This window comes from Cheilinus undulatus, linkage group 1, assembly GCF_018320785.1.
Source record: "Cheilinus undulatus linkage group 1, ASM1832078v1, whole genome shotgun sequence".
In the NCBI taxonomy this organism is placed as follows: Eukaryota; Metazoa; Chordata; class Actinopteri; order Labriformes; family Labridae; genus Cheilinus; species Cheilinus undulatus.
Window position 1 is genome coordinate 53,370,460 of NC_054865.1, and position 144,179 is coordinate 53,514,638.

A 144,179-nucleotide genomic window follows, 5' to 3' on the forward strand; every position below is an offset into this window, starting at 1 on the left:
ACACCCATTTTTTTTCATCTACAAAGACAGTTTACTAGTACAAAGTCCTAAAACATGAAACAACATACGTGTGAGCAGCTGTCACTGTCACACGCTGCATCAGACATATAGCAACTGATAATTCATGGCGTTTGTCAAACAGTTGCTTCACCACTCAAAACGTCCTGGAATACTAAAATCTTCCATCGAAATCCTCCAGAGACATCTCATGAAATCCTTATTACAACATTTTTAATGCATGAACCAGCTGCCTCAGTACTCATGACTATTAAACATCAGATTTGAAGCAAAAATGGAGTGAAAATGATGAAAAAAGCAAAGGTACAAGACTGTGGGCATAGTTCTTTACAAGGAGGAAGGAACTACATATCCCACAATCCACTTCAACTCATTTTATCAATTGTTAATGAAAGCTTTTAAAGATTTAAACTGTAAATGTATCTTTACTGTAGTGATTATATTTGAATAACAATGTTGTAATTAAGACTGTCAAGATTATTTGCAATTAGCTACAATTAGTGCACTGATTAATTTTCATAATCGTCAAAATATCTATAAAGCAGCAGCAGAAGTCAGAAAAAGTTGGAAAATCAAAATGATGCTTTTTTCAATGCAAAACAGTGTATTTATTTAGCGACAGAAACCCTGAGATTAATCAAGATTAAAAGTAGTTAAAAATGAAAAGTTAATCTTTTGACAGCTCTAGTTGTTTGGACATTAATCGCATCTGTGGCGGTGTGTGATGTCATCATCAACAGTTGACAGCCTTCATACGCAGGCTCTGTAGACATTTCCATGGTAACCAAAGAACCCACCAATCATAGACGTTGCTGTGACAGTCAAGGATTGTGGGTATTGTAGTATTTTTTGGCTGAGTTCAGAAATAAACTGTGTTTATTCTTCAACAGCCCAGGTCATCATGTGCCGGTCTTTAGCAGCAGAAAAGTATAAGAGAGAAAATCTGCTGCACAACAAAAATTAAACTTAATTTAGACTTTATGATATTAAAACAATGTGTTTCACCTGTAGCTTCTTCAGGTTCACCCAGCCTGGATGCTAGGTAAACCTGAAGAAGAACATTTCTGGACTACCAATCAGATTTGCAGGGTTAAATTAGAGCTCCCTGCTATTAGAGTTTGCAGGTGGGCTTTATATCAGATTAACAATAATCCTCACATGAATAATAAACATTGAGTAGCAGCAGAGATGCACTCCAACTCCTCCAAAACTGACAACATATTTATATTTTGCACCCTGATTGCAGTAGAAAAGAGACAGCCTCATTAGTTGAAAGTTGTTCTTGTTTTTGAACTCACAGAAAGCCTCCGTGTAGTTATAATGAGAATTTTTACCAAGGCCGTCGTCTTGTTTCTGTTTTCTTCTTTCATCCATCCTCTCTTCATCTCTGGTCTTTGTGTGTCCTGGTGTTTTTGTGTTACAGAATCAGAGAAAGGTCAAATACAGTCACGAAGCCTCTTCTCCTCTCTCTGTCGCTCTCCTTCCATCCATCCATGACACCTTGTGAAACACAGAAACACTCTCTGACTACATGGCACCCATCCTCCTGTCTCAGTCCATCCATGCCTCCATCCATCCGGCAGACCGTGCTTCATTTCAGGCCCCATGTGGCACCAGTCCCATTCACAGCCTGGAAACACCTCAGAGCTGGGCGTGTGAGTCTGAGGGTGTGAAGAGGAATCAACCAAACAGGACGAGACAAAATCTGCTGATTTGAATTTGATTATTATGACAGGGACATAAAAAGGAGCACAACTGAGTAGCAGTTGGAGAAAACAGATTTTAAACGGCTTTATAGACAACAGAGAGGACAAACTGGAGTGAAAAAAAAACCCTTTTTAAAAAAATCATCTTAAAGGGGACGAATTTTACCCTTTAAAGACAAGTTAACATTGGTCTCAGAGGTCACCAAAACATGCCTGTGAAGTTTAGAAAACACTCCTGTGTTGAATTTTTGCATGTTTCAGCGCTACTCAGAACGAGCTGTTTCTGTGTCTGTGGCTTTAAATGTTAAAGAGCTGTCTGACTCCACCCCTCTCAGGAAATGGATCTGGCTCGTCATCTGAATGAGATAAGTGCTATGGCAGGAGACCGAGGCCTCAGTAAGCCTCAATCCTTCCGGAAGAACATTTTGTGGACAGATGAGACTAAGGAAGAGCTTTTTGGAAAAGCACGTCATTCTACTGTTTACAGAATGAGACCTACAAAGAAAAGAACACAGTACCTACAGTCAAACATGGTGGAGGTTCAAGGATGTTTTGGGGTTGTTTTGCTGCCTCTGGCACTGAGTGCCTTGACTGTGTGCAAGGAATCATGAAATCTGGAGACTATCTAAAGATTCTGGGCCACAATGTAGGGCCTAGTGTCAGAAAGCTGGGTCTGCGTCAGAGGTCATGGGTGTTCCAGCAGGACAACGACCTGAAACATACCAGCTGAGAGGTGTAAGAAGCTTGTTGATGGTTAGAGGAGGTGATTAGTTTCAGTTATTTTTTCCAAAGGGTGTGCAACCAATTATTAAGTTGATGGGTACGAACAACTTTGTCCAGCCTATTTTTTTCAACTTTGTGTAAATGATGTAATTTTGGCTTTTTTCTTTGGCTTTTTTTTTTGCATTCCACTGTGCACCGGCCCTCCTGGCCCTAAAACCATTCCAGCCAACTGGGAATTGGGGGAGGGGGTTCTGGCACTTGAGGGGATTGTGGACAGGCCAGGGGCTCATTTTTTTCTTAGAAAAGCCTGAAACAGGGATTTTTGCATAATATGTCCTTTTTATTATATTCATGTATTAAGAAGTTTGTCAAGACCTTAATGTCTTTAACCCTCATTTGGTGTTTAAATATATTTTACCCTGCCAATATTCATGGGTCTGGCGGATCAACCGCAATATCAGGAATATAAATCAATAAATCCATGACAGTTTATGAGGAAATATTTAACAGAGATTAACTTCAACCCAGTAACAAGCAAAGTCAGCATTTATAGATAATATTTGTCTTTAATTCCTTTTATTAATTTCCTTTTTATTAATTCTCCTCCTCCGGTAGGGGCAAACCTGCAGCGCTTCGGTGCATGAAGCAGTCGTCCTATGTGGAAATGGTGTGTAAAGCCTGCATCTCTGATGGTATGGGGTTGCATTAGTGCCTATGGAGGGGGCAGCTTACACATCTGCAAAGGAACTACCAATGAGGTAAAGTATAGAGGTTTGAGAGCAGCATATACGCCATATACAACATCCATCACAACAGTATGGAAGACTTCTGGCAGTGTTAATTTTGGCAGCTATTTTTAATTTTAGTCTAGTTTTAGTCTTTAAATGAAATGCATTTTAGTTTTAGTCACATTTTAGTCATCTCTATCCTTTTTAGTTTTAGTCTAGTTTTAGTCCAACATTTATTTTCTTGCCTAAATCTGATGCCAAATCATGGTAGTGTGTTCTCTGCACTCTGCCAAACCTGGGGTCCCTGCTTTCTACTGCTGAGAGGCAGAAGCTACATTGTTTTTTTGACAGATTTACCACCAGTAGGGAAATATCACAGATTTTGAATGTCCCACGAAAACTACATTACATTTTAGTCTAGTTTTATTCATCTTGACGAAAACTAGTCAGACGAACACTGAGTCTGAGTCCTGAAGTGGCCTTCCTGCAGTCCAGACCTTTCACCGATAGAAAAAGTCTGCTTCATCAGAAAAGGAAAAATCCAGCAAAGACCCAGGACTGTTGATCAGCTAGACAATGGGACAACATTCCTCCCAAAAGCGCCATCAGCCGGTCTCCTTACATCCCAGACATTAACAGACTGTTGAAAGAAGAGGGGATCTACACAATGGTAAACATAGCCCCATCCCTACTTTTTTGAGACATGTTGCTGTCATCAAATTTAAAATGAGCTAATATTTTTCCTAAAATGGTTTCGGTTATGCTCCATTGGGAATAAAATCTGGGTATGGTGAGATTTGACAATCCTCAACTTCTGTTTTTATTGACCTTTTACACAGTGACCCAACTTTTTTGGAGTTGGAGCTGTGCAATGCTGTATTCTTGTTTTACCTTTGCCTCACTTTGGTTGACCCTGGTTGTTTGAAATGTGTATCTGAATAAATAAAGTTGAAGGATGGCTGGGATGGTTTTTGCCTCGGCCTCACTCTACTCGACTCTCTCACCACCTTTTTCTCTGTACAGTTGATAGAGATCGTTCCAAGGCTGCTGGCCGGTTTTCATCTCATGCAAAAAAGAGAAGTTGCATAAATACATGAATAAAACTCACCTTAAAACTTGCATGTCTTAATTCAGCCGTGCTGCCTCTGTGTCCTCAGCAGAGCAACGGACCGTCAAAGAGAAGGATGCTGGCTGTCGGCTCATGGACGGCCGATGAAAGGAGACAAAATGATGTTTTTCATTCCTTTGTCATTACAGGCGTGAATGTGTGGCGGTGTGTGGCCCTGTGGAGTCTTTAAAGCCACTGACTCCAGGCACTTTTTCACTAATGACACCCAGTGGGAGAGGGATATTGCTCAGTGCCAAGGACTGTCTTCCTCTCTGAACATATCTGCTCCCTGTCCTCCTGTCCTCACCTTCCCGCCTCGCTCTGATGTATCTTTTACATCAGCTGGCACGCTGTCCTTCCCCCTTCATCTCTCACAGCATCCCTCCTTCACTTACAGACTCCCCCTCCCCTGTAAGCAGAAGGTTCTGGCATCAGATCTCTTTCCTGGAGTAGGGAAAGACTTTACACACAGACACCTTCTTTTAAGAGTTTTCAAAAGCAGTTTTTTTTTTTATATATAGGTAAGAGAAAGTGTGCATGAAGGGCCTTTTGTCATGCTGATGTTACTGTAAAGACTTAATAAATGTGTCTCCTTTAAATCAGCACATCAGTCTTTGCTCATGGATATGCACGCTGTGGCTATGTCTCAGAGTTTCTTCTCCCAAAATTTGTCCAAGAATTGATCTGATATCACAGAGAGGATGGTATTTCTGAAATTTTTCTGGAATTTTTCCAGAAAATACACCATTTCTCCCAGAAACTGTAGCAATAACAAATGTTTTTGGTATACACATGTTTATTTCATTTATGTGAGTTGCAACAACACAAAAAAGCAGAAGAAAAAGCCAAAATTGACATATTTTTACACAAAACTCCAAAATGGGTGGAATAATTATTGGCACCCTTTTAAAACTGTGGGTAAATCATTTTATTTCAAGCATGTGATGCTCATTTAAACTCACCTGTGGCAGTAACAGGTGCTGACAATCTAGAAATCACACCTGGAGCCAGTTAGAATGTCTAAACGTTGACTCAGCCTTTGTGATGTGTGCCTGTGTGTGTCACACCAAGCATGGAGGAGAGAAAGAAGAGCCCAGAATTGTCCGAGGACTTACGAAGCAAAATTGTGGAAAAATATGAACAATCTCAAGGTTACAAGACCATCTGCAGAGATCTTGAAATTCCTTTGTCCACTGTGCGTAATATAATCAAGAAGTTTATAACCCATGGAACTGTGGCTAATCTCCCTGGACGTGGATGGAAGAGGGAAAAAGGACAAAAGAATGCAATGCAGGATAGTTGGAATGGTGGATAAACATCCTCAGTCAACTTCCACACAAATTCAGGCTGTCCTGCAGACTCAGGGTGCAAAAGTGTCAGCTCAGACCATCTGAATAAGATGAAGCGCTATGGCAGAAGACCGAGGAGAACCCCACTGCTGAAAAAGAAACATAAAAAAGCCAGACTGGAGTTTGCAGAAATGTACCTGAGTCAGCTTTAATCCTTCTGGGAGAACATTTTGTGGACAGATGAGACTAAGGAAGAGCTTTTTGGAAAAGCATGTCATTCTTGTGTTACAGAAAACAGAATGAGGCCTACAAAGAAAAGAACACAGTACCTACAGTCAAACATGATGGAGGTTCAAGGATGTTTTGGGGTTGTTTTGCTGCCTCTGGCACTGAGTGCCTTGACTGTGTGCAAAGAATCATGAAATCTGGAGACTATCAAAAGATTCTGGGCCACAATGTAGGGCCTAGTGTCAGAAAGCTGGGTCTGCGTCAGAGGTCATGGGTGTTCCAGCAGGACAATGACCTGAAAAAAAACTCAAAAAGCACAAAGAAATGGTTGGAGACAAAGCTGGAGAGTTCTGAAGTGGCCAGCAATGAGTCCGGATCTAAATCCCATTGAACACCTATGGAGCGATCTCAAAACTGCTGTTGCAAGAAGGCACCATTTAAATCTGAGAGACCTGGAGCAGTTTGCAAAAGAAGAGTGGTCCAAAATTCCAGTTGAGAGGTGTAAGAAGCTTGTTGATGGTTAGAGGAGGTGATTGGTTTCAGTTTTTTCTTCCCAAGGGTTTGCAACCAAATATTAAGTTGATGGGTACCAACAACTTTGTCCAGCCTATTTTTTCAGCTTTGTGTAAAATTATGGCAATTTTTGGCTTTTTTCTTCAGCTTTTTTGTATGCCACTGTGCCAGTCCAGCCAACTGGGAATTTCCCACCTCTCCAGATTAGCCACCTCAGGCCTGCTACTACTCTTGATTGAAATTGAAATGTACTGAAATACTTCAGATTGCTGTAGCTTCTTAACAGAAGTGGCACTAGAGAGACTCTGTACAGAGGGCGGAACTTTCTTCCAAGTGGGGAGGGCCAACCAACCCTGGGGGCGGGGCTAACTCCCTTACATGACATCATGAGGAGAAAAATCTGAGAAAAAATAACTAACAGCTCTTTTTTCTCAGATTTAGAAAAAGCTATGGTTTGTGTTGAAAATAAACACCACAGACACCTGTGCAGATATGATTCAGTGATCAGAAACTGTGATACTAGTATTTCTCATGTATGCAGGGACATGAATAACCTGTGTACATGTAAACACAGTATCCTGAATATGATAAAAACCAGGATACTAAAGTCATTGTAAACACAGTCAATGTCTGTAGAAGCGCTCGAGGAAACACTTCCTGTCATTACTCCACTGTGACTTCTGGAGTCCTCCTCCTACACAGTCAGACAGTCTTCAGTCAAAGTTTCAGAAGGCAAAAGGATAAACATTGGCACCACTTGGGTGAGGGCGTCAGATCAGAAAATGTTTATAAATTGGGTTACTCTGGGACTTATTTTGTCACTTCATTTGCAGAACTTATTGACTTGTGTGCTGTCACACTGGATGTAACCCAGGCAGCATTTGGCAGATCAAATTAGCCGTCTATAAATATATTTAGCAGAGGCAGGGATGCTGTGGAAGTGAAGGAGAGAGAGCATAAGGAGCTCATGTTTGCTCACACCTTTAGATAAATGGTGCCTTGTTAACTGTACATATGGGGGAGAATGTGAGAGTAAACAACAATGGAAGCGGCACAGAGCGCCTCGTTAAACCTGCACATATCCTCCTCTGCGTGGATGTGGATGTGAGTGCATATAGGCCGGTATATAATGCGAGCATGTGTGGGTGTCAAAGCGAGGATGAGGGGAGGTGGCTGCTGCTGGCTGGATCTGGGGCTCGATCTGAAACACCGCCTGTCTGCTTACACAACACACACTCTGTAATTGGACTCAGAGGAGCGAGGAGATCCGCCTGCAGGCTCCACATTATGCTGATATATGGAATATGTTCCTATCCTAACACTCCTGTCTCAAATCTGGCTCTGTTGTAGGCCTGCTCTTAGCACAGAGTAGAATAAGGGCGGATAAGACAGCAGTCTGCAAGCTGATCTGGAACAGAGCATTAGTAGAGTCAGACAAACAAATCCGCTTCATGCCTGTTGTGTTTTAATCTCCGGAAACATGTTGATATCAAACATGAGATCACTCCTCAGAGGCGTAGCACTGACACACAATCACAGCAACTCCCAGATGAATGACTGCATTAACAACGGCTTGTTTATCACTGAGAATTAATTCTGATCTTCCTTCATCTTCATTTCAAATCTAAACTGTAATGAAGTGTTTACAAGCATTCCTGGAACAGCCACAAACACCTGTCTGAGTGCTGTATGGAGTCTCTCTAGTGCTGGGGTGCCAAACTCAATCACAGCAGGGACCGGATTCTGGATTCAGGACTAAGAATCCCTTAAAAAGATCCTGTCAGACAAAGTGAAGTCACATCCTGGTGCCATCTAAAGAAATTCAAGAACAAATGAGAAATAAAGTCTCTGACATTAACCAGTCTAGAAAGGACAAGGACATTTCTAAGGCTTTGGGACTCCAGCGAACCACAGTGAGAGCCATTATCCACAAATGGAGAAAACTGTGATTAGTGGCGAACCTTCCTAGGAGTGGCCGTTAAAATTAAACCTGCCTTGCCTTTCCTAGAGTAAGTTTAGAACAGGGGTAAGGTCATTCACCTTTGAGTTTTGCATTCAGGGTCCTCTGTTGTAATATCCATGATCTGAATTATTTTTCAGGTCTGATAATCAGCCATAAATATTTCATTCTGCAACCACAAACATCCGTACTGCATTTCTAAAGCTCAATAAAACAAAAGCTGCTCCTTTGAAATGAACACAGCTGCTTTATTGTGAACAAATGAGAGCCAGTGTCCTTGTCTGAGCCGTGTCCTTGTTTAATGACGTGATAATAATGAAGGAGAGGATTCAGAGACAAACTCAGCAGCTGTTTGATGCCGAGATGCTCGCTCTCCATCATGACTGGCTGTTCACTTTAAACTCTATAACTGTGTGTTTTTAAATCCTTTTATTTATTTGAGTGTGGATGGTGTTTAAGAGGCTCATGCTTTGTTACAGGATGCGGAGCGTCTTCATAGAGGAGAGCTGGTTTTATTGGAGCTCATTATGAGGCCGAGGTGTGCTGGCCGTGACGCCGTCATTAGCAGAGGCTCAGATGGAGGAAATGAGAGTAGAGTTTGTCTATGGAGTTCTTTAAAAAGCTGAGGACAGGGGAGAGGGACAGAAGAAGACTTATGCATGGAGAGAGAAACTCTTCCAAGGTTATATAGTCCTATAAAAACAACCGCCTGCTCCCTAGAGCTGAGAAGAGAATAAAATCTCCTCCTGGAACATCAGAACTGCTATATTTCCCGAGAATCAAAGCATTTCTCTCCATTTTAAGGCTGGCTGGGATATTTCCTACTTTTAGTCTATTTTGAGAGAATTTATTCTTTATTTTATCTCATAAAAAAAAGACATGAATTATGAAACTTAGGCATTTCCTCTGAGACCGGACACTAGTTCTGGAAATATTGTTCATGTTCTTTCACTCTATTTATTTTAAAGATTTATTTTTGGGGGCTTTTTTGTGCTTTTATTAGATAGGGGAGGACAGTGGATAGAGTCAGAAACAGGGTCAAGAGTAGGGGTGAGACATGCGGTGGAGGACCTCAGGCCAGATTCGAACCCTGGCCGCCTGCATACATGGGGAGTGCCTTTAACCCCTAGGCCACCTGCTTCCCCTTTCACTCTATTTATTAAAAGTTTCTTGTAATTTGATTTTTGCATTTGCACTCCTTAAAACGAAATCTGACTCAAGAAAAAACAGAATATCATAAAAAATGCTCTATACTTTACTTGGGAGATTTTGCAGTGAACATCAGCCAGTGGAATCTCACAGCTCCATCCAGTCTGGAGCATTACAGCTGTAGATGTCATCCCTGGGCCTGCATGGACTAATATCAGCGCAAAACTTTGACATTTAGATGGCATGTCTCACGCAGAAATCACTTCCTCCTCCTTATCTGGAGTTCTACTCTGTTATGTGACGTTCTCTAAAACCGGTTGAGTTTAAAGAAGACTCTGTAAAGTGATAATAACTCTGTATTAAAGTTTATTGTATGAAAGACAACTGTGTTATGATCCCCCAGGTCAAATTTCAGTCAGATAAAACATCTCCAAAGGCCAACTCAGATGACACGAATTCAGCCAGATTTTAGCCCAACTGCAACGCTGCAGCTCATCGTCAAACTTGGGCCCAATTTAGAGTGTCAGGAACGACAAACGGTCTTGTAGTATGACATAATTAACAACGCGTCCAAGACGCCCCATGACCGTGATTTACCAAGACTAGCATGTCAGAATTTTTCCCACATTGTCATCTAGTTTGACACCCTGACCTGACGTCAATGAAGTGAATCCTAATGTCTAATAACAGGAGAACATTTGGTCCTCATCTTTGCATCATTATTTACAAGATTAACTTCTTTTTATCCCCTAAGACTAATGTGTAAATCTTATTTCATTTTTTTTGTTATCACATGCATACCTTAAGTCCTGTCTGAAGGAGTCCATATTGTCCTTCTCTTGATACATCCATACTTATTATCCATAATCCAATCCATAATTGTTTCTTATTTCCCTTCTTTTTTTTAAAGCAAAAGACCGCTACAATCACACAGAGCACTTCTGTTGTAGAGTGATTGACAGTCTTTGACCTGCCCTCCCGTCAGCTAGTGAATTTGCACTCAATCGGGGAGACAGTGGTGACGTCAGCATATGGCAAGCAGACAGGATCAATCTTGTAGTGTGGCCAGGTTGTCGGCCAAAACGGGGCAAGATTTTTGTTGTACAGTCTGACATGGTTCTGTCATGAACTGCCAAAAAAAAAAATCTTGTAGTCTGAGCCGGCCTTAAGGGTGCTTTCACACTAGGCCCAGTTGTTTCGAACCGCATCACAAGGTGACAGTTGCATCTCATCTCACTGACTCCATCTTGTGTTTATCTGTAAGGCGAGTCTGTTTATTGGCTGGATTCTGATGATTTCTGCCTTTTATTGAGGAAAAATGTGAACAATCAGCTGTGCCATGGAAAGAAGTTAGGTTTTACAATGACGTCATAAAGCTGATACGACGCTCTGTTGCATTCCCATCTTATCCGTACCGAGCCAGAGTCCACTTGAATCACTCTCGAGACCACCTCCTCAAGTGGGTGCCCGGCGCAGGTTTTTTTTGGATTCACACAAACCAAAACGAACCAGACTTCGGGCTCAAGTGTGCTCAGACCTGGGACCTGACCTTAGTGTGAAAATCACCTTAGGCCGACCACACACTACTTGATTTTTAAATCTTAAACAATTTTAAAAGCGTGGGGGCCCACAGACATGAGGGGTCGGGCCGTTTACAGCAACCATATTCCAACATATCTAGAGTGTTAAGAAAAACTTTGTATTTCACTTCACAGGGTCTTTAAATACTTTCTCTGTCTCTGATGATTCGCATATTTCCACTGTAGCTGCAATGAGCATGTCACACTTTTTCCAGGAAGCTCACGAGTCTATAAACCATATAAAAGCCCCATTTTACACCAGTATGAAACCCTCATGGGAATCTGACACACGATTCTGTCTTCCATGGAGGTGGGAAAAGGACCAGAATGCATTGGAGCAGCAGCCTGGCTCTGATTGATTCTGTGTGAAAGACAATGACCTCTCCAGTGACATTTGAGCAATTTGAGCACAAAGCTTGTCGACCAGGACCTCAGCAGCTCCACTTATTATCAGCACAAACGTGCACGAGTCCCAATTGGAGTGTCGGCATATTTGAGGGAATCAGGGGGCAAATTAGATTAAATACATGAAAACTTCATGTTGAAATACATCTGAATAAGTGGAAGCCACAGGTTTTTGAGAAGACGCCATGTTGGATTTTCCTTGGATGAACACTTTGTCTGATTTCACAGCAGGTGTTTGGCATTCAACGGCTAATTGGAAACAGCTGCTTTGATATTCCTGAAGAGCAACAATGACTCTGCTGCCATGCTTGATGTAGAGTTAATTTTCTCCTTAATGAGGATTCCAATGAAAGAACTGTGCGTTTTGTGTTTGTGCGTTTATGCGTGAAGATCAATTTAGATGCCTGAGAGTGTTGATGACCGGCCGGTCGATAGTGGCCGGTCCAGGAGCCGAGGCTCAGCAGCTTTGGATGCTCCTGTCAGCTCTGATCAGTGTGATGGAGCAGAAAGAAGGCGAACAGGGCAGCAGTGTGCCACCGGGGTTACCGCAAGATCAGGAAAACCAATATCTGCCTCTGCCAAGAATATCTGACTCTGCCAGGAGCATCGAGGGCCACCGTCCTGGGGAGCCTTTCAACTCCAGATTGGCTTATTTCAGTCATTTTATTTGGAGATTTGCTCGGCTTTAAGAGGATTAAAACATGTGATCCTTCACACAGTCAAGTACTTAAAAGTATGATTTCTGACATTCTGAACAGAAATAGAACAAACCTGTACTCCTGATTCTCTATCCACTGCCCTGTCTCTAAAATAAATCATCTTAAAGACCCTGTAAAGTGAAAATAAATCTGTATTTAGGGTTTTTATATGATTGGTCACTGTGTAATGAACCCCCAGGTCAAACTGAAGTGAAAAAAATAAAAACATCTGTAAGTTTAGAAAATTAAGCTTCAAAATTATGACAAATAAGGCAGTAATGGGATGGTGGGGGCGTGTCTGTTGGATCAGCTGAAGCCACGCCTACTCATACGATCCTCTCAGATTAAAAAAATGCTACGATCCGAATTGAATAAAGCACTTTAGCCTGCCTCTTTATGTTTTGCTGACCTTAGAAGAAGATACGAAGTCTGTTTTCTGGCTCAAATGTCTATTATGATGCTTTAACTTTAAAACCTACCATTCTGCAAGTCTGCCAGGACATAGTCTTACAGTTTTACATACTGTGGTGCAATTTTTGGTAGTATTTTTATTTGCTTTACGTCAATATAACCCTTATATCCCAAATTTTGATAATATGTATTGACTTATGTCTAAACTACTACAATAAATTGCTTGAAAATGTAATAAAGCTGAAAAAAAAGGAAAATCATTTTTGTTTGTTCACATATATTTCATAATACAATAATTGCACAGCTGTATCCCTCAAATTTGTAAATGTGAAAAAATTGCCAATATCCTTTGGAACCACAGGAAATTTATTTGGAGTCTGTACATAACTTGCTTTTTGAAATATAGTCAGTTTGTAACCTGTAAAAAAAAACCACAAAAAAAAATGAGCCAGATGAGTAGTTGAACTCTTTATCTGGCGCTGTAATTAGTTTGAAAGTTTTGTGCCAGCTGTAAAACCTTTTGGAGTGAATCCATAACTACATATGTGTGGAAGTGTTAAAGATGTGTGTGATGGATGTCTGGTGTGTGTTGCATGTGTGTCTGAGTGTTTTTGTAAAAAAAGTAGGGGTGAAACGAGAGTGAGGGTGAGTATGTGTGCAGGCTAAGTTCTTTGTATTCGGGGCCTATCAAGAAGGTCATGTGACAGGTCATGCCCACAACGTGATGATGTTTATTTCTATGTAGGAAGTGCTGCAAATACCTGTGGTGTCATTCATAAAGATTTCTGTTATGTGCGCTTTATTGTGTAACTTCCCATATTTTATATGCAAAAAGAATGATTGATCTATCTTAACCGGTTTCAAATCTACCGCCAATCAAAAATGAATATGCTAATCGTAGCGCCGGCGCTATGCTGAGTTCTAAAGGGGTAAATGATCCATAGACCACTATAAAGCCATTTTGATATGCTGCCATATCAAAATGGCTTTACCCTGGCTAGGTTTTGCTGCTCCCTCTGCAAGCTGCTTTTAGCAACCCTCCTCCACCCCAGCTCCTCCTTTATGCTATACCTGACTCAATATCATTCGGTTGTTGCTGATGCCTGCTTGCTTTGGGTTTATGGCTGCCACTCTTCCTGCCTCAGGCTTTCTTTGTAGGCGTTAGAAATTCAGAAACGCGCACTGTTCCAACTTAATGCTTTCCATGTAGGCAAATGGTAGGGCAGTGGGGACCCAAACAGCAATAAGAGCAAATTTACAACTGCTAATAAACTCCAACGCTGGAGACAGCCTCCCTCAGAATGGAGTTGAAATGAATTTTATAGAGTTAAACCAACTCTGAAATGTTTAAAGGGGACATATTGTGCAAAAATCATATTTTCAGTCTTTTCTAACAAAAATCTAATCCCCTCAAGTACCAGAAAAGCCCCCCACTCCATCCATCCCTCAGAAAACGTGTGCTGAAACAAGCCATTCTCAGATTTTCTCCTCATGATGTCATGTGGGGAGTTAGCACCGCCCCCAGGTTCAGTTGGCCCTTCCCGCTTGGAAGAAAGTTCTGCCCTAGCCACACCCATTTTCTGTGAGGAGTGTGGTCAGGGGCGGAGTCAGACAGATCACTGACACTTAAAGCCACAGGCAGAAACGTCTCGCTCTGAGCAGGGTGGAATAGAGGGGTTTTTAGACATGCAAAAATACAACACTGGAGTTTTTTTTTCAGCAACAAACTTTATAGGCATGCTTTGGGGACCTCTGAGACCAATACAAACTTGTCTTAAAGGGTAAAATATGTCCCCTTTAACACTGACAATTCAACACTCTGTACTGTGCAAGCTGATGATAACTTGAGTCCACTTTGGAGCACAAGGCCCCACCTGTGCCTAATGGGAAAATGGCATATCAGAATCAGAATCAAATTTATTGCCAAGTAGTTTTTTTTTACACTGAAAAAGAATTTGTTCTGGTTTTCTTTGGTGCAAAATACATAAATGAGGATCATTTAAATCTGGGTTTACCCTTTTAAACAATCATGCTTTGGTTCTGTTTTCATTCCATATTTTGTTGCTGAGCTTCAGTGAATACCAGAGCTACGCTGGCTCTGACTGCAGAAACTAAACTTAAAGTCGAACTCCAAACATGAAAAAATACAAGTTTTCAAAAATGCTGAACAAAGTATTGACTTTACCTTCCGGGAGGAAAAGTTTACTCTGCAAAGCCCGTATTTACTGGAAAATCATCACAGTCAACAGTCGACATGGATTTCATGTTGTTGGTCCAAGTCTGCCTCATGAATAAAAAAATCATGTCAGAGTTGCTCCACGTCTGCCAACATTGCAGTCTCAGTGTTTAGCAGGAGTTTGTCTAATCTGTGGGGCTGTTTTTGTGCTTTTCTGGCAAAGTGAAGCGGTACTCAGATGTAGCATTGTGTGCTGTTAGAGGCAATCTGTCTTTGTACCGTTTATTCACATGGTAACATGTTGTTCAGCCAATCAGAGCGTCTCTGGAGAGCGCTGAGCTCTGTCTTTACTCAGTAACAGCAGAGACAAGCACAATCCTCTGACCTTGAAAAATACGTGTCTATTCCTCTGTTCTCTGTGTTTCCTCCAGAGCTCATGTGACGCACAAGAAAAATCCTGAAACTTTTGCAAACAGACGGAGAGCCCTGACACTCGCTCAAAGGAAGGGAATTATGGGAGTTAAAATAACAGGACAGTGAATGTAGAGATGTTACAATATTGACTCATACCTCTAAAATATTTAATGAAACATAAAATATGTCATCTAAATAAGAAAATACAGTCCTGTGCAGAACTTTTAGGCATGAAATTGAGGCTGAATAAGGCAGAGTTGTGGCAGAAAGCTGCCTGGGGGCACCATGGGAGGAGGACTGACACAACCCGGTCATGCTCTGGATGTCTTTGCATATTAGCAGGGTCATGAGAAAATAATCTGTTTAAAAAAAACCAAAGCATGAACCTTTATGGTGGAGTAAGGGGTGGATCCAGCGAGTAAGCACAGCCAAGTAACTGTCCTGGTGGGTAGTTCGGTTGCCATGTAGGAGGACAAACCTGCCAAAATTAAAAATAAATAAATAAATAAAAGTAAAAAAAAAAAAAAAAAATTAAACACACAAAAAAATATATAAATGGAAATAAATAATGCAAAAATATATACATAGATAAATAAATTTAAGTAAAAATAAATACAAAAATAAAAAATTAGACTTGAAAATTAAACATAAATGAATAAATAAAAGTGGAAATAAATCTCTGTCGAGTACAAATATTTCCGATTTAAGCAGATATTAGTCCATTTTCCTCCTGTTTTGGCTGCCCCTCACAGAGCACACTTCCGTTAATCGTGCCAAGTCGATCCCGGCACTCACATGTCAATCAACCAATAGGCACACAGTTCAACCCAAGACACACTTAGGACCGCCCCCTTATTCGAATGACATTTCATTCTGCATTTCATGCCGACAGTGTCAGCTGTATGAAATAAATAAATGTGAGAGCAGAGCACTTTTATTTATTTATTGATATTTAATTCTATTTTTATATTTATTTTTTTATTTATTTCCATTTTTTTATTTATATTTAATTTTTGAATCTTATTTTTTATTTTGTATTTATTTTTTTACTGTTATTTTTTATTTATGTATGTTTATATTTTACTATTTTGTATTTATTTCCATTTATATTTATTTTTTTGTATTACATTTTTTAAAGTTTATATTCTTAATTTGTTTTTATTTATTTATTTATTTATCTTAAATAAATTTTTAAAATTTTGGTCCTCCATAGCCACGAGCCCCTAGTCATGCAGTACACATGCCAAGGGCCCGAGACCATAGGTGGTCTCTGGGTGTTTTAAAGATGCCGTCGAGCTTGACCTTGGCTGACCTTGGCTGCCTGCTTACTTTGATCTGAAAGATTAATGATTCAAAATGTGTCTGTAACATTGTAACATCAGGAATGCCACATCTATTTCCATCCATTTCTGGTTCTGAGCAGGGCTGAAACAGAGCTTTTAGACATGCAAAAATCAAATACTGGAGTGTTTTTTTTTCAGCAGCTAACTTCACAGGCATGTTTCGGGGACCTCTGAGACCAATATAAACTTGTCTTGATGGGGTAAAATATGTGACCTTTAACTGAAGCACCACTCAGCTAAGACCACTTGTAGTTTAAATATTTGCCCTTATTTTGTTTTTCCACCAAACTATAGAAAGTATTGATCAGGACTCAGATCAGCACTTTAAATGTCCTGTAGAATTAAAAGAACAAAAATAAAACACATGATAATAACCTTTAAAAATATAAAAGCATGAAAATATACTAAAACTACTTTTAAAAAATGTTGTGATAAATCATGATTAACGTACGGGCTCCTCCAGTAGCACGTGTTATAAAGAATGCCTATGATGCTGCAGGGCACAAACAGCTTCAGGGTCAACTAGAGCACTGGTCAGATAATCATACCTTTACTGGACTCTAGGTCAGGTTTAACACATTGACTGCATCATGCTAACATTAAATCCACTGCAGCGAGTGTTTCTCCTCTGTGTTAGTTTCTTTAATAGAGAGATGGCAGACAGAGGACTGCTGGTGGTTCTGTGTGTCCACAGACAGTTTCTAGATTCTCATTATCACTCTCAGAAAATCCTTCAAACTGTCATCCTCACACTCCTCTGGGACGTCTGCCTGTCCACTACTTCTTATGTTTATGACACTTGCTCACTCTTTTTCATTTCCTTACAACATATTAGAACAATCAGTCTTTTAGCAAAGTCCTACTATTATTAAATCAAAATGTTTTACTTCAGCATATCACAGGAAAATCTGGGGAGTAATCTCTCAAGAGTTTCAAGTATTTTGTTCAAAAATAGTCAGATTTACTCTTTCTAACTTTATTTATCACCAGCCATTGCCAGAGTTGGAGTAAAACAACAGAAGAAATTCTGCTGGAGTAAAACTTAAACCACTTCAGTAATAATTCAGCTGTCATCCCTCATGGATGGTTACAGCTGCAGATCGTTTGGCGTCCCAGCTGAAGATAAGTCTTGGCAATCAGGATCTCCTCACCTGGTGAGGAACCTTCAGACACCAGTACAGCTTCTAGTCTGGTAACCTGGCTCCTCTGCAGCCTTTTGATCTAGTGATTTTTCAGTGAGTTTTTTGCCTCGTCCAACTCCTTTTTTGTCCTCCTTTTATTGCAATGTCTCCGTCTCTCTGCTTCTGCCAACCACCAGCTAGTACATCCTCTGTTTGCATTGTTGTTGTTGTCCTTTAACCTCACTACTTTGTCTTGTGCACTGCTCTGTGGTCCTTTTAGTAAAATTGCTTCTTTAATATAGGAGCATTAAGTTTTATACCTACATACAGGCATCTTTTGTTGTCTCTCCATTAAAAGGTGGAAAGGCAGCAGATTTATCTATTTAGAGTAAAATGTAGCTCATCAAGAGGTCATCAATCTGTTTAGTGTAAGATACAGTTTTACACAAGCATGACCCATTTCCAAAAGGACAAAGTAGAAAAAACCAGTTTAAACTTGCCAAAATTGGTTAATTGAGGCAGACATTTTAATGTGACAAAAATGGCTTAAAAGCAGAAGATATTGGCAGAAAAGGTGGTGAAATGGGATTAAAGAGTAGCAGAAGAGACAAAAATTGGTGGGGAAAGGTGAGGTATAAAATATGACATGTGAAAAGTGGCAAAAGTTTGTAAAAATTGGCACCAGTTGAACAAAAGCTATAAAAAGTGGCAAATAATAGTGGCAAAATTGTAATCATAGTTACATAATTTATAAGTAATCATATGCATATATTTCTATAAAATGGGTAAAATATAAAATTTGAAATGATTTAGAAAGTTTTCAGTTTTTTCTCAGGCATCTGGTGACCCCCTCTTAGTATCTCATGACCCCCAATGGAGCCTGGACCCCCACATTAGGAACCAGTGTTCTAGAGCAGTGGTTCTCAACTTGGGGGTTGGGACCACCTTTGGGGTTGTTTTGGTCATTTTTAAACAGTTTCCACGACTTTTTTTCTGCCTGTTTTTCCCACCTTTAAACCAATTCTTACCACTTTTTGCCTATTGCTGTCTCCGTTGACCCATTATTAAGGCTGTTGACCTATTTTCACCCATTTTTGCCAATTTTAACTACATTTGACTATTTGTTATGCCCATTTTTACAAGTTTAACCCACTTCTGCCAATCTCTCCCCCTTAGTTAACCCATTTTGCCAGTTTAAACCACTTATCCCCACTCTTAAATCCCATTTCACCAGATTTTCCAACCATTTCTGCCACTTAAATCCCCTTTTACCACTTCTTATGCCTGTTTTGCCATTTATTGCCGCTTCTCTTATCTATTTTTTGGCATCCTAACCTTTTTCTTCTACTTTCAAAATCCCACTTCTCCTCCTTTTCCACTATTTTTTGTTTTGTCATTTTTACCCATTTAGCTAATTTCAATCCATTTGAATTCTGTTTGTAAGAAAAACGATGCCATTGAATGCTTTGTTAAGAATCTTTTCCATTCAGGTTAAATACAAAATGTGGTTATTGCAACTTAACTGTAGAGTAGACCATGATTTTGCTGGCCCCCAGTTTTGCCGGGCCCCAGAAAGCTCTCCCCTCTATCCACCCTCATGTGCGGCCTTGACTGCACATGACTATCCTTGAAGGTGCATGGCTGTGTTCAACCACCTTCAGGTACAGCAGGGCCCCCGGTCTCTGGCACCTTGAACCAGTGCGCTGCAGTATTGTACATTGGACACACAGGCTGTCTTAAAGCGCTGATGTTAACATGCACACCAAAAGGAAAATCAAGCCGTCACGCAGCCGTCATGCATCCAGTCTGTAACTGATGCCAGTGTCCCTCCTACCTGACTGACTTCATCTCCATAAAGCTGAAAAAAACAACAATTTAGACCACGTTTAATTCTTTTTTACTCCAGTTAAACTGTGCTCATTCCTTCATCTTCTTTCTCTCTGGTGGTGGGAGCTTTGACATCTATCTCTGATTAAATTCAGTGCGGTCTGCCTTTAATGTGCCCCAAATCAAACCGTTTTACATGCATATCATCATCTTTTATGAAGCCTTCAGCGGGCCGGAGACGAGCTCCTTTAACCAGCAGTCTGAGAGTGGCTCCAGGACATGAAACTCTAATGACACCCTCATCTTCTTAAATCCATCATCTCTGACCTCTGCAGTCTGAGTGCATCTAGCGGCCTGTGGGGGATAAAGTCGGCCGTCTCTGCTCCACTGCAGTCTGAGCAGGTAGAAATAGCACAAGACGGACCGGTGAGAACCCCCAGGGAAATACCATGATCCGACCTGTAAGAGAAAAAAGATGAAACAGAGAGGAGGCGAAAGATGAGGCGTTAGAAATGAGAGACAGGAAGTAAAAGACACCAAGAGAAGAGCGAAAGAGAGGGAAGGTGACACATAGGAGGATGAAAAGATGGTTGAAGGAGGATGGGGATAAGAGGAGGGGGAGCGGAGCGGGGAAATCACATTTTGATGGAGGCAAATTGAATCAGCTCTGAAATGGACGCCTCGGGGCAGAGAGGCAGATTGAGACGCTGGTGTCAGCATCCAGAGATTACCGCCACCTATGAGTGTGCGCTGTGATGTGATGATCACTGCCGTCATAGTCTGAAAACCTCACCCTCCTGTGCTCTCACCATGACAGTCACAGCGGCCGTCTTTGAAGTGAATAAAGAGGAAAATACACACAGATCTTATTTTGTAGATTTCCAGCTCAAACAGCACCAACACGTACTAACAGGATTAAGGCTGAGCAGCCAAAGTCACATTGAAGAAAGTCAGGAATTCACTCCAAACTCAGTCGTGATGCTCAGTCTCATATTTCAGAGGCCTGCTTCCATGATAGCTGCTGTTTATGGTAGTGCTCATTTTCAAAATATAATCAATAGTTAACTTTTCAGCACTGAAAGAAAACCAGTATGTTCTCAAAGCAGTCTAAATTTTGTCAAAAAAAAGAATGAGCAGAAATGCCCATGACTGCCTTTTTCCATGAGGAAGATGAGACTGAAGGCCTTTGCACACTGAGTCCGATTCTTTTGTCTGAATTTTTCACACATCAAAAAGGAAAATCATGTTGTTCTAGTCATGTTAGCACACTGACACGGACATTTTCATCCTTCTTTTTTTTCTTTTTCTTTCTTCTTTCTAAATTCTAAATCCAAAATTCAGTCACATGTAGATCTTAGTGTTTACATGTTTACAGCAACCATATTCCAACATATCTAGTGTGTTAAGACACAAACTTTGTATTTCACTTTACAGAGTCTTAAAGATGTTTACACAGCGAGCTTAAAGACCCTCGCTCAGCATCTTTTCAGTTTCCTGATCCAGTCAGTCCTCTGTAGAGATCACCAGATCATCCTGCTTCTTTTTAAATTGCCAAGGTTGTTTTTAAAAATCAGTTCTAAATGAAGAACCTCAGTCTTTAGAACCCGGCGCTGCAGGCGTTTTCATTTTAAGAGTTCTTGACTTGTTACTGGACTTGATAGTTCTGAATGCGGTTTAGGTCCTGGTCTAGTGATGCTAGCTTCTCCTTTGAGTTTATATGTGAGTAATGTTCTGTTAATCCATAAACATGATGATGGTTTGACATCGGCGCCTGCTTATTTAGGGGTAAATAACACAGTGACCTAACCTGACACGCCAGATGGATTTGTTTCACACATCCATCTGGAAAAGCTTCAATAGGAAACATCTGAGAAAAGGCAAAGGCTTTGAAAAAAACTCAGAGTGTGACTGGATGAGCGTTCTGTCTGTCCCATCTTTACGGACCAATCAGAGCAGCAAAACTTGTGATGTAGCAGCTATCGAGCTGCGTGTGCACAGCCACCGAGGAATAATGCGAAACATGGCGACTATAGACATGTAAGTACTCGACTTTTGTCATTTTTTTAAAAGACTCACTGCTGTTCTTTGTTCTTCTTTTAACAAAGAAATGTCATAAAGTTCTGATAAAACTGACGCTTTAGCAGCATCCACGCTAATCTCTTCCGCCATAATTTCACCAGCTCTTGCTGCTGCTTGTTGCCCCTCGTCACTGATTGGTCCTGTCACTTTCTAACCAGGCCTAAACGGTTCAGACAGGAGCTTTGCAAGATGAAAAACAAGGAAACAGACGTATTCACATGCTTTGCAAGATTAACAGTGACCTGTCATACAACAAACCTAGATTTAGATTTATTTTCACTTTACAGGGTCTTCAAAAACTGCTCTCTTTGCATTAGAAATCTTTTTTCCTTTAGTAATGTCCTTTTTTGTATTTGCATCCAGATAGTTTCAGTCGTTTGGACATGCATTAGCATATCCTAACTTTCTAAGTTTGTGTCAGTAAACCGGGCTGTGATTGGCTTGTGAGAGTTGTAAGGATGGGGTTGGATGAGGCTGCAAGTGCTGATTGATTGACAGATCCTTCAGCTTATCATTCAAAATGGAGACTGTTCCAAGCAGGCAGAGCTACAATTGCTTACTCCATGTATTTTCTCAGGAGTAACACCCCTGCAGCTGCACCACTCTCAGCAAATGCCTAGCTAACCAGGTGCACCAGCGGAGTTTGCATCCCATAACACAGCCTAAAAAATGACAGGTAAGGGCGGGGCCTACGGGGGTATACTCTACGACATTGGTTCATCACATCGTCCTCTTTCTCCTCAAATGAATCCTGATGACAGACATAGAATCTGGACAATCCATCGGCTTTGCAAGGTGAAAGTTTAAAGGACTATGTGGACAAAAAAGCCCATTCACTTTAAGATGATGTGGTCTACATTTGAAACACTCCACAATTTCTTAAGCAACAAAATTAGTTTTGTTTTGTTGTTTTCATACAGGTTACGTTGATCATTTGAGCTAGAAATAAAAGTAGGTTTGCTTAAACTTGCGTCCCCCCTCTTATGGGCAGATGTTCATAGAGGTGGAGGATCATTCTGTGTAGGCTGTGTTCCCTCTTTGCAGCAGAGATCTGAAGCTTTCTCAGCAGTGTTGTTATTTTCAAAGGTCGGCTAATGTCCACGTCTGTCATCGGTCCATTAGCTCTAATGGGGAAATTGGATAGAGGCTTTAAAGCTTTCAACTATTGTTTTCTCTAGCAGAGCCAGATATAGAGGCTGATGTACCTGAGGATCATGCTTCATACTCAAATACAACTCTTTGTATCCTTCTTTCAAAACTGCGGGTCTATTACAGGCTATGGCGTAACAGCAGGTTGCTTCCTTAGACAATATGAACGCACATTTAAAATCTGACTGATACATTTAATTTTCACATACCAGAAATAGACTGCAGGTCAAATTTCTGGTTGAAATAAATGACATTAATTCACACCTTCCAAAGCTCTGAGTTCCTCAAAGCCTGAAATGTAAATGTGATCCCCTGGCATACCTGAATCCTGAGGTTGAAAAAAAGCCTGTTGAAGAGGAGTGACTCATGTTTGGCTCAAAGTCTGCACCAATTCAAACTTTTTATCAGGATCTGAGTAATATTTCTTCTGTTACTTCAGCATGAAAACATCTGCTGCGTTAGCATGAGGATGATTTTAAGCCTCTAAGTTAGTACAAGGAGGTCAGTTCTGAGTTTGACTTGAGACGTTGAAGTGGAAGCAGCAGAGGCATTAACCAGGGAAATTAGCTGCTGCTTAAGCTTGCTGCACTCTCAGGAGGGTGTGACAGCTCTGCAAACTCAGACTGCAAAGCTGAGAGTAAAGTTGACATGTTTAAGCATGATTACTATGATTATTGCTCAGTCCTGCAGTCGCAGAGTTTTAGGACCCATTGGCCCCAAGAAGCAATTGTGTTTTTCTCATGGACTGGGACAACAACTTTTGCTCTGTCATTCTTTGCTTTACCAACCAATGGGCTGCTGCCCCTGCTCTATGGGCCAGTGACTGGCAATAAAAGTATAAAAAATTCTAAGATAAAATCCTACTGGCACTGAAGTGCATTCCCTTAAAGGTCACATATTATGCAAAACACACTTTTTTAGGCTTTTCTAGCAAAAATATGCACCCTGGCTGTTCCATAATCTCCCCAAGAATAACAACTCCCCCCTTTCTTTTTTCAACTTTCAGAAAATGTGTGCTAAAACAAGCCGTTTTCAGATTTTCCCCTCATGATGTCACATGGGGAGTTCGCCCTGCTCCCAGGTTCAGTTGGCCCTCCCTTCTTGGTTCCTCCCTCCTCTCAGCTGACAGCTGAGAAGAGGATCAGAAGAGTCACATCCATTAAGCCACATCCATTTCCTGAGAGGGAAAAGTGACTAAAAATATTCAAGTGAAGTGAACCCCTAGTTCAGAGCTAACTCCGCCCACTTCAATAATTCAAAAAAATGCACAGGAAGTGAGCAGTTTGGTACTGAGAGGAGGGAGGGGAAAAGGTCGGGGTTTTCTAGATGAGGCAGGAGTGATAGCGACATTTCCTTATCATAGAGAGACAGACAGAGTCCTGCTGCCTCATAGCGATCTTTTGAGGTGGAGGATTTTTCCCTCCAGAGTCCCCTGAAGCAGGCTATTGTGTGGTGGTGGACCACCATGGTCCAGGTCCACCAGATCCGAGTGTTACGACGAGAGTCCCCTTTCACCTAAAATGCCTTCAAATGCCTTTCTCTGAGACGAAAAGCATGCCTGAGACTAAGCATGGATTGAATTTCTTTACATTTTAGGCCAATTTCGAACTTTGGTGAAGTTATAAAGATATTCACAGATTCGGCCTTCCTGCCATAATAACCCAGCAGAGGATCATCACATTTACAAAAACCCTCAATCACTGTACATATTACGGTATGATTTCAATCTACTTTTTTTCTCCCTTAAATTTTTTTTTCATGTCCCTTAAAAAAATGTTTTTTCTCCCTTAATTTTTTTTTTCCTCTATATCCCTTAAGGGGCTCCATAGGAAAGAATTTATTGAAGTTAATACTGTTTATATTTTTTGCTTTAAAGGAAATATGAGTATGACCTACCTCTACCTCTTATTATGTTACACAAAGCTCTGTAATTGCATATTTTTATAATGTTTTACATCTGTAAATGTGTTAAAAGATTCTACTAAAAGCTCTTGATGAGGAAACAGCACAGAATCACTGTCCTGATTATTTCTCCCCTTTTTCAGGGGTGTGACACTACCATTTGTTCCATCAGTGATGTTGACCAATGAGAGCACAGAAGGCGCTGCACATGCAAAAGTCACAAACATAGTCTAACATTATCTTGAACCTGGCAAAGGATGTTTGAGATCCAGAGGTCCAATGTTAAAGTTGGAACAACACAGCAGGAAGAGAGAAGGGTGTTCCTCTTTGGCAGACTGAAGGAGGAGTTGAACGTGTTCCAGCTCTTAAAGCGGACCTTCAGTGATAGACCCTGACTCTCTAGCACCTGTCGATGGGTTTGAAGCGGCACCAGCTGCTGTCAGTGAAGGGGCAGCTGTCTGTTAACGCTGCAGACAGCAGCACACAAGGTTCAAGAGCTGTCTGACCTGAGCTGCATCAGTCCAGCCTCTGAGCTCTTTAACCAATCCTGGAAAATATTACAAATCTGTACATGACATCTGAATATTAACACTTTAAAATCGCTGTTAAAGCTGGTCCTACATGGTGCAGTTGTATGAATGTTGTGGTGTCAACAAGTTGATCCCAAATGTCATTCTAAAGTGAAAACAAAACACAACACTTTTACTTGGAATAAACATAAAAGTCTCTCCTCTGTGACACCCCTCTGTTTTACTGTGATTTTGTTATTTCCAGACTAACAATGAGTGAGGAGTGTTTATGTGTATCTTCCCTCCTGTTTTGCCCTCTGTCTCTCGCCTCTCTGTTTTGGATCTGCAGTCAACACACCTGCCTGCCATGAACGATCACCCCCTTCTACCTGAACCTAAAGCTCTGACAGTCTGTCCCTGCAGGACTGTTGCTCCTTTGCAGTTTGCCTACGTGCCTCACATCCAGCTCCAGATCAGATTTTTACCTGCCTCTCTCCTGGATCTCTGTCTCACCAGCCTTCTTTGCCTCTTTGCCAAGCTCGCCTTCCAGCCTCTGCTCCTGCTCCTCCTGAGATCACTCCCCCCTCTCCCCAGCCCAAATCTCAGCCAGCTTTCACTTCTTACCCTAACAGCAGTTCTAGATAAATCTTTCATGTTTGACTGGCTGAGTCTGGGTTCAGACCAAACTTCAGACAGGGAATTGTTCTAACATCAACTTCCTGCCTCAGCTTTATTCGACAAGACTATCAGATGAAAAACCTTGATTTTTGCCTCAGTTTAAAAGATGATTGTTTGTGTTTTCAGAAGCAAAGTAGTCGACTCTGTCACCGTGACTGTTTTTAAGACGCCAGCCGCATCCTGCTTTGTATCAACACATCTATGTCCTAACCTTGCAAAGCAGATGGATTTGCCTGTTTCTGTGTTGCTCACTGGTGAATGCATCTTGCAAAACTTCTATCCTAAAAGTGTGGGCTAGAAAGTAACAGGACCAATCAGCGTTGAGGGGCAGTACTCTCAGGTGCGGCAGAGTCGTGACATAAACAAGCAGCAACAAGAGGCCGGTGCAGTTATGGAGGAAGACATTAGCGTGGATGCTGCTAAAGCGCCAGTTTAATCAGAACTTGACTTTTGTTAAAAGAAGAACAAAGAAGAACAAAGAACAGCAGTGAGTTGTTTTCTTTTCAAAAATGACAAAAGTCGAGTACTTACACGTCTATAGCTGCCATTTTTCGCGTTATTCCTCAGTAGCTGCACACGCGCAGCTCGATAGCAGCTACATCACGTGTTTTGTTGCTCTGATTGGCCCATAGAGATGTGACAGACAGAACGTTCATCCAATCACACTCCGAGTTTTTTTCAAAGCCTCTGCCTTTTCTCAAACGTTTCCTATTGAAGCTTTCCCAGATGGATGTGTGAAATAAATCCATCTGGTGTGTCAGGTTAGGGTTGACTGAGGCAGAAAAATATGCAGCAATGGGTTAAACTGCCAAAATAGGCATAATAAACAGTGAAATGTGGTTAAATGGGTTAAATGGGTAAAAACAGTGGTTAATGGAGGCAATAATGGGTCAACAGAGGAAATAATAGGCAGAAAGTGGCAAAATTTTGTTTAAAAATAGCAAAAACAGGCAGAAATAAAATGTTGGAAAGGGTTTACAATTGACAAATCATGGGTTTTAATCGGCAAAAATGTCTTAAAAATGGTGGGAAAACGTGATGAAAACAGGTGAATTTTTTTTAATTGGTGTAAAGTGGCAACTGTGTAATCTTAAATATATTCGAGTTTTTTTAGGGCATCTGGAGACCCCCTCTCAGTGTCTCCAGACCCCCAATGAGGTCCCGACCCCCACGTCGAGAATCACTGCTCTAGGGAACCTATGCGACCTGAACTTCCCAGGTTCTGTAAACAAAATCACACCATCTCTGCACGACTCTATCAATAAAGTTATGTAAATCTGAAATAAGCCGGGCTTGTCTCCTCATTGGATTGCACATTTAGTGGAGAACAACTTTCTTTCACTGGAAAGATAAAACCTGCTAAAATACGTAGGTGGCAACTGAGACTGTCAACTTTAACTACTTCTGCTTCTGAAGTGTCCATAAACATTCCTCACATCTACTGACCGTGATCTGATACCCTCACATTAGATGTGCTGGTCTTGTTTCCACTTTTAAAGTCTCCTATTTTCACCTTTTTTAGACTTGTGAAATGAAAGTGTAAAGGGTGACAGATTCTTGATTTAAAGACGACATTGTTTCTGATTCTGACTCATCCACATCACGGCGTCCTCTGCATTTATCACCATCAACAAACAGGCGCTGGTTTTGTTCTTTCTGCTGTGTGACTGAGCCCACTGCGCTGCTATATTTAGTTTTCCAGCCTGCTCCATAAAAACAGACCTAATGATGAAACTAGGGCAGCCCTCAGTGACAGAGCCCCTCGCAACCTGAAGCAACGCTCTCTCTGAAGCCCCTTGATGTTAATAATAATAACAGCCTAAGACTCTGCAGATTTAATTTCCAACAACATTTCTGCTGTGAATAAACAAAACCCACCTGAATCTGCTCCCTGTGCATGTTAGAGAAATCGGAAAGAATCAATCTCTTCTAATGGAGTTTCTAAGATAGGAGGATGATTTATGGCTGCAGGAAGGGAACTGGTTAGTATGCAAACAGCACCAAAGAGTCTGGGATTTAAGTATGATGCATGCCAAGACACCATCTGTGTTTGGGAAATTATGAAATAAAATATGAGATGTGGATCCTAGATAGGAAAAAAGCAATTAAAGATATTAAAAAATCTTCTAAATGGATGGAGATATACTGATAATCATAAAGATTAAATACCAAAAATCACAACATACTCAATCTCACTTTTACTTATTTAAATATTTGAAAAATTCAGGAACATGGAAGCACAAATTTCCTCCTTGGAGGCTGAGCTGGAGTCTGAGGAGAGCGAGCGTCCGTGGATCTCTGTGATGAATATTTAACCAGAGGGAAATCTGAATCTCTCTAATGAAACCAGCCAGTTACATCATCGCCTCGTAGGAATATTCAGTCATTTTACTCATCAGCTTAGACTCACATTCACACGCTCCTCATCATGAGCAGATTCACAAATGCACTCCCAGATGTCAGGCAGGCTGCTCCTGAAATCCTGAACTGGTTAGTCACATATGATAGCAGACTTTGTCTCAAAAAGGTAGGGGTCTCTGACAGTGGAAAAAAGCCTAGTAAAAACAAAACAAAAATGGAAAAATGGTGGAAAAAGGAAAATATTGTGATGCTATACTGACAGTTTTTGCCTTCAGGAAATAAAGAAAACCTGCATGTTAAGAATTTACCTGTAGGGTGAGGGAGAGTTCCCTACCTTTGACCACATGAAATCATGAAAACCAACCTGCTGTAGAGAGCACGCCATGTCAGCAGTAGTCTGCCCTTCACTGACATGTCAACCAATCAATTAAACTTTGTTTGTACAGCATTGATTCATAGCAGAAGTTATCTCTAGACGTACAGTCCACTAACCTGTAACACCAGATGGATGTGCGAAACGAATCCATCTGGAAAACCTTCAATACTAAGCGTTTGGGAAAGGGCAGAGGATTTGAAAAAAACTCGGATGTGATTGTTTTTTTTTTTTTCTTTATCCACTGGCATTGGCCAGAGAACTACTGTAATTTCATTGTACACCTGTTGTGCAATGACAATAAAGGTTTCTTGATTCTTGATTCTTGATGAACGTTCTGTCTGTCACATCTTTACGGGCCAATCAGAGCAACAAAACACATGATGTAGCCGCGACCAAGGTGCGCTTGCGCAGCTACCAAGGAAAATAGCAAATCATGGCAGCTATAGACATGTCAGTACACAACTTTCTCGTTTTTGAAAAGAAAACAACTCACTGCTGTTCTTTTTTCTTCTTATAACGAAGAAATGTCGTCAAGTTCAGATTACTCTCTTCTGCCATAACTGCACTGGCTTCTTGTTGCTGCTTGCTTACATCACTATTCAACTGCGCCCAAAAGTACTGCCCCTCGTCACTGATTGGTCCTGTCATTTTCTAACCAGGCCCAAACGGTTCAGACAGGAGCTTTGCAAGATGGATTCACCAGTGAGAAACATGAAAACGGGCGGATCCATTTGCTTTGCAAGGTTATTTTTTTAGCTGCATCGTATAAAATCCATGGAAATATTCCTCTCCAGAAACTTGAAAAATCCGACCCTTTTTCTGTGCAACTTCACCGCTGCCGCTGCGGTCGCCTACTGACAAATTGGAAGTAGTAGCTTCACCAGTGGAGAAGACAATGTTGCTGGTTAATATCAGCTTTTTAATTACAAATTTATCCATATTCTACGTCAAAGTTTTTTTTACTGAATGAGTTGCCTTCTAGCCATTTGGGCGGTTCGTCTTAGTTTACATTGCAATGCACATGTACACTGGGGGGAGGGGTTTCAAAGGCCTACATTAGCACGATTGGTACATGTTGGTGCTCTGCATTCTGACTCCCCAGACCCTGAAGCACTTACGGAATCGGCACCTATGGTCTTGTCACACCCCTAGTTTTATTTGATTTAGTAAAAATCATGAGTGCGAGAACATGTTTCTGCTGAGGGGTGCTGCAAGGTGAAAGTGCGTGCATTACTGTTTATGTGCAGGTGCTTGCTTACACACCTTCATTCAATTAAGGTGACAAGATACTGCCAAAACAAAACACAATCGTTAGCCACTTAAATATCCTTGAAATGCCGTTTACATTCCCATTACAAGTCCCTCACACACACCTCATACCATAGAACACATTTTTAACAACTAAAACCACCAAATACTCCAAGCAACAGTGCATCTGTTACTGTGCGCTTATTCTGTGTTTTAAAAAAAAGCCACAAGATATACACTTCACATGCATGTTTGAACAGTGTTATTTGGCTCTGAGCCACAAGTAAACTGTGCAAAAATCCAGTATAGCCAAAATTATAACAAACATATATCAACAACAAAATATAACTGTGAGCAAACTTACTTCAAATGATGACTCTGTAGGTGGCCGTGCGCTCCGCCGCGCCCTGCGCAAAGATTTGCGTCAAAGGCACAGTGTCCGACTCGTTCAAAACATCCTGATGGACATGCTGCAGAGCCATGTGTGTCAGTCTAGTTTTTGAGTCACGATGCTCCTTAACCATATTTTCAAACCACCTAAGCGTGGAGAATCACCTCTCAGAGTAGGCCACAGACACGCACGGGTAGAGGAAAAGTTCTACTAACTTTTCCACCTCTCTCATCAGCCCCTTAGTTTGTGGATGCAGGCCACCCAGAAAACCTGCAACACCAGTGGCTGTTTTTTAATCCCTTTTTCGTTTGTAAGATCCTGCAGAAGAGTTGCATGCAGGCAAGACTTGACGATGCACTTTGACCTGACGTGATGACAGTTGTTGTCAGGTTGGAGAAAATACTTTATTTAAATAAAATGATATAAAATTTAGAATACGGTTTATTCATGCCTGACGGGAAATGTATGACACGCTGTTGTAAAAAAGAGGCTAAACATTTTTAAGTTGTAACTGTTTATACATTGTGTGCTCATACTGCCTGCCAACAGGGGGTGCTGCAGCACCCTCAGCACCCACTTTCTCACGTCTATGGTAATAATAGCAGAAGTAAAGCTGTTTGGCCATAGCATTTTGTTTTTTGTTTTCTTTGCTTCCTGTTTCTGAGTCACACAAAATCATCTTGCTAGCCAACAAGTCTACATTTCACTGCATGTCTCTGCTTGAACCAGTTCGAACAGTGGTTACATTATCTCTCTCCATATTTCCTGTCTTTCTTCAGCCATCCTATCATAATAAAGGAAAAAAAAAATCTTAAAAAAGAAGTGGATCTACCCCATAAAGTTTTAACTGAACTCATAAGCAAAGTCATCTGAATTCACGACTAGTTTGACTTTAATAAACTGACTTTCCTTCCTGCTCTCACGGTTTACAAAAACAAAAATCAGTGCAGTGATTAAAACTCAGGCAGGCAAAGATCTCCTCTTCCCAGGCACGTAGTAAATAGCAGCTTCATGTGAGACATGAAAGAGTTGTTTTAAAATATGTCTGAAATCAAGTGTTAGCTTCCTTTCTAAATTCTTTCACAAGGTTTCTGTTCATCATGCTCTGCTCTGATCATTTTCCAATAAACCTCCCCTCATATCTATCTCTCATCCATCAATCCTCCCCTCCCTCCATCTGTCTCTCTGGGTGGCATGCAGCAGTAATAAAACAGAATGTCAGCGGGGATGAAGATGTCATGAAGCAGGCTTATCGTCATTTCTGTTTCCACAGATGAGACGCTGCTTTGTTATTAACAAGGTTGCCTGGAGCTGCCTACGCATGGCGTCACCTTCCATCCGGAGACAAGTCTGAGTTCTAACAGGGGAAAATAAAAAAAACATCTCTGCTGTGTGTGTTTATAAGGAAATATTCCCACATCTGCCGCCTGTTGTTTGTGCACATCCTCTTAAATTGGTATTCTAAGAGATGACATTTCAAAGGCTTTTGGACTAGCAGTTGCATTTGCAGCAGATGCTTTTCTCACTAATTAATGCCGGCAAAGACAACTCTGACATTCCTTCACCAAGAGCAACAGAAACACAGGCTCCATCGTTCCCACATTCGCAGAAAGAGAGACATTGGCACTGTTCATCTCTCCACTTGGCACATTTACACCAGCTATAGGTTAATTGGCTAATCCCAAGAGGACGGAGGGATTGATGACCGCGAAGAGGCGTAGAGAGCGAGGAGAAGACTGACAGCCAAGGTAGAGATGGAGACAAAATGGCAGGGGGAGAGAGAAAATGAAGGGGGACATTGGGACCAATTTGCAGTCTTTTCCCATCATTAAGTGATGGCCGGGGCGGGTCGTTAGCTGAGTCTCTCTTGCTCGCTGGTCTCATGGTGCAGGATCAGAACACCTGCTGGAGGTGGCAGATGGCAGAATACTTTAACCACGATTAATCATAAAAAAGTTAATCTTGATTAATTCCAGTTTAAATGAGGGTTTAAAATGTTTTCTCCTAAAAAACACAAACTTTTAAAGTTCATATGAATATGGCATAGTATCTGGTGCAGTAACGAGGCCATCTGTTGTAAGATTTCCTCATAAAAGCCTTCTCAAATATGCCATATTCATTGTGCAACTAACTAACTTTAAATTGAAGTAATGAAGAAACCCCCTGTAACCACAGACTCATTCCACCTTAGAATGATAGTTGGCAATCCCACAATACATCTGGCGCAGTAACAAGGCAATCTGATGTGGAATTTCAACAGCAATAACATGATAATGTTTTGGCATTTTTTTCTCAGTGCGTTAATCTTAGACTGAAAAAAGAATTGGACAAAGCCTGTGTGACATCAGCCATCTGCTTACAGTAGGTGGACTCATACGGCTTTTAATCAACCTAACAGCCCGCCCACAAACTTGAATTCCTGTCAGCTAACTCGCTAGCATTCTGGCTGACAGAAACATAGCGTTTGCCGGTGAAGCTATTTGTCAATCAAATGAGACGGGCCAATCGATGCGCAGTGAGGTTTCTCCTCGATATAATTGAATATAATTGTTTTCTTGAACCAGGCTGTAAACCAGTTTATTTCTAGTAAAAAAAAAAAAACAGCTTTTAGCGTGTTTTGTACAGGACTTCTGGTGTTCCTGCAGTCAGCCTCAAGTGGACACTCGCGGTATTGCATTGCTTTTGCATGGACTTCATCTTTGAGGACTGGAGGTTGCTGCTTGGTGTTAATCAGTAAATCAAATTAAAGAAGATGTTTTAGGACTTTCAGAGTGATTATTTAAATCAGTGCTGCACCACTACACTCCTGACCTAGAGCTAGTGGACAGCTTCAGAGTGCTGGGACTGTCAATTACACTGTTTAACATTAAGACTATTCAACAGTATAACAAATATGCAGGAGTGCATGTCCAATATGACCCACTAGCATCATGTTACTGGTACCAACACATCTAAAAACTGCTCTAGTATAACACAAATTCATTACTTCAGTGCAGAGAATGAATGTCTTCAATTCATTTTATTTTTCCGGAGTAATGTCTCTGCTCTTCACAGAGACCGAGGACAGTCACGCTGACTTTTTTATTTGTCTGTGATGCAGCTCCAGTACAGTATATAATTTTTTTTCTAAGCTTCCTCCTAAATAAATCAAAACTGTGTCTCTCTTATCCCATAATCTTCTGACTTTTTCAAAAATACTTCTCTGAATATTGTAGGAAATTGAGACAGTGTTTATTCACCCACCAACTTTAAACAAACAACAGTGCAGCATGTCATTCTTATTTATTCCATTAAAGAAAATCCTATGAGCTGAAGCCACACCCCCTCAGGAAAAATAGGATTTCTCAGATATATTAAATGCTACATTCTGAATGGAGGAAAGCACTCATGCTATTAGCCTGTCCCTTGACCTTACACTGACCTCTAATCAGAGCGCAACTGCCTGACTCTGTGCCAGAAAAGAGACAAAGTCTGTTTTGTGGCTCAAATCTCTGTTATGATGCTTTAAATGACAAAAGACCGTACTGAGATGAACTGCTCTGTGATTTTGTAGTCTTAGAGGGGCGTGGTCATTCCACTGTGAGTTGGTGACATCACCAGCCCACTTATTTGCCCCGCCCACATTAAACCCAGCCAGGAAAGAGGTGAAAAACTTTCTAATGGTCTAAATCCAAAATTCAGTCACATGTAGGTCTCAGTGTTTTCACATGTTTACATAAAGTTTTAAGAGGAGTAGCATGTGTAAGTCATTTAAAAAGTAAAGGGGTCATGTGGGGGGTACTGTGGGGATATGGGATCCCGGGGCTGTTTTGGCGAGCCATCAGGCCATCAAAGTTAGACAAGTTTATGAAACGAAGCCTGCGGGTTAGTTCTGCCAGTAATCTCGAGCACAATCATTCACACCTGACATGCATCTAAATCAAATCAGATAACTCGCATCCTTCTAAACTATCAGGCTATTAAGCTTCCTTTCTCTGCCTTGCTGCAGCACTGTGCCTGGATCAATGCTGTGCTCTTGCCTTCAACCCACCTCCACCCCAGCACCCACCTGTTGGCTCCGACTGGGGGTTAAAGCTGTTATATTATCACTCCTCATATTCTGTATGTAAAATCTGTGAGGAGTGATTAAGTCAGAGCCTGACGCCAAACATATTATGTTGCTTAATAAATGCTTAAACAAACTTCAATGTGAGATTTTTGGCTTAAGTTACATGTTGGCCTCCGCCAGGTCCATTCCTTATCTCTGATTCTATATGAGACATTCATGGGCAGGATCTCGAGACCTCAGAGTTCCATATCTACTGTTTGCAGATGATGTGGTTCTGCTGGCTTCCTCAGCTGGGGATCTCCAGGAGGCACTGGGAAAGTTTGCAGCTGCGTGTGAAGGAGTCAGGATGAGACTCAGCATCTCCAAGTCCAAAGCCATGGTTCTCTGCCAGAATGGTGGATTGCTCCTTCCAGGTGGGGAAGTGAGTCTCTGCCTCAGGTGAAGGAGTTCAAGTGTCCTGGGGTCTTGTTTATGAGGGAGGGTAAAAAGGAGCTTGAGCTTGACATTAGCAGCGTCAGCAGGACTGCGGGCGTTGTGTTTATCTGTTGTGGCGAAGAGGGAGCTGAAATACAAATCTTTCGATTTACCGGTCAATCTACCTCCCAACTTTCACACACGGTCACGAACTCTGCAAACACCTTAATGGCCCGGCATTAAAAACAAAAGCAATTTTAGAAGTTCAAACATTTGGAATAAAAACCATTGATATACTAGATTTAAAAATCAAGTAATTTTTGATTAAAACACCAAAAATCAATAATGCAGGGGCAAAGATGGCCTAGTAAGTGGTTAGATCATGCCCCATGTGTCTTCCAAGCACCCCCAAAAAAATCATAAAAATGACAAAACCCAGATAAAAAAGAAAAATCTCAGCGAGGCTTGTTGGTTTTGCTAAGCTTGAACATTTTTCTCTATTTTCCTCTGAACTTTATCTTTCTGCCGTTTGTGTCGAACAGTACACTTTGTAAGAACATCTGCTGAGAGTAAACTGAGTGAGTTTGTCCTGAGCTTTGGTTCTTCACCCTCCATTACCTTTAGCCCCCCCAGTCAGAACAGATGCACCACGCCAGCCCGCCATTAGGCCTGTTTAGCATCATTGCGTCGTTTTGCTTCCCACTCTTTTAATTCTATTTCTGCACACTGCCCAAACACTGAGAAAGCGCCAGTTTGCCGAAGAGCGTCCAGGATGCTCAGAGGCAGCAGAGCGCGGCAGGCTGCCAACGCCGCCAAGAAAAGCAAAGGCACAGGAGGGATTTAGTCAAGTGCTCATTTAAATATGAGCGAGCAACAGACTGTGGAATTTGAATGAGATTATAAAGGAAGACGGGGTGGGATGAATTTCAATTTGAGCGCATTACATGTATTCTCTCTTTTCCTGTGTAACTCCCCCGCTTCACCTCCCTCCCTCCCAGAGGTGAGATAATGACTCCAAACAACGAGCAGGAGTGAGGATGGTGGCAGCGCTGTGGCCACATAGCGAAACATCAGTGGCTATTATGGCACTGCTGCTCCTCCCTTCCTATTTATCTCCTAACACAAATGCGAGCTCCTACATATATTTACAACCAACAGGAGAACAGAAGGCAACACTGACCAACAGGGAACCTATTATTTCTGATCATTAAAAAAAGGAATAGAAACCAGACTTTAAAGGTTGCTCTCCCTTCCTTATTTCTTATCTTTTTGCACATTTGTCACAAAACAAAAGTCAGTTTTCAAACGATGATTTAATTTACTAAAGGGAAAAAACATCCTAACCTATCTGGCCCATTGTGAAAAGTCATTGCCCCCCTTGTTGAATCATGAATTAACTGTGATTGACCACACTTTTTTGGAAAGCTAAGTTTGGAATATCCACATCCAGGCCTGATTACCGCCAGATCTGTTGAATCTAGAAATCCCTAGAACCTGTCAAAGTGAAGTAGGCTAAGAGATCTCGATAAGCAACGCATCATCTCAAAAAAAATGAAGAATAAACGAGAAACAATCATTGGTATCTATCAGTTCAGAAAGGGTTACAAAGACATTTCTAAGGTTTTGGGACTCCGGCTAACCTCAGTGAGAACCATCACCCACAAATGGAGAAAACTGTGAACAGAGGTGAACCTTACCAAGAAAGCCTGCCCACCAAAATAACTTCAAGAGCATTTGGACGACTCATCCAGGACGTCCCAAAATAACCCAGAACAACACCTAAAGATCTTCAAAGTTATAGGCAGAATGTTTAAAAGCTCTGCAAACATTATCGAAGGCAGAGGATGGAATGTTGGTGATGCTGGGGATGTTTCCCCAAATAGTAGGCCTTAAGCCCGTTTCAGACCATGACACACCTGGATTTGTGGTTTGATTGCATGTTAACAAGTCAGAGCTTTCAGACCGCCTGCATGAGTGCTGCGGCTCATGCACCTGATATGCACGGCTCAGGCACGGAGAGTTTAGAGATTCGAGGTCGCGCCTATTTTTTCCACATGCCACATGCGGTTATGGACCATAATAAACAGGAAAATGATAGATGGAGAGCCATATTTACTTTGTTGTAGCACACATCCATGTGGGTAGAATATGTTTAGAAAGTGTGTCTTCATAACCCTGAGGAAGTCCACAAGCTTGAATGTGCTCGTTTGATAAAGCTGTTCTCTAAAGATCTACTATTAGTGAAGCTTTCTGTCTCCACATTGTCAGATTATGTCACAGGAAAGATAAACACAGTATGATTGCACTGCTGGTGTGTGCTTTTCAAAGTAAAATCCCGGTTTAGCATTTCTGTAGAGAAACTCCTTTTGTTTGTACAGAATGCTTTTATTTTGAATAGTTCCCAACACACTTTCACTATACACTGAATCAAGTCACTTGAAGGGGGGTTTATTGAGGTAAAACTTATGAAGAATGCTAGGGCTATGACAGCAGGGAGATGCGGCTGACACGCAGCAAACTCGCACCTTGTGTGAAAGCCACTCCGACAGGAGCAGGAGCAGGAGCAGACACGCGCGCCACTTGCTAGCAGGGAAACACACGGCCAGTCTGAAACGGGCTTTAATTGGCAACTTTTGAAAAGCACTTTGTTGCCAACAAAGGATAGTCAACATCAGGGAAGGGTTGTTGGTATAAAGAAGACTGGTGAACCTTCCCAGGAGTGGCCGGCCATTTCTAAGGCTTTGGGACTGCAGTCGACCATTGTGAGAGCAAATGGAGAAAACTTGAAACCTTGAAACTGTTACAAAAGAACCCAGAACATCATCTAAAGACCTGCAGGCCTCACATGACTCAGTTAAGGTCAGTGTTCATGATTCAAAAATAAGAAAGAAAAGGGCAAAAATGGCATCATGGGAGAGTTCTAAGGCCAAAACCACTACTTGTCTCACATCTGACTGAAAACATCCTGATGATCCCAAAGACTTTTGGGAAATATCCTGTGGACTGACCAGACAAAAGTCGAACTTTTTGGAAGGTGTTTGCCCCGTTACATCTGGAGTAAAACTAACACAGTATTTTATCTGAAGAACATCGACCAACAGTCAAACATGGTGGTGGTAGTCTGATGTCTGGACCAGGATGTGGGTAGAACCATGACTTCTGTAACCTGACATGCCAGATGGATTTGTTTCATGCATCCTTCTTGTAAACCTCCCATAGACAGTGTTTGGGAAAGGGCAGAGCTTTTAAAAAAATCGGAGGGTGATTGTTCTGTGTCACATCTTTACCGGCCAATCAGAGCAACAAAACACATGATGTAGCCCCTACGGAGGTGTGCTGCTACCGAAGAGAAAACTCCATAGAGAACAGCATAACGCGAACCATGGTGACTGTAGACTTTTGTCGTTTTTGAAAAGAAAACTATTCAATGCTGTTCTTTGTTCTTCTTTTAAAGAAGAAATATCATCAAGTTCTGATAAAACTGGCGCTTTAGCAGCATCCACGCTAAGCTCTTCCGGCATAATTGCACTTGTTGCTGCTTGCTTATGTCACAACTCCACCGCGCCTGAAAGAACTGCCCCTCGTCGCTGTTTGGTCCAGTCACTTTCTAACTGGGCCAAAACTGTTTAGATGGTAGCTCTGCAAGATGGATTTGCCAGTAAGAAACACGGAAACGGGCATATCCATCTGCTTTGCAAGGTTAGGTTTTTTCCTTCATTCAGAGAGGAAACATGATGAGGGTTGTGCTTAAGTGAACCCACCAAGATTACCTTTAACTTAACGCACTGTCAGTTATTCTGAAAATCTAACAGTGTCAGAATACGTGTGGTGTGCGGATTGGAGACACCTGTTGCAGGTGCTGGTGCAGTTTGGAGCAGGTGAAATCCAGCAGGATTAAAAAATGAGTTCCATGCAGGGCTCTAGTTAATTGAATTGATTCAAGCTTACACAGCTTGATTCTTACAGACTTTTACATTTTATGATCAGTGTTTTCTACACATATTTAACGTATATTTAACATATTTTCTCTGTTATGACCAGATACAAGCGCTATTTTCAGTTGTGGGTATGATCTGCTGAAAGGTGTGAATTAGATGGGAAAAAGCCAAACCAGAGCAGAGGATGATGGGATACATACAGAATATGCTAATGTATCTGCACGCCTTCTTCAGTAATGTGATATTACCAATCTTTTACTTAATGAACACAGACACTCGTAGTAGGATTTACTCTAGCAGAGCTTCATATTTAAGCAGCAGATCCACTGCAGTGGTGCGCAGTGCACCTCCAAAACCTTCTTATTAAACCCCAGCCCTCCTCAGCATACATATCTGTATCTATGTAGGTGGCGCTGAAGCTGATGGGGGGTTTCTCTAATGCAGCTTCAAAGACAGCAGCAGGTTGACGAGAGACAGTGAGAAGAGAGGCAGCAGATGGAGAAAAAACAGCAAGTGACGGGAAAAAAAGAGCAAGGAGGGTGAGAGAGGAGGGTGGGAGGGAGCAGATTGAAAAGAGAGAGAGGAGGGGGAGGAGGCGATAGAGCGAGAGTAAAGAGGGAGGGGAGGTTTATCTAAAGACAGAAGTTTGAGCTCAGCGCTCCACACACAGCCTGAAGAGACGATACCACACAAACACTAAAAGGTGAGGCAGCTCCTCTTCTTCTTCATGTCTGTATGAAATCTCATTCAGCCTTATTGCATGCTGTAATTTTGAGCCAACATTCAGGGAAACAGTGAACTTGGTGTGAGTGGAGTGTGCAGGCATGCAGCGTAAACACGGGAGCATCATTTGGAGGTTTTTGTTGCTTCCTGAGGGTCAATAAAAACAACAAAGAGCTGAATGTGCTGCAGGAGTATCATTTCACACTTAAACTCTCTACACAGTGAGGGTGCAAGTGTAGCTGTAATACTAATGGAAGCTTTCCTAAGTGTTGCATGCTGTGCGAGTGCTGGTGGAAAAGCGCTGTAGTGTCTGTGTGCGTTCAGCAGTCGTGCCGCGTCTGAGCAGCATGCATTATTTATCTGCACTGATCTCCAGAAACAGCGATACCTCTGTGGGAGGAATGCATGCACTGTAATGTATTCACTGTGTTAATATCATGTGATAGCCAAGCGCTTGTAATGCACTATGAGAAGGGGGATCTTCATATTTTATAGGTCCAGTTGAGCCACACTTGCCTCCTCTTGTTTGTAGCATCCTGTCACAGTGGGATGCAGCGTGAATGTAGGGGTGTCCTATGCTTTATTTATCGTCATTATCTGTTGAGAAGATAACAGGAAAGACCCTCAGGAGAAAGAGGAGGAGGAGAACGAGGCTGTGGTGATGGGATCAAGCTTATCTCCAGATGGTTTTTCCACACTGTGGAGGTTGATTCTCTTTGTCTGCAGATAGAGTATCTTCATCTAAATCGGTGTAACACACAGCTGCTGCAGGCTACAGATTCATCATCTGACTCAGTGTGAGAGCACATTACACATCGGTGAGGGGGCATATGCTTGTGTTATTTACAGCATCTGTGTGTGTTCGTGCACTCGCATCCAGCTGCTTCGCTCCTCTTTCATGGCCGAGTGAAGGCAGCTCCTGGAGAGGAGAAATCAAACAAAGAAGGGAGTCACTTTACTTAGATCTACATGGTGTACATCAATAACATTCACTCCTAAAGGACGAGTCCCTGTTGTTTAGGGTTTGGACTCAGTTTTTAGATAAAAATGATCATTAGTTTTAGTCACATTTGAGTCATTTTTACCCATTTAAGTTTTAGGATGCAAGTGCCAATAATCTGCTCCACATTATCCTTTCATATTATCAGGTATAATAGAAAGAGGAAAACATTCTGATCAATGTGACTAAGTTTGCCTGCTGTACTTATTTGACCATCAGTGGCCACCAATAAAGATTTGAGAGTTATAAATAACTTGATTTGCTACCTTTACTTCTCATTAGAACTATATCATGTTTGGGATTCCTGGTTGAATGCTGTAGCACTCAAGAATGGGATTGAGGTCTTGAGACTGGTCTCAAAACAACATTGTGATGTCTTGGTCTTGTCTCGGACTGGCTGGACTCAAGATTTTCCATCAAGACCGGTCGAGAACAGCACTGATCTGCTATTCTTCGACTTCATTAATGTGATAAAAAGGAGAAGCACTTGCTAAAACAACAAATAGCTACACCTGCAAAAACTTATTTCTTGTCAGAAATACCTCTGAACACTTGCTTTAGGCCTCAATCAACAGACAAATCTAGACTATCTCTTTTTCAGATATTTGGAATAATTCTAGACTTGTCAGTGGCTTTTAAATACATATAAGGATTTATTTTTTCATGAAGTCTGTCGAACAAATTCAAGATTTGAGATTTTTGCATGTTGTGCTTTGAAAGAGCTGCAGACTCCTTGTTTTTATCCGTCAGATTTATGAAAAAGAAAGCTAAAATTAAAGAGAGAATGCTCTTTAACTGTTCAACCTTGTCATAGTTTTAAAAATTTGATTTTTATGGTCTTGGTCTTGACCGCCATAAGTCTTGGTCTTGTCTTAGTCTCAGTGCACTCTGGTCTCGGGCAAGTCTTGGTCTCGGATAGTGTGGTCTTGAGTACAACACTATCCAGGTTTTATGTATTGATTTATCCTTTATTTAAGCAGGAAGAACCCACTGAAACTTAAGTCTCTTTTTCAGCGGCTTTGCCCTGCAGGAAAACAATAAAAAAGACCAAAAATACATCTAGAATAATGACAAATACCTTCATAAAGACATGCCCACACTAGCAAACCCGTAGCCCAGTTAATGCGTCACATTTGACCTTTCCTTTAAATAAATTTTCAGCTGCGCTTCTGAAGCATTTAGATCTTATCATGGATTAAAGATAATTGCCAAACATGCATCGGTGGAACGTCAGCATCAGCTGATGGCGGCCTTGTGAACCTTCATCGACCTGTTGATAAAAAACCCAATCATGCTGATTAGAGTTGTCGATGTTTGTCAAACGTGCAATTTTGAGAAATCTGAAGAACAAAATGTGACAAAAGCAACAATGTCTTTCCATCTTGGGCTCACAGAGCTTTAACTCCTGGTAACTCATGGTGTAAGCAGTCATTCTCTGTCTCCACATCAAATTATGCTCACATTTCATTTGTGGCTAAAAAATCAGTTCACAGACTGATCCTCTGCAGACACAGCCGCCCAACAGTCACTCTCTCTGGACAGAGCGGTTCCTCCGCCACTCAGACACAGTATTTTAAAGTATCTGAAGTTAACCATCCATCCATCTTCATTCACTTATCCAGAGCTGGGTTGCGGGGGTAACAGGCTAAGCACGTCCACCCAGACGTCCCTTTCCCCAGCGACACTTTCCAACTCCTGCTGGGGGATCCCGAGGCGTTCTCAGACCAGACAGGGTACGTAATCCCTCCAGCGAGTTCTGGGTCTTCTAGGTCTCCTCCCAGCCAGACATGCCCAGAACACCTCCACTGTGAGGCAACCAGGAGGCAACCTGATCAGATGCCAGAAGCACCTCAACTGGCTCCTTTCGATTCAACAGAGCGGCATCTCTACTCCTAGCTCCCCATCTCCAAGGCTGAGCCCAGCCACCCTCCAGAAGAAACTCATTTCGGCTGCTTGTATCAGCGATCTCATTCTTTTGGTCATAACCCAGAGTTCATGACCCAAGGTGAGGGTTGGGAGGTAGACTGGCCAGTAAATTGACAGCTTTGCCTCTTGGCTCAGCTCCCTCTTCACTACAATGGTCTGGAACAACACCTGCAGTAATGCTGACTCTGTGCTAATCTGCCTGTCAATCTCACGCCCCTTTTTACTTAAACTCCTTCACTTGGGGCAAGGACTCACTCCCTACCCACAGGGAGCAATCCACCGTTTTCCAGCAGAGAACCATGGCCTCAGATTTGTGGGTGCTGAATTTCATCCCGACCGCTTCACACTCAGCTGCAAACCGTCCCAATGCCTGCCGGAGGTCACCAGCCAAGGAAGACAGCAGAACCTCATCATCTGCAAAAAGCAGGGATGGAGTTCTGAGGACCCCAAACCAGAAACCCTCCATATCTGAAGTTGAATCAAGTTAAATCAAAGTTGCACCTGCACAGGTAGTCTACAGCTGTCAGAAGTTGGGATACAGCGTATACATGGCACAGTATCCCATTTTCTTTTGGAGTTCTCCAGGAAGCAAAACCACGTTTTTCAAAACCGGCATACTATCACATCCCGGTTTCTAAAGATGTATACATGCAAAACTGGAATACTTAAAAAACCCGACAGAAACCTGGATACTCAAGCTGATGTAAACACAGTCACCAGTAGTTCTAAATAATACTAGATGGAATAAAGTATAAGCTGGAGTCGTTTTAGTTTAATAAAGAATTAAATCTGGGACTTTTATTTTCTTTTATTTTAATCAATGAACTGAACCGTAACCCCAAAACTGAGATGCGAACTGAACCATGGCCTCTGTAAACAGTTACACCCCTACTTTCTGATCATCCATTTTCTGAACATGCCAAAGTTTGAGCTAACAGTAGTTGTCTTGAAGGAGATTGGATCTTCAGAGTTTGAACAGAAAGACAAAGACATTTTTAGAAACTTCTCACCCTTCTGTCACACTTTCCTCCACAGCTTTCCAACTGTAACATTATTGCAGTAGGACTGAACAGCCTGACTCTTCACCAGTGTAGAATTCATCTTAAATCCTCAGCAGAAAGCTCATTAAACACCTCAACATTAATAAAATCAAATAATAGAAGTCTAACACGTGACACTTATTTACCAACATGTGGTGGATTATTTAAGTCTTAAATAGCTAAAGGAGAAAAAAATTATGACTGAATTGGGACAGAAAATGCAAAAAAAAAAAAAAAAAAAAAAAGAAGCTGATTAACGGTATAACTGCTGGTCATTAAAGAGCCAACGAGTCAAACTGATGTCCACGTCTGCGTTTAATTTTCACAGAAAAATTTGCACATGTGGAGCACCGAGAAAACTGAAATAACACGAAAATTTAGTTTGAAAACAATAAATCATAGTAAGTCTGACATATGTCTTAAAATAACATTTACAGCTCATTAGTAATAAAATAAATAATATTTACTGTGTTCGCCTGATGACCAACAGAAAAGGGAACAAAAAAGGACAGGGGGTGTATACGTTTTTTGTGCTGAAACCTGTGATTTTTAACCTTTCAAAGCAGATGGATACGCCCATTTCCTTGTTTTTCACTGGCAAATCCATCTTGTAAAGCTCCCATCTGAACCGTCTGGGCCCAGTTAGATAGTGACAGGACCAATCAGCGATGAGGGGGAGTTCTTTCAGGCACAGCAGAGTCGAGACGTACACAAGCAGCAGCAAGAGGCTGGTGCAATTATGCCAGAGGAGCTTAGCGTGGATGCTGCTGAAGCACCAGCTTTATCTGAACTTGACAGCAATTCTTTGTTAAAAGACGAACAAAGAACAGCAGTGAGTTGTTTTCTTCTTCTTTATTGACAGAACAAACTTTAAGGACAAAATGATAAATAAAACAATAACGTGACCAATTATGTTACAAACATTACCAAAGCAGACTTTTTATGACCACATATAAAAATTAAACAACCTGGCAACCATGTCAGTTAGAGTTTGGGTATTTTAACCTTTAATGTTGTCATGGCAACTTAAATGAATTCTGACAGTGTCAGCTACAAACAGTCTTAGATGTTTTTATAGTGACAAAAATGAAGCTCTGTCATAATAAAAGGAAAATAAACTGGACAACATTGGTATACGTTGACTAGTTGACTCTTTGCATGCACTCTGTGGATCAGTTACTATTTATTTTGCCATTTGCACAGGTAAAAACACTAAAATCTGTGCTATTCTTCAGTGGATCGGCCTCTATGTGTGTTATACCACAGGGATGTTGCACTAAGAGATCTGCAGAGAGCATATGAACATAAGTATACACTGCTGACTGTAGATGCACCTGTGTCAGGTGTCACAGCTCCTGGAGGTAATTTTTCAGATTAACTTTGTTCAGAAGTGTAATTAAATCCTATGATTTTTTTGCCTTTGCAGACTGAAAAACACAGCTCAGAATTTCATTCTGCAATTATTTTTAACGAGTCCCGTCACGTTCCCCCCTCAGCCTCCCTCTTCCTCTCTGCCTCATGCAGAGCTCTGAATTACTGAAGCTGCAGTTTAACAGTTAATTCTATCAGCACATGCACAGCAGAGCTGAGGAAGTCTTGATGGAGCTGAGAGATGATCCATTGGGCTCTCTGAGAGACTCTGAGCATGACGCAGTGCAGAACAGGGTGGTTCACGTTCAGGACCAGGGTCTCATTTCAGCTGACCCGATGTATGAATGCAGGCACCCAGGATCCCAAGTCCACTTAAAGACCCCGTAAAGTGAAAACAAATCTGTGTTTAGGTTTGTTGTATGACAGGTCACTGTGTTATGAACCCCTTGTTCAAATTTCAGTCAAATGAAACACCTCCAAGTTTAAAAAAATAAGCTTCAGAATCATAAAAAATGAGGCAGTAAATCTGCTCCAGGCAGTGTTAATTTTGGCAGCCCATTTTAGATTTAGTCTCAAGAAAAAAATAGTTTTAGTCACATTTTAGTCCTGTTCACCCTTCGTAGTCTTAGTCCTAACATTTTAGTCTTTACTTTTTGTCGTGTATCAGGTTTTGATTTATTATGTTCCTGAGTTTTTTAGTGTTTTTTCTGTGTATTTCATGTTTTTAGTTTTATATTGTATTTTGTGAGTTAGTTTTTCTCCCCCTGTGTTGGCATTTGTTCCTTGTCCCCTGTTTCATGTTTAGTTTAACTCCCTGTGATTGTATTTGTTTTCTTGCTCCCCTCCTAGTGTTTCTTACATTTTGTACCTCTTCCTGGTGCAGTGTTCTTGTGTATTGTGAAGTTCCCTGTTTTATTTTGTAGTTACATTCCCTTGTGTGTTTCCAGTTTTCTTCCTGCCTGAGTTTCCCTCCACTGTGATTACCCTCACTAGTTTCACCTGTGTCCCGTTAGTCACACCCGTTAGTCACACCTGTCTCTCTGTCTGTGGTCTCTCGCGGTTTAAAATCGGGTATATTCCAAAACGAATATCCCCCTTCATTGGTTTTAAAAAATACTTTCGTCCACACCTGATCGTTTACAAAAAAAAAAAAAAAAAAACAACCTCGTCCTCATGTAACCGGCAAATCCACCGTTAAATGCTGCTCTAAGCATGCCAAACCCATAGGTGGCAGTGTTTTTCAGATGTGAAGCCCGTGCCAGCCAATCAGAATGAACTTCCGTCATTCTGTCTCTTCCACCAGAGGTTCAAACGTGGCACAAGCTGTGACGTTTGAGAACCAAAAACTCTGTTTCCTGGCATACACATGAAACCAAGAAACCGGAGTTTTCCAAAATCTCCATTTTGGCCGGAGTTTTCAGAAAAGATCATTTTTAGTGACGTAAAACTGCGATTTCATGTAGATGACAGGCCTAAACGTATAAAAATATATGCGGTTTCCCAGATACCCAGCTACGTGTATACAAGACCTAAAAAAATCGTCTAGTGTGTGGCCGGCCTAAAACAGACCCAGGGTCTGAGCTCCTGCAGAGATCTTAAAAAGTGAAACTAAACCTCTCCATATTTTACAGTGAAGTCTTTCTGGGGACTACTAATTACATGAACGACCTTCTTTAACTCGGTCAAGGATTGCTGCAGCTCTAAGATGCAGAAAGAACCACCAAACCACAGTCATGAAGAGCTTCTCCAAAAACAGGATCAATATTTCAACTGAATATTCATTTTTTTTTTTTAGCCACAAGATAAAAACCTCCCATTTCTCAGAGAGTCAGGAGATAGTGTTGCCTTATTTTGAAGAGGCTCAGCTAGAATTTGAACATTTTGGAGCTTTCCTTCGCTGTAAAAATTAAATGGGCCATTTAGCTGCTGTCTCTGAAATGACGAGTAGAAGCAGATGGAGGGTCTGTTTGTTCTGAGCATGCATGTCCCAGAACCACAACATGCAGCCCACACTGGACCCAGAAACCACAGGAGATTATTGACAAACTGCAGGTAAGCGTGTTGTGAGGAAGTACACAAGAAGAAGAGTCAGTCTGCTTTCTCTTCACACCTCCAGGTTTGGATTTCTGTGAGCGTCTGATATAAATAAGCTCTGAGCAGAGGAACATGACAACCCTGCAGCAGACGATGACTTTGACTGAGACGAGGAGGCATCTGATAATTCCTCTGTTTGCATCACTTATCTGTCTCCTGCAACACCCCAGAAATGCTGCAAACACGCAAACATGTTTCTCTGCTTAAACTAAACCCTAAGGCTGTCCCTCTGTGTGCCCAAATTTAACCTTCATTTAATCTCAAACTTCATCTCCTAAATATAAATCCCACGCCCTGGTTTCCCTGTGTACTAGTGGGTGTAGAGTGTTTGAAATTAGTCTGGTTATCTGAGGCTGGAAACATGGAGGTTGTCTTTAAGGCTGGCCACAAACTTCAGGAATTTTAAACTGTTTTAAAAACATCAGAGACAACAGACATAAGGACAGTTTTTCACTTCCTCCGAGTGCTCACACAAGACCCTTCGTTCTCAACTGGTGGGTCTGGACCCAAATGTGGGTCGCAGAGCCTGTTTTTTTTTTTGTTTTTTTTTTTTTAAATAGGTCATAAATGTTAACCTTGCAAAGCAGGTCGGTTTGCCAAACTCCATCTCTGCCATCTTGCAAATCTGTTCGGATTAATCGGCATAATTTTAGGAGATTGAGGTGGTAGCTATGGGCGGGGTTTAGTTGTTCTCTAATGTCTGCCTCCAGTGGGGTGATTAGTGCAGATGTAGCTTTAGCATAGCATCAGTTTTACTAGAACAGGATTAGGGTCGTTCCAATTCTGATACTGTATCGGAAATATGTCCAGTACTGCTTAAAATGCGGGTATAGGTATCAGCGAGTACACAAGTTAATGCACTGATCCGGTTTAGTTTAGCTTTATATTTTGCTTTGTTTAGCCAGCAGCAGAGAATGGTGGTTGTGTGACAGTTTTTCCTCTGAATGTGATCGTTAAGATACCTTCCAGACTGAAGTGACACAATAAATCTAACAAATTTCCATCCAACAGACATCTTTGACTCTGGACCCTGTCTCCTTATCCTGGTCCTGACCCTGCACCATGCTGCAGGCTGGGTGATTTCTGACTTCCAGTTTCAACATACCGTGACTGCACCACGAATTCATACTGTGGAGCACATCGCTCTCTATCCAGTCTATCAGAGCGTTTCCACAGCCGGCGAGTGCCTGGAGCGCCACTTCGCTCTGCTTCATTGAAGATACGCTGCAGGTCTATTTTCAGCACCGGCTGCTGCCAAACCGCATCAATACCAGTCGATCAGAAAGCTCCAAACAGGAAGTCACAAGCATAGAATATCCTGTTCTTTCAAAATACAACACAACACATGGACTCATAACTATATCAACTTCACGTCTCATCCTGCAGCAAGAGCAAACGGTCACCGAGAGGTCAGTGGGTCACAGAGCTGCAACGGCACCATTGATGAGGAAAAGTTACCTTCTGAGGACATTTAGCCAAAGAATTTTACATAAAACCACAAATCCTTCAAGGAAACATTAATCTTTTAACTTCCTTAGATATTCATCCAATGGTAGATATAATATAATAGTAATATCATGGACCCATACCGGAAAGGATGATAAATTAATCTCGCAGTTCCTCTCTTATCTCTGCCCGCTGATCAGGACTGCACACCGCAGCACAGCGCTCTACACATGCTTCCAGTAGGCGAGGTTGCTCTCCTTTGGTCGGAGCAAACCCGCGGGCCTTCGCTGCATGGCGCAGTTGTCCTATATGGAAATTGCGGGTGGTTCTTGCTGGGGATCTCTCTAATAGCTATGTTGAGCTAACCTAACACACCAGATGGATGAGTTTCACGCATCTCAGAGGGTGATTGGATGGACGTTCTGTGTGTCCCATCTTTACAGGTCAATCAGAGCAACAAAACACGTTACGTCGTAGCCCTAAACTGAGGTGTGCAACTACCGAGGACTAAACTCCATGGAGAACTGCATAACAGCGACTGTAGACATGTCAGGACTCGACTTTTGACATTTTTGAAAAGAAAACAACTCACTGCTGTTCTTTGTTCTTCTTTAAACAAATAAATGTCAAGTTCGGATAAAACTGGCGCTTTTGCAGCATCCAGGCTAATGTCTGCTGCCATAATTGCACTGGCCTCTTGTTGCTGCTTGCTTAAGTCATGACTCTGCTGCGCTTGAAATTCTTGCCCCTCGACGCTGATTGGTCCTGTCACTTTCTAACCGGGCCCAAACAGTTCAGGTGTTTGGGCAGTGAGAAACACATTAACAGGCGTATCCATCTGCTTTGCAAGGTCACTGTTGAGTATGTTGGCATTGTGATGTGATAATTTCGGAAAAACAGCTCCAATGCAAAATCAGTTGATGTATTTCAGTGTGATTCATTTCTTTCAGAACATCTTGTGCATAATTTGAAATTAGTCAGTGATCTCAACACCTCCAGTTAAAAACCAAAACATGGCTGATGAGTTATTTAGGAGCAGAGAGATGAAAGCAGATTGTTCTGAAGCGTGATAATGGATTAACTGTGAATAAGTGGATCAATCTCTGACTGTTCCTGCTCTCTGTGATGGTTGGATGTCTGTGTTAGAGATATTCTGTGTTCCAAGGAGCTGATGGTAAATCTAACATGTGTTGGTTTTATTTAAGATCATTTAAAGTTGTTTGGTGCAGAACAAGAAAAAATCTGGAATCAGAAATCATGAAGTTGTTTACGTTTTGCTCAGTAATTTTTGCCGCCACCCCTCGCTCACATTTTAATCCCTCACCAGCTGCTTCCATGACTGACGTTTGTTTATTTGGTTTTCATAATGAGCTCAGTGTGCTGCTTCTCTCGTGTCTCGTCTGTCACTCGTGGATCGAACCCTGCTGAGTTCCCTGCAAAGACATCAGATTTCTGCCAGAGCTGCTACTCTTCCCTCATCTCTCTCTCTTTCTCTCTGCAGTCGTTTCAGGTGAATTGACAGGACGGAGCGAGCAGTCTCTCTGCTCTTTGTACTCAGACTTGTGTCAGGAGAGAGACATTTACAGGACGGATTAGAGTTCAGAGAAATGGATCTCCTCTGTTGTGTGCTTCAGTTGACAAGCACGGTTTACACCTCAAAATCTTCCTCTCTTTTGTATTCCATCTTTCCATCCATCCAGTCCCCAGCCTGGTGCTCTGTGTCTACAGCTGAGCGGGCAGCTGACAGCACGGTGACAAGTGTTGGGGATGAGAGGGTGAGGAAGGGAGCCAAGGAGGGAGGGTGGCTAATGAGAGGGACAGCAGCAGCAGGGGTCTGTCACTGCACCTCCTGATAACAGCCCCCAGACTCGCTTTGAAATCCTCCCCAGTGACCAGGTCTCTGTCGCCTGCTTGTAGCAGAGAGGTGGGAGTTAAGGGGGCTTATTAGCTGCCCTTTTTTTTCTTTATGTCCATGTAAAGGGAGGAGGGATGGGGGCTGGTGTCAGACCGTGGATCAAAAAGACTAAAACAGAAACAAGCAGTGACCTGACAAAGACAGATGTCAGGATGAAACTGTTTATTTCTCAGGAGTGACCGATCTGATTCTCATCCAGCAGAATTCCTCCACTTAATGTGGAGCTGCAGGACAAACTCAGGATTCATACTGAAGGAAATATCAAATAGTTATTACAAGGCTTCTAAAACAGTTTCATTACAACCCCAGTTCCAAAAAAGCTGGGTTGCAGTGTAAATATAAATAATAGCAGAAAGCAATGATTATCAAACCTCATAAACCCATATTTATTCACAACAGAACATAAACAACATACCAGATTTGACCATTTCAGGAAATATATTAGCTCATTTTAATCTGATGGCAGCAACAAAGCTCAAAAAAATAAGGACAGGGCCATGGTTACCAGTGTTCACCATCTCCTCTTTTTTTAACGACAGTCTGTAAACATCTGGGAAGTGGGAAGATCAGTTGTTGGAGTTTTGGAAGAGGAATGTTGTCCCATGCTTGTCTGATGCAGGATTCTAGCTGCTCAACAGTCCTGGGTCTTCTTTTCCTTTTTTCTGAAGCTCCAGATGTTTCTATTGATGAAAGGTCTGGACTGCAGGAAGGCCAGTTCAGGACCCGGTCTCTTCTATTGTGAAGCCACGCTGTTGTGGTGGATGTGGTATGTGGTTAAGCGTTGTCTTGCTGAAACAGCCAGAGCTTTCCCTGAGATTGATGTTGCCTGACACACCTGTGATCATTAGTTTGCCAGGTGAGCCCAATTAAAGGAAAACTACTTAAGTAGGACGTTCCACATTATTAAGCAGGCCACAGGTTTTGGCAATATGGGAAAGAAAAAAGATCTCCCTGCTGCTGAAAAGCCTCAAATAGTGCAATGCCTTGGACAAGGTGTGGAAACATGAGATATTTCATGAAAACTTAAGCCGTTCACATCAAAACAGCAGCTCTGGGAGGATATTCTGACATCTTGCAGAAACTCTCCAAAAACTCACAAGTTCAATGGATGCAAGAATAGTGAAGGTAATATCAAAGAAGGGCTCCTATGTTAACATGGAACTTGGCCTGTTAAGATGTTTTTGATTGAAATAGCTTTGATTTTTATGACCTCCTAATGCTGCAGATTCAACGAATGACCATTTTCAGTTCTTTACAAACTTTAAAATGTTTTTCAACTCTGTTGTGCATAATAATGTGGAACAGTGCATTTAAGCTTTTAAATTTTTTGAAAAGACAAAAAAGTTATCATGAGGGGGTTTGTTCAATAAAATTTGAATTATGCTGTAACAGTTGTTGAATTGACAACTATTCTGACGGTCATTTGACTATTTCGGAAAATCTGAGAAAAACATATTTGCATTATAATTTGGAATGTGGTGTTAAATCGATGTGAAAAACTGAATCATAGCATTTTAACTCAAGCACTACTCAGCTAAGACCACTTGTAGTTAAAATATTTGTCCATCTTTTGTCTTTCCACCAAACTATAGAAAGTATTGATAGTGGTATCTAAAAGGACTCGTACCGATAAGGGTATCAATAATAAAATAGATTAATGATCCCCATACCTATACCTGTTCAAGACATCATCAAAATATACTTAGACTATTAAAAAAAGCTGTGATTAATCATGATTAATCACTGCAGAGTGATGTGATTAAGTTGATTTTTTTTAATCGAGCCCTGATAAGAACATTTCTCATCAAACTTCATTGTTAGGATTTTACTTTGCCATTTATCCCATCCTAAGCAAAAGGGGTTCTTAACTTCCTTTCTGGATTAAACCTGCTTTTATTCTGAAAAAAATAAGGAACTTCCAGTAGATCATAACTTGCAGCAGAACTTATGTCAGTGGTAACGCTGACAGCCTTAATTTAGATGCTTTCTATCTTGACCTTCCTCCCCGAGGCAGCAAAAACAAGAATACATCCTCCTCCTCCGCTATGGTTTTGTCACATTCCCGTTCCCAGTATGATTTCTCATTTTCATCTGTTGTTGCAGAAAACTAAACCCCTCTATTTTCTCCTTTCTTCCTCTGACAGCAGTGTTTTAGCCCTGCAGGTTGGGGAGGTTGTCTGAGCAAGACACTGAACAACAAATTGATCCTGATAGTAGCTCTGCTCACATCCATGAGAGAGTCGCTGATTGAGAGCAGAATGGTGAAGTATAGAAGCTCCATTATGAATGAATGTGATCCTAATCAGGAACTTCAACACTGTAAATAATATTTAACTCTTCCTCAAACCCAGCCCTCCTCGGTTGCTAGATTCATTAACATTAAAGTTAGTAACATTAACAGATCACATTCTGTCAGTATTAAGTAGATCTCCTGCCTGGCAGCTTTCTGCCTTCTGAAAGGCAGTGAGAGTACACTGGTGGGTCAAGAAGACTGCCGTGGTTTTTCTGTGGTAAAAATATTATCAGAAAGGGATGCACACCAGGTCTGATTTAACTGACTTAAAATGTTTGTTGCCTGATTTTAAGACGAGCTAAAAACAGATCTTTGGTGATAAAAACTGATGAAAAGTCAAGCTGGCCACACACTACAGGACGTTCAGCCCAGTTTGAAGCCAGAGCGGAGCCTCATCGCAAACAACCATGTGTCTGAATAATCCTCATGTGTGTGACTGTTTTCCTGCACAAAACCACATCATAGCTTCCCAGACCCAGAATGGTAGATATCAAGAGTTTGATATTTATGATTCTAGGAGGTAGCCTCTGAAATAATCCACACGACAACCAATGAAAGCAAGCAGACCGGGTAGCGTCATCAGTCGCTACCCAGTTTTGCTGCACCTGTAAAGGCCCATTTATGCTCAACGTTAAATACGAATCCGGATACGGATGGAGCCCTCTGTCTGTGCTCCGCGATCATTTCATCCATATTTCTGCATGTGGGGGCAGTGTTGCTGTCACTACCCGATACATAGCTCTAGTGAGACATGAAGAAGAAATGACAATGGCGGTACTTTTTGAGGAAAAGTTGTGTGAGTTGGTTAGAAACTTTAAACATCTCTATGATGTTACCGGATGTGAGGGGCAATGCGGCGAAGCAAGTTATCGATGCCCTGGCGGACATCCTAAAGTACTGGAAATGATGCTCGTTGTCAATTTCTCTCATTGGCAGTACTAGAGAAAAGAATTCTCCGTCCTCCAGTCATGATGTATTTAACGGCCTCACCGACCACCGCCTCCTAAAACGCTGCTTCCGTTTTTGTCCTTTATGCAAGAGGCACATTATCAATACCTCCTCCACAGTTGCCATGTTTGTTTTTGAGTTTGTTGTTGTCATAAACTTTTGACTCCGGACTCCCAGGTCAAATTTCAGCCAAATAAAACCTTTCTAAGTTTATAAAATTAGGCTTCAGAATCATGAATATGAGTCACTAAAGTCTGCTCCAGGATGGTGTGGGCATGTCTACGCTGAAGCCACGCCCACTCTGGAGAAATATGGTCCTCTCAAATAAAAAAAGATGCTACAGTGAGGAAACTCACGCCATTAGCCTGTCTCTAAACCTTTTGTTGACCTTAGAAGAAGAGACAAAGTCAGTTTTCCGGCTCAGATCTCTGATATGATGCTTTAAATGATCAATAGACCACTGTGGGTGATAGATTCGGCAAATTTACCTCACAATGAACAAAAAACAGCATTTCACTTTCAATAAAGGCAGTGCTAACATCAGACTGTACTGAGATGAACTGCTCTGTGATTTTATATTGTAGTGTCCACAAATTTTAGATTTCACTTTACAGGGTCTTTAAGGTCACAGCTTATGGATCAATGGACCAATCAGAGCCAACAAAGGGTTAATTACCAAAATGAAGGCCTCTGTTTGTCTTGTCTAGGGCTTTCTAAAGCTGCTCCAGTGTAATGTGAATAAAAATTAAACCACTGACTTCATACGAAACACCTCTTGACTTAAATCCCCTCAGAATCTATTTTCGAGCACGTTTTTTTTTTTGCACATGAAAGCGAGTAAAATCCTCTTCCTCTCAGTTGGTCCTCGATGAAACGCACTACTGCTGCATTTCTCACACATTCTCTCAAAGGCTGGCTTCAAAAACCACGCCGGTGTGAAGTCAAAGCATTACATTTTTATAAATAAAATCTTTTGAGGCCATAAAGGTATTTTAGGCAGGACTCCAGGGGCCCACTGTCAGCTCTCCAGCCTGAGATTTTCAGACTCCTCTGGGCTTTTGTCTGCACACCTGCCAGTGTATATGAAATGTTCAAAATCAGTGTGCTCTCGGGGCTACGGCACCAAAATATCCAATACTTTGACACTTTTTAATACCATGTGTTTTTAAAGGTGACACGTCCTACAGCTTCTCAGCTTTGACACAGTCCCCTGTGGTCGTAATAAAACATTTGTGCCTTGCTTTGATAACTGATCAAACAAAAAGAGGAGTTTTTTTTTTTTTTTTTTTTTTTTTTTTGCTCATCTCCACTCCAGCCGCGATTGTTTACAGACCTCGGTCGTAGCTACCACTGCTTTTCTCTCCTTAAATGTTGCTGACTGGTCTGATCATTCTCTGACTGAGAACAAGCGTATCAGTGTGAAGCTTTGCCAGATGGATCCACCTGATCCTCAACGGAATTGAATCTGGACAATCCTTAGGCTTTGCAGAACTTTCAAAATCATACATGCACCTGCAAAACATTGCAAACTTACCAGTATTGTTAGTGTTGTCAGTTGCAGTTTTCATATAGTATCTGATAAATAGAAACAAAGGTCCCAGTGTTGGGTGCTTTGGGCTTCTAATTATGTTGCTGTGGTATCAACATTGGAGTCAATGTAGCTTCATTTTTACTGCTGCAACCCCTATCCCAAAAAAGTTGGTCGCTGTGTGAAATATAAATTTAAACAGAAGTCAATGATTGTCTTATCTCATAAACCCATATTTTATTCACAGTAGAACATAAACAACATATCAGATGTTGAAACTGAGACTTTTTACCATTTCAGGAAGAATATTAGATCATTTTGAATTCTGATGGCAGCAACACAGCTCAAAAAAGTAGGGACGGGGCAATGTTAACCATTCTGTAGCATCTCCTCTACTTTAACAACAGTCTGTGGACGTCTGGGAAGTGAGGAGACCAGTTGCTGGAGTTTTGGGAGAGGAATGTTGCCCCATTCTTGTCTGATGCAGGATTTTAGCTGCTCAACAGTCCTGGGTCTTATTTTCCTTTTCTGAAGCCTCAGATGTTTCTATTGATGAAAAGTCTGGACTGCAGGAAGGCCAGATCAGGACCCGGTCTCTTCTATTGTGAAGCCATGCTGATGTGGTGGACGTGGTTAAGCATTGTCTTAGCATAGTCAAGGCCTTCCCTGAGAGAGATGATGTCTGGATTAGAGCATATAGCCGTGTTTCCATCAGGGGGTCCAGTTTGATGAAGTGTGGTTTGGTATGGTTTGGTATGGTTTGGTACGCTAAACTCCCAAATAGTTTGCATTTCCACAGACACCCGTGCTCTCACTTGGTGGGCTATAATGGCGATGAATGTGAAGTCACACACAGCGTGAGTCTGCTGTTCCAGCAGCAACGTTATAGAAAGGATGAGTGACAGAAATCAGTAAGGAATAAGCAGTAAGCAGCTTTATTTCAGCTGAAAGTGCTTTTTATAAAAATAACTACATTTTAATGATGTTAGCTGCTGTCAGTGCAGATCCTCAGCTGATGGAATACAGAGACGGTTTGACTCGTAACGCTACGTTAATATGTAAATATATCCATGCTAGAACAGTTTATATGACAAAATATGAAAGTTTAGAGCTGTACTGTTTGAATCCGCCACATTAAAAATAAAGTAAAAGTTCAGCTGGTGTTCAAATCAAGCTAGATTAAGTCAGAAATCCGGGGTGCGTTGATCTTGTTTTAAAATAGGCTGCAGCCCAATGTTTGAGCACATCCAACAACCACAGAGCGATGTTTTCACAGGTTATCTAACGTAAGAAATACATTAATAACTAGTTATATATAGAATAGAATAAGCTGTTCTAAGGCCTACTTTTCACAAAACTTAAGCATTAATGTAGTTTCTCATCCATCGCAGATGGATCGGGCTGATGTGAGCCTTTGGGCTCTGCTTTGTGTTCTTAAAATCTGGTCCAGGTAAATGTCAGGAAACTTGATTTGTGGCCAAACATCAATATCCACAGACTAGAAAACAGTTTGGATCTCCGTCCAGTCCAAATATTTCCCATTCAGGCAGATAGTCCGTTTTTTGTCCGTTTTCGCCCGCTTCTCATGGCGCACCTGCCAACCTGCCTATGACCTTGCGTGATCACGTGACTTCAGAAAGTAGGATGTCTGTCGATACCGTCTTGCTGTCTCTCCACAACAGGCGGTCCTGGCATGCATTACAGGTGCAGCAAAAATCATAAAACAGGGGAAAGACTCTGGATGAAATCCTGGCTGAAATTAAGGTACAGTTGTGTCGATGGTTCTGAGTGGTGAAAGTACATATGATCCGGCTGTGACACTACCCCATCTGCTTGCTCTCATAGGTTGTTGTGGGTATTCCACTAGCGGCACTATGACCTAGAGTCATAAATATCTATGATTTTGGAGGCTACGACACGATTTAAAGCAGTAAAACAATCGTGCTGACACCACACAAGAGGATTATTCAGACAAATAGTCATTTGCGACGAGGCTCCTCTCAGGATACGCCCCCACGATCGTTGGGGGAGGCAAATCTTGCCCCGAATTTCCCCGATTGGTGAGCTTCTGCACATCTTTACTTCTTAGAGACTCTGCCTCTCACTAAATGCTCCTTTTATACCCAATCATGTCACTGACCTGCTGACAGTTAACCAAATCAGTTGCAAAATGTTACTCCATCTGTTTTTCATAACCTCCACTCAATTTTTTTTGCCCCGTCCCTGCTTTTTTGAGATGTGTTTCTGCCATCAAATTCAAAATGAGCTAATATTTTTTCCTGAAAGGTAAAATGTCTCCATTTCAACATCTGATATGTTGTTATGGTCTGTTATGGATAAAATATGGGTTTATGAGGTTTGACAATCATTTCCTTCTGTTATCCCAACTTTTTTGGAATAACTGTTGTATTGTATCAAAGCTGGTGAATTCTGGTATATTGACAACCCCCTCTCAGCTGATATTCTTCCTCTATTCCAAGCATAATTGTTCATGATTGTCCTTTGATATTTTATTTCCACTGTTCTGACTCCTTATCCTGAAAAATGGCCATAATAGTAACAATAGACAGAGCACTTTGATGTCCTTCCCCCTTCAAAGTGCACATTTTAAAACTGACTTCCAGCCAGAAGTGTGAACTTTTATATCTACCTTCTCTCTGAAGCTGCTGCTTTGATATTCGCTCTCCCAGCAGGAAGGAGTCTGACTCAGAGGGCCGCAGAAAAACCGGACTCACTCCTCAGTCTTCATGAAAAAGCAAAGCAGAATAACTGATCATTACTAAAATAAGGCTTTTGTTGTGTTTTGTAACACAGAGGGAGAGACTGAATTGTTTATGTGTTCCTAATAAGGCCTGGAAGCATTCAGAGTCAGACCCAGTCAGCTGCAGACTGAAGGATCCAGGTAAAACACGTATTGATTTCTATTCTTTTTCAAACAGCAGTGCTCAATAAATGTGAAAGGCCACTCAAGGCTGCTTGGGGGGTTGTGAGCTTACTATATGTGTCCAACAGTGTACTAAACTACATCGACTTGTTTATCCGGTCTGTGTCAAGTAATGGTGATTAGAGTGAACTGTCGTGACAGCCTGGTAGCTGCTTGGTGGTTTCTTTAGTAGTCCATTAAAATACAGAGTCTGTACTCAGGACTCTGGGTTTTAAACATGGGAAGTGTTCTGGTTTTCATTTGTTGTATATTTGTAGTCTGAGCTGGACTAACCAATGATCCATCAGCAGGCTTACAGCAGACTGGGTGACGGCTGCGTCAGAACTGATGGGAATCATTTATTTTCATTTATCCACTTCATTCCTGGGGCCGCTGCTGTAAATCGGTACCTCTTAAAGCAGATGGATTCACTCGCTCTGCCCTTTCCCAAACACCGTCTATGGAAGGTTTTTCCATCTGGCGTGTCAGGTTAGTAAATCAGACTATGGGTGAAACTTCTGTTGCTAAAGCAGAAGTACATTAAATACGTGTATTGTAGTGCAGCAGCTAACGATAGAGGCTAACCACGAATGACAGTTGTTAGTATAGGAATTCACCTTGAATTTGTAATACTTTTGTAATCACATGTTCACACCATTTGTATTGTAAGCTGTAAATAAGGTGGATACCACCTTATTTCTGGGGTCCACTTTAGCTGTTAGTGTGGATGGAACTTCCCGTACAGTAACAATAATAGCAAAAACACGATTCTTCCAAGGGCTTTAAACCAAGTTATTTAGCAAGAAATACTGCTTGATTGCTGTTAAATCAGTAAAGTTACATCATCTGACAGTTTTAAATATTTTCTGTAATGCTCAGTACCTGTTGCTATGTTCCTGGTACTAATAACGTTACAAAGTTAATTCTATGTCTTTAACAGCAGTGTTTCAAACATGCTGTTCACTGTCTAAGTACACTGGGGATGTGATTCTTTCAATATCCATTTATCATTAGTTGTTAATACAAGACTAGACATTCACCAAGCTGAAGAGTTAACAACCTGAGTCATGGAGAGTTGTATCAACATAATTCCCACACGTAAACGAGGGATTAGATGGTGAAAGAAGAGTTTTAGCAACCCCACAAACTGAATAGCACTTAAATGTCTATTTAGAAATATTTAGTTCTTTGCTATTTATACTTTAAGCTCAAATATTTCCAACATTTTTCAAAGCCAGAGAAATTCTTCATTTTTGAAAGTTGTAGCTGGACATGTTTTATCACAGCAGCCGTATGAAGACATGCCTACTATAATGAAGCATGAGCTGACACTGGAAGCTGCTGTTCTATTGCTATATTTCATTCATGTGTGGTGCTGCTTCCTTGTGATAGACCACAATTATTCTCTACCCTCAGCTGCATCTCCTGTTGATCTGCTGTGTAGCTCCACATCATAGTTCACACTACAGACAACCATCGTTTCCTTTGTTTGTAGCTTGAGACCCACACCAGGACGGCAGTGTTTGAGGAGCTTTTCTCCTCATTATCTAAAATTCATCCACAAAAAAACACGAAATTTAGTCGTAATCATTCCAGCAGTTTGGTCGGAAGAAGTCAGATCAAAGTTGTCTGTTTTTTTATATCAGCATGTACAAATATAGGTACATAAATCTACATATTTATGGTGTTTACTGCTCATTTTTTCACCAGTGTTAAGTCATTATACAGGGGGAGAGAGGGACGCTGCAGACGAGGTAACAGAAGACTTTTTTAAACTCACTAACAGTGGCCTCTGAGTCTCGCTCTCTCATTACTGCTGCTATCACTACAGTTTCACTTTAACTGAATAATAAGGATCGAGGTCAGACGAGAAACTGCTGAAATGCAGTTTGGAAAAAGAACATTATCACAAAGCGATGTGGTGGTAGGTGGCTCAGGGATGAACACAGCCCAGTGAAAATGCAGAGCACAGTGTTTTTGTTCTGAAATTGAGGACAGAGGGTCCAAAATGAAACAACGCAGTGTAAGTAGTTCTACTGTGTTTTTCACATGAGGGAGTTTTACAAAATTATGATGACTCACATAGAAACAGTAGCCCTTTAAATGCCCACTTAAACATGCAATGACAGTTTTGTGAACATAACTGGTAAAGAGGGGTTGGAGCAGGACACTCATGACTAAGTTAAAAGCTTAAAAGCATGCAAAATAGATTCTTTTTAAGCATGGCTCAGATCTAAAAAAAAAAAAAAAAAAAGAAAGAAACAAAGCATGGTAGAAAGTTAACAAAGGCATAGTTTAGTGCTAGAAAAGCACATTAAAAAGCTAAAAAAAAAAAAATTCACTGAATGGCTGAAGGTTAATTTAAAAAAATGGTTGTGTCATACGAAAGAGTTAGTTAATAAACACATTTTTAGATTTAAATAAAAGTATGATCAATCACTTTACTATCTTTCCTCAAATTATTTTACAGCCATCCCTAAATCTGCAGTCTTCCCAGAATGCCCAGGGGCATTAGACACTTTTTGCACCATGAGTGAAGTTACTGAGTGAGTTCGGAAAGTCCCGCCTGTGAAGAGCAACCATGATACATAATGGATGATATACTGGACATGATGGAAGAGGACTTCCTGGTTCAGTGTCATCTTTGTGTTATTGTCACTGTTAGTTTAGTTCTTGAGTAAATGTTCAGGATTAAAGTCAAATGAGTTTGTTTGATTTAAATGAATTTGTTTATAACATGTTGTGAGTCATGTTCTCCAGTAAAATAGTACTTTAGGTACAATCAGTTTGTACCAATCAGTTTGGTATGTTTTTATGCATTTAAGTAGGGGTGTGACAGTGTTTGTCAGGTTGCATGACTTGATTTGTAGGTCTACAGTGGTGATAAAGAGTCAGCTTTACTAGTTATTGATGAAGTCATGAATGAATCTGAAGCAGAAGGGAAAAGTTTGCCACAACCAACAATTGCACACATCTGATATTGGCATATCATAACACATATACAGCCATATACAGTTTTGGAGCAAGTGCAAACAACAACAGGTCACTGTGGTATGAGTTCGTTGCAGTCACATGACTCTGATGGTGTACGAATACCCATTGGGGGGTCAGGAAGTGGGACAGCCACTGGGAAAGCTAGATCTTTACATGGATCTGTGTGCTGCAAATAACATAAGAAAATATTTACATACATTGATCACTGCTGTCTTTGTTCTTCTTTTAACGAAGAAATGTTGTCAAGTTCTGATAAAAATGGCGCTTTAGCAGCATCCAGGCTAATCTCTTCCACCGTAATTGCACCGGCCTCTTGTGGCTGCTTGCTTACGTCATGACTCCGCCATGCCTGAAAGTACTGCCCCATGTTGCTGATTGGTCACTTTCTAACTGGGCCCAAACTGTTCAGACGGGAGCTTTGCAAGATGGATTTGCCAGTGGGAAACACGGAAACGGGCGTATCCATCTGCTTTGCAAGGTTATATAATCCCTTCTTTACAAGAAAGTTTTTCCACCCACAGTTAGCTGATTGCCCTGGCAGTGAAGTGACTAATATCATAATTAACTCAGTCCCGCAGAAATGTCATCCACCAAGATGAAAGGAAACAGGAATCTAGAGGAGTCTAGTCCTGAGCTAAGAGGCTAGCCCATTTAAATATGACAAATTACTCATTTTGTCACAAACATGATTTTAATTGAAATCACATACTATCAACGGATAAACCTAGTGGGGTACGATGTGCCATTTACAAAAGAGGCAGTTCTATGAAAAAGCTCCTTCATGTTAGCTACCGTAGCTAGCTCCTGTTTGAGAACCAGTTTCTTTTCTCTTATTCTTTATTGTTATTCAGTCCACATTTAAAAAGCCAAACTGGTACCAATCAAAGAGGGCGCCAAACAAGCAGCTGTACTGAGCTGAGACAAATGATCTAAAAAAATGGATTTCCAAGAGAGACTGGATGACATCAGCTGAGGAAACATCAGCTCAGATCAGAGTTTAAGGAGCTAAACCATGACAGGACTAGTTTGTATACTGACAGCTCAAAACCTAGAAATACGCAGCCATGACTTCTTTTTGCTTTTGCATCTGTGGCACTGAACTGAGATGTTTTTCTTTTTGCTAAAGATTTAAAGCTTATTTAGCTTTTCATATGTCTTTTAAAGAAATATATCTTAAAACATGCCACTTCTGCGGCAGGCCATCATCTTTATGTATTTTACAAAGGCGTTAACTGTTTATTTACAGATCTACAAGCACAAACCGAGGCACACGTCTTATTTAAGGAAACCAGGTTATAAAAAAGGCTTCATATTTTGGACATTATGGCTTTAGAGTGAAGCATGTGCAGCTAACACCAGGATCACCTCATCATTCAAATACTTTCTACTTGTGCTTCATCACAAAATAACTTCCTTTTGATGCTGTTTGATAGTGAAGAGGATGAATCTTGCTTGAATCTGCGTTAAAATTCTCACTGATGACATTACACTGTCGGAAATATGAAAGCTATTGTCATGAATAAGCACAACAGTCAGTTTGCAGCACCTCCCGTTGTTGCTAATTCATACGGTTTGATGAGCACGGAGTGAAAGTGTCAGGCGATGATTATTTTCTCATCAGATCCAGGAGCAGAAGATTTGGACTTGTTCTCACAGATCTGGCGGCTGCATGCTGATATTCTGACAAAAGTCGTTTTCAGAGGCGATTTTTTTGCAGCATGAGAGGAGAGAGACCCCCCCCCCCCCCCCCCTTTGTTGTTAGGAGATGAGCGGGGGTTTGGCCTTGAGCTGGAGCTTCACAATGGATGTTTGTCTGAGCTCATAAAGCACAAGATATTTCATCGTCTGAGTGTGGGTAAACACGGCCATGAATGGAGACAAATGTCCTCAGAACATGAGCATGAGCAGGGACACGGGTACAGGATCGATGTATGATCCTTCATATGTGGTCATGGCACCACTGTAGGCTCGGTTTTAACCAAATACATTCTATCACAGTTCTAATCTCATATTATCTATTAATAATTAATGAGATAAAAGGAAACTGCTGCCTCACCTAACTTTAAGGAAAAATTCTAGTTTTCCATTTGTGCTGAACCAGCGTTACTTCATTTCTATCTCCTATGACTAATGCAGAGAGAGAAAGTGTCCTTGGAGCTACCCTATAACAGACCCCTCCTGCCGTTCAAAGGCCAAATCATTTTAAATGGGCTTTGAGCTTGTATAGCACTTTTCTAGTCGAAGCAGTTTTATTCTGCAGGTCACATCTACCCATTCACACCTGTTTAGTCCTCATTCACACACTGATGGTGAAGGTTACGATAAAGGATTGGCCACCTGTACTTGCTAATCCCGTTCATATGCATCCATACACATTTCCTTTCCTGTGCGTATAAGGAGAGCCTGAAGCAGAGAGAGAAGCAGCAACAAATTCAGAGAGGCCGAGCAGGCATCAATGACAAAAGAACAACACTTAATAAGAAGCAGCATAAAGGAGGAGCTAGGGTGGAGGAGGGTTGCAAAAAAGCAGCTAGCAGAGGGAGCAGCAGAGCGTAGCCAGGCTAGGACGGTTTTAAAAAGTATGATTAGCCAATAGCATGCTTAGAAGCAAATCAGGTGGCCATCAGTGGATGGGGATTGCATGAGATTAGCTGATCTTAATTATATGGCACAGAAATGTCAATCTGGGCACTGATGTAGAGATCTGCTAAAACAAGGTAAATATGGTTCTTTATCAAGTTCCTGTCTCTTTTTGGCTGAGAGCTGCTATTGGAAAAATAGATAAGCCATGCAATGTCACTGCTGTAACAGCTGTATCTCAGCTTGCATGTTAATAAATGAGATCTTTCACCCTTAAAATTCCACATACTCCAACTTTTTCACGTTCTGGGCACATGGTGGTTTGTTCTGATTGGCAGCACATGTCCAATGTGTTTCTGGAGCAAATCACAGCTCAGCCATGAGCTGTTGGAGGTGTGAGAGCACAAGAACATTGGAGAACTATAAATTCATTCAGAAAGTGAATGTGAACAACAGAGTATTTCTGCTCTGTGAGGTTGATTTTCTGTTCACTTTGACTTTATTCTATGATTTTTATTTTGCTTCTGCTAAGTAAAATGTCTGGGTTTGTGTTTAATACACAGAATCTGTGGTTTCTTATATAATTCTGTCGTTGTCCACCTCAAAAAATTGGTTTTTCCTTATGCGATCATCGTACTGTGAAGAAATTTGTGGCTGATTCAGAGCACAGACGGGTTCATGCAGATAAAGGTATAATGAGGAAGGTTTTTGCCAGACAAATTCATCAGATTAAGAGAGCAGATGCTAAAACTCCATTACAAAGCAGCAAACAGGTATATGAAGCTCCTGGTGCCTCTGGAGTCCCACCAACCTCAAGGTGTAGATCCTCCAGAGGCTTACAGTCATGCATAAACCTACTATTCAGCCAATGCTCACAAGCAGAAACGGTTTCAGTGGGCCCAGAAATACATGAAGACTCATTTTCAAACAGTCTTATTTACTGATGAGTGCCTTGCAACCCTGGATGGGGCGGAGTCATGCTTGGGCCGGAATCATGGAGAGAGAGCTGATAGGCCCCTCTAGGGTCCCTGAAGGTGTGAAAATGACCTCGGTAAAGTATGTAGAGTTTCTGACTGACCACTTTCTTCTGTGGTTCAAAAAGAAGAGCAGTGCCTTCTGTGGCAAAATTCTCTTCATGCATGACAATGCACCATCTCATGCTGCAAAGAATACTTCTGTGTCATTGTCTGCTATGGGCATAAAAGGAGAGAAACTCATGATGTGACCCCATCCTCCCCTGACCTCAACCCTACTGAGAACCTTTGGAGCATCCTCAGGCTAAAGATCTATGAGGGTGGGAGGCAGTTCACATCAAAACAGCAGCTCTGGGAGGATATTCTGGCATCTTGTAAAATAAATTCAAGCAGAAACTCTCCAAAAACTCAACCCTAATGCTGCAAATTCATCAAATGACCATTTTCAGTTCTTTATAACTTATAAAATGTTTTGAAACTCTGTTGTGCATAATAGTTTGGAACAGTGCGAATTTTTTTATCTTGGAAAAAAACAAGGTTAGCATTTGGAGGTTGATGACTTGAAAATTATACTGACTGTCATCTGCATTAATATTTAGGAAAATCAAAGAAAAATATCATTTGCATTTCCTTGCAACTTGTCTTGTGTAGAGTTGTAATTTCAGTCTAACTTTTTCTCTACAGTATTTATCTGCTGATTAATAAAGCGTGTCCTTTAAAAGCATGTTTATGACAACATGGGGGAGAAAAAGGCACAGTTAGATTCCTAGCTGTTAGTCTTAGTTAGATTCTTCACCCCCATTCATTCTTTTCAGCATGTAGGGATACTAGGAGAGACACAGTTACTTGGCATCCTAATGGCTAAAACGTATTTGTAATTTCTGAAAATGCATCAGTTTAACCGCCTCATAGCGTCTGCACTGAGTCAATCAACCCAGAAAACAAAAAAATCACAAACAAACCCATTAAATGTGAAAAGTGTCACATGGAGATGTAATAGCAAAGCTCTGATTTCCTTGCTCCATGTAGATGAAGGAGCCTACAGAACAATCACTAGTGTGTGGATGTGTGCGCCTCCATGCATGAGTGTTTCTTTGTTATTTTAGTTCCTGTGCAGGAAGGGAGCCGTGCTCGATGATAGAACAGAACAAAAGGTCTCTGTGTGGCTCTGATCTAATGAGAGAGAGAGGGAGGATGGAGATAGATGAAGACTTGGATCATGCTGATAGTGAAACAGCTCCTCCAAGAACTGATAACACTCGGCTCTGCCAGAGAGCTTACAATAGAAAGTTAACCATGTGGTTCTGAAGAGTGATACCTGTATTTAGAGCAGATTGCAGTAATCGGCTTGTCACTCTGCCTAAATTGCAGCACCTGCTGGTAAAGTTGATGGAAAAATCCTGACTTCAGCACTGAATGTTTGTGCAGAAAGCTACAAAGCTATTGGAGGGAGCTAAACACAGATTAACACTGGATTTGGCCTTTGAGTTTATTACCAGAGGCAATTTTCTAGATATTATTTGGCAAATGCAAAGGTAGTTTTTACATTTCAGAGGAAAGTTTGTGACTAGAAGCCCAAATAACTCAAAGTAGCAGTCTACCATCAGGATTAGAGGGGTGTACCATTCACAAACAAGCTAGTTCTAAGAGCTGATAAGTGGGCTCCTTCTTTCTGCAGATATACACTATACTGCCAAAATTATTCATTCACCCATCCAAATAACTGAAATCAGGTGTTCCAATCACTTCCATGGCCACAGGTGTATAAAATCAAGCACTTAGGCATGCAGACTAATTTCTACAAACATTTGTGAAAGAATGGGTCGCTCTCAGGAGATCAGTGAATTCCAGCATGGTACTGTGATAGGATGCCACCTGTGCAACAAGTCCAGTTGTGAAATTTCCTCGCTCCTAAATATTCAACAGTCAACTGTCAATGCTATTATAACAAAGTGGAAGCGATTGGGAACGACAGCAACTCAGCCACAAAGTGGTGGGCCACGTAAAATGACGGAGCGAGGTCAGCGGATGCTGAGGTGCATAGCGCGCTGAGGTCGCCAACTTTCTGCAGAGTCAATCGCTACAGTCCTCCAAACCTTATGTGGCCTTCAGATTAGGTCAATAACAGTGTGTAGAGAGCTTCATGGAATGGGTTTCCATGGCTGAGTAGCTGCATCCAAGCTATACATCACCTAATACAATGCAAAAGTCCTCACATTTTAGCCTTTACTTTTAGTCCAAGCATTTGTTCTCTTGCCTAAATCTGGTACCGTATCATTGTAGTGTGTTCTCTGCACCCTGCCAAACCTGGGGTCCCTGCTTTCTCCAGCTGAGAGGCAGAATAGATACAGCTGCATTGTTTTTTGACAAATAGTGGAGAAATATCACAGATTTTGAATGTCCAACAAAAACTACATTATATTTTAGTCAAGTTTTAGTCATCTTGACAGAAACTAAAATTAGTTTTTGTCAGTTTTAGGCATCACAGATCCATTTTTGTTAGTCTTAGTTTAGTTTTAGTCATGGAAAAAAGGCTGTCGACAAAAGTTTTAGTCATAGTTTTAGTCGACGAAATAAATACTGCAGTCAACATTTAAAACTGTTGGCTCAACATAAGGTAGGGGGTCCAGGCCCCCTGTTCAGTTTTGTTTTCATTAAAATCTAGAAAGCTCAGGGACATCTGGGGCTTTTATGTCTTTAAGACAGCCTAGCAGATGTTAAGTTGAACTGTCATCATTTATTTTTATAGGCGGGTAAATCTGAGTGTCGTCTGCCTAGTAACATATTCCATTGTTGTTTTTTTAAATCAATCCAAGGGGGAAGGTGTATAGAACCAAGAATAGAACCTTGGGGAACTCCACAGGTAGGGGACACAAGAAGAAGCAAAGTCACCAAATTAACTTTAAACACCTCTTGGTCAAGTAGGACCTGAATCAGGAATAGCTGTAGCTGTTAAACCTACAAAGTGTTTGAGACGAGCGATGAGAGTTGTGTGATCAGCCGCACCAAAGCAGCTGTTAAATCTAAAATCATTGGAAGAGCTGAGTCACCAGAGTCAGCACTCAATAATAAATCATTGAAAACCTGTAAAAGTGTAAACTGTGTGCTGTGAAAAGCCTCAAAACCAGATTAGAAAACATCAAGAATGACAGAATGTTGATCCAATCAGTAAAGTCTGGGTAAGCATCTCCTAACTGATCAACTTTGAGTGAGCTGCACAACATAAGCCATCTAAGTCTCTGGTGTTTTCCTCTAATCTAAAGTTGATTGATTTCCTCTGCAACACTGTCTGATAATTTACACAGTCTATGAACACCAGCAGCCCAGTGGTTACGTCCACACACTCCAGGTTTTGCCCTCCTTGGTTTGAATGTGCATCTTCAGACCTTCCTCATGATTGATCAAAAGTTTGTCAGACAGTTCTGATCTCTCTTGGACTCATATGGCTGTTTTGAGTTGTTCTACTCTGCTTCTACTTATATAAGATTTTAAAGCTCTTTTCTGGGCTCGTGACACTGGGGACTTCACTATTCTTATGTTTTCAGATCAAACAGTAGACCATGCCATCCTCCCTCCTTGCCTGGAGCTCTGTGCTGGCATGAGAGGTTCTACTTTGTAGTGACTCAGATCTAATTCATCTGACAGTAGCTCCTCTGTCAGCCTTAGTGACTCTATGTCCTCCATATTACCTCTTTGGTGTTGGTCCCACAGGGCTCTTTGCTTGGACCGCTCCTCTTTTTAGCTCTCCTCTGGGTCCATTGTTACAAAATATGGTATTTTTTTCTCTCCTATGCAGATGACACTCAGATTTATGTTTCTGATACAGACAGATTCCCTCGTTATAAACCACCAAGGCTGCATGATCACAAGGTTTAATCTGAATAAAGATAGTCCAAGTTTGGAAATCAGCCCATTTCTATCCATACACTTTACATTTGTGTTATTCTTGATATAAAGAGCCAAGCTACAAGCATGATAAGTAAACTCTGTTTCACCATGTCTTAAAGTATCTGGAAAGAGAAAACAAAGTTCTGCCTTATGCTGTTAGTGCTATTTAGATAGTTGGACTTTAGGAAATTAATCTCCTTTTTTATTATTTACTTGGCTCCAAAAGCAAGCCCTCTGCTCCAGAATCATTCATAAAGTCCCTCGATCTAATAAAAACTGAAGAGATCTTAATTAAAGCGTGGCTATAAGAAGAAAACACCTCCAGTCTGAGCTGTGAGAAATACCGTAGTGATAGCTGAAGGATAAATGGCCTTTTGAGACATTTATAGATGATGGCATTTCTGTGTGAGCGCCATCTCAGAGGGAAACATCTAAAAGCATTTTACCGGGTGCTAAGAGCAGACTTAAAGGGAATATAACGCAGTAATCCTCAGCCTGACCAGTGAGAGTTGGTGAGTGGTTGTTTAGCTTCAGTCTGGAGGGCTAATGTGTGTTTGTTATCATGGAGAACAGATGGCCCAGCATGGAGGAGACACACGCTAAAACAGGAACATACACTCAGGAAAGAGCACAAAGGCACAGCCGCTCAGCCAACATGAGGTTAAACACATGAATGAATGCACGTACAAGAACGGACAGATCAATCCTGGAACAACTACACATTCACAAGTCTAAATGTGCAATGAAGATCAGTGTCAGGTGGTGCATTTTTCTTCATGGGAAGGGGCTACAACAAAATCCTAATTTGACATGTCATGTATGTGAGGTACATCAAAAGATGTTACTACACTGATAGTTAAGTTATATTTATACAACTTTTTTACATCTGCATTTGTTTGGTTGGTGAACAAATATTAAAATAAGATGGCTATAAAAAGGGTCATCAGCAGCTGCTATCACAGTCAACTTAAATTTTTAACTAATCACAAATTATCAACTCAATACACGACAAAATTATGTTAAAGAGCTGATTGAATGTTTATTTTAAATAGAAAAATGCCCAAAAGGCATAAGGTGCCAGTAGTCACTGCTTCAATAGTGACTGGTCGAGTATAAAAATATATATATACCAGACCTGAATGCAGCAAAAATGCTTAAACCCACGAAACTATTATTTATTGATTTACTTACTTACTTACTTCTTAATATTAGTCACAGCTTTGTTGCTTCATCCTGATATCTGGCCGGTCAGGTCCAAGCTCTTTCATTCTCCTCCAGTGTCCTCCTCTCTAAACGTCTTCATTTTAAACACTCAACTGAGTTTTCTTATTGCATTTTTCTGTCTTCCTAGCATGTCCCCATGAGATAGACAACGAACGCAGGCACAATTTCTGGCAGAAAGCCAGAGGTGCACCGCTACGGTGCATAACTTCATTTGTGGGTCTCTAATTATGAAGCGTCTCTCTCTGCTGCCACCTGGTGGCGGCTGATGAGTGGTTAGTGGTAATCCCTTCGGGGGCACAGTCATGTAGCGCCCACAGAGCTCCTATCTCTTGCATTGAAAAGGAGCGAATGCGCATGCGCAGCTTATAACAAAGGTCTATGGAAGGCTGTTGAATTAAGAGTACATCTGCTTTTTCAGTCAGTCAGTCAGTAACAATCACAGCAGAACCAAACAACTTTGACCTGTTCTGTGCTCATCAGTCACTGTGGGAGAAGCAGTTAAAACTGTTTTTGTGAAAGGATGTTGAATTAAGACACATGGATGGAACATCAAGTCTCTGAAAAAATATAGCTAATATATATAGCTAATATAGCTAATATATAAACTGCTTACTCAATTTTTTTTTGTCTTACTCCCATTTCTCCTTTTAGCATTTTGAAGCCCTACTCAGAACCTTCTGAAGATGGAACAGTGCAAAATGTAAATTCTTGCAATTTTTCAACTGGTCTCAAAGTTTTGATCAGGAGTAGACTGTAACTCGTCAGACTGCATCGTATCACATTTTTGGGGTGAATGCACATTATGTAAAATTCCAGCAATAAGGGGTTCTGAACCAAAGAAATTATAGAATATGAAGAGTACAGACCAGCACTGCACAGTTCTGCCCATCTCTGATGTTTACTTTTAGTTTTGAATTATTTTAAGTATATTTGCTCAACAGAAACCAGTATTTTGTTTCATTCTTTAATGTCTCACTATGAGGGAGAAATGCTCTAAAAAGGCATTTCCAGGTCTTTTTTCAGTGCATTCTCCTGCATGACCATTTGACCTAACCTTAGTAGGCCCCCTGTGGGCCCCAGAGAGCAGCCCCTTCTTTCCCCCTTATTGGAAGCCTTGTGCAAAATTAATCATTTAGTCTTTATACTCAGTGCCAAAGAGAGCTCTCTACTGTTTAAAGATTGTTCTTAGCCAAGACAAAATCACAGATAAGAAAACTGTGGTTCATAAAAACTGTTTAAGCTGGTTTTAAGAACAAAATGGTGCTTAAGAACAGTAGTAACTGAGTTCCCTTTATTTGTATGTTTGAGCTCATAATGGTGTTGTAGAATTTACACATTTTCACAAATACACTTTCTAACACAGGGGTTCTAAACGTGGGGTTGCGAGACACTGAGAGGGGTCTCCAGATGCCTTAAAAATACTGAGAACAACTTTTAAATTACACTGTTGCCACTTTACACCAATTTTGCCAAATCAAAACCCATTTTTATAACTTTTTACCACCAATTTTGTCGATTTTAACACATTTTTGCAACTTAAACCCCTTTTTTTTTTGTCAATTTGAAACCCTTCTCACCACTTTTTTTCTGCCTGTTTTTCCCACTCCTAAACTAAATCTTGCCACTCTGTGCCTATTGTTGGCTCTGTTGGCACATCATTGCCACTATTAACCACTTTTGTGCCACTCTTAAGCCACATTTCACAATTTTATATGCCAATTTTTTTTTGACAGTTTATCCATTTTTATCCCATTTCACTAAATTTGCACCTATTTTTTTTTGCCACTTTAACGCCATTTCAGCCACTTTTGAATCCTCTTTTACCACTTAATAGGCTAGTTTTTACCACTTTAACCCATTTTTGGGGGGTTATTTTGCCTCTTTTATCTTATTCTTGGCATTTCTAACCCATTACTGCTACTTTTAAAATCTAATTTCACCACCTGCCCCACCATTTTATTATTGTTAACCAATTTTAGCTATTTTAACATATTTTGATTCTGTTTTTAACAAAAGGATTTACATTTTTAAGAGGGCTACGTACTACACAAATGAATTAAAATCTGTTTCTTTGATAAGGGTGATTATTAATCAGGTTAAATATAAAATACCACAGCTTAACTTTACAATGGACCATGATTTTGCTGGCCCCCAGTTTGGCTGGGCCATTTTTCCCTCCTTATGGGCAGCCTTGTCTCCACATGACTGTTCTTGAACGTGCACACTGTGTTCAACCACCTTCAGATATAGTGGGGGTCCCCGGTCTCTGGCACCTTTATTTTGGGGAACACAGGCTGAAAAGATTGAGAAACACTGCTCTAACAGACACCTAAGCATCGAGGACAGTACCAACACTCAAGTGCCCGCCCACACAGTAAAGTTATATCGGCCACACGCTCACACAAACACGTTCACCGTATATCCAATCCCACATCCACGGAAATATCACAAACGCTGCCAAATAACTTCCCACGTATTAAGGTTCTATTCTTAATCCACTCAGGAGAAATTTCACCACATTTGTGCAGCTTTCGCTCTCCCATCATCTCCTCTTTCCTCCTCCTGTCCCTCTTTTCATCCTTGTCTCAATCATCAGTTATTGATCTGTCTCCAGGGAGGACAAATCAGCCGTACGCCTCCACCTATTTTTAGACAAAGGGAAGAGCCACAACCTGAGAGAGAGAGAGAGAATGATGGAGTAGAGGAGCAGATGCTGCTGATACTCTGAGATGGTGCTTAATTTCAGGGAGATACAAGAGCTGCATAAAGAGGAGGCCTGTGGAGTAATAAGCTGCATGTTCAGCTCTCTTTCAGGATGTTTGGCTCTCAAAAACGACCACATTTTATGCTAATGTGGTCTACTTTCTCATAAGTTTGCATTCAGACTTGCATTTAAAAGTTACATGCAGCTTCAGGCATTGAGAATAATCTTTGAGTTTTGGGACACCTAAAATCCACGGTTAAAAATGCATGAAGGGCAGACCAAAAATAAGGCTGGGTTTGAAATCGTAGCCGCACTGACCTTTTGGAGACAAAAGGCGTGAAGCTGACAGGTATCTGCCAGCTTAGAGAATTAAATAAACAAACCGTGGTGTTTGAGACATCGTCCTCCAGCGTCTCCGTGCTGCCTTTGTCTCCGTCTTAGAAGGACGCATCAATCCTTAAAGCCCAAACAGACTGACTCAGAATGTTAAACACTGTCACAGACATGATGTAGATACTGCTGATCAGATGACAGCGTGTGATGGCTCAAATAATTACCCAGCTGTGGAGGCAGAGCGAGAGAAGGAGACGAGTCTGATACCAGCTCGTCTTTGTTTGAATCATTTTCCAGACAAGACGATGAATTTTCAAAGATTCTGTAGGGTAAACTTAATTTAAAAGGAAACCGTCTGGTCTTGTCTTGCAAAGCATCTTGGGTGCAGCACAGATGCCTTACTCATTTTTTACCTGATGCAGCTGTTAATTTCACTCTGTTATTTAAATATCAAATGAACTTACATGACTGTCTGTGCCCATGCATTTGTCTTAAACTGACCAGGGATTGGGCACAAAGCTATGTTCCCATCTTTAAGACAGTAAATAACTGATTCCTAGAGGACTTTAGAGAGATGGATGTGTATTGGTGCGTTAACAATGCACTACAGAGCTTCTTAAACTCGAAAAGTCTGTCATCAGGTGGATCTGAGGGGGGCTGGCAGCACACCTCCACAGTCCAGCCCCTCTCCGGGCCTGAAGTGAGAATTATACACTAAAGCACAGCTAAAGACAGTAAGGAGCCATCTGTACGGATTAGATAAACATTAAATGTAGTCAGGCAGAAAACAAAGTTCTGGCTACTTACCACTATCAACAGTGGTGTAACAATACAAGTTTAACAGGGGGCCTGACAGTGGAGAAAGGGCCTGACAGTGGAGAAAGGGCCTGACAGTGGAGAAAGGGCCTGACAGTGGAGACAGGGCCTGACAGTGGAGAATGGGCCTGACAGTGGAGAAAGGGTCTGACAGTGGAGACAGGGCCTGACAGTGGAAACAGGGCCTAACAGTGGAGACAGGGCCTGACAGTGGAGACAGGGCCTGACAGTGGAGACAGGGCCTGACAGTGGAGACAGGGCCTGACAGTGGAGACAGGGTCTGACAGTGGAGACAGGGCCTGACAGTGGAGACAGGGTCTGACAGTGGAGACAGGGCCTGACAGTGGAGACAGGGTCTGACAGTGGAGACAGGGCCTGACAGTGGAGACAGGGTCTGACAGTGGAGAAAGGGTCTAACAGTGGAGAAAGGGCCTGACAGTGGAGAAAGGGTCTGACAGTGGAGAAAGGGTCTGACAGTGGAAAAAGGGCCTGACAGTGGAGACAGGGCCTGACAGTGGAGAAAGGGCCTGACAGTGGAGAAGGCCTTATAGGGGAGAGAGGACCTGACAGTGGAGAAAGGGTCTGACAGTGGAGACAGGGCCTGACAGTGGAGAAGGCCTTATAGGGGAGAAAGGACCTGACAGTGGAGAAAGGGTCTGACAGCGGAGACAGGGTCTGACAGCGGAGACAGGGCCTGACAGTGGAGACAGGGCCTAACATTGGAGACAGGGCCTGACAGTGGAGACAGGGTCTGACAGTGGAGACAGGGTCTGACAGTGGAGACAGGGTCTGACAGTGGAGAAAGGGTCTGACAGCGGAGACAGGGCCTGACAGTGGAGACAGGGCCTAACATTGGAGACAGGGCCTGACAGTGGAGACAGGGCCTGACAGTGGAGACAGGGTCTGACAGTGGAGACAGGGTCTGACAGTGGAGAAAGGGTCTGACAGTGGAGACAGGGTCTGACAGTGGAGACAGGGTCTGACAGTGGAGAAAGGGTCTGACAGCGGAGACAGGGCCTGACAGTGGAGACAGGGCCTAACATTGGAGACAGGGCCTGACAGTGGAGACAGGGCCTGACAGTGGAGACAGGGTCTGACAGTGGAGACAGGGTCTGACAGTGGAGAAAGGGTCTGACAGCGGAGACAGGGTCTGACAGCGGAGACAGGGCCTGACAGTGGAGACAGGGCCTAACATTGGAGACAGGGCCTGACAGTGGAGACAGGGTCTGACAGTGGAGACAGGGTCTGACAGTGGAGACAGGGTCTGACAGTGGAGAAAGGGTCTGACAGCGGAGACAGGGCCTGACAGTGGAGAAAGGGCCTGACAGTGGAGACAGGGCCTGACAGTGGAGAAAGGGCCTGACAGTGGAGAATTACCTACTGTTCATAGGCAGACATCAGGTTTAAGCCAGCCTTGCTTCATTCTTATTGCACTTTATAAATAAGTTAAATAGTGAAATACATCACACGTTATGCATCCACCAATAGTCTTGCAGTAAATTAACAGTAACAATTTAGAAAACCCCATCTCAAAATCATTACAAGGGGGATATGCTCATTCCTGGCACAGGGAGTGTTGTGGTTACAGTTAGCATTAGCATTCTACATTCATTTAAATTACACGATGAGCATACAAGCTAACTGTTTCTCTTGTCAGTAAGCAATGCATAGTTGGGAGGCTAGTAGCTTTCAAACCATCTACGGCAAACATTAAGACTCATAGCATACTGCTTGCACTGCTGCAAGCAGGACAGGGAAGGATTTGGCTGGAGATGTATCGATTGTGAAAATAAGGGCCAATGCCATTACAGATAATTTTTAATCCACCTTACCTCTCAATAATATAAGACACCAGCATAAAGCTGATTGGCCAAAACAGATAAACATCAGTAACTGTAGTAACTAAACCAACGTGTTAGTTCTAACAGTCATCTTGAGCCCATTATTCACACCTGACATGCATTAACCAAATCACATGATGGTCCTCTTAAGCTGCACAAGTTCTGGTCTCTTCCTCTGCACTACGGTTGTTCTGCCCTGGACCAGCACTGTACTCTTGTTTTCAACCCACCTCCACCCCAGCATCCACCTGTTGGCTTCGACTCAGGGGGTTCAGATGTAATCTCATCACTTCGCAAATTCTTCATGTGAAATAAATCTGTGAGGAGCGATGAAGTCTGAGCCTGATGCATCAATAGTAATAAGCCCAAGCATCAGGCTGGTCAGAACTGAGGGAATCTTTCACATCACCTCTTCTTGTGGCTGAATGTACTTTCTGTGTGCTTAAAGATGAATGAATCACCATTAAGTGATCGTTTACAATCTTACAAACCATGTTTGTTTGACAGCCCTAGTTTAATGTCAGATGTCTGAATAAATACAGACTCTATTCAGAGAAACAGATATGGAAGGCCAATCTCTGATTCATCTGAGGTCTCACATACCTGCCCTTTTTTAATATTGCTGATGGTGACCTTTCTGGGAAACACTGAGCTGAAAATATGGTTTTATTATATGAATCACCAGCTTTTGGTAACAGACAATAAAAAGGTAAAATAGCAGGCTTGTGTCGGCATGTGAATCTCTAAATGCTAGACCTCCACTTATCAGCCAGCCCACGCTCTCTGATTTACACCTCACTAAAAAGGCCTCCTCATGCCCTGGATGGGGTCTGGATTTGAATGCAGAATCACACGATGGCCCCTTTGTGTTTTTCCTATCGAGCAGTGAACCAGACCTCCACCCTCCGCATACACAGCAGCAGCAGCACCTCCCTGTTTCATCTACAGTTTCACTCAGCACAGCTGTGGGGAGTCATCAGCCCGTGCAGACAGCGACTGCTCGTCTGAGACCACTTTTCCTCGGCTGACCTCCCTGAGATCAGGTCCACCTGATAACACAGAGGCAGGGCTCACTGAGGCGTGCAGACTTTCATCTTCAAGGATAATAAAGCATTTCATTCTTCAATATTGAGTTAAAGTGGAAAAGAGAAAGATGAAATCCAGGTTATGAAAACAGAAACGATGATGCGGTGTCTTTTAGCTCTGTGTCGTTGTTGTTTTTAGGAGTAATGAGCTGTTTCCTGATTTCCTCTTGGGATCTTTTTTTAAAAACAGCTCATATTGACATCACTCTGCTGCTGCGCTGAAACAATTTGATGGAAAGATGATTAAAATTCTTATAAAGTTAAGTCAGTTTAAAAGAAAAACCCTGAGGGCTCTTGAAAACTTTTCTTCAAAAGCCATCACTGCTCTTCAGCTTCTTTCTTTTTAGTCTTTTCTCTTCAAGAGGCGTCAACGTCAGCCATTCCTCCGATCTGATCCAAACTGAAATATGCCAACAAATCCTAAAATGTCTTTTAAGACTAATGATGTGTTGTTTGGTTCTAAATTAATCAACCCAGGAGCGGTTTGTTTGCAGGGAGAAATCGAGCTGCAAACAAATCCATGTCAGACTCACCAAACTCCAGGAGCTGCTCACAGCAGTGATAGTAGCAATACTGCTAACCTCTTTATCAGCCGCCATTGTTTACACGCTAATAGTCTCTTCAGCTTAACCACACCCATAGATACCGCCTCTTCCTCCTCTTATGATGCTGATTGGTCCAGTCATTCTCTGACCAGGAGGAAGAGTATCAGCTTGAAGCTTTGCAAGACAAATCAGCCTGATCTGGACAGTCCACTGGCTTTACAGGGTTACCTACCTGAAGAAGTGAGTGTGGGCCAAAGGGGGGGAAAGTGGAGGGGATTAAATGGGCTTTAGGACTGTACAAATATGGAACGGTACAGATGACCTAGTGTGAGTGTGCCCTAAGACTAGCCAAAGATAGATTTGTGATGACTAAAACTGATAAAGAGTTAGTTAAGTTTTTATCAAGATGACTAAAACTAGACTAAAATGTAATTTAGTTTTTGTCTGACATTAAAAATCTGTGATATTTCTCCACTGGTAAATCTGTCAAAAAACAATGCATCTATATCTCTTTTACCTCTCAGCTGTAGAAAGCAGGGACCCCAGGTTTGACAGGACTTTTTATGGACTAAAACTAGACTCAAATGTTTTGAAGTTTTCACCGACTGAAAATAGACTAAAACTAAAAAGGCTGGAAAATGACTAAAATGTGACTAAAACTAAAATACATGCAATAGAACAACTAAGAATACAATTAAAAATAGCTGTTAAAATGAACACTGCTTTATAGTCCTTCTGTGTGCACTGGGACACAGTCATGTTGGAATAGAAAAGGGCCTTCACCTAACTGTTACCACACAGTTGGAAGCATAGCATTGACCAGACTGGCCTTCAGAGGAGATAAGAGGTCTAGACCAAACCCTGAAAAACTTTTTCCCACACATCCACTATGGGGGAGCTTAATACCTGGCTCAACAACACTTCTTATAGCAAGAAAAAGTCAATAAAATAAAAATTAAGATAAATCCAGTCAAAGGAAAGGAACCACAGTATTTTCAGTCTCACTGAGACAACATCCACTCAGCTTTTAAAAGGTGAATGTAGTCCATTTCTTCAGTTATCAGCCTGGCCAAACTATTCAAACTTGAAGAAGTCCTTATTCAACTTCAGTAGAAGCTGGTTTTCAAAGTTGTGTGAATCAATTCTTCCCCTTTTTGGGCTGAAGATCAATCCAGCAGCGAGGATGACGTAGCCTATTTCCAAATCCATCCCAGGTTTGAGCGGTGTCTGTGATTGGCTCCCTTCTGTGAGGAGCACAGCGTGTGGCCAATTGCATGTTAGAAAAGAAAAACACCAACATCTGACGACAAAGCTATGCTGAACCTAAAAGTAACGAGTAACGACAAGCTTCCTAGAAATGTAGTGGAGTCGAAAGTACGATATTTGTCTTTGAAATGTAGGGGAGTGAAAGTCATAAGTTTCAAAAAAAAAAAAACAAATACTCAAGTAAAGTACAAATGCTGAAGAAATGTACTTAAGTAAATGTACTCCTTTACTGTCTACCACTGTCCTTGTGGGGTTATAGCTCCGATGGAAATGGAAAAACACAATGACTGGTTTCATCGCCTGAATCTGAACCCAGAAATGGTGTGAAATCAGTTTAAGATTTGCCTGTATAAAAGACGATGAAAGAAAGTGTGGAGATTGATTTGTAAAAATGCAAACCAAAGGAGTAGTGTGACTTGTGCTGAATAATTCTGCTAAAGTCTTTTCTGTTCATCTGTGTTCTGCGTCTCCTCGCTGTGCTTTACTCCCATGGGTGCTCATTATGGAGCCGCTTTGTTTGATCTATTCTTTTGCTGCTGTTTGAACCTGAAGCGTCACCGACTCTCTGAGGACTTCAGTGTCGGCACGGCGAGAGAAAACTGCTGCCATTACACACAAACAAACATTATTTCACCGTGCATGCTGTCATTACGCCGACATTCTCACTGATACACAGCTGGTTTTACTGTTTTAGGCTACAGTTTTTAAAAATGAGTTAACAATCATTAAAACTACATTATATTTGCACTGAGTCAATAGTGCGGCTCTGTTTGCTCTCTCTGAATAGATTCCTCCCTCTGCTGCAGCGGGATAAGTAATCAGACACAAATGATCCGTCCTGCCTTAAGTACAATTAAGTGCTATAATTAGTCTCCATTTAAAGAGGTCGATTTGGTAGAGGCGTACAACAGGAGCGTTCACTTTTAGCTGTAAATAACTTCAAGGCCCAGGCTGTGATGTGCTGTGACTCTGGAAAAAAGAGAAAGAAAAACCATTAAAGTAAACAGAAGAATAAATATCTTCACAGCGATCTCAGTGATGATGATATCCTTCAGCGGGTAGAGGAGGCTGTCAGAGAGGAACCGGCACGGCGAGCAGTGATTCATACACGTTATTCAAATAGTCTGACACACATGAAGGTTTTCTCTGCCAAAAAAGTTGAAAAACAACACAAACATGATTCCCAGTCATGTTTCCAAACAGAGCTCATCCAACTAAACACAGTGAACTGTAGCTCTGACAGGAGGAAGAAACAAACATGAATATCGCTGAAATTTAGGAGCACGATGTTCTGCTTTTTGGAGTCATGGAAGGTTTTACAATGTAAAAAAAGGCTTAAGCCTTTTACTCACTCTTTAAAGATCTTAACTGATTTTGAAAACCTAAGAGAGTCCACAGATGAAGACAAATAACATCAGATTTAAAGGGATACTGCAGCAACTTTGAAGTCAAGTCGTATAAGGTACTTGCAAACTTGTCTTAAAAGGGTAAGATTTGTTCCCTTAAAGTCAGAAGCAGAATGAGGGAGGAGATGGGTGGAGGAGGAACGAAGAGCAGCTTGCAGAGAAAGTGGCAGCGTGTGGCCGAGCAAGAGAGTTTAAATAAGGTGGCATGAGAGGGATTGGCTAATAGCGTGTGTACAGCAAATCAGCAAATCAGCTGTCAGCTGATGAGGGCTTGGGTAATATCAGCTGATCTCAATTATGGCAGCGCTTGACTACATTGCCTGCCTGACCTAACACTATATGCTCGATCATATCGTGTTCGGCCCTTGCTACCATGGGTTCTGCCCCAGGAACATTATTGGCATTGCTGTTCGGTGCCATAACCCACCAGGGAGTTAGAAAACAAGATATTGTTATTATTTGGTTGCCAATATTTTTACCATGTACAGTGTTGTCTCACTTAAGTCACAGAAAAAAATCACATCAATGAATTCTTCTTTGTAAGATGTTTGTTTACAGAATTACCATGATAGCAACACCTTGTGCTGAAACTATTAAGTACAACTCAGTCAAACACAAGCCTCATTTGGCCCCCTGGACATTCGAAGAAAAAGCCACAGCCATAGACGTACTTGGACGACAACTCTCCATTCAGCTCTTCTGGTCAGGGTCGGTTTTTCCAGTTTATCTACAGAAAGCTAAAGAGGGCAGGGAACTCTGAATGGGGAGTGATGCAGGCTGCAGGCATTTGTGAGCCGATATCCTCCATCAGATTTGTTTCAAAGAAATGTTGATGAGTCCCACTCATGACAGCAGTAGCTCTCCAGGTTCACACCTACACCACCAGGTAATCCAGGATCTCTCCTGCTAATCAGTCTCTTCTCTCTCTTTCTTCCCACCGAGTCTCCATTTTCCAAACCCAGAAACTCTCTGAGGTAAAAGTTGAATGCTTCAGAATGTTACAGTGGAGCTAGCATTGTTTTTAATCAACAATAATTAACAGGTGTGGCTAAATACTTTTGTCCACATAGGGCAGGGGTGTCAAACTCAAGGCCCGGGGTACAGTTACAACCAGCCTGCAGGGTCATATCATGATCTTATTATAACTGGCACTAAAATATGAGGCCTGCAGAATTCCTGCAGTATAAAAATATAAACTTAACCTTGATGATATGAAATATCCTTAAGTCATAAAAATGAAAAAAAAAAAGAGTAAAATTAACTAGATCAAAAGGAATGTGGGAAAAAAAATTAATTTGTTTTTTTCTGTTCATATTTTCAGTTTTGCATTGCACAATTACAACTTCAATCTATTATTTGGACTTTTATTTCATATTTTGACATTTATTTATATTCACTTTTTCTCTCATAATTTGAGCTTTCAATTTATGATTTCGACTTTTAATCTCATATTTTAAACTGTCAATTTATTATTTTTGCTTTTTATCTAATATTTTGACCTTTTCAATTCATTATCTAGACCTTGATATCATATTTTCACCTTTTAGGTGCACCATTTTTATTTTAAGCCATATTTTTGCCTTAAAACCATGATTGTGACTTTCTTTTTTATATATTTGCCTTTTTAAAGTATTATTTAAACATCTAATTTCATGTTTTGACCTTTTGAACAAATCAGTTAGACTTTTTTAATTCAGATTTTGAGGCTTTTAACTTATCATTTTGACTTTCAAATCTCAAAATCATTTATCACCATTGCTAACATTTTTCCTCATAATTTTTTACTGGTAAAAAAATAGGTTGACATTTAAATTTGGACCCCGTTAGGCCCTCAGATCAGACCTTAATTCAGAATCTGGCCCCTTCTATGATGGAGTTTGACACCGCTGACATAGCGTGTATATACTTTAAAATAAGTCAGAACATTTCGGTCATGGTGTTAAAATGAGATTGTAGGAACTATGATTTAAATATTATAAAATATTCTATCATATAATATCTGCTTTAGAAACAGCCTATGCCTAATTTTGTTTGTAGATACATTAGGTGTGTTTATAGGTCCATCATCTAACCTCAAGCAAACGGTTCACATCTGGTGTGTCGGTGCCCTTTTCCAAGATAATGAGAATATAACATTGTCGAGCTGTCTGGGGAAAATGGAGTAAAAATAAATGTATGCATGCGTTCTATAAATATGTGTTTATAACTATGACTTTTCGCTGCCCTTGGGTCTGCACAATTGCTTTAGGAGGGCCAGTATGGAGGGCATAGGAACCTTGTGTTTAAATCATGTACTTTGTGCTGAAGCCTTTTATGTGAGAGGAGAAAACAGAATCTACAGCTGCAGAACACGACCTACTTTTTAACCTCATTATTAAGGTGATTAAGGAGCAGCTCCAGCTCCTCATACTGACTCGTAGATTTTCTCTCCCTATATTCTCCTCATGCGGGCTGATAAACTGCACCCAGCTCCTCCTCTGGGCCTTCACATGGTCTCTGTTTCTAGAGCGCTGTCAGCTTCACCTGTCTGTGTGTGTCTGCTTCCTGCTGCTTCATTAGTGGAGGACAGTGAGACTACAAGAGCGCTTGTCTCTGCTAATAAAAGACGCATTAATACCTCCTCTGCCCGGGCGATCTGCTTCAATAGCAGCACAGGGGTTTTGTGTGAACGTGTTTTGCATGTGTTTTGTATTTTATGCATATATTTGGAGCCTATTTTGTGTGTTCTGTGATGTGCAAATACATGCCTGCTTTATTATGTGTCTGCATATGTTTTCAATAGCACATCTATGAATGTGTTAAAAATGCTGTTATGAATACAAGGATGATGTCAGTGTTCCTCAGATGGAGCTTTTGTGTTGTGTAGTTTTTTAGGCCATTTAATAGTACAGCTTTAAAAGGGTCTAAAACAGTGGTTCTCAACTGGGGGGTCGGGACCCAAAAGTGGGTCACGAAGGCCTTTTCAGTGGGTCGTGGATGTGTGCCTGGGGAAACAATTGTGACAAACTGTCTTTGAGAATCTATAAAACATGCATCCTGTTTCACCGTTTTGTTACACCTTATGTACTGCCTTAGGCCCATGCTCTATTATTTTTCTTATTAAAGGGGACAAGTTTATATTGGTCTCAGAGGACCCCAAAACATGCCTGTGACATTTATTGCTGAAAAAACACTCCTGTATTGGATTTTTGTATGTTTTAAAAACCCTCTGTTTCAGCTCTGCTCAGAACAAACTGTTTCTGTAGCTTTAAGTGTTACTAAGCTGTCTGACTCCGCCCCTCTCAGGGAATGGATGTGGCTCTACTGATCTTCCTCACAGCTGGCAGTTGAGAGAAGGATCAGGAGAGAAGGGCGGAGCTTTCTCCCAAACGGGGAGGGCCAACCACACCTGGGGGCGGGGCTAACTCCCCACATGACATCATGAGAACAAAATCTGAGAACGGCTTGTTTCAGCAGGCATTTTTGGGGGGGATTTTCTGGTACATGAGGGGATTGTGAACAGGCTAGGAGCACATATTTTTGTGTGATTTTGCATGATTTTGTGTGATTTTTTAAGTGATTTTGGCATAATGTGGCCCCTTTAAATACATCTGATTGACCAAAAACTATCCAAAATGCCAGAGAAAAGGTTTTTGAAAAGCCAGGGGATGCATACAAAACCATTTCCAGAGCACTGAACATCACGTGACATCACTTTGTAGAAAATCTTTTTTTTTTTCACTTTAACATTAAGAGGGTTTTTTGTGAATATTTTTTTGTCATAAAAGCCAAATTATATCGACCATGATTGATAAACTGGATCACAATGAACAAAGTCAGCCAACGTGAATCGAGCTGCAACTGTCACCTGTAACAAACTAAAATGGTCTCATTGAATCTTTAGTCTGAATAAGGCTTTCTCATTCCCTTTTCTCATCCCACATCCTGCCTTTCTCCACTATTCTACCGGAGAATTAATGCATAAATGCTCTGATGGTGTTGGCACAGTAGTTGGACATCATAAAGCTGCATTACCTAAAAGAACTGCTGCAAAAGTCAGGGGAAAGACCAGTGAAAGGTTTCTGAATTTTATTGTATTTTTTGAGACACTCTGATCTGTAACGACCAGAAAAGAGCACTGATGGATGAAATGATGTTAGATTAGATTAAATTAGCCCTAATGTCTCCCCCAGGAGGAATCTGACTCTGAGAGCTTATGAAGCAGCACACATTTTTAATGAAACAGTTAGAAATGTCACAGAGACCTAGAAACACCACCAGAAGACATTCATTCCCACTAATCAGAGCCATTTTCACTCATAACATCCTGCTGGCTACTATGGATCCTCCCCACGAGGCTTTAACACTAGAACTGTCAATGGGTCAAATTTACCTAAGGCTGATCTTTAATTGTATCTTACTTGATGTGTATACAGTTTTAAAGACTGTCAGTCTTTGACTTTTCCTAAAAGTATGTTTTATAGCACCTGGTGTCATTAAAAAAAATCTTTGCAAAAACCCAAATTTTTTAACACACATTTATATCTAGAACCACCATGCAGGTCAATTTTACCCCATAATAAAGCTTTGATTTTTCCCCCTGTTTTATTTCACAAAAGCAACTAGAAAAGCACTCAGAGAGCACAGACCTCCACCATTAGCCCTATCTCCCAATAGTGAAGAATCCTTTAAAAACATTCCTGGATCCAGGTGATCACTCCCAAAATCTAATTCGCCAATGACTTCCTCCCTGAGGGGTGGAGACACGTGAGGTAAAGCATTGGCTTCGCTACGTGTGGACTGTGATGGGTGAAGTACCCATGGTCTCACCAGACGACTGAAAGTCATGGCAGAGGGTGAATATTCCTCTATTCCTCTCAGCATTGTGAGTATTCTCGTTACAATTCGCTGTCTTTCTCTCTGTTACGCTCCAACTCGTCTCCTCATCCAGGAGTGTGTCTTTCAAACTCTATAAACTCCAAAACTTTGAATTGAAACACACCAAAAAATGCTGCTGGGATTGAAGTTACTCATGTCTGCCATCTCCTGGTGTAAAGTGGTAACAGCGCAGACCTCCACCATTAGCCCTATCTCCCAATAGTAAAGAATCCTTTTAAAAATTTCCTGGATCCAGACAGTGATTTGGATCATTCCCAAAATCTAATCAGTTCTTCTTTAATCCATTTCTGACATTTCCTGAAAATTTCATGAAAATCCATCCATGACTTTTTGAGTTATGTTGCTAACAAACAAACTAACTAACAAACAAACAAACAAACCCACCCAATCCCATAACCTCCTTGGCAGAGGTAGTAAATAGATGGTGCAATGGAAATACCATCTATCTTTTGCAGCACTGCGTAATCAGGAGTCAAAATATCAACCTTCAACATGGATACAACAGGAAAAAAAGAAAGACATTTACCACTGATAAATGTCAAAAGGTAATCTCAGTGCTTTTAGAATCCGGTGATGAGGAAGTTTCGGGATGAGCAATCAGTAAAAAGACGATTTTCTATGTAATGGATCATCTTCCAACAGTGATCTAGTTCGCTATCTGTGGTTAATAAGCTGTTCAATGTCAATGGTGAATTAACAGTTCTTGATCTGTGCTATTTATAAAAATCACGGCACTTTAATGACAGGTAAATTTGACCCTTTGGCTGTTTTAGGTATATAGAGATCTACAGCACTTCTAGTGTTAACTCTCCTTTTTTTATGTCTCTGCAGATACAATGCTGCTCCCAGCGAGCGTGCTGATTGGCCTGCTGTGCCTGAATCATGTCGGTGATGTGTGGGGTTTCGCCCGTCTGCAGGATGAAGTGGAGCTACGCTCAGCTTTCTCTGTGGCTCGCACTAACAGCATGGAGGGCGGGCCAAAGATGACCGTGACCTTTGACGCGGTTTATGTCAACATCGGCGGGGATTTCGACCCCAAAGCAGGCATGTTTCACTGTCGTATCCCCGGTGCGTACTACTTCTCCTTCACAGTGGGAAAGTTTCCTCACAAAGACCTGTCAGTGATGCTGATGAAGAACAGAAACGAGGTGCAGGCCATTGTGTACGAGGAGAACGCCGGAGAGGAGAGGAAGGTAGGCCTCACTCCTCTGGGAGTTTCTATCTGAAGCTCTGATCAGCCAATCAGAGCAGTTCTGATCTTCATGTGTCTGTTGTAAATAAATCCCATGAAAACACAATTTAAAGCTTGAATTGATCCTACCTGAGGGTGTGAAATGTATGTGGCATCTGCTTTGTCCTCCGTCATCAAACTCCTTTTTAACAGCAGAGTTATGGAGTACGGTTACATGGACTTTAGTGACCTGGTTTCATCCCACTTTATAAAACGCATATCTGTGAGTTAAGGCAGATTCTCTCTAGACCAGTGTGAGGTGGTCCTTCACTGGGGGGCAGCTGAGGGGTTCAGGGAGAGGGAGCATGAAAAACTTGAGCCAGAAATAAATGATCTGCTTAGCTAAAGTCAGTAATGAGTGGGATGTGATGGAGATATTTTAGTTAGTAGGGACTGGGGACTGATTGAGGAGGGAGCAAAAAACAAGAGGAAATACGACTATGACTGTTAAAAACGTCTGGGTTTTCTATGATTTGAGGTGATGCTTCATGGCCATGGGGTGTAATTTTCAAAGACGTGCTCATTAATATATAATTTAGGGCTTTTAATGCCTTTACTGATAGAGGAGGACAGTGGTTAGAACTGGTATCAGGGATGAGAAAGTGAGGGCGAGAAAGGAGCCACAGGCAGATCTTGAACCCAGGCTACACTCGTGCATGGGGTGCAAATAAAGCACTCGGACTGTGGTTGCACCCTGAACCCTGCACCCCTTACAGGAGGCTTTTGACAAGAAGCTAAATGAAATGCAGTCACAGAAAAAGCAATTTAGACATTGAGCACCATAAATTCCAAGGATACCAGGGCATCATTTCAAGTGAGCAACATGAGGGCACAGGCCACAAAATATGAATGCAGGCCCCAGTTTCAGCAAGGAGGCTTGGATGTAAGCATAAAGCCATCAGAGCCTCTGCCATATCTACACAGCTCCCAATGTTAGCATCCAGTTTCAAGCATAAGTAAGCACCCCTCAGTATTAGCATGCAGGCTCCAATGTCAGCAAGCAGCCACCAACATAAGAACACAGGCTTACTCCAAATTCCACATAGTCTGTCTGTGCAGTGTGAATTGACTGCAGAGTAAATCACTTCCTATCCAGTCAATCTTCAAAAATCCACAGCACAAGCTCCAGTCCGTCTTTATTGCATCCAAGAAGTGCCAGTCCAGTCCGCATGAGGTAGACACCAGGCCTATTTCTGGTGCCTACCGTGGCTACCGCACCACTCCACTTACAGCAGATTGAGCCAAACCAGCGGAAAAACATACAAAATTGAAAAACTAAAATATCAGATTGACTCAGACCCTTTAATCAGTACATAGTTGAAGCATCTTTGACAGCAATTACAGCCTCACGTATTTTTGAATATGACCCAACAACCCTTGCACACCTGGATTGGGGGATTTCCTGCCATTCTTTGCAAATCCTCCTAAGCTCAGTCAGGTTGGATGGGGACCATCAGGGACAGCCATTTTCATCTCTCTCCAGAGATGTTTGATATGTTCTAAGTCAGGGCTCTGCCCCTCTAGGACATTCACAGTCGTCCCTTAGCCTCCTGTGTTGTCTTCACTGTGGTCTTAGCGTCATTGTCATGCTGGAAGGTGAATCCTGGCCCAGTCTGAGTGCTGTTGAACAGGTGTTCATTGAGGATATCTCTGGACTTTTCTCCATTTAGCTTTCCCAGTCCCTGCTGAAATACACCCCCTCAGCATGATGCTGCCTCCTCCTTGCATCACTGTTGGGAAGGTGATGAGTGGTGCTAACCTTGCAAAGCAGATGGATACGCCGGTTTTCTGTGTTTCTCACTGGCAAATCCATCTTGCAAAGCTCCCATCTGAGCAAAATTGGGCCCGGTTAGAAAGTGACAGGACCAATCAGCGTCAAGGGGCTGACTTTCGGGTGAGGTGGAGTCGTGACGTAAACAAACAGCGGCAAGAGGCCGGTTCAATTATGGCGGAAGAGATTAGCGTGGATGCTGCTAAAGTGTCAGTTTTATCAGTTTACTGATTACTCCTCGATAGCGGCGCACACCTACGACGTCTTGTGTTTTGCTGCTCTGATTGGCCCGTAAAGATGTGACAGAACATTCATCCAGTCAACCTTCGAGTGTTTTTTTTTTTTTTTGCAAAGGCTCTGCCCTTTCCTAAGCGCTGTCCATGGGAGGTGATGGGCATCTGAAACAAATCCATCTGGTCTGTCAGGTTAGAGCGGTGCCTGGTTTCCTCCAGATTTAGAAATGGGGTCAAACTGTTCAATCTTGGTAACATCAGAGCAGAGAATCTTGTTACTCGTAGTCTTAGAGTCCTTCAGGTGTGTTTTTGCAAACTCCAAATGAACTTTTGTGTGTTTTGCACTGAGGAGAGGCTTCTGTCTAGCCACTCTGATTTAAGCCCAGATCAGTGGAGAGCTGCAGTGACGGTTGTCCTTCTGGATCTGTGTCCCATCTCCACACAGGATCTCTGGAGCTCAGTCAGACCTAAACATCAGGTTCTTGGTCACCTCTCTTACTAAAACCCGTCTAAGTGAAGGGGGTCTGAATACTTTCTGAATGAGCTGTATAAGCCATGTATGTGCCAGTGCATGCACGGATAAAGAGTTGCTGATAGTGCTTTTTCTCCCTCCCTCCCTCTCTCTCCGAGCATTCTCATGTCTGTGCTGTCCCATGTTTTTTTAATTGGTGAAGATATGGAAATCATCTGATGTAGCCAGCCTTAAACAAAATAACAAACATCAGTGATTGCTGAACTCCAGACTTCTGCTTCAGATTGAAATAAATAGAACGTGTTCCAGGAATGATCCAGACTCTGAGGAAATGTTAACAGAGGTCTCTAATCATGTCAGAGCTCACCCACTGTATCATAAAGCCTTTGTTTCTTATCTCAAAGTGTTTGTGTTGTTGTTGTTGTGAGCAGATTAAACCCAGCATTCCTCTGAACAAGGCTCTGTGTGATGATGGGATTATGTTTGGTGTAGAGCGACCTGGATCAGCTCTGTTGATCAAATCTCTTTCCTCTTCAGGTGCAGAGTCAGAGCGTGATGCTGCAGCTGGACTTTGGTGACACCGTCTGGCTCCGTCTGCACGGTGACCCTCGCTACGCGCTCTACAGCAACACCGGGCACTACACCACCTTTAACGGCTACCTCATCTACCCCGACACCTACGGCTACCAGACGCATCACCACCAGCACCACCTTGACTCTAACTCCCAGCAGCCCTTGCAAAAGAACAACCCCATGTCAGAGGATAACCAGGGCGCGGAGCACGACAGAGCAGTAACAAGAGGTACGCAGGAGGAGACGGTGCAACAAACAGATGACGAAGAGGAAGAGGAGGATGATGAGGATGACCAGAGATCTGCCTTCTCTGTCGGGCGCACCCAAAGCATTGTGGGAGTCGACCAAGTGGGTCTGCCGCAGCACCAGCCGGTAAGCTTCGACACCGCCTTCGTCAACATCGGAGAGGACTTTAACGTGACAGAAGGTGTGTTCACCTGCCGCGTACCGGGCGCCTACTACTTCTCCTTCAACGTAGGCAAGCTGCCACAGAAGACGCTGTCGGTGAAGCTGATGAAGAACCGCCTGGAGGTGCAGGCGATGATCTACGACGACAGCCAGGGCGAGAAAGCTCTGCAGAGTCAGAGTCTGATGCTGGCGCTGAAACCAGGAGACACAGTCTGGCTTTATTCACATCAGAGAGACGGCTTCGGGGCCTACAGCAACCACGCCAAGTACATCACCTTCACCGGCTTCCTCGTCTACCCTGACTTCCCAACAACGACCACCCCCTCCAACACGGCGAGCAGCAGCCAGACGGAAAAGAAACCCTAGCTGCAGCACACATGAAGCAGACTGAACATTATGGAGGAGTTCATGCAAAAGTTCCAGATCCTGTTTACATTCTGCATTAACATCCATGCTGGTTGGTTAGACACCAAGCTGACTGCACTTTAGAGCTTGGTATTAACAATAAAACTCAGTGATCAGGACTTACTTAACACACCTCTTATGCAAACAACAACCTTTCTGTAGCTCTGGTGTGCTGTGGCTTATCTACATCCATCCAGCCTCGCTTCTTGTCATGAAATAAGGAGATGTTTCAATATATCAAGCACCCAACAACTAAATAATGCATCACCATTACTTTTACATGCATGTTTATGACATGTCAGGGTGAGAGGTTGGAACGCTGAGGGGTCCAGACTGCCAGATATATTTTAGTCTAGTCAACATATTATCGTTTAAAGACCCTGTAAAGTGAAAATAAATCTGTATTCAGGTTTGTTGTATGACAGCCAGGTGACTGTGCTATGAAGCCCCAGGTCAAATTTCAGTCAGATAAAACACTGTTAAATTTATAAAATTAAGCCTCAAAATCATGAAAACGAGGCATTTAAAATCTGAGCTGAAGCCATGCCCACTCTGGAGAAATACAATCCTCTTTTAAAAATGTTGCATTCTGACTAGAGGAAAGCACTCACACATGCTTTAAATGATCAGTGGGCCACTGTGGCTGATCTGGCAAATTTACCTCACAACAAACAAAAAACAACCAACTGTTAACTTTCAGAAAAGGCAGTGACAAGGGGCGTAGCACCGGGGGGAAAAAGGGTACTGATTACCTGGGCTCACAGTAGGGAGGGGCCCTTGAGGAGCCTGCAATGAAAAATGTGTTTTTATCTATTTTTTCTTAGTAATTAGTGTCATTATTGAATCAAAAGCGACAAAATGAATCAGTCCAGGGGCCGCTGCTCCTCCCTGAAAAAATCCAAATGGTGTAGTCCAGTGCTATGAAATAATGCAAGTAAATTCAGTTCAAGCATAGTAAAAGTATTGCTCATAATGAGGAAATTATGCTTTAAAAATACATTAAAATGCATATATACTTGTAAAAAAAAATGATGCAAAATTTGTTGCTTGGCTAGCCGGTTAAGGGGGGGGCCTGTGTAATATTCTTTCTGTGGGCCCAAAATCCCTAGCTCTGCCCCTGGGCAGTAACATCAGCTAACAACAGACTGTACTGAGAAGAACTGCTCTGTGATTTTATATCATTTTAGCATTAAGGGGGCAGGGTTAACTCCCCATTCTGTGACAGTGACATCACCAGCCCCCATTTTTGCCTGTCCCAAATTAAACTCAGCCAGGAAAGAGGTGAAAAACTTTCTAAAGGTCTAAGTCCAGAATTTTACGTCTTTAACAGTGAGATCATACCCACTATATCAGCTACATCATCCTGTGGCTGTCATGTTCTCCATCACTGGTCTTGTTGCTGACGTGCTGTGTCATGATTGGTGAAGAACATGCACCTACCACTTTATCACCACATTATTATTATCATCAGGAATTAAAAGAGTCATTTATGGAAACTGGGGCTGTGTAACCGCTGTTTTCAGTTTAGTTTCTTATGAATATAAAACTTTAGGATGTTGTAAATTAAGGACTTTATAAAATTTAAATTTTAGAGGATAAAAAGTCCAAATTTAGTACACTTTAGAATTGAAAATTAGCCATTTTTCCTCATAAATTTACAAGTTTGTAAACTCAAAAATTCATTAAAATTAAAGGCACCTCTTTATCTTGATTTAATAGCATGGCCCTAATACACAGCTGTATGTTGGAAAGAGGGGTGAGAGAAGAGAATGACATGATTGAACCCAGGCTACCCACGTCAATGGGACAAAAGGCAATCTGCGCTCCATAAACATCCTCTGAAGGAAACCGTGATACTGTAGTAAGTAAACCTCATGGTCTACTGGTTTTAATGAAAGTTAATGAATTAAACCAGTGTGACTAGTCTGGGCACCACTAATCTCTCAGCTCAAGGCTAATTTGCCCTCATTGATTTTACTGCCAGTGGCTTTGCTGCACATAACATGTAAGGATACCTAGCCATGAGCTAAGAGGGTCGCAGTGCCTTTTTTAACTGCTTTTCTCCCTCATTTTGTGATAAACATGCTTTAAAAGAATATTAAGGTATACTATCTGGTAGTATGATGGTTAGATTAAAATGCCAACTCAATTCAAAGCTAAATGTAACCAGGCTGGGTGCCTTAAGACTCTTTGCTCATCACTAATACGCTCTAGCAAGGCTGGACTGATGCAGGAAGCCATGCTTTATTCTTACTGGTGGATAACCACAGATTACATCTGCTGATGGGCCGGTTCTTCACTTCTGCCAGTATGCATAAATGTCTGCACCACCAAACCAATATCAATCCCAGATGCAGTCTGAGCATCCACACCTAGCGCTAAGTGTTCGACGACCCATCATGGATGTTGATGACGGGGTAAACAGGAGTCAACAAAGACACTGGGCTGTACTCTCATCATGAATGTTACTCTGTGGTTTTCTCTGAAGCTCTGAATTCCTTTACAAAGTCACAGAGACCTTGAACCTTGAGTGCAGAGCTTAAATGAGAATCTTTTCATTTTCCAGCTAATGGCTTCCCAGGAAATAACTTCATCGCACTCAAATGTGGAGGCTAAAGGACCATAACATGAACTCTGGTAGAATATTTCAGTCTGAGATGAAAATTCAGTCATTACCTGCTCACCTCAGTGTCAGCTAGACTCTCTATTAAACGGGAACATCCACCTAGACACCAGAAGAGTTAACTCTTCAGTGCCCATGTTCTTTTTACAGCAACTATTGTGTGTCGTCTGTCAATGCATGTTATCCCAACATGGATGCAAGAACAATAATACACATCTTCTCATCTTCCAGTGGAGGGAAGTTGTTTCCAGAACCTACAGCCAACATCTGACATTAAAGTGGAAGAAAAAATAATACCATCTGTTTATCAAGCATCAGAAAATGCTCTGTGCAGCAAGCCAGGCTCATAAAAAGGGACCACTGTGGCCTGATTTAGGTTTTTGAAGAGAAGTTTCTAATTGGTCCAAAAGTTTTGGAAATGCTTCAGTAAATGACTTCAGCTGGCAGTTTAGTGACGGGGTTGTAATCGGTGTCGAATAATCTTCAGAAGAAACATGCATGATCTCTAAAGAGGCTCTATGTCACAGCAGCTCTGATTGTTTCTCTTTAAGTGGTTTCACATCACGGACCCTTATTCAAGTCCACCTGACCTCAAAGTCTGATTCATTTGATCAGTCTCATGGAGAGGTGGTCTGAGGCCCTGAAAGACATGAACACAACTGTGGTCATAACCCTAACCCTAACTGTGTTCGAGTACGGGACACTCGTCAAAAACTTCAAAAACCATCATATTTATGTAGCATGCCATCCTCTGAGCTGCACAGTAGATGTGGAAGTGGAAGGAGCTTCATTGTTAGAGTCTCAGAAATAACACATCTATGACCTATAGGTTATGCTGTGTTATTTTGTGTAAAATGTTTTAATAGGAAACCGTTCTGACACCAAACGTCTAAAGATTAACTGGACAAATAGTCATTTTTGATAGGCTTTCAAATTGGGTAAAATGGTCCAGTGTTAAACCAGCCGAAAAGCATATCAGGAACCCAATGAGCCACAGACTTTTACCAGGCATCTCTTTTTATTTCTGGGCCTTTTCACCCCTGGCGATACACAGTTTTCGAGGCCCTGTGGCTACCCTACTACCCACCCATATGGTACCCAAGGTCATGCTTACTCACCACATCCACCCCTTTCTCTGCCTCAAAGGTGTGGACTTTGTGATTTTCTTGACAGATTATTTTCCAATGTTCCTGATAATCTGCAAGGACATCCACAGTATGAGCAGGGCTGTGTCAATTCTCCCTTCTGCCTGATGGGAAGCTTACCTGCCTCATCTACACCTAAATTCAGCCTCAGTTTATGGCCTAAAAAGCAACACTACTGGTGCTAAAAGTAGAAAAGTCTTCTTCTTTGGTGTCATATGTAGTGGGACTACTGTGTTTGCACATTGCCCTGCAGTCTCATGTCTTTATATGGGCATAAAATGGGCGTGTCCCTCTATCCTAATTAGGAGAAGCGTGCATGTGTGTTCAGCCAATGGTTACCTGACATACACAAGATCACAGAAGAGAACAATTCAGCTGTTTAAGGACATGCAACGGGCCCATTGCTTTTTTAATTTTAATGTGAGCGTACAGCCTAAAAAATGACGACTGCATCATATGGACAGTATTTGAAGGGCAGCGATATTGAAAAAATCAGCACTTTTACTGGACATACTTTGATGTCCACATTTGCCTCTAGGGAGAACACAGTCATATTGCAGCATGTTTTACCGGCTACCAGCTGAGGTTATTATTGGGAGTCATTGAGAAACTTTGTGGCACTAATTTGTCATCATTAGACCTCTAAGTGTGTAAATATAGGCCAGAGGTGTGGAGCACCAGGACACCACTTTGGCTGCAGTATCAGAAAGGTGTATGATCCCGTATAATGTTCTGTTTATCCTGGCATGAAGGTGAGGTGTAATCTCAGAAGTTTCATGTTACAGTGAAATATCTCTGTAAGTGCATTCGTCCTCCTCGTCACAGACTTGGTGTTCTGCTTGTATGTTAAAAAAGAGTCCCTTTACTTCTTTATGTCTTTAGAGGCATGTGAAAAGGATATGCACAGTGTGTTTAGTGTCAAAGAGTCGTTCTTCTCTTCATTCTGGAGTGTTTCTGGGCCACAGCGAGACAGAATGACAAGGCGCCGCAGAACCCTCCCGTACCGACTGTTGACCACATGCCGCCTCTGGGCCTGCTGAGATCTGGACCGTAATTTGATTCTAATTCAAGCAGCGTTTAATTCATTTCTTCAGATGGCAACCACTGTGGGGAAAATTGAAGCGCTCCTCTCGGGCCCGCTGTAATATGCATGTCTGTTTAATTTCACGCCGCCCCGAGGAAGATGATGCTGTTGAGATTGTGATGAACCTCGACTTTATAAAATCCTCGTCTCTGTTGGAGAGGCACCATGTGAAGTGATACTTCACTGTGATTTAACACTGGCATTTTTTGTTATTATTGGAGTTCACTGGATGGGACTTTCTGTGTGGAGAAATTCTGACATGAACTGCAACATTAACACACTGATGAGCTGCCCAAAAATTAACTCAGCAGAAAGAGGGACACTTCCAGTTTCATGAGTTCACATTTCCACTTAGTGGAAGAAATGGTTTTTGGTGTTTTGTGCTCAGAACATTGAAAAGAATTGCATCTAAAGCCCTTCTGATGGGTCTTTGTGGCTGAAGAGTGCGGTCATGGAACGATGAGCTCTGAGGCTGATTATAAAACATGTTCAACAGCAGACAGAAGGACAGCTTCCAACCATCTTTAACATTATAATCCTACAAATGCACATGCTAGACGATTCAGCCTGACCGTGAGACCACAAACCTGCTGCTGTAGTAAAGATTTTACAGCAGAGATTCCAAAGAAATTAAATATCATGGAAATTTGTTCAATCAAACATGATGTCAGAAGAAAATCAAGCATGGAGGAAGATAAGATGGAGCTCATGTTATTGCAAAACTCCACAAGCTGGCCTCCTTTTCAATATTCCATTTAGCTTGAAATGGCGTGTCTGCTGGCTCTCATTAGCTGTTGTGGGTCCTTCCATCAGACTGGATTGGAGCAGTAAAATTTTGTGTTGACATGCCTGTGGAAGATTTGGATTAATCATCTTTTGTGACAAGTCTCCTGAAAGACAAAATTCTGTTTCTCTGCTGCTCCTGAAGTAACCCTCAAATTCCACATACTCTGTCTGAACAGTGGTGCACAGTGATGCTTTGCACTTCAGAGCTAATCACTCCCTTTTTGGTCAACTGGTGCTTTCTGGTCATTGAAAAATGCGCTCTGAAGTCTAAAGTCTGACTCGGAAACTCTGAGTAACTTACATCCCAGACTAGTAGCAGCTGTAATGCATTCAACTCAGGTGTGATTTCAGGTGCGCAGCAAATCTTCAGCACGTGCCGTGATCCCTCTCGAGTACGTGCCAGAAGAACTACCCTGCTCTTGGTCCATTTTCAGTCGAGCAGGGGGGGCAAAACCCGCTAATCAACAGAGAGCAGACTGACCTACAAAGAAAGAAGGACACATGGTTTTGAAAAACAAACACATGCACACACTCCTGATTGTAAAGCCCACTTCAGACCAAATATCTGCAACGAGGCGAGGTGAAATTTATCATATATATCATATAAATGTGCACGGCACAACGGGATGATCCGTGAAATTAGTGGATATCTACGTTTTAACAAGATTGATGAAGCAAAGCATTCATGTGTTTATATGAGCCGTGAAATGTCTCTGTGTGCTATGAGCTGATAACAGTCATTATCATGATGATCAATGTAGAAAGGATAGATGGAGTCATTTCTAAATTTAATGGAATTTATTTAACAAAATTGGCATTTATAGCCCTCAAAATGAGATTTATATCCCTTTTTCACATTGATCTGTTTGAAACATTCTACAAGTGCTGCCACCTACATCAGACGGCTTGATTTCAGCTGCAACGCTTGGTTCAGACTGCTGCAACTCTCACCAGCGGTGTTCTAAAACTGTCTTGTCACATTGCAAATCTCTGGTCTGAATTGGGCTTAAAGACCCTGTAAAGTGAAAATGAATCTGTATTTAGATTTGGCATATGATAGGCCACTGTGTTATGAAGCCCCAGGTCAAATTTCAGTCAAACAAAACATTTCTAGATTTATAAAGTCAAGCTTCAAAATCATGAAAAAGGAGGCAGTAAAATCTGCTCCAGGATGGTGTGGGTGTGTCTGTTGAATGAGCTGAAGCCACGCCCACTCATAAATACTATCGTCTCAAATTTTAAAAGTTGCTAAAATCGGAACTGAGGAAAGCTCTCACGCCATTAGCCTGCCCTCTTGACCTTACGTTGATCTTAGGAGGCAAAATCGGTCTCTCTGGCTCAAATCTCTGTTAAGATGATTTAAATGACCACTATGGCTGATAGATTTGGTAAATTTACCTCACAATGAACAGAAAAACAGCATTCGACTGTCAACTTTCAATAAGGCAGTGACATCAGCTAACAACAGACTGTACTGAGATGAACTGCTCTGTGAGTTTATATTGTAGTGTTAGAGGGGCAGGGTCATTTCCACTGTGGACTCGTGACATCACCAGCCCACATATTGGCCCCGCCCACATGAAACCCAGCCAGAAAAGAGGTGAAAAGCTTTCTAATGGTCTAAATCCAAAACTCAGTCACATATAGATCTCAGTGTTTTCACATGTTTACAGCAACCATATTCCTACATATCTAGTGTGTTAAGACACAAATTTTGGATTTCACTTTACAGGGACTTCAAATCTCATGACTGGAACAAACCACAGATCAGCTGTTGATCAGAGAGTCGCAGAGGTAAAACATGACACCATAGAAGAAGGAAAATATTTTGGAGGTGGATCTGACACCATACACTTTTTAAAGAAACCTTTTAACTTCCCTCCTCATGCACAGAGAAGCAAACACCCAGGGCTGAGGACGGTCTGGATAAATGCTGCCCCGCTTAGCAGGCAGTTAAACACACTATTTTAACACCACCTTTAATATAAATGTAGATCTTTAATGCCAATAACTCAAACCAATAATCTGGACAAATATCATCCAGTTCCCCCTGCAGACATGGAGTATGTGGAGTTTATGGGTAAGACCTTCATGTTGCTGCTGCCGTCTTTGTTTTGTTGATGCCTCACTGGGCTGAGGCTGCAGAGGTAGTCAACAGGGGAGGCATGTACATGCACCAGAATCCTGTTTCTGTTTCAGAGTTGTTCAAGTAAAAAATCCATGTTTACATCCCCAAACACAAAACTGGATTCTTCAAAAGACCACCAAACCTGGGAGAACTCATTCAGAGGATCTTTGACAGTTAAGACACCTTTAAATGATACCATCAGGCTTCCTTTTTTACTCTGATCTATGGAACAGAAGGAGATTACACTGAATACCTCCAGGATAGTCGTGGAAATGTGAGAAAACTGTGCAGTCTGATTGGTTTAAAGCTGGAGCTCTGTCCTTCACCTCTCTGTGATCTGGTGGTCAGCGGGAAAATGGTCTCACGCCTTGTCTGAAAACTAATAAGAGCCAGTTATTCTCCGGAGTCTCACTCTCAGCAGGACGCTCTCTCTCCTTCACACTCCTCACTAATCGACAATTTCCCGTCCTCCACGGCTGCTGCGACTTCTAAGAAAGTGGCAACACTTTGGACAACGAGATAATTTCTTTTTTCACGGTATGAAATTAAACTGCGAGTGTGCCTCATTTCAGATAATAATGTTTTCTGTCACAGTTGAGCCCTCAGTGGTTTTCAGCCTGGCAGGAGCTCCAATTCAGCTTCACCTTCGGACATGGCTGACCCAGTTAGAAAAATCACTCAACAAAGGTGAAACCTGCTGATAAAAACACAGAACTCATTCATTACAGTGTCACAAGCACTTTTGATATGCATGCATGTAACTGAAAATACAGTGAATAAAAAAATGAAGATGTCTAAGCAGCTTCACAGGCTCTGTCTGCGCCTGTTTACTGTTCTTTGGTGATTTCTCTGTACAGTTCCTGACGTTATGTTGGATGTTTCTGCTCTGTGCTTCTTTCTTTCTGATCTAAATGATGAAGGATTGATCATTCTGTGTTTGAAGCTATGTCCATGAGATGTGGGTCCAACATGGAATAAAAAAGAACATCCTGGTTGGTGCCAGGGGTGTGTCCAGAGGGGTGGACAGGCGTGGCATGGGCCCTTCCTGAGATCTGACTGGGTTTTATGATTGCTTATGTTGAGCATGCAAAAATATGTTTGCAGGTAGCATTTCATGTTTCAGTACTTGGACACGCATCTTCTCTTTATGTTGACAAATCAAATTTGAAACACAATATGCTTGTGCCCTAATGAAGGGATAAGCACTCCCTGAACCCCTGATTCTAAATTCAGTGTTTCTCAGCTTTGCAGGAAAGCAGCAGAGCACAAAACATTCACACAAAATCACACAGCTCTGTGCTCCCCTGCTGGCTCCACCGATCCTGTTTTCACTTCTTCTACACTTCTGTTACCAGCTCTGAAAAACAGGACCAAGTTGGGTTCCATGTATCCCAGCTCTGCAGCATTCATAGTGAGGGCAAAATAATGACATAAATATCACTACTTTAAAATTCACTGTGAAACGAGCTTCAGTAATGAGTGCTGATCTCCCTATAAATCCTCTACATCCCACATCTAACACACACACCTAAGTCTTTTCCTTTCACATACTCCCTCCACTCAGGAAGGCTGCATCGTTACATTTTCTTTACAAATCTACCTGCATCTCAACCACTTGTGAGCTCTTGGCGGCCTGCCTAAGAGCTTTACTCTTGTATATTTCTCTCCCTCAATGACACAGCTGAGAAGATTTGTATGCTGCTCTCCTGTATTACCTGTCAAGATTACAGCCTTATACCCAGGATCAGTTAGCAGTTGAAGGATGCATGATTAGTGGAGGTAGGAGGGTTTAATAAATAAATAATAAATGATGCTGTCAGTTCACCAGTTGGGCCCCACTGGTCACAGGTCTGCACACGCCCCTGGTTGTTGCTCCTTTGGCTTTTCAAACATGCCAAAAAGAGCAAAAACTAAACACCAACCATGAAAAAAAAGGTTAAATAAAACTAAAACTATCTCGACCCGTGTCTTGTTCTCAGTAGTCTGGCTCATGTTGACTCTTTGAAATGTATTTCTTACGTGTAAAATGAATGCTTCTATGAAAATGTTTGACAAAATAAAAAACAACAAATGTTAACTCAAGAACCTGTTGTTTAATTATTGATAAATTAAAGAATTACATATTTAATCATTATGAGAGAGGAGTGAAATGTACTGCCATGGGTTCCTGGGTGTGTTTTGTGTGCTGTGCTGCCACCTGCTGGTGGAATCATGGTATATTAGATGGATGCATGGCAGCAGGAGAGCAGCAGAGTCCTGTAAAATAAGACTAATATTAAACTGTGATAGTTGTGGGCTTTAAACATTAAGATTAAACAAAGAAAAGCTTGAAATTAAATGTAATAACTTTATTAATCCCTCAAGGGACAAATCAGATAAAACATGAGGATACAGGCAGCAACAGTATGTGTCCACTAAAATACAAACCCCCACCCCAAAAAATCAATGCTGGTATGAATTACAAGGAAAAATGACTAAATAGACTAAGAAAGAATGATGAATAGTCTACTAAAAGGAAAGGGGATTTCTGAATGTTCAAATATCTACGGACTGCTGTCTGTTTCACCAAAATCACACATTTTATATCTTCAAAGAATACATGATATATGTTTTTGCATGTCGAATTAGGTCTTTTAAAAAGTTTCATGAATAAAATTACTTTTAAAGTTATCATATTTATATTTTCTAACAGTATTTCATCAGGTTAGTGAAAATATCTCTATTCTCTTTTACTGATTCTTAATTAAATCTTTGGCAATCACCCTTTAAAGTGTCCACAGTGCCTACACAGATTTATTTTTAGGGTGTCTTTCGTATTTGGTTGTAATGTCTGACATAAAAGCGAACCCACCCATTTTAACAAAAAATGTAATTAATCAAGTTTTATCTAAATCTGTGATACCTCCTTTACCTTTTAAGAAGTAAATCTTTTTGGAGCTTTAAATATTTTTTTTTATACAGTGAAGCCTTTTGCAGTTGTGCCACCCAACATTTACAACTTATTTCAAATGAATAGGCAAAAGTCTAAATATCATTTGTATAAATCGTTAGTTTAAAATTGATTGTACCAGCTGAAAGTGACGGTATACCTGCCTACCTGTGGCTGAAATGAAATGTTTTATCTTTATTAGAGAGAAATCTACAATCCATTTTACTCTGCCATGAGTATCAGCTGGGGTTAAATCAATCATAAATTACTCCACAATCTGTTTTTATCACTTTATTTCAAAATAAAAGCCCCAGTTGATCTCACGCTGTTTAAGAACCTGCCAATTCCAGGACAAAAGGTTTTTGATGATCTTATTAACATTAAATGATCCGTTTTACCAAATATCTCTTTATTTGGAAGATTTCAACTATTAAGTCAAGCCAAATCAATTTGAATTTCTCACATTCAAAATATGACTCTTAACAGTATCAGTAATGTGTTTATTTACTCAAACAGCATCCCCAGTTTTAATTTTGTCTTCTAAATAATGTTTGTTGAGGGCCTTTTTTTTTCCATGAGAAAGACAAGACTAATATTTTTTGGACATTAAAAATCCACACTTTTGAATCCCTCTAAACACAATGAATCTGCAGCTCTTCTATGTCTCAGCTGTAGAGAACAGGGTTCCAGGTTTGGCATAGAATAAACTGGTATAATTTAGCACCAGATTCATGGAAAAGGAATAAATGTTTTTGACATAAATGTAGGGACTTCCATGGACAAAAACATTGTTTAGAACTAAACTATACAGGGTAGACGTAACTATAATGTGACTTAAAGACCCTATAACGTGATATAAATCTGTATTTAGATTTTCTGTGTGACAGGCCACTGTGTTATGAGCCACCAGTTAAAATTTCAGTAGACACAAAAAAATGCATGTCGTGATTGACCCATTAAATTGCACCAAAAACGCTCTTTTTCAGACTGTTTTATTGGTATTTTATTTACATAAATATTGAGGTGGCTTTGTTCAGATGGAGGGCAGAGGATCCCAAAATGACTCAAACAGAATGTGGAGATGAAACGGGAAGTTATTTCTTCTCTGGAGTGTCGCCTGCCTCCAGTTTGGGCGGGGCCTCTTTGGGCTCCCTGTAAGCGGGGAAAACCTCCCACGGCGTGTTCAGGTCAAACTTCCTGAACTCCTGCGACAGCTCCACGGGCTCCGCCACCACACGCTTCACCTCATCATCGTAACGCACCTGAGGAGGGAGGCATGTATCAGTGTTCAGGATTTTACATTTAAATAAGTTTGAGAAGCCCTAAAGTAGTCTGAGTGTTTTTGAGGCCATGGTTTCTTAGAGTTGGGAGATATGGAGCAATAATCAATATTTTTTTCATGAACAAGATACACGATATACACCAGCCTGAAAAGCTTTGATATGATTATAGTAAAAATTAAACCATAGTGAAACCTGTTTGATAGCACAGCAACAAAAACAGAAGTTGGCAGAGGAGGCTCTGCTCAAAAGTTGCTCCCTGGGTTAATCAACCAGCATGCTTTGATTTTCCAGGAAGTTAATGGCTAGAAACCCCCATATGGCAGATACATTAATGACAACACGTACTGAATACAATAAAATAAGTTCAAAAGCATTTAATTCATAGTAGCATGAATCTTAGTACGAGGGTGCAGCAATCTTTATACTTTAAAGGAGGAGGCTGGGATGGAGGAGGTTAAGCTTTGCCAGCAGCGTGGTGCATCAGGGTTTCATATTTAAATACACCGCTGTGTTGACAGAAAGAGCCAGAAGGTGATCAGCTGGCAATCAGCTGATCATGGCCAGGCGTATGACTACTGTGTCCTGCATGAATTAACGCTGAGCTTCATTTGCCATATTAGATTAAACCAGGGGTGTCAAACTCAAGGCCAGGGGGCCAAATCCAGCCCGCATGATCATATCATATTTTCATTAGAACTGGCCCGCAGGTCTGAGGTCTGCAGATTTTAGTAGAGAAACATAAATTTAACCTTGAAAATTAAAAAAAAATCCTGTAAGTCCGAAAATTTGAAAAAGTAAAGAGTAAAAATAATAAGATAGAGAGTAAGGAATGGGGGAGAGGAATTTTGAATATGACATTGTGAACTTTCAGATTCCAATTTTAAATTTCAAGTAATATTTTGATTTTAAGATTTCAAATTTTATCTCACATTTTGACCTCTAAAACTCCTAAATTTGACTTTTAATCCCATATTTTTACTTTTTAAACTCACAATTTAGAATATAATCTCATGTTTTGACCTTTTAGATTCAATCTTAAATTTTACGCCATATCTCGACCTTTTAAATTCAAAACTTTGCTTTTTATCTCAAATTTTGACCTTTTCAATTCAAAACTTTGATTTTTTAATCCCCTATGTTGACCTTTAAACTCATGATTTTGAATTCTATCCCATATGTTGACTTTTAAAGTCATGATTTTTACTTTTTATCTCATACATTTGCCTTTTCAAAACATTATTTTGACTTTGGATTTTGTGTTCTGACCTTTTCAACTAATATTTTGACTTAAAAAAAATCTCAGTTTCTCTCACCCTTAATTAATTACCTGTGAAAATAAGGTTTACAGTTTACAGTTAAATGTTGACGCTGTTGGGCCCTCAGGTTAGACCTAAATTCAGATTTTGGCCCCTGCTTTGATTGAGTTTGACACCCCTGGACAAAACATTTTAAAGAGATTATCCTTTGGCCATAAGCATTTTACCAAAGGTGGTCACTAACAGCATCATGCTTTCTACATGTAAATCCTTTCCTTATCCATGAGGGTTTTCTTGCTCTATATCAAAACAAAATATAAAGATTTAAATAATGTTATCCTCCCTTTAAGGTCATTTCAGAATTTATCCATGCAACTTAAAAACTCAGCATGTTTCCTGGTATACAGATTGATGGATGTCAATGACTAGAAACAAAGCAAAAAACAAAGAAAACTTGATAAGAAGCTTTCTTGTGCTGATATCCTGGCCAAGTGACACATTTTAAAAGCAGCCTCATTTAATTATTCATTCCATCAGGGAAATCTATGCAGATTTTTAAGTTTTGAGGATAAATTATTCTTTCTTGGCACAAACTATAAAGGATTTTAAGGCTGATGGGAGCCTTGAATTCATTAACATGATGTCAATAAATAAAAAAAAACAAAAAAAAACAAAGACAGGATCCAGCAGAGGTTGAGAGGAAATGTCTGGGCACAGCTTCCATGCTGCCAGTCTAACTGACATCCTGCCAATAGTATTACAGTTATTTTTGGAAGGAAACATGTTAATAATTCACTGATGAGGCTGAATAAAGCAAACTGAACTGAACTGAGGGGACGTGTTGTTAGCAAAGCTCACCTCTACGTATCCTGAGAGAGGGAAGTCCTTCCTGAATGGGTGACCCTCGAAGCCGTAGTCTGTCAGGATGCGCCTCAGGTCTGGGTGGTTGGAGAAGAAGACACCAAACATGTCCCACACCTGCAGAAATATGCAGTAAAGTATGTTTGACTGCCATTGCTCAAGTTATTCTGCTAGATTCAAAACTGAGCTACAAGAAAATTAAAAAGGAACTAAACTCAGAGTTTCAGCTGAGGTGCATCTACCTTAAAATTTAAAGAAATACCTTTAGAATTACACTGACTGGGCTGGGAGGGAAGGAGCATAAGACACGCCTTCCCACTCTCCTTGGTGATGCCCCCATCAGTCGCCTACAGTCTATGCTGACTCTTTATGATTATTAGCCACAATGTCATGACTATGCAATAGCATTTAAAAGCCTTGCTACTGCTGAATTCTTTCAGTCTTGGGTCTTGTTTTCACTCAAATGGCAGCGCGGTCATTCTGGAGAGCAGGAAGTGATATTTGATCTTTTCAAACCATCGGCTACACCCCTTAAGTTAACAGTCATGAAAAAGTGGGCAATAAATGTTTGCTCTTTCAGCCACCTCTTCCCCCAAAATATCATCATGGCAACAGTTTAAAAAAATATATCACCAGTATATGCAGATTTGACTCACCTCCCTTTCATACCAGTTTGCTGCCTTGTGGACCGGCACAGCAGAGTCCACGGGTGTTAACTCATCTGTGTATGTCTTCACGCGGATACGGGTGTTGTAGCGCAGCGACAGCAGGTTATACACAATCTGTGAATCAACAAACACACAGTTTCACCACAAAAACAGTCAGATGGATTAAATACAGAGCATGACATGCTTATTTTATTACCAGGATGGCCTCTACACATAAATATTCTAATTGATACCATAAAAAATCATTTTAGAGGGGAAATCAAAGTTTCTGGTTGTAACAGAACTGATTCAAAAAAGATAGCTGTGTTGAATTATCATCAGGCAGCAGTGAGCAATTATCATCATCACAAGTTAGCATGATTTTCTCCAGAGAGAGAGCAACATTTCCCATTTCATTTGATACATCTTTACACTAAATGAGGGAGAAAAGCTGTCAAAATATGCATCACTGAACTCTTAGCTCATAGCTAGGTATCCCAGCATGCTTTATTCAGTAAAACCTTTTGAGATTCAAATGAATGAGAGGAAACAGCTTTTCTTCATAAAGAATATTAAGTAAATAAACCTTTAAGAGGACTGGTTACAAAAAAATTAAAACTCAATTCAAGATAACAACCGACCAGCGAGGCTGTATAGATGTAAGAATGTCATGCGTATTGTCTGCAGACAGGGAGGATTTTAACATGTACAAGTAAAAGTGAGTGTCAAGACTACTAAACCAATGCAGTTTTAAACTGGTATATTGACACAAATTTCAGGTGAAAGAAATATTACACCCTCTGCAATTTGAAAATTGAAGCAAGTCATGTTGAGATTTAATCTAATTGGTGATTAATTGCCCAGCCCTAAAAGTGTCTTAACATTGAGGTGTGTCCACACTTGGCATTGAGGATTAACTTCATATCTGTTTCCTCGGCACAGCTGTTAATCAATGTGTAAACAGGGTCTGTCTATGTGAGTCTGTGTGTTCATGGTGTGACAGCTACCTCAAAGCGGTTCTGTCGTGTCGGGATGTCGACAGCCGTAAGGTCAGTCATGTTCCTGAACTGAGCGTTGGTGTGGTCCCTCAGAAAGGTCAGCACCGGGATGACTCCATCAGGATGGATCATCACCTCCAACTCATTATAACAGGTCACCTGCACATCCAAAGAAATGCAATTGTTTAATCAGATTATCTTAAGCAAGGATTAAATTAAGACCAATTTAAGTGAAATGATTGTATTTACTGGACGTTTCATTGTGTCACATTCTGGTTGCAGAATACTGCCAACATTCTTCATCTTATATGCTCCAACACAAAATGCACTCTTCCTATTCTTTGGTTGTTTAAGAAGAAAGCAGCAGAGGCACTGACCTGGACCTGCTGGATGTATTTAGGCATTATCTCAGAAACGTACTCCCCAAATGCTGCCAGCTGGTTATGAGTGACGGCATCCTTGGGCCTGATGGTGGCTGTATAAAGGAAAAGAAGACCATTCGACAATGTAATGACAGATTTAAATTGGCACACAGATATGTGAGTATAGATTTACAAACTGATTTATATTCTATCTGAGTGTAGCCTCGGAGGGCTCTGTAAAGTTATAATGTATGGGAGAGACACTGAATCCACATCGAAACCAGATCCAGATTCACAAAACCATCCTTGATCAATGTATTTGAAGATTTTTTTCAAAGGTGTCTTGCTCACAGATCTGGGGAAAATTAAATCTGATGAAAAAATGGCAAGGATTTTTACTCGCTGATATTCAACATTATGGTGTTTGTTTGAAAAGGGTTTTTTTTGAGTGTTGAATTAGGAATGCATGATAATATTGTAATAGTAATGGTATCTGCTCATAAAGTATATATAAGTACCAGCCACTACAAAAAAATTGCAGATATTTACAGCTCATTTATCAGCCGTACATATCAGCAAAGTTAGACAAATAAATTTAAAATCTTAACGTGCAAGGTTCATAAAAATGGGACCATTTTAAAACAGTGCTCCACATTGCTCACAGTCTGTCAGGAGGCCCAGGATATCAGCAGAAAACCATACTGTACATCCCTAACGTTACTATACAGGGGATCTCTCTGGTTATGCTGCAGGTTGTGATAAAGGTTTGTCATATTTTCCCTGGCAGCAGCCATAGATAACTTTTACACTCAGTGACTCTCAGTTTGTATCATTTTGTCTCTCTTGAATCCAAAATAATCCCAAATGGCAAATGTGCCGTTCTTTTTCATCATTAAGTCTTTGCATTCTCTATCTCATAGCTTGTCTCTCGTTCTCTGTCATGTTGTCAAGTTGTATGCATTTATTCTGCGAGGACGTTTGCTGGATGGAGATTCATCTTCTGGCTCATGTATGCAGGGCTCTGTCCAACTGGTCAAACACTGCATGCTGACAAAGTACATGGCTTGTACAATTCATTATCCTCAGGTGTGCCTGGCAAGAGATCATGGCACAATTTTGGATCAAGATGACAAAGAAAATATGGTTAATCCCCCGGCTTTAATAGATAGTTATACCTAGATTCCCCTATTATTCAGAAATAGCTAGAAAACCAACTGCCTTGGTCCCCCTGTTAGCATATCTATTCTATTTCAATGCCCAGTGTTGTATTAAAAGTAAAAAGGCCAAAACCATTAACCTTGCAAAGCAGATGGATTCGACTGTTTCCGTGTTTCTCACTCGTGAATCCATCTTGCAAAGCTCCCATCTGATTCTTTTGGGCCCACTTAGAAAGTGACAGGACCGATCAGCATCGAGGGGCAGTATTTTCGAGTGTGGAAGAGTTGTGATGTAAGCAAGCAGCAACAAGACACCAGTGCAATTATGGAGGAAGACATTAGCGTGGATGCTGCTAAAGCGCCAGTTTTATCAGAACCTGATGGCATTTCTTTGTTAAAAGAAGAACAAAGAACAGCACTGAGTTCTTTTCCTTTCAGAAATGACAGAAGTCAGGTATGAATACGAAAGATTAAAGAGAACTGACATGTCTACAGTCGCCATGGTTCGCGGTTCTCTATGGAGTTTACTGGTCGGTAGCAGCGCACCTCGGTTTGGGGCTACGACGTCATGTTTTGTTGCTCTGATTGGCCTGTAAAGATGTGACGGACAGAACGTTCATCCAATCATCCTCTGAGTTTTATTTTTTCAAAGACTCTGCTCTTTCCCAAATGCCATCTATGGGAGGTTTGCCAGATGGATGTGTGAAACAATTCCATCTGGCAAGCCAGGTTACAAAACCATAAGTTAACAATAATTATGTTATTCATACAAGATCAATGCTGTAAAAAAGTATTTCCCAATTCCTGATATCTTGCTTTTTCCTCTTACTCATAACACTAAAAATGTTTCAAGAAATTAAGCTAGTTGAATATTAAGACAAACATAACCTGAGGCGCAGGTGGTTGAGTGGTTAAGGCGCGCGAATGGCCCGGGTTTGAATCCGGCCTGAGGTCCTTTACCACATGTCTCTCTCCCGCTCTCGTCCCTGTTTCCAACTCTATCCACTATCCTCCTCTAGCAAAATAAAGGCACAAAAATGCCCAAATTAAACCTTTAAAAAAAAACAAAGACAAACATAACCTGAGTAAATACAAAAGTCAGTTTTTAAATGATGATTTCATTTATCAAGGGGAAAAAGCCACCCAAACCTACCTGGCCCTATGGGAAAAAGTTATTGCCCCCTGTACCTAATAACTAGTTGCTCAACCCTACAGGTAAAAACTGCAAGCAAGCATTTGTAATAACTGACAATGAGTCTTTCACACCTGTGTGAGTGTATGGTCTGGAGCTGCAGACCTCAAGCTCAAGCAGGACAATCATCCCAAACACATCAGCCAGTCCAGCTCTGAAGGTTTTGGAGGGGCCTAGTCAAAGTCTGGACTTAAATCTGATTGAGATGCTGTGGCATGACCTCAAACAGGCCATTCATGCTGGAAAAAAACCCAATGTGGCTGAATTTAAAAAGTTCTGCAAAGAAGAGTGGTCTAAAATTCCTCCACAGTGACGTGAAAGACTCACTGCCAGTTACTGCAAAACACACCTTGCAATTGTTGAAACATGGGGAGGAGCAACCACTTATTAGGTTTAGGAGGCAATGACTGTTTCACATAGATCCAGGTTGAATTTGGATGGATTTATTCCCTTAGTAAATGAAATCATCATTCAAAGCAGATTTTTGTATTTACTCAGCTTATTTCTGCCTGATACTATTTTTTTTGATGATCTGAAATACTGAAGTGTGACAAATAAAACAGTAAAAAGTAGGAAATCAAGAAGGTTGCAAATACTTTAATAGCACTGTATAATTGGAATATTCTCCTGAATATATTCCATCTCAGTAGAGTTTGGAAGGAGATTAAATTACAGCAGGAACCCTTTTACTTCTATGTTAGTGCCACTTTCCTGACACAGGACCAGTGATTAGCACCTGAAGTGAAATATCCTATGCTGATTTTGATGCTGTTCTACGGAGGGTAAACAAACCCTTATATCATCTGTCCCACCAGCTTTGGTTGGTGTGTACTCACGACTGGTCTCTGTGGTGGAGCTCTGCAGCCTGGCCTGCTGCTGGAGGAGACAGGAACTCCGAGCAACTAGAAATAAAACAGGAGGACAGAGTCACATTAGGTTTACATACAATATAAATACATGAACCTGCAGAGCCGCAGAGGAACCACCGTATTATCAGCGAAACATCAAGAAGGAAGACAAATACTCCGCCTATATCCACTCATAACACTTACATTAACTTCTACTCTTTCCCTAAATGGGAGTTATATGTGATTTAAATAATAAAATTTGGTTATCGTGGCTGTTATTCAATCCTGTGCAGTCTAAAGCTAACGTTAGCATTAGCTAGCTCGAAGGTCAAACCTGGGACATTTGGCAGTTAAAAATGAAACGGTGTTATTTTCAGGGGCATGTTAATAACCAGTGCGCGATATGCACCACGGGACACATTAATTTATACAAACTACAGTGAGATTTAAGTCGTCTTACTGTTGTAACTCCTTCCAAGTCCTCCGCGGACAAACCGCATCAACGACGCCGCCATGTTTACTCCGCCGTCGTTTTTCCTCGGACGGAAATGTTTCCGTCAGCGGGCTGTCGCCTCCTAGTGGGCCGGAGGAGTAGAGGTCTAACATTGTTGTCATAAACACAAATCCCTGGTTCGTGATGAAGCTCTATTAAAGTGAAATGTTTAAAATCTGGGCTAAAACTAGTAAAATCTCGAGAATATTTGAGATTTGCCAACCGCTTGTATTCATTGTGCTAAATTTTGCTGTATTCAGGAGCCATCACAGAACCAAGTGCCTCTTTGATTTCCAATCATTTTATCATAGTCTGGGATCTAGAATAAGTATTTAATGCACATTTCAAACTTTTCTTGGTCCATAATAGGGCTAAAAGCCTGTCATTTTCCAGTAATGCAGTTCAAAGTCGTGCTCTTAATGGCTCTGCCTTGTGATTTCTGGACAAATAGGTCAAAACTTAACCTCCTTCTAAACCATTTGAGAAGCAAGAGAGAAACTCATTCAGTTAAAAATAATACAGATGCCATTGTACACCAACTAGACTTAAAAAAATGGGAATTGCTGATAACAGATGTTGGAAGTGTAAATAAAGAACTGGGTACATATTTACACATTGAACTGGAGTATGGTGCACCTATTATGGATAAAGGTTTTGGAGATTCTAGGAGGTTGGCTTGGTTTCACACTGCCCATACATCCAAAGCTTGAAAGAAAAATGGTGCAAAATGTGTCTTATAATAAGTTCAGTATTCTTGAAATGAGGTTTAACACAGCTGCAAAACTAGAAAAAAACAACAAGATGCCCCACTGATGCATGTTTACACTAATTAATCCATGTGTTGTACTTAAAAACGGTGAGAATGCTGCAGTAAATTGCCTCACCTCATATGCACATTTGCACCAATTCAGGTAAACTATTTTAAATGATCTTATCTAACTTATGTAAATGTGGCCACATCCTTGCATATTTCCATAGAGAGCAAAGCTAACCAGTCAAATTCCTTGTTGTGTAAGCAGGGCCGTTTCCAGCTTTGTGGGGGCCCTATGCAGGATGCTGTTTGGGGGCCCCTAGTTTGTCAAACTACAACAGAGAGCTTCCTAATTCATTAGATCAGTGGTTCTCAACTGGTAGGTCGGGACCCAAAAGTGGGTTGAAGAGCAGTTTTCAGTGAATGGCGAGTAGGTGTCTGAAAATAGGATGGTGGCAAAAGTCCTGAGCTCCTTATTGGACATGCATGGATATCTTTTATTTTACCCTGCTTTACTGTGCAGTTGAGTAAGTCTATATGGTTGATTAATGTTTCAACTAACTGATCACCTCTTCTTGCAATAAATGGCTACTTTTCCCATGATGATTAAGTAATATCACAAGTTCTCTGGAAAAGCGGCTAAAATGGACACATAATGATGGGGAAAGAGGGTATAAAATGTGTCAGTTTTGTCCCTTTTCTTTTTTATATCAGGTGTTTTGGTTCACACATGCTCCAAACTGCAACATATTCAATTACCCAAACATGTGTTGTTAAAAATCTTTTGGAAACTTGGGTCGCAATCTGTCATTAGACAGACTGGTGGGTTCTGAGGCCGGACGAGTTGAGAACCACTGCCAGTGTTAATTTCGTCGACTAAAACTATGACGTCAACAGCCTCTTTTTCCACAATAAAAACTAGACGAAGATTAACAAAAATAGATCTGTGATGACTAAAACTGACAAAAACTAAGTTTTGTTTTCATCAAGATGACTACAACTAGAGTAAAATGTAATTTAGTTTTCGTTGGACATTCAAAATCCATGAAATTTCTCTACTGGTGGTAAATCTGTCAAAAAAAACAATGCAGCTGTGGCTATTCTGCCTCTCAGCTGTAAAAAAAAACAGAGACCCCAGGTTTGGCAGAGTGCAGAGAACACACTTCCATGATTTGGTACCAGATTTAGGCAAGAAAATAAATGCTTGGACTAAAATTAAAGACTACAATGTGAGGACTTTTTATCGAATAAAACTAAAATGTTTTGAGTTTTCTTTGACTAAAACTAGACTAAAACTAGACTAAAACTTAAATGCATTTCATTTAAAGACTAAAACTAAGACTAAAATTAAAAATAGCTGCCAAAATTAACACTGACCACTGCATTAGATGACCCACGAACATGTCACAATCTCTTACACTTCACGAGCAAAACAGGCCAGTCATGATAATCTCTCATTAAAATTCAACATCTTAAGTTGAGCCACTTTAGCAAGATAACTGATAAAAACTGACAGAAGGAAAACAACAATCATTAGGTCAATAGATAAAACAGATTTAGTACGTTTAGAAAACGTTTACTTAAAAATTTGAAAGCAAGAAAACAGTTCAAGTTTTCACAGCAACTGAAATTCTCTCACCCCAAAACAATAATGAAATAAATAAGTCAGCCAAGCCCAAGATCAACAAAAAATAAATGAGGCTACTTACCAGACAAGATCTCTTTAAACCAGTACAGCGTGGTAAATACTTCTCCATTCCCATCTATGAATCTTGTACAGACAGAACTGTTTTCTGTCCATTCTATGGGACAAAGGAGCAGGCAGAACGACTGTTCACTGTTTTTCCACAAATATTTTATTTTAAACACTGTGTTTTCAACTTCAAGAGGCACCATGAATAGCTGAGCTTCAAAAATAAAACCTTTATTAACAGGAACCACCTCACAGCAAGAATATGAACATCGACATTTTTATCTGACACAACCAAAGACCAAATCCAACCAGCATTCATTTACCCGCATACACTGAGTGTTTATTATTTCCTCACAAATACAACAAAAATTTTTGCAAGGCAAACAGGGTGACTGCTGGGTAACACTCATAAGATTCAAAGCTTTTAACAAGTTTCTATACCTTGAATATAACTGTGGACTTTCTGAATTTAAGATCTCATGTAAACATGTTCCAACAACATGCAGCAATCCGTTAGTTAAAGGAGAGAGGTCAGTTTTATACAATGAGAAAATAAATCCCTTAGGATATTACCAGTACAACATGCTTCCCTTTTTAGCTGACATGCTTCAAACCCGTTTATCACCTTCCAGTTAAAGTCATGAGATTCTGATTTCATCATGCTGAGGGAAAACTGCAGGTTTTTGACTCTTCCTCAGCAGGTAAATGTGATCATATGGAGGATTTGTTTCCGTGAATGCAGGCTCTGAGTCCACTCTTTCAGCTGCCGTGTGAACATAATAATGTCGGACGCTCGGCTCTGCTCTCAGCTGGACGTCTCGCACACCTGCTGGTAGTATCTCCTCAGCATCTCCAGCTGAGCCGAGCGCACCAGGATATGTGGTCGGACGGACGCCAGCTTCTGACAGGCCTCCTCAGGAGTCCAGCAGTGTAACTGTGAACCAAGAAAAACAGCATCAATTAGTTTGATTTAACAAGGATCATGGAAGAAACATTAAGAATGTCCAAATCTCCTGAGTGTTGACACCATATTTACTTTTAGTTTCAGTACGTTTAAATGCAAAGCTAAGTCAAGCTACATTTCAGTTAGGATGGGAGACTGTGCTCCTGTCATTGTCAACAAGGGAGAATCGATTTATTAACGGCTATATGTCTGACTCCACTCCACTGGCTGGCAATATTTGAGCATAAAAAAGGAACAAAACTTAAATGTTAAATGTAGATGTGATAGAAATGCATGTGAACAAAAAACAGACTGATAAAATAAAGTGATATGGCTAATTTGAAGCTGGTACTCTGGGTGAAAACAGAATTTTAGAAATGCACTAAAGGTTCCCATGTGCACAGCGCCCTCCAGAATTCTTAAATGGAAGAGGTCTGGCCAACCCAGGACTCTACCAAGAGCTGGTTCCCTGGCCAAACTGAGAAATTGAGAGAGAAGGGCCTTAGTAAGAGAGGAGACCAAGAACCTGATGGTGGCTTTGAGTGAGCTCCGGAGATCTTGTGTGGAGACGGGACAAAGTTCCAGATGGACAACTATCACTGCAGCCCTCCATGGCAGGAGTGGCTAGACCAGTGATACTCAACGCATGGCTCCTGAGCCACATGTGGCTCTTTTGTGATGATTTGTGGCTCTTTTATGTCTTCATTTTAAACATTATTTCCCTAGAAAAAGGGGAAACTTTGACCTTAGAAATTATCCATTGCAAGTCACATTAATCAGTTTGTTTGCCATGCTCATACAGTTGGCTTTAGTTGTCAACTTGTAAATTTGTCTTTTTATTTCCATTGCCCTTATTTGCAATTTTTTTTGCCATTTTAAATACATTTTTACTGCCTTAAGCCCACTTTTGTCACTTCTTTTTGCCACCTTTTGCCCAGTTTTTGAGTCTTTTATCCTGCTTTTTTTATTTATATTTTTCCCAAATTGTTACCACTTTTCACCCATTTAACCTGCCTTCTGCCATCAAATGCCACTTCTTTCCCCAAATTTTTCTTATTTAAGTCACTTTCCACTCATTTTATGACATGTTTTTACCACTTTTTGAGCATTTTTGCCACGTGTAGCTCATTTAATGTCACTTCTCACCCAAATTTTGCCACTTTCTGCCCTTTTTCACCACTTTTTCTCCCCCATTTCTGTCATTTGTCACCCAGTATTTGGCATTTTATGTTGATTTTGCCCCTTTCATTTTTTTTTTTTTGCTGCTTTTTGACCATTTCCCCCCCTTCAACTTATTTTCATTGCCACTTTAACCCATTTTTCTACTTTTCACCACTTAGATTATGGCTCTAAAAAGTATTTTTCAACAATTTGGCTCTTTGGTTGAGCAGGGTTGAGTAACGTTGGGCTAGACAGAAGCCTCTCCTCATAACACATGAAAGCCCACTCGGCCTTCACATGGAGTTTTTTGCAATGACTAAAAAACATCAAACACACCCCACACTGCTAATCCATTCAGGATGAAACCCCCCTCATGGTTACATACTGACCCTGATGAGGTATGCAGCAACCAGTGTAGCGCTGCGAGAGCGTCCGGCCTTGCAGTGGACGTACACGCTGCTCCCCTGCTCTCGGTGCAGCAGGGCAAACTCCACACCTCGGTGCAGGTTCTCCAGACTGGGAACGCCTGTGAGATCGACAGTGCTCAACCTCAGCTGCTCCACTCCTGCAGCCTGCCACTCCTGTAATCAGAGGCACACACACCAGATTAATGAAGGACAGGATTACATTAAGGTGGGAGAGAAACCCATTGTTTTTTTTTTCCTTTTTTTTTAGAAATCGCCTGTGGAGTTCAGACATTCAGATTTTAGTTCTCAGCAGCCCTTTGTGAAACATTATGTTTCCCAAAGGAGCTTGGCTTTTGGTTATACCCAACAACGACCCTCTTCCTACTTCCACATCAAACCCTGCAGCTCAGAGGACCGTATAATCACATCAATGCATAACAGGCTGCAATTATTTTTGTTTGACAAAAATGCCTGCAGAAAGGCCTTCAAGTTTACAGTTGTGCTACTACTCAACTTCGTAGAAAAACTTCAAATTTAAAAAAAAAAAAGAAAAAATGTCATGTTTTTGGAAAATCTTAAGTTATTTTGAAAGACAGTGAAAACTACAGCGATGAGAACTCACCTCAGCTGAGTTGCAGAAGTATTTTGTCTCATACATTTCATTCATGGTGACGACACCTCGGACATTTTCTGTCTCTACCAGCTGCAAAATTACAAAAGGAAAACATCAGTTCCTCAGAGTATAAAAGTTAAGCAGAAATGTTACATTACAACCCCAATTCCAAAAAAGCTGGGGTGCTGTGTTATATGTAAATAAAAACATAAGTCAGTGATTGTCAGATCTCATAAACCCATATTTTATTAACAATAACACATAAACAACATACCAGATGTTCCAAATGAGACATTTTAAGATTCAATTAAAAAAATACTAGCTAATTGTGAATTTGATGGCAGCAACACAACTCAAAAAAGCAGGGTCGGGGAAACAAAAGCCTGGAAAAGTGGTACTCAAGAAAAACAGCTGAAGGAGCATTTTGCAACTAAATAGGTTCACTGTCAACAGGTTAGTTACTAGAATATATGGAAGTTTTACTTTTTGAATTAAACTACAGGAAAAATGCACTTTTTAAAATGATATTCTGATTTATTTGAGATGCAACCGTAAATGTAAAAACTAAATCAGAAAAATGGGCCAACAACATATTTAGACAAATATGAAAACTTCACAATATTGGATTATTGGCGATATCTGATATGCAAATATTTAAGAATCAATTTTAGCCATTAATGATATTTAAGCCTTGCAGTTTTTAACAAAGTAAAACAAGTCTTTGATCAAAAATCATCACTCATTTTTTACTGTTCACCGGTTTCAGCTCTGTTCAGCTCTATAACTGTCCTTAAAAAACAGATTTTAAATAGTAAGAAATACTGATTAATAAAGACAAAGACTTCAGACTGTAGATCTGTTGGCCCTGCCTAAAACCCCACTAACTTACCTGTCTATGTTACTAGTATTTACCTGCAGATTTTTAAAGCCAAAATATTACATATAAGAGAAAAAAATGATCATATCTACCGATATGGCTATGATACTGGTAATATTGTGTTTATAAAACCTGATAACAGCTACAAAATTAAGACCTTGTGATCTTTGATTCAAGACATTTTAAAAGCCTTAATGTTTTATTGAATTGTTTTATCATTTTTTATTAAAGCTAGTTTATTAACATTTGAATATAAAAGTGGTGTATAAACAGTTATTCTTCCCATTCTCAGGATTACTAATGATTTTTACTTAATTTCTTATTCTAACAAATTAATGTGGAAACAACAGATCGATATCAAGACCAGTTTTCACCCGTTGTGATTAAAGCATTTATATAATAAAATCCGATGACACGGCTTTGAAAGTTTCAAGTTCCTTACTTTATGTTACTGTTTAACATTTTTTACGATTATCTACAAAGGTACGTGTTAATTTTGCACCACCATAAAATTCTGATATCATGACATCCCTAGCTATTACAGTATAAATAAAACCATCCTCACATCCTCAGTGATCTGTCCTAAGATCATAATTAAAGGGTTAAAGCGCCAGTTAGTTAACCTAACAGCTTTATGGTGAAGAAGTAGACGACTGTTCCCAGTGTTAGCTCCTGTTACCGGGGCGGTCTGACCTGTTTGGTCATGGATCTGAACGGCAGAGCTCCCACGATCACGGTGTCGTCCACTCGGTCAAACCACCGTCGCGAGGACAATTTCTCCATGACAACGTTGTAAGCTAACGTCGGGTAAAAGAGCAGCCGTGCTAACGCTCCGGACATGGCTGCTGAGTTTCTCCTTTTTTAAAAAAAGAAAAAAAAAAAGAAAACTGAGTTTAAAAAGTCAGCTGTTATCTGATAACCTCGCACTGTTATTTAGAGAGACGTGTGTTCACGTCTGACATGTCAACGTGTTCACATGTTCTCCTCACACAAGTATTCACGTCTGCTCCTCCCCTGGTCGCGAGATTGTTCCGGTAACAATAGGACTTCCGGAGTGAATCCTTCAAAGTAAAATCCGTGACCTTCACTAACCAAATAAGTTAAAGCGGAGTAAACAGTTGTTGGGGTTCATTCACCAACCTCCCTGCAGTCAAAGCGATAAGTCCACCACTGCTCCTTAATGACTCATTTCACTTAAAAAAAAAAGATAAAATCACAAATAGCTCAGACGGCATCAATCATTTCCTTTTCGATCCATAATAAGTTCCTTTTTCTGTGGTTAAGTTTGTGTTTTAATCTTTGATCTACCAGGGCTTTCTAATTTCTTTTAAAATAAAAGCAGCTATGTATCCAAAGATGAAATCAGTAACTTTATATGAAGACAAGAAAAATAAAAAATCAAATGAAATTGTTTTGAATGCAAATAGTGGAATATAAAAACAGGGAGATTAATCAAGATTATGTACAGAAATTCAGTGATTACATTTTTATCATTTGAAAGCCCTGATTTCTATACTGTTAACTGTTGATTGAGTTAGATGTAGCCAGCTACATCATTTAATTCTCCTCTTTAGAAAAGTCTTTTCTGTATACACATACAAATGTAAGAACTGCATTGTTGATTTTTCTTAAACAGTCAGAATTGTTGAATTACAAACATTGGAAATATAAGATGCAACATTTTCAAAGACTTCACATGCATTATATGAAAACTTAATTTAAACTAATATAATAATATAATAATTATAATAATATAAATAATAAATAATAATAATATAAGTTTCAGAGAGGGCCCATTTACTGGATCTTTTAGGGGCCCAATCAGCACAGCAGGCAGACTCGTCTCTGAGTCTCAGCTCTTGTTTTCAAAGATTATCTGGTGGATTTTTGCCTACATACTCACCTCATCACTGTCTGGAAGGCAGACCTTTGGAGTCTCCGATCAAGAATCTGTTGACACTGAGGTCAGAGTGACTAATCCACGAATAGGAATTTGTAACAAATTTTATCTGACATTTTGTTGATATGCTTCTTGACTACAGCTCAAACAAAAATTTAGTAAAAGTTGACCCAGGTATTTCTCAGAAAGTACAGTTTGAGAACAAATCTTTCCAAATAATTTTTCTCCCTATCTTTAAACTGCAGAAGAGATGAGACACTGGTCATATTTGACTAAAACATCGTCAGAGTGCTGAGAAATGCCACTCAGCTGAAATGTGGCAGTGTTTTTTCCCCTGTTATATAGATACACAGTACATATAATATCCTGAGAACCAGCATGTAAAAAAGAGGAATCCGAATCAGAATCTCAGAATCAGAATCTGAAGGATATTATATTGTGGTTTTCCTACAACACAGTCATTATTTCTGCCATTTAAATTTTCCAGAAATGATCCAGAATGTCTATCCAAGTTTAAATAATTTGTTTAAATTTTTCAAGAATTTTCAAGAAAATTTTTGAATATGTTTGTATATTTTAAAGTTTCCTCTAAAGTTCAGAGAAAATTTGCTTTGAATTGTTTTCGGCATTTGTATGGGAATTTGGAAAATCTGTTCAAGGGTTTGGAGTGATTTGCTTGAAAATTTTGGGTCATTTTCATGGAAATCTGGGTAATGTATTTGTAATTTTGGGGAATTTGATTGGAGTTTTTGAGAGAGTTTGAATTGAATATTTTTGTATTATTCGTTGAAATTCAGGGAAATCATTTTTACATTATTGGGAATATGATTGGGAAGTTTGGGAGAAGGTGTCCTTTAAAATTTACCCATATTTTTCCCAATTTTAAAGACTTATTATGGAAGCTTCAAAATTTATATGGGTATTTGGGTGACTTTCTTTTGTTATTTTCTTGGAACTTTATGTAAGCTTTATGACGAAGTTTCACTGAAACATCTTGGAGTGTTTGAAGAAACTTCTGGTGTATGTTTTATGGAATACTTCAATATTTCCTTGTGGTCTATCATCAAAACAAGAAGAAAAATTCATCCCTCATCCCTCTATCAACAACTAACATCATGTTTTAGAGACAGTAGACCCCCGAAAACAGCAAAAACATGCTCAAAAAACAATCCAGTGCTATACTCTCTGCAGAAACAGGACCACTGGAAGATTTGTGCGCACACTTTTTTGTAAGGATTAATTCCTGTTCAAAGACAAGGCTGAGCTTTTAAACTTATCAGGTCCTACTGATCCCAAATATGAGGGAGCAACTAAAATTCGATTCCAACAAAAGCTCAGATCTCAGGAGGATACAAAGAACAAAAAAAAAAAAAAAAAGAAAGAAAAACAAGTTAGTCTGCTGTACAAGTGAAAAAAACATTTATTTTGACAAGCTTTTCCAAATCAGCCACAGTAGTGTGTTGACCCCAGATGATTTAACTCTAAACTACAGGTCAGCTCCTATAAGACACTTATAAAATCTTAACTGTTTAAACAAATAGCCCATTGCCAAACAGTTCTACAAAGAGTGGATACAAAAATATTTACAGGATATACAAATAAAATAACAGATTTGGATGAAACAGTGAGCGTGCACTGCAAAATATTTTCTAAATAAAAAGTGCATAAAGTAGTATTTATAATACATTTGGCCTGTAACCCCGGATTGCATAACTTCAGAAAGTTCAACATTTCTTTGACTTTCTTTCGTTTAAATGTGCAGTAAAACATTCATAATAATCTGGACAGCCAAAGTAGTGTTAGTTTAACTTAAGAAACACAGATGTTATCCTTATACACACACAGTGATAGACAGCACAAAGTTTAAATCCTCTTAAAAACAAACTGAATGTCTAAAAACAGCTGTACAAGTGTTCATCACTGACTTAATACTTAATATATTTTCACCTTCATATACTGGTAAAAGCAGGAAGCAGTGAGGAGTTATCAGGACTTCGTTTAACGGACGGCCATGTGATGTGAGCATCAGAGCGGCGAGGTCAGAGGTTGGCGGTGGTGGAGTTCAGGACGTCGTGCTGGATCTTGGTGTTGGAGGCTTTGGACAGGTCTCGCTACAGAAGCAGAAAGGCAGATGTTATGTTGACTGACAGTCTAAGAAGCTCAACAGAAAGGGACTAAACAATTTAAATTCTTATGAAATGACTCACTGGGAGAGGTGTTAGTGTGAATTAGAGAAAAGACAGAATAAAAATCTTTAAACTTAGTAGCAAAGCTGGGATTTATACGATGAAAAATGACAAACTGGTCCGGTCCGCATCATCTATTTATTCACTAAATCAATCATTTATATAGAATTTATGGGGCGATACATCACTCAACCAATAAATCCTTATTTGTATAATACCAATTGCTTTTTTCCTACATTTTTGAATGTGCTGAATCAAATGTTTTATCACCAGAAGTATTTCGAGGAGACTTAAAGATATGAATGGAGAATTTTCTACTAGAACCACAGCTGCCAAAGAAGTGAATGTTCACTGTTGAGGTCTATTGACCAATGAAATATCAGCAGGTGGGTAAAATGGTCCGTGTAGGCAACAAGCCAAACATTATCCCTACTATACCAGCTCCCATCAGCTGTATACTCTCGAGGATTCATTCATCTCTATAAACAGATATCTGCATAAGAGCAGCTAAAAGTCCTCATAGATCAAACTTTTCAACTGGAGCCACAAATCTGCTTCACACTGTCGTGAAAAACAATCTGTGGTAAGAAAAGACTTATCTGACCTCTGTTTCAAATTAAAATTTTAAAGTTTTTTTTCTCCACAGAACTGATAAAGCTAGACATTCTACTTTTTTGAATCTGCATATGCTATTTCTGAAAACTTTAACCCCACTGATAATGTGTAAATCACACCATACCACTGAGGTGAGCACTAAATGAAGTCAGAATCATGATAACTTCCACTCTGCTGAGACTCAAAAGGTGAAAAGTGCAATTCTGTGATGTCAAGGACAATGAACTGGTGTTAATGTTGCAGGCATTAACACACCACATTAAAAGGGAACTCTTTAACATCGTTTAACACTAACCTCTGGCATCATTGAGTTAGAGAAGTTCCTGTCAACTCTCAGAGACACACAGTCCTTATTTCAGATAATAGGAGACAATTGCTGGGCAGTACTTAACCTTGGAAGTGGAAAGCTATAGTCTTTACTCCCTGACTCAATCTCTAATTGTATTCTTGTTCTCTGTTCCTGATCAGTGCACTGTTTCTGGGTAAGAGGACTTTCAGATCTCCTGCTCCTACTTCAATGTGCTGCAGGAGGATTAGTGTCTGGGGGAGCCGGTCTCTTTAAATATTTTATTCAGCAGTGTTGGAAGAAAATGCATCGGGTTTTAGATGCTTTAGCTCAGGACTTCTGCTGTGACCCCATATTTTTTTGACGATGCTTTGTGAGTTTATATTGCTTGATGTTTGTAACTGTGTCAATATGCTGCTGCCTGTCTTGGCCAGAAAACCAGTATGAAAAAGGTTCTTAATTTCAATGAGGCTAAAATTACTAAAATTATTTCCATGAAGCCAAGAGTTTTTAACCAGTTTTTGTGTATGTATTTACTAGATCCCCAACGGTCTATGTTTATCCAAACTGACAACTCTAAAGCCCCACTCCGAGACAACAGATGTGCAGAAACACCTAGAGTCTTCTACGGCATTGGACCTCGACATTTTAAGATGTGAGTAAAAAGGTTTAAAGTAGGGATGCACGGATACCACATTTTCCAAACCCAGTACTTAATAATACAATAACTATTTTTAGTATTATTTTGAGTTATTTTTTTATTTCATCAGACCAGTGTTAATTTCGTTAACAAAAACTGTGACGAAAAATGTTCTCTAACGACCTTTTTTAAAAGAGGAAGACGGGACAAGGACGGCCTAAAATTAAAATACTGATGATAAAAACTCTGACGAAAAGTAGATTACTTTTCATTTCAGAGACGAGATAAGACTAAAATGTCCATGTCAGAATGGCAGACATTCAGATTCGGCAATATTTTTCCTGTTTGTCTGACCTGCTGTCTGTCAAAACCCCCAGTAGAGAGCGAGGAGGAGAAGCGGGAGAGAGGAGCTGATAGGTAGATTAAACCTGAAGCTCTTCTCTGTATTCTAGTTGTAGTCTTTACAAGACATTAAAATAAAATGCAGCCAGCCTACCTTTGAATCATTGAAAAACTCCATCAGCTGTTTAGTAGCATAGACTCCTAATATTAGCTTCTGTTGCTGCTGTACAGTAATCCTCCTCAGTCTTGGTCAGAGCAGCAGTGATAGAAAACGCCAAAACCTTGTACTTGGTCCCATTAATTAAAAAATAATCAAAAGTTGAAATCTGCATTAAAATTGGCATGACGAATGCCAATTGGCAAGCTAAAGGATGACATACCTTTACATTATGATGTGTTTAAAGAGGTTCAGACTTTTGGTAATTCAAGGAGAAAAAAAGGCCACATGGAGAAATTCAAATTTTAGTTTATAGTGAGACATCTGAATAAATGTGGTCCTTTAAAGGAGTATTTGTTTAATTAGTGATATAAAATATATATATAGCAGGAGTTTAGTTAAACATAGTCTCATACTTTCACCATAAATGCACCAATATTCCTATTAATATTAATAATAATATCAATAAAGAGTTTGATAACTAAGGCGCATTAGTAAGAGTACCATTATGAATAAAAATCAGTGATTCTCACCACAAAAGTCTGTTATCCAATATTATGTTAGTATTTTCATCAGTTTATTTCAGATTACTACATGTAGGCTATTGATTGTATAACATGAGTGCTTAATGTTTTACAATTTGAATAATTTTTTAAGAGAGAAAATACGATGCGACAAAAAGTAAAGACTAAAATGTAAGGACTTTTTGTCAACAAAAACTGGACTAAAGTGTTTCAGATTTTTTGTCAGTGAAAACTAGACAAACTATGAAGGGTGAGCAGGACTAAAATGACTAAAACTAAAACTACTTTGTCTGAAGACTAAAACTATGACTAAATCTAAAATGGGCTGCTGAAATTAACACTGCATCAGACGTTTATTCCTCCTCTTGACAATATATTAGTGCATAGTTTTTATTCTCCTCCATTCTTGTCATCCTCAGTAATGTTAAAATATCACCAAACTGCCGACACGGCTCCAACTTTGACTACATGCTCAGATAACGAGAGACTAACACATAATTCAAAGTAATACACAGTACAGTATCTGCAGTGTTTATGAGTAAGAGTACTTCAGCTTAGTATCAGCAAAAATACCTGATACTGGTATCTGTGCATCCCTAGTTTATAGTGTTTATTTTCTCAATTAATTCATTCAAAAGTGGTAATCATTGCCTCAGGTTCATCTGACATGGAAAATAAGCAATCTTTGCCAGTTTCTCAAATGAAAAGTAACAAAACATTCACTTATTCTATTTGAAAGAGTTGATTGTTAAAAACAAAATACCTATATAACTAACTGAACTGTACGTCCGTGTTCATCATTTTTCCTTTTAGTGTAATTTCCCTTTGATTAGAAGCATGCAGTAATTAGTGACATTAACACTTAGCTGCCTTGAAGGATTCCAAACACACCTTGACTGAACAGATTCAGTGTTGACCAACTCCCTCTATAATATAAATTTACATCATTAGCATATAGACGTGGTCTGATAATTGAAAATTAGTTATGTGTTTCTATCTGTACATGAATAAGGAAAATAATGCAGAGAGTAGAGATATGATAGAAAACTTAATTTACCACAAATTCAGAATATGTGCTGGCAACAGAGGTTATGCTGAGGTTACGCTGTGGACTAGCGTAGTTCAGCAACCCACCGCTCAGAGGGGTCCCCTTTGGCCGGACTTCGTTCTCCTTGTTACAGCCCTGCAGTCGTGGGTGGGGGGGTTTATTGCTACCGGGTGTCCGTACTGCTGGAACCTGGAGGGACACAGAGATGAGCAAAATTATTGGACAAGATACCAAAGTTGACTGCACTTTAGTTAATGTGTTCATACAGTGATAAAATGTCTTCAGTGATGACATGTTAACACAATGTCAGGCAAATAAGAGCAAACATGTTATTTCTATGTTACTGTCATCAGCAGCTGAAAGTTTACATGTGTCTTTCAGGTTTATGCCTTTAGAAAAAGCATTAAAAAGTTTACATTCAGAAGGTGGAAATGTTTGTGCACCAATCAGAAGAAAGAATGAGAGACAGAAAGAGCACTGAGTGAAGTAGAGGCACTAATCCATTCTGCAGCGTGGTAAAATATAATCAGATAAACTAAAAACACTTCATACTGTTCCACCATCAACACCAAACGCATCATACGCTGTTGTCTTCTAAGAGTGTGAACTTTGTGTGAGACTTATTTGATCTCTTCTCCCTTCCTTTCCATCATGTCAGCACTTTTAAAACCAACCTTGTTTGCTGAGAGTGGTGGGCGGGGCACAGGTGAGCGACAGACCGTTCCACCAATGGCAGAGCGCATGGTGCTGTTAGAGGTGGCACTAGAGATGCTGGAAGTCGCGTTAAACTGATGAAAGAGACAGGAGGAGGGGGTTAGTGCCCACAGAGCCAGACGGCCCAAAGAGAATGAATTAGTCTTTGTACATTTATAAACAGGAGCCTTAATCTGGGCTTACTTTGCGTGCTTTGTTTGGCGTGGTCGAGCCAAGGAATCTGCGTTTAGTGGGTGTCCTTACTGTTCCATACAGCATATCCACTTCAGTCTGTTTACTCTTCTTGAGATGCTGTCAGGAGTTTAGTAATTCATGTGTCAACACATTTTCAGCAAACATACAGGTTTAAACTGTTATGTAATCATAGAGCTTGTTTACCCTTTCTTGTTTCTCCTTCTCTTTCTCTATTCTGTGCAGCTCCCACTGCTGCTCCACGTACTGAAGGAACTTCTGACCACTGACCAGGAACTCACGGGCCTGTTCACCTTCCCACTTCTCAATCTGGACTTTCAATTTTTTCTCAAGCTAAAAATAAAAAACACACAAATATCCATTTGTTAGTGTGAAGGGAAACACATGAAATGCTTAGAAAAATATTTTCTAATCACTTCTTACCTTTGGCAGGCTTTTGTGTAGCTCTGACCTCTGCTTCTCCTCTTTTAGGAGATTCCCTCCTCTGTTGGTGAATCTTGTCGGATCTGTGGCTTTTTTCTGGAAAAAAATGAACACAAAAAGATGGATTAGAACCTTCAGATTTTTACTTTCACGGAGTGATTTGACATTAGAGAGTCTGATCTGAGTACACTTGACACCAAAGTCTTGATCTTTTGGTCAGTGTAAACACAAGCCTGCTGTGTTCAGGTGCTGGGTCTACTTAAAGAGGTAGGACCAGGAACAATTCTAGACCACAGTCTGTAGGAGATGTGAATGCATCCAGGCTCAAGGGCTACAAAATGTTCACTTACATTATGTGTTTCATTGTTACTGATTTAATTAGTGTACAGGGACTAATAAACAGGGGCCTCTAAAAAAATAAGAATATCATGAAAAAGTTTTTTTTGTCTCCTACGATTTACTTCATAAAGTTAACTTTTATAAATTCTAGAGTCATCTCAGACAAAGTGAAATAGTTCAAGACTTTTCTTGTTTTAATCTTGATGGTTACAGCTTACAGCTCACTAAATTCCTCTCCCTAAATATTAGAATAATGTGGAAAAGTCACATTACTCAAGGTTCATTTTTCCTTCATTCTCTCACTCTGGTTCAGTACACATAACCATGGGGAACACTGCTGACTAAAGACATGTCCAGAGGACAATCACTGACACCCTCTACTAGGAGCAAGCTGAAGGCTGCCATCAGAGCAACCTGGGCTTCATAACACCCCAGCAGGACCTAAATAAATCCTTTCTTGCCCTGATGTTTTGTGATATTCTAATATTTAGAGACAGTGGATTTTAGAGTTTAATGAACTGTAAGTCATAAACATTGAGATTAAAATGAAAAAGTCTTAAAATATTTCACTTTGGATGAGATGAATCTAGAATACATTTCACTTCTAGAATTAAATTACAGGATGATACCAGTGTTAGTTTTGGCAGCTATTTTAGTCTTGGTCTTTAGATGAAATGTATTTTAGTTTTAGTCACATTTTAGTCATTTCTACCCTTTTTAGTTTTAGTCTAGTTTAAGTTTATAAAAAGTCCTCACATTTTAGTCTGTACTTTTAGTCCAAGGCTCCAAGCATTCATTTTCTTGCCTAAATCTGGTAACAAATCATGGAAGCGTATTCTATGCACTCTAAACCAAACCTGGGGTCCCTTTCTACTGCTGAGAGGCAGAAAAGCTACAGATGCATTGTTTTTGACAGATTTACCCACAGTGGAGAAACATCATGGATTTTGAATGTCTGACGAAAACTAAATTTCATTTCACCCTAGTTTTAGTCATCTTGAAGAAAACTAAACTTACTTTTTGTCAGTTTTAGTCATCACAGATCTATTTTTATTAGTCTTAAGTCTAGTTTTTGTCTTGGAAAAAAAAAGCTGTTGACAAACATTTTTTGTTATAGTTTTAGTCAACGAAATTAACACTGGATGACACTTTTTTAGAAGCACCTTAGATTTCTTATGTAAAAGCTGAATAACTGATGCCTCTTCTGCTTCATCAAAGGCTATAAGAATAATTTAATAATGCATACCAAATAAAAAGGTAAAATCTACTTGTTGTTGGTTGCATCTTTGCTTTAAATTGTCAGGATTCCTCTATATGTACCTAAAGTTTTGTTTCAAACTAACTACAGTGCTTAACAAATTTATTAGACCACCTGTCATATTTGTCTCAAAGACCATCCAGCATCATGAAGTGCTTTAATGCGGACTCATTCATTTTCAGTCAGCTCTCCACATGTAACCATTTTGAACAGGAATGAGGGATTTCAAACTGAATTAAGCAAAATTTGAGCCGGCTCACTGGGCTTCTCTGAGAAGTCAGAAATGAATCAAGCATAACATTCAACCACTGAAACTAATTTTTTTGTTCAGGAATGCAAGTAAATAACTATAATTTGACATATTAATCAAGATATATTAATGTGCATAATATTTTTTCAGTTTTTTTTTTGTAAATCAGTAAATTTGAAAATTCATGGATAACAATAATAGTTATATTTTAGCATTAAAAATGTCATCTCTGTTAAAGAGCTTCTACATATTGGTGTATTAACCATTGCAGAAACATAAAAAACGATTTTGGTAATCACCAATGCTGTTAATTTAGGGCAGCTGTGGCATAAACCTTACTTTGGTTAGGGTTAGGGTGGTCTAATAAATTTGTTAAGCACTGTATATAAAATGCTTATTTCTTAAGGGGATACAAACGCAACTTTTGCATCTTTGTGAGAAGCTAAGCAGACTTTTAAGCATTGTCTGTATTAACAAACCTTCTAATTTCATAGACAGCCATGGTTCTCTTTTTTTCTTTTACTCTCACATCTTTGGGTTAAAATAAGATTGAAGAGTTGTATTTTTGTGGCTTTTTTAGCTTTCTGATGCCACTAATCATAAAAATAAATCAGATTAAGTTATTTTTAAATATATAGACAAAAAAGTATCATGAGTATCAAAATTTCAACAATCAGTTCACAACGGGGCCTTAAGTGATTTCATGGACTTTCAAAGACCCTGCTCTAAGTTCAGACTTAACTGGACCCCAGTGATTTAATCAACCACAGTTGATTGCGGTGAAGATAGGATTAATGATTCTCTACTTAATCAGAGATGAATGGCCAGACAGACTCTTAGGCTATGTTCACACTACAGTTGAAAGTGACCTGTATCAGATTTTTTTCTGACAGTGTGAACAGCGCAAATCACATTGAATCTGACCGTTTTGAATCAGATTCAGGCCACTTTCATATGGGGTTCTAAATCAGATACATATCTGATCTTTAGGAAGTTGACTGCAGTGTTAACAGGCAAACAAAAAAATTAGATCTGAGAAAAGATAAGAATTGAGCATTAAAGCCTGCGGTGTGAACGTAGCCTTAGAGCAGTTATGTCTAGAGTCAGTGTTCTCACCTCCAGCTCCAGGAAGAGTCTCCAGCTTTCCTCCCACTGGTGAACTCCATCAAAAAGCTCTTTGTGATCCTCGTAATGCTGCCTCAGGCGCTGGATCTCAGCATCGTGCACACTTAACAGCTCTTCGGTGAAATCCTCTAAAACAATCAGAGTCTTAGCACTTTAAATAGCCCAACATTGTTATGAATGAAACAGTTAAAATGTACAGCAAAATAGCCTACCACTAAAATATGGTGTAAAATCCTGCCGCTGGTCAATGCTGAGGAAACATTTTTCCCAGAACACAGCGATCTCAGAGCGGATGGCCTCAGTAACATTCCTGATGTTTAGCAGTTTGAGCTCCTCCAGACGCTGGACTTCTGCTTGTAACTGGATATAAAGAGAAAAGTGTGTGAACTGAAGAGAACACCAGAAGCCACACTGCGAAACATCCAACAGAAATCTGTTGAGCGAATCTCACCGCCTCCAAGTTTCTTTTCCTGGATGCGACCATGTGTTCGTTGAAGGCCTCCCTCTCCTCCTGAGGAACCTGCAGCCTGTCCCACAGCTGCTGGATCTTCTCTCTGTGACTCTCACACATCGCCTCGTTCTCTGCTTTGCGCTCCTCCAACTGCAACAGAAACAAAGAAGCATCAGCCAACAAAACTCCTGCACTGACTGTGACCATGTGTGTCCTTTAATTAGGCCTTTATTTAAGGCCTAATTAAAAGACAGATGGGGAGTGGACCCACCTTAAGAGGCGCCTGACTCTACCAAGTGAACCACAGTCACAGGCTATTCTAAAGACAAATAGGCTTGTACAGGTTATAGGGAGCAATGCTTTTTTTGTTGACAAAACAAAAAACTAAAAAAGGAGATTCTGCTGCTAGCTGCTGTAAAGGTTCAGTTTTTTTTCAGCAACAGGAACGGTCCACAGTCAGCACTCCTGTCTGTCACTAATTGCCATGACATTTTCATTAAGTAATGCATGAATGAATAAACAAATGACTCAGATTTACTATCAGACAATCATACAGGCCAGATTTTACAATGGGCCCACAGTTGCAAACCCATGCTCTAAACATATTCTCAAGTAAAATGCATCATGTATAATCAAGAGAAAATGTAATTTTGCCTATCACATAGCCAGGCAAGTACACGGGTGCAGAGTTAAACTGTGAGTACACCAATGAATGTCTTGTCTATAAAATCCTACATGGAATGTTTCGACCTCCACTCAGTGATTTTGTTAGCATAAGAACAAATTCACATCTCACAAGAAGAGCTTTGAGAGGAGACTGCATTATTCCACTTTGGATAAGCAACTTTAGTCAGTAAGCCTTTTCTGTAAGGGCTTTGCAAGAATGGATTGCAACAGTTTATAGTTTTACAGTTTTATCAGAACTTGACGACATTTCTTCATTAAAAGAACAAAGAACAGCAGTGAGTTGTTTTCTTTTCTTTTGGCCCGTAAAGATGTGACACACAGAACATTCATCCAATCACCCTCTGAGTATTTTTTTTTCCCCAAAGGCTCTGCCCTTTCCCAAACGTTGTATACCGAAGGTTTTCCAGATGGATGTGTGAAACACATCCATCTTGTGTGTCAGATTAGGTCTAATATGCTGCCTCAGGGGAATTTTACGTGGTGCTTGTTGATACTAACATTTGTGCTTTTTTGTTGAACAGTGTCCTGCTGTATTCATGTAAGTGGTTGCATGCATGTCTCACTGACGTCTGTTTAATGGGATTTACTCAGCTGATGCTTCCTATCCGTTATCAGTCATGTTGTTTTCGTAACATCCTGTCTGAATGTTTTTATTTCAGTTTTCCTAATGCTGCTGCCTGTCTGTAAAGCATCTTTAAAGTATTTTTTGTTCTTGTTCCCTTAACATTGCTTCAGATCTGCGTTGTGTAGTTTATAACATTTGTTAATGCTGTCTCGCATTTTTTAACACTTGCTTATTTTTGCTGTTTTTCATGCATGCTTTCTGTATTCTGTGACTGTGACTACTTACCTGCTCCCTCAGATAATGACATTTTATATCTACACATAGTTTAAAGTAATTTTCATTGTAGGGCATTGCTTGCACTCTGTTAACTCTGTTTTTGTTCCGTTTGTTTATTTCCCTCACCTTTTCTTGTAATATTTTGTATTTTTAGGGAGCTAAATTCAACACTTGGCCATGGAAACTAGCTTTCTGGCTAATTCACAGGAACATTGATAAATATGCACTATTCCTACAAAATAAAATTAATCAATTAAAGTATGATTGAAGCTCGTTACCTGACAGAGCAGCAGTTTGAGTGATGTGATGTTTTCTCTGGAGAGGCAGAAAGAGTCTTCGTCCTCACAGACGACGTCCTTCTCAAAGCTAGTCTCAGGGATGTGGTCCAGCTCCCCCATGTACAAGATGATCTGTTTTTTAAGGTCTGTGAACTCAGCATACCGCTTTGCCTGGAAAATGAGAGCAGCACAACAATCAGCAGGAGAACAGATGAGACTGAGCTCAAGGAACAAAGCTCTGTTAGGATACAGAGTATTTAGCATAAATAAGGGCTTCTATCTTTATCTACGTTTTGTAGAGATTGTTATAATGCATTTATTAGAGATGTCAGGACGGGGGAAACGATTAGAAAAGTAGGATGAGATGGTGGGGAATAAGAGTCGGGCAATCTATGACATTTTCTTAAGGTATATTAGCTTTTAAAAGGAGGTTGGGGCAAGACTTGACTATAAGGACATGTGATAGACTGTTTTAAATACTTATTCTCAAACTGTCCTCAAAATGTTCTTTCAAGTCATAACATGTCAACCTGCAGGGAAAAAAAGGTTCTCAGGGCGCACCTATATTCACGTTGACTTCTATGAGCAGCTTCTGAAAAGGTCCCAAACAAGACAGATTAAAATTTTATCAACCTTAAAGAGCAGATAATTTCACCTTCTCTTCGTTCTGGTTGGCGATGTGCTGACGGAAGTTCTCCAATTGTTCCAGGGAGGGGACCGAGTCTGGAGCGATGCCGTAGGACATGGAGCAGAGGATGTCGCAAAGGTCCTGGTCCTGCTCCAGGAGAATCTTCAGCTGCTGCATCCGCTGATTCTTCTCCTTCATCAGAGCCTCCACCTGTGTGCGGATGTTCTTCTCCTGCTGGAGCATGCTGACGCCACTCTCCTCCTGAACATGAGGAGGGGAGAACAAAGAATTCAATAAACAAAAATTACTGTTTATAGCAAAGACAATGCTTGAGCAGGCCAGCACAAGTATAATAGCTGACCTTTCTTTATCAAATCAGTGTAATCATGGTGTGGGCATAAAAGAAGAGGGACATGGAGGAGAGAAAGAGAAAGACAAATAAGGATACTGATATGTCCCTAAAACAAACGCACAGATTAAGATGTGATGTTGCATGTTAAACTGAAGCTTCCTATGGCTCTGTTTTAATAGTTTCTGCTTACTGATGATGCTGCCCTGCATTTTAATTTAGAGCAAGTACTACGATATGCACCATCAGACAGGCAGATGTGATTACTGAGTGTAATGTTAAACAATTCAAAACATGGGTAATGTTATTTGAGGGTCTTTTATGCAGGCTAATAATAACAATTCTTATCTAAAAAAGAAACAGGGGGCGGCTTGGGTTTGGTTCCAGCCTGTGGCTCCTTTCATGCATGTCATTCCACACTCTCTCACATGTGATTCTGACTCTATCCACTGTCCTACTTTGTAAATAAGTGCATATAAAGATATGACTACAGGTAATCAGAATATAAATCATTTTAGACAATGATGCAACATAGTAAGCAGATAAACACAGAAATTACCTACAAAGCAACAAAGATCTTTTATCTTTTGCATGGAATTCAATAAGTTGTTTCTCTGATGCTGTAAAATCTTTTCTTACCTCAAACAATGGGAGCTGTAGTTCCAGGCAAAGTTTCTCCATTTCTGTCCTGCATTTTCCAATGCTGCTGATCAGCCTCTCTTTCAGAGATTCCTCCTCCTTGATCATCATTTCCAGTAAGTTCTGGTGAAAAAAAGGAAAATAAATCATAATTAATAAAACATCAGCGTGGTTTCAAGACAGAGGCGGTATTTTTTTGCTTGATGATGGAAAGCAAAAAATACCGTCTGCTTCTGTAGCGTTAGCTGTGCAGCAGGTATATCAGTCCCCCCCAGATCTAAAAACAGCTTGCACCGACAACTAAAGGAAACTAACCTATTACTAAGACTATAGGAATTATGGCAATGGGCGAATTTACCAAAATGTTGAAGTATCCCTTTAATTATAGCGGGGGTGGAGGCATTAGGAAGTTATTCTTGTGTCATGGCAATTTAGGATGCTGTCTGACGATTAACAAAAGGTAAAAATATCCCAAAGTTGAGGATTCTGCTTGCGGTTCCACTCTCACGTTGGGAGTGCCTGGAGTCATACAACCAAAATATCAAAAATGCCAGAAATTCAGCAGTCAGGCCGTAGTCGGCTGTCGTATCCCACTGTACACTGCAAAACAAATTACTCAAACATTGTGGATGAATCGGATCAAATTTGCATAATTTATGCCCGACTTAAGGGCTATTGCTATATTTATATAGGAATTAAAATCACTGTAAACAATGGCATCCATTCATCCATTTTCTATACTGCTTATCCCATTCGAGGTCACGGGGGGGCTGGAGCCTATCCCAGCTGTCACTGGGAGAGAGGCAGGGTACACCCTGGACTGGTTGCCAGCCAATCGCAGGGCTGACATATAGAGACAGACAACCAGACACCAATTCATCTAATGAGCATGTTTTTGGTGGTGGGAGGAGTCGAGTACCCGGAGAGAACCCACGTGTGTACGGGGATAACATGCAAACTCTGCACAGAAAGGCCCTGACCGGGAAGCAAACCAGGGACCTTCTTGCTGTGAGGCAACAGCGTTAACCCCTGTGCCGTCGTGCAGCCACAATGGCATCCAGTAAAGAGATAAGGGTGATTGAAGCTACAGAGATAGTTTGACCAGAATCACTAGGGTGTAAAAACAATTAAATCAGCGTATATTAAGGACAGTGCATCTGAATCTAAAACAACTGCAAATACTCAGGAAGCTCACAGCCAATAGAGCAGACAGAGGTGTGTGCCCTAAATTATTTCAAATTAATAACAATAATAATAATGAATAAAAAGGATAACTGTAATTATTTCCAAAATTTACACTATAATTTTACCAAATTGAATGTTCTACTTTAAAAAAAAAAACATTGGTACGGGTCTATCACCATCCAAAACAAGATTTTCATTTCCTGTTCATCTTAGAAAAAAATGAAAAGTAAAGATCTGATCATGGTTTCAGACCCCAAATACTATACATATGTCTGCCTTCAAAACACTGTTAATATTGGCAATCATTTCAAATATTGTCTTAGTCTATAGTCTTAGTCTTTAGATTAAAATGTTCTTTAGGAAAACTCAAAAAGTCCAATCTTAGTCACAACATTTATACTCTTTGGACTGATTCAATCAACCAAATTGTAAAATGAAAATGACTGTAAAAAATCATAATAGTGATGCACAATGTTTATGGCACATTAGTCTCGTCTCCCTCATGGGGAAAATGGTATTTGACTAACATTTTAGTCATAGTTTAAGTTATGAAATCAACATTAACCTAGCGAGCAGAAATGTCTCGTTTCCCCCTGAGCAGTTAAGTTTCAGTAAAACCCCCACCCACCTGTGTCGAAACTTGTTAATAACATAGGTCAACAGTTAACCTCCACTGTACAACATGAAAACAGCATTTTCAGACTGATCAGGACTGTAATCACGAGTGCTGATCAGTCTTTAAACGTCTCACCTTTATGTGGTTTTTGACCACATTAGTCCTCTGTAGTCTCTGATCCTCTGGGATCCCGATTTCCTCCCAAATGTCCTTCAAATGGATCAGCGCTTTATTCAGGCAGGACACCGCCTCTGCTGCAAGCACCTCGCTACAGAAACACAGACCAGGGTGACAACGTGAACTACCGTATCAGTGAAATAAAATCTTTGTGAAACATTCACAGCGCACAAAATCCACTCCTAGGAACGAGCTAACGGCTGTTTTTTGCAGTTAGCTTAACTTTAATGAGAGTTAGCATAACTAGCTATGCCATTTTCCCTACCCTAAGTGTTCAATCAGGTTTTTTTTCAAAGTTAAATGTTCCTATTTGACACGAACATAAAAGACTTTAGACTCACCTCCTCCTCATTATTTAATTCCAGACTCTGTGAACTGGTTAAAAACAACCGATACTTGTCAATAAGACAAGTTCAGCTCCGTCTCGGTATGCTCTGTCTCTCCTGTCCGTTGCTACTCGACAGTTCAAAATACGTGTACAACGATGTCCCGATCGCTGATTGGCTATTTGAACGGATACGCTTGTTTAGTTAAACCGACACCGCCCACTAAAAACTTTTGCAGCCAGTCATATTGGGATCCCGCCCACCGAAATGGGACTGGTGTAATAAACCAACTACAAAGTTTTGTTGGGGTCACAGTTGCATAGTACTTAACAAGCAATGGCTGTTCAAAAACTGTATGCATTAACCATGCCTCCAAGAAACCAGTAGGTGGCGGTATAACACAATTTACGGACCAACAGAATAAAAGAGTGATTTAGTCCTTCTATACAATTCTGACAAAAAAAAGGAAAAAAAACACATCAAAAACATTTTAAAATTAAAAAAGTGATCAAAATATTACTTAAAAAAACATTGGTAAATCACATTAGAAGTCTAAATAGCATTTCGATAATTTAGATACAGTGCTTAACTAATTTATTAGACCACATCCAAAGTAAGGTTTATGCCACAGCTGCCCTAAATTAACAGATTAGTAATTACCAAAGTCATTTTTTATGTTTCTGCAACGGTTAATACACCGATATGTAGAAGCTCTTTGACCGAAATGATATTTTTTATGCTAAAATATAACTATTGTTGTTTTCCATGAATTTTCAAATTTACTGATTTACTAAAAAACTGAAAAAATATTAAAGCACATTAATATTTCTTGATTAATATGTCAAATTATAGTTATTTACTTGTATTCCTGAACAGAAAAATGAGTTTTAGTGGTTGAATGTTATGTTTGTTATGCTTGAGCAATTTCTGTGCTGGAGCAAAGTTTTGTTTGCTGGTTTTGCACAGATAATATTTTGATACAAATACTGAACTTTTTTTTTTTTGTCACATCTGAAGTTTAACAGCGTGGGAATTTCAGCGTAGGACTGTCAAATTAACAGCATAAAAATTCCCCAAAGAGAAAGAACGTTATTTTCAACTCAACTCCTCAAAAATACCTTCAAAAAGTGATGTCACTTCCTGTAAGTGGGTTGATGGGAAATGTAGGGTATTTATACTGTAGGTGAACGGTGAATAACCACAATCTAACAGAGTGGTGCTTGATTTAATGGGGACACACAGTTAATTATAAAAGCAAGTGAAAAATGTTTCTATTGATGTATATTTATAATCAGAGGGAGTATATGCTGATCTATACGATAAAAAATCCATTTATAAATGTATTTCTTGTAATATTGAACATGTGTCTCACTGAATCTTGTAGATTGTACCTGGGGCATGTTAAAAATGAGCCTTCGAGGGGAAAAATTAACTTAAATAATTAGAAATACATTTACATATGTTTAATTTTAAAGAAGGAATGACCCAAAAGTTTGGATATGTCTTTCAACCAAGAATTTGAACATGTTACAAATTTCACCGCTCTTAGTTCAGTGAGCTGGCCCAGTTTTACCCACAGAAATGAAGACTGTGAATTTAATCATGTTGTCGGGGGCGTTTCACACATTCAACACATCTCTATCCATTCCACCGCTGTAACCATAGCAACAGCTTCTAGTGTTGATCATCCCAAGATGGCGGATGAGGAAAGACCCACGGCGGTGAGTGCAAACCCAGAGACTGCTATTGTTTTCTCGAGTTAACAGAAATATTTTTTCTCAGAGGATAGACAGATTGACACCTACCGAGCAGAAGTCACGGAAGGTCTCGGCCCACCGCTAAAATAACGGCTGTAGTTGAATGTTAGCTTCGTGGCTAACCACTTCTAAGTCGGAGCTAAGTTGATTAACGGTCAGCTATCTGTTCCCGGACCCTGTCTTTAATCTCACTGAATTAAGGGATAGCCCAAGATCATATGGCTGAATTCAGGGCATGACTAACAGAGTATAAATACATGGAAATTGTAACCGTAATGGTCGATAGCCAATCATTAGCTGTCGTTTACTGTGACATATTTGGGGTAAGCTAAGGTTATTAACTGTCCTACTGATTAACATGTACTCATTATGACTGATTAGTGTAACAGATGGAACCTTTAGCGTAAATTTTACCCTGCAGTGTAGAGAATACTATTACATTCTTTCAACTCCAGTGGCCTAAAGCAATCTACAAGTGAGCCAAATATGGGAAAATATGTGAAGCAAAACACTGGGATTGCGCATGCGTACACCTGCAAACTAGGTAGCTGACAGTCTGATTACACCCAGTTGATATGTGGACGACTGGCAATATGTTCAGTTAATCCCTGGTTAAAATGTAAGGGTGGTATGGATTCATTTTTTCTAATTGTTGTAGATTACTGTAATTAAAGTTTGACACTTGTGGTGATGTTGAAGAGACACTTCAGTTTAGGGCTGGACAATAAATTGCCACTTGCCACAATATGGCCTGCTGCAATTTACAAATCGCAGAAGCTGCAATATTTCTTTAACTTAAAATATGATTTAAAAAAATATCAGTTTCATACATTCATTTCTTGCAGCAGGAGAGATTTTATGCACAATATGCAAATATTCAAATGTCATTTCCTTAAGATAGTTTACAAAAAATCCTCCTTTTCTTGTTTTATGTATGTTTTTCTTAATCAAAACAAGTGACATAAAAATGATAATCCCCTACTATAAAGCAATTGATAACAAATTTGCAATATGAGCAAAAACAATTGCAATTATTTATTCTTTTCATTGGTCTGCCCTGGTTTATTCTAATATTGATGAAGCTTAGCGTTAGTTCACAGAAGTCATACCCCCAGCCACGATCAGCTGATAGACAGCTGATACCAAGTATCACCTCCCAGCTCCCACAGCCAATCACAGCTCTTTCTGTCAACACAGTGGTCCATTTAAATATGACATACTTCTCACTACTCGCTGCTTGCATTAATGCTGATACACCATGCTGCTGCTGGTAAAGCTTAACCTCCTCCACCCCAGCCACCTCCTTTATAGCTTAAAGCGTGTTGCACCATCGTATTCAGATTCATGCTACTATAGATTAATTACCTCTGAAATAATGTCACTGTTTTCAACATTGTCATAAATGCATCTGTCCATATGGGGGTTTCTAGCTAAGGTTCCTGGAACAACAAAGTATGCTGCTTGACTAACCCAGGGAGCTTCTTTTTAGCAGAACCTTCTCCTCGAAGTAAAACTGCATATCTACTTTATAATAAAAGGGTTTAATGTATGATGAGTGTTCTTGACTGGTTCAAGGTTATTATATAGAATGATAACCTGATAATAATCTTATATTAAATCACAATCACCATATGGGGGAAAAAATCGCAATTAGATTATATTTGCAAATCGTTCAGCCCTACTTCAACTGTAAAAACTTATTGTTGGAACATAAATATTGTATATATAAATGTTACAAATCTTGTTTGAGTGTATAGCAGTGTTAATTTTGTCGACTAAAACTATGACTAAAAATGTTCGACAGTCTTTTTTTTCCATGACAAAAACTAGACTAAGACCAACAAAAATAGATCTGTGATGACTAAAACTGACTAAAATGTAATTTAGTTTTCACGGGACATTCAAAATTAATGATATTTCTCCACTGTGGGTAAATCTGTCAAAAACAATGCATTTGTAGCTATTCGACCTCTCAGCTGTAGAAAGCAGGGACCTCAGGTTTGGCAGAGTGCAGAGAACACAATACAATGATCTGGTACCAGATTTAAACAAGAGAATAAATGTTGGGACTAAAAGTAAAGACTAAAAGATGAGGACTTTTTACAGACTAAAACTAGACTTAAATGTTTTTGAGTTTTCGTTGACTAAAACTAGACTAAAACTACAAAAGGTAGAAATGACTAAAATGTGATTAAAACTAAAAGACGTCATCAAAAGACTTAGACTAGAATTAAAAATATCAAAATTAACACTGGTGTATAGCATAGGGGCGTTGGACTCCTGTACCAGTTTGGCTCTCCACCCTAGTGTTTTTTTTGTTTAGTAAGGACTGTAGCACCACATTATGTAATAATGCTACATTTTGTAAGCCACTAAGCGGTTAGAGTTAGGGCAAGGTAGTTGGGTAGGGCATACATTGGAGCCCACCTTAAGTCCTAGGGTTAGGGTTATTACATAATGCGGCATTATTACATAATGTGGCGCTACAAGGACTATCAACTTTCAAAACTAATAAACTAATTGCAGCAGTTATGAAATTGGAAAAAAGGATGAAATTATTAGCCGTATATAACTCAAAGAACACTGCCCCCACAGTGAAACACTGTGGTGGGAGTATTATGCTGTGGGAATGCTTCATTGAGTTTGGAACTGGGAATCTGGTAAAGGCTGAAGGAATCATGAAGAAAGAAAGATATGTAAAGATTTAGAAAGAAAACCTCGAGCAGTCAGCAGCTAAACTGGGTCTGGGCCATCTCCTTGTCTTCAACACAACAACCCGAAACATCCGTGGCTCCTGGTGAAGAACTACCTCCAGAAGACCAAAGTGAACCTTATTGACTGGCCTGACCAAAGCCCTGACTAGAATCCCATTGAAAATCTGTGGGGTGAATTGAAGACCAAGGTCCATGCCTGAAGACCATCAAATCGGGAGGAGCCTGAGAGATTGGCCAAAGAAGAATGGGCTGGGATTCCTCAGGAGACTGCAGGCTGTTATCCAGCAAGAAGGAGACACAACTGACCATTAGGGGGATCATCATTTAAAAACCAGGGAGTCTTTGTTTTTTGTGAAATAATTTTGTTTTTGTGGGCAAAGTGGAATCATGTTAGCATCCAAAATAAAACTAGACTCTTTGGAAAAGCTGGGTTAAGATCAAGATTCCTTGCTCTGTTTATCAGTACTTGGAAAGAAAAAAATACGTTTTCTTACAATTTCACCCTCTGTTCTTGTGTCCCACACTTCCTTATCTAAATACTGACTATATAGAATTGCACATGAATACAAAGTTCCAGATGTTAGTCTGAGCCTTGACAAGTATTTCTCTATAGCCTAACCACACTTCACTATCTTAAACTTTTTGGGCTTATGATCAGTGCTCTGCTCATAACACACCTGTTGTTGTAGATGTTGATGCTGTAGAGTGAATTTTGTATTGTAATCTATAAAGCTGTTAATTATTATTATTTTTTTGTGTCTTTGATATTTCAGCTCAGTGTTCCTACTGAAGCCAAGAAACGCCGGGCACCCAAAGGTAAGAGACTACTAACTGTCATCTTAGAAAAGAGATTTTCAAATGCAGTTCTCTTAAAATATGGGTGTCAAACTCAAGGCCCAGGGGCCAAATCCGGCCTGTGGGATGGCAAATTCCAGCCCGCGAGATTATCTCGTATTTCTGTTATAACTGGCCCATCATCCTTGATGATTTAAGATATCCTTGTTAAGTCATACAATCTAAAAAAGTAAGGGGTAAAAATATTTAGAAAAGAAGTCAGGAATGTGGGAAAAGAAACTAATTTGTGTTTTAATCTCATATTTTCAATTTTGCATCCCACAATTAGAATCAAATTTAGGACTTTGACTTTTTATTTCATACTTTGAGCATTTCAACTCATAATTTTGACTTCGTACAATATTTTAAACTTAAGGATTCGTAATTCTACATTTTTTGTCATATTTTTACCTTTTTAACCAACTATTTGTATTTTATCTCATATTTTTAACTTCAAACTTTGACTTCATAATTCCATAGTTTGACCTTTTAAACTCACAATTTAAAATTTGAATCATATTTTGACTTTTAATTTCATGATTATAATTTTTTTTCATATTTTGACCTTTTGAACTCATGATTTTGTCTTTCTTTCTTTCTAAGATATTTGCCTTTAAAAAAACATCATTTTTCAATATCATGTTTTGACCTCTTTAAACTAACAAATTTACTTTTCTCAGACTGTGAGCCTTTAAAGTTATCTTTTTAAATGTCAAATTCATTTCTCAGTGCTAAGTTTTTTTCATATTTTATCAGTGGTGAAATGAGGTTGACAGTTTATGGTTAAAAAGGTGACCCTATTAGGCCCTCGGGTTAGACCTGAATCCAGAATCTGGCCCCTGCTGTGATTGAGCTTGACATCCCTGTCTTAAAAGAAAACTCTCAATGTTGTAAATGTGTGACAAATTTTCTGTGCTTGCTGGAAGACAAAGCAAAGGTAGCTTTAAATGAGTTCTCCTGCAGAGGTCACCCTTACCCTTCTCTCTAGCGTCTCCTAAAGGAAGAATCTGCATACTGTTGCTGGCCATGCTCTAGATATTAGTGTGTGGACCTAAAATGATGTTTTCTTGATGTAGAAATGAACATTTTCTTTTACTGAGCACATAATCCTGTTGCCTTATTTTCTATTAAATTAAGCTCTGCGAGGGATCACAGGCCTGTAAGAGCAATGAAGTTCATGCCAACATTATCACCATGCAGTGATCTAGGACATGTAAGCTCTTAATGTTGAAACTTAGTCTAACTTAAGGAAGTCAAGCATGTTAATAGGTTGACTGAATAATATTATTATCAAAGCAGAAAGTAGACATGGATTTTTAGTGGTTGGTGTGATAAAAGTAGAGTACACAGTCCTGTCTGATGGTGTACCATAGCTACAGAACATTCAGAAAGTATTCAGACCCACTTCACTTTCACAAAAGAGCCATTAAAAAGCATATAGAGCTGTAAGAACATACTCTCCAAACAAATGTAAAAACAGGGATACCAATGGAACAAAGCTGATATACATATAGTAATAGCCCAAATTTAAAACATCTCTTATGAGGTGATTTAGGTGCATTAGTTAACTTCTACAGGAAACCCTGACTTGTAATGTTATCAGTGATATTAAACAGAGGGGTCAAGTAACTAAGTACAAACACTTCATTACCTTACTTAAGTAGAAATTTTGGGTGTCTATACTTTACTGGAGTAATTATTTTTTAGCCTTTTTACTTCTACTCCTTACATTTTCAAGCAATTATCTGTACTTTCTACTCCTTACATTTTAAAAATAAAATGTAAGGAGTAGAACAACGTATGTAGCCTAGTATGAAGATGTCCGTGGCAGAGACTCAAGAGAACTTGAGCGAAATGTCCCAACCAATCACCAGTGAGGAGGTTGGTTGTACACATATATGGTTTTTGCAAATTCTTTCGATTTGCAGTATACCAAAACGTGTTCATTTTCAATGGGCATAAATGTGTGCATCCCAGATTTTTCAACATTACATTTTAATATAACATTATAGTCATTATAGCCTTTAGAAAAATGTTTTTTGGGGAGGTGGGGTAGTGCACTATAAGCCCCTGTGGCGCAGCCTAAGCTTTTGTCCTTAATGGTATTTTTTCCCCCTTATGTTACTTTTACTTTTATACTTTAACTAGTTTTGAAACCAGTACTTTTACACTTTTACTTGGGTAAAAAGCTTGAGTTGATACTTCATCTTCTACAGAAATCTTTATAAACCTAGTGTCTATACTTCTACCTGAGGAATGAATGTGAATACTTTTGACACCTCTAGATATAAAATACTACATATTAAAAGTTTGTTAAAATATAAAAAATATAGGATTCTCACAGCTGCTTGTATGAATTTTTACTCCCATTTTGGGCAAAACACATCAAAAAGTGATCAGTTTGTTTCTCTTCAGTCCATTTATATGAGTTATTTCTTAATGTTATTGTTGCCCCATTTAGTCTGTTTTTGTGGTATTTCTGCCTAAACTCTGACACACTTTAGAGGAGAACACATTTTTTGCTGCCGGTTATGAGGCAAAATCACTTTCCAAGACCAAGGTTTTTGAAGTTTTCTGTGGTAAAACTTCCCAAAAAAATTTTCATCATATTTTTCATTACACTCTCTGCATGTGTCTTTTGATCTCAGCATGCTGTTCCTCTGCTCTTATCCCCTTTACACAGATGGTTGAGGCAATTTGAAACCAAATCTGTCTCAGAATTAGCCAGATCAAGTATAACAACAAGGAGAATCCTCTGTGTTTGGGTGAAAGTTTTTCACGGGACTATATTTAGGGCACCTCATGCTGTGCTGTTCTTCCTTCCTCCTTCCTACCATTATATCATACAGCTAATGCAGGGGATACACGTCTGCCATGTTTCCCATCTTTCTGCACCAAATGCGCCCTGCTTTTGTGTATGTGGAGATTGGAGCACCGCAGGGCCACAGCTGAAACCCAGAGACAAGAATATTATTGCTGTCTCAGCAGGAAGAAAGCGGATTAGGGCGCTACAAATAGGGCCATTTTGGATCTTGACGGGGCAAACGTGTGAAGCCCGTGCAGTTTCACACTCAGCGATGGAGTGGATTTCTCTGAAGTTTCTGGAAGAGGCTCCAGTTCTGACGGCAAATCAGCAGAGTGCTGCTTGAAGTGCTGACAGATAAAAACAGAAGGGAGCTTTAGTGTAATTCACACTGTATTCTTTTACACAGGCAGTTCATTAATGATATCCCCTGATGTCATTGGCAGACTTCGTTTCACACCGCCTTGGAGCCTATTTTTAGCCTCTGAGGAAGGTAGTAGGTGCTAGATAACAGGATTACCAGAATCAAACTGGCTTGAATTGAAATGACGTTGGCTTCCTTGTGAAATGAAATGTTGAACTCCACTGGGGAGAAGACTTGGAGTATTGTGGTTTGCTTCTTGAGGTTACCTAACCCTTTTTAAAGCTTTGTGCTGCTCATACCTCCAGCCTCCCTCTTTCACTCTGTCTCTACACTTTCTCTCTTCTGTCACAAGCACCTGGCTTGCAAGAGACATTGTTGCCCTGGCAACGGAGAGAATATCTCAGCCTGCAGTGACATTAGAAAAGTGACAGAAAAAAGAACCGTGTTTGTGATGAGAAACTTGCTTACAAGGTGACATTTACAGCGAGTTGGTGAATTGATTATGGGTTAGTGCTAAGTTTTTGGTGGAAGTGTTAACATCTGTGTTAACTGTCAGATCAAAGACTCTAAGTGGATGTTTTTCTGCTTACATGTTTAAAAGGACTTTAAATTTAAAATAGCCCATTAAACCGACATAGCTCTTCATATTCTTAATTATCTGTTGTTTGAGTTAAAGCTTGCTTACAAGTAAGAGATGAATTCACTTTGGTGTTTTCTTCACTTTAAAGACCTTGTAAAGTGAAAATGAATCTGTATTTAGTTTTGGTATATGATAGGCCACTGTGTTATGAAGCCCCAGGTCAAATTTCAGGCAAACAAAACATCTCTAGGTTTAAAATTAAGCTTCAAAATAATGAGAAATTAGGTAGTAAAGTCTAGGATGGTGTGGGCATGTCTGTTGAATCAGCTGAAGCCATGCCCACTCAGGAAAAATACTATTGTCTCAAATTTTAAAAGATGCTGGAATCTGAATTGAGGAAAGCACTCACTTCATTACCCTGCCCTTTGACCATACGTTGACCTTAGAAGAGGAGACCAAGTCTGTTTTTCTGCCTCAGATCTCTGCTATGATGCTTTAAATGATCTATAGACCACTGTGGCTGATAGATTTGGGAAATTTATCTCACACTGAACAAAAAACAGCATTTAACTGACTGTTAACTATCATTAATGGCAGTGACATCAGCTCTGTGATTTTATTTTGTATGCTATAGGGGCGGGGCCTTTCCCCACTGTGGGCTGCTAACATCATGAGTCAACATTTTGGCCCCACCCAAATTAAAATCAGCCAGAAAAGAGTTGAAAAACTTTCTTATGTCTAAATCCAAAATTCAGTCACATGTAGATCTCAGTGTTTTCACATGTTTACAGCAACCATATTCCAACATATTTAGTGTGTTAACGCACAAATTTTGGATTTCACTTTACAGGGTCTTTAACATAAGCACTTTCCAGGATTATTTAGCTGTAGACTAAGTATGACAATAATTGGGCACAAGGTAATTAAATGCCCTGATAGTAAAACTCCTCTGGCTAGCATATGGGCCAAATGAACAGCAAAGATATGGCCCACATCTGGGACATGAATGATGGCCCTAATCTGGCCCAAGTGTATGACAGCATTGTCTGAAGCATCTGCCAGGAACACACCAAATGAAATAACTGCTATGACTGGGTCTCATATGGAAGACATTTATGGGTGAATTTTAGTAAGGCCCCATGGCCCTTTGGCTACGTTTACAATGCAGGCCTTAATGCTCAGTCCTGATCTTTTCTCAGATCTGATTCTTTTGTTTGCCTGTTCACACTGCAGTCAACTTCAAAAAGATCAGATATGTATCTAATTCAGAACCACATACAAAAGTGGCCTGAATCTGATTCGAAGCGGTCAGATTCAGTGTGACTTGCGCTGTTCACACTGTCAGAAAAAAATCAGATACGAGTCACATGTGAGCCAAAAAATCAGATTC

The 144,179-nt window shown here is 40.3% G+C and overlaps 4 protein-coding genes across 7 annotated transcripts; 1 reads left to right on the forward strand and 3 right to left on the reverse strand.

Moving 5' to 3' along the window:
• Nucleotides 1–39,111: 39,111 nt before the first annotated feature.
• Nucleotides 39,112–89,892, forward strand: c1qtnf4 (C1q and TNF related 4). Its single transcript, XM_041794700.1, has 3 exons — nucleotides 39,112–39,193; nucleotides 85,063–85,424; nucleotides 88,476–89,892. The coding sequence occupies exons 2-3, from the start codon at nucleotides 85,068–85,070 to the stop codon at nucleotides 89,283–89,285; spliced, it is 1,167 nt and encodes a 388-aa protein (XP_041650634.1). The 5' UTR covers nucleotides 39,112–39,193; nucleotides 85,063–85,067; the 3' UTR covers nucleotides 89,286–89,892.
• Nucleotides 89,893–100,995: 11,103 nt separating this feature from the next.
• On the reverse strand, nucleotides 100,996–109,177 carry ndufs3 (NADH:ubiquinone oxidoreductase core subunit S3). The gene is made up of 7 exons (XM_041794712.1): nucleotides 109,084–109,177; nucleotides 108,612–108,677; nucleotides 105,442–105,539; nucleotides 105,074–105,223; nucleotides 104,076–104,201; nucleotides 103,417–103,536; nucleotides 100,996–101,281 (listed from the first exon to the last, which is right to left on the reverse strand). The coding sequence occupies exons 1-7, from the start codon at nucleotides 109,136–109,138 to the stop codon at nucleotides 101,114–101,116; spliced, it is 783 nt and encodes a 260-aa protein (XP_041650646.1). The 5' UTR covers nucleotides 109,139–109,177; the 3' UTR covers nucleotides 100,996–101,113.
• A 2,523-nt stretch (nucleotides 109,178–111,700) lies between these two features.
• ptpmt1 (protein tyrosine phosphatase mitochondrial 1) lies at nucleotides 111,701–116,567 on the reverse strand. Its single transcript, XM_041795755.1, has 4 exons — nucleotides 116,255–116,567; nucleotides 114,694–114,774; nucleotides 114,054–114,245; nucleotides 111,701–112,494 (listed from the first exon to the last, which is right to left on the reverse strand). The coding sequence occupies exons 1-4, from the start codon at nucleotides 116,399–116,401 to the stop codon at nucleotides 112,366–112,368; spliced, it is 549 nt and encodes a 182-aa protein (XP_041651689.1). The 5' UTR covers nucleotides 116,402–116,567; the 3' UTR covers nucleotides 111,701–112,365.
• Nucleotides 116,568–118,863: 2,296 nt separating this feature from the next.
• Nucleotides 118,864–133,873, reverse strand: LOC121516027 (protein regulator of cytokinesis 1-like). 4 transcript variants are annotated; one of them, XM_041797328.1, is made up of 15 exons: nucleotides 133,753–133,873; nucleotides 133,370–133,502; nucleotides 131,434–131,556; nucleotides 130,473–130,706; nucleotides 129,818–129,988; nucleotides 128,012–128,161; nucleotides 127,773–127,920; nucleotides 127,552–127,688; nucleotides 124,589–124,684; nucleotides 124,352–124,498; nucleotides 124,157–124,264; nucleotides 123,934–124,047; nucleotides 123,346–123,448; nucleotides 123,103–123,137; nucleotides 118,864–119,572 (listed from the first exon to the last, which is right to left on the reverse strand). In XM_041797328.1, the coding sequence occupies exons 1-14, from the start codon at nucleotides 133,761–133,763 to the stop codon at nucleotides 123,118–123,120; spliced, it is 1,695 nt and encodes a 564-aa protein (XP_041653262.1). In that variant the 5' UTR covers nucleotides 133,764–133,873; the 3' UTR covers nucleotides 118,864–119,572; nucleotides 123,103–123,117. The 4 variants fall into 4 exon arrangements, with proteins under 4 accessions (XP_041653262.1, XP_041653033.1, XP_041653183.1 ...); XM_041797099.1 differs by having other exon boundaries at nucleotides 123,269–123,448; XM_041797249.1 differs by lacking the exon at nucleotides 123,103–123,137.
• Between the last annotated feature and the right edge of the window lie 10,306 nt (nucleotides 133,874–144,179).

Bases quoted from the DNA above. Each gene is read 5' to 3' on its own strand.
- c1qtnf4 (XM_041794700.1), top strand. From the start codon at position 85,068: ATGCTGCTCCCAGCGAGCGTGCTGATTGGCCTGCTGTGCCTGAATCAT. The intron at 85,425-88,475 runs GTAGGCCTCACT...TTTCCTCTTCAG, and splicing joins ACGCCGGAGAGGAGAGGAAG to GTGCAGAGTCAGAGCGTGAT.
- ndufs3 (XM_041794712.1), bottom strand. From the start codon at position 109,138: ATGGCGGCGTCGTTGATGCGGTTTGTCCGCGGAGGACTTGGAAGGAGT. The intron at 104,202-105,073 runs GTAGCTGTCACA...GTTGATTCACAG, and splicing joins CACGACAGAACCGCTTTGAG to ATTGTGTATAACCTGCTGTC. The intron at 103,537-104,075 runs GTGAGTCAAATC...ATATTTCTGCAG, and splicing joins CAAACTGGTATGAAAGGGAG to GTGTGGGACATGTTTGGTGT.
- ptpmt1 (XM_041795755.1), bottom strand. From the start codon at position 116,401: ATGTCCGGAGCGTTAGCACGGCTGCTCTTTTACCCGACGTTAGCTTAC. The intron at 114,775-116,254 runs GTCAGACCGCCC...GTAATTTTGCAG, and splicing joins TCAGATCCATGACCAAACAG to CTGGTAGAGACAGAAAATGT. The intron at 112,495-114,053 runs GTCAGTATGTAA...CTTGGTTCACAG, and splicing joins TTGCTGCATACCTCATCAGG to TTACACTGCTGGACTCCTGA.
- LOC121516027 (XM_041797099.1), bottom strand. The intron at 131,557-133,369 runs GTGAGACGTTTA...TTTTTTCACCAG, and splicing joins TGGTCAAAAACCACATAAAG to AACTTACTGGAAATGATGAT. The intron at 124,048-124,156 runs GTAAGCCCAGAT...CTCTTTCATCAG, and splicing joins CGCCAAACAAAGCACGCAAA to TTTAACGCGACTTCCAGCAT.